The sequence below is a fragment of the Schistocerca americana genome, chromosome X, assembly GCF_021461395.2.
Source record: "Schistocerca americana isolate TAMUIC-IGC-003095 chromosome X, iqSchAmer2.1, whole genome shotgun sequence".
Lineage (NCBI taxonomy): Eukaryota > Metazoa > Arthropoda > Insecta > Orthoptera > Acrididae > Schistocerca > Schistocerca americana.
In genome coordinates this window covers 979,714,742-979,858,920 of record NC_060130.1, presented here as the reverse complement: position 1 = coordinate 979,858,920, position 144,179 = coordinate 979,714,742, and the positions used below count along the sequence as shown (strand labels likewise).

General features: G+C 43.6%; 1 non-coding gene across 1 annotated transcript; it reads right to left on the bottom strand.

The window, feature by feature from the left end:
* Positions 1-109,958: 109,958 nt before the first annotated feature.
* LOC124557475 lies at positions 109,959-110,065 on the bottom strand. Its single transcript, XR_006968732.1, has one exon. It is a non-coding gene; the product is annotated as a U6 spliceosomal RNA (small nuclear RNA).
* Positions 110,066-144,179: the final 34,114 nt, after the last annotated feature.

Sequence of the window (144,179 nt, the reverse complement as noted above, 5' to 3'; positions counted from 1 at the left end):
GGTAGTTCTGAATCATAGAACACATGGCTATGGCTAAATATCTCCCTCCAGTTTAGCCAAACAACCCCCACCTTGCTGTCTTCAATCATTGTACCAACAAAACTCATAAATATTTAATGGTCAGTGTTCTGCAGCTTCAAGGGCAGAGGATGGTCGTTTGGCACAGGAGGTACCTCCAGGAAATTTTAAACTACCTCTGCCACATTTAAGTGGCCATACCTTCTGGGGCCTGAGATAAATTGCTCTACTGTCAGATGCTGGCAGTTCAGCTCTCTCCTTGGATGCAACTATGATTACACTTCTGAAAAGATATTGGCAATGATTCATTGGCCTTTCTAAGAATCTAATGGAAGGAATACTTGCATTTCCTGTGGATTTTGGTTGTACACACTGTCTGTGGACTGGATATGAATTGTTAGTTGGTACTGCTAGTCCTATCATTATTTGTTGAGTGAATATCATATCCAGAGTTGTGTATGGGTAACCTTTAATAAATCTGTCATTGACTAAATAAAAAATAACCATGAATTGTTGTTTTTATGTGTTATTTGCCAATTAGTGTCCTGTGAAATATGAATTTTGTGATTCATTCTATGGCTTAAAAGGATTGTTTGAGGTGGTTCCATAGAAACTGAAAAGTTTGAAGGATTGAAAAAGTAATTATACGTAGCTGCCAACATTGAGTAGACAATAAAGCAAACACTTATATGGTAATCATTGTAGCCATCTACACACTGGTGAAATAATGGTGTGATGTGCCCATAGATATAAATAGCTTTGATTAAAACACACGGACATTCTCTAGCCAATTTGAGTTAAGGCAATAACCCTTATGAAATAATTTCATCATCACTGATAACTAGAATCAGTAGAAACTGTCTTAGCTAATTCATGTGGTCCACATGTATCTAAAGCATATAGAGCAGGCCTTTCCAAACAGTGCTCCACAACCACTAGTGTTCCAGCTCCACCAGCCACCATATTACCTAGTGCTTCGAGCATAGTGGTGAATGGGGCTGTCAGAAAGGTATAAGGAGGAAGAAGGAAATGAAGGCAGCTGCAACTGGACAGTCACACAGTCACCTCGTCAGACTCCAAGCAGTTTGCTGATAGTACTATGTGGATTAAATTAGGTTTACATTTTACATTAGCAGCAATGTGTTGTCTCTGCACACACACACACAAAAAAAAGTGGAAAAGCCATTCAGTCAATGCCCATATCATTTAAAGGCCATGCATATGAGCCAGAAAAAATTTATTGGAATGTCATTACAACTCCAACCGCAAAGAGGATATAATGCACTTGTTTTCTGACAAACAACAGTGAATGGTGGCTGAACTGAAAGTGGCTTTAGGGAATAAACCTGAATTCAAGATAAGCAGAGCAGTGGCGAAAGTCCTTTATTGTTGACATCATATATTGGGTCTGGTTTCAGTAAGTGTCTTAACATAAGAGGAGAATCATTTGGTAACACACATGACAGAGAAGATTCATGCTAAAAAAAATTAATCCTGTGGAAAAATCAGTTTCACATTTATGAAACAATTCCCAGAAGTCTAGGCAGTCATTTGTGGATCAGCTACAGCTGAATGCGTTTCTGTAATTCAAAATATTTCATAAAGAGTACTCAAAGAGATTACAAGACATTGAGTGACAGAAAACAGATTTTTATTTAGTTGTCAGAACATCTTCAGTTTTCATTGCTAATGAACTCCATTACTTCTGACTTAACTTGAGGTGATAGACACACAGTGGAGCACCCAACCCAATGGCCTGTTTGTCCAATGCAGGAAATTACAAGACTTTTATAAAATTTTACCCAGTCAGCAATATTCTCAACTGCACAGACAAGCCACTAAATTACGAAATTGACAAAGTCCCACCAAAATTTAGGTTTAACAGACTTTAATCTGTATTGCTCTGTGTGTTGAACTATAACATAAATCATAGTTCCAGATATATTACATATTTTAAGCCAGAAATCCATATAAGTTTTGGAACATCAAAATGAAATGTTGAATACCAATATATAATGATTTTTTTCATTGTGCTAGCCGTATTAGTGTATCTAATTTATTTATTTAATCAAGTAATAAAGTCATTACTTTGGCAGAAAAATAAAATGTTGGAAATAGACACACATGGAATATTCCTGCTTATAAAAATATGCTGCAGTATTAAATCTCTTAGCAGTAGCAGCACTGTGTTGCAAACATGTATTCCTAAGTTTCCTGCATGTGTTTTCTTCAGTATATAGCCACCTAATAGTAGGTAGTGTCAAGTGTCTCCTCTCTCCTGTCTCAAGATAGACTCCAATGGATTCTCAGTCAGGTAACAGCACTAATAGAATGAAAAAGTAAGAGGAAGACATCTCTTTCTTTCATCAAAATGTAAGGGGGCTCTTAGACAAAACAGATCAACTACTTATTAACATTAGTGAAAAGGACAGTATTAATAATGCTCAGATTTTGTGCATAACTGCGCACCATGTTACTGATAAATGTGCCTTGCCATCTATAGTAAGTTATAGTTTAGTAACATACTACTGTAAGGAAGTGAGGACAAAGGTGGAGTAGCAATTTATGTTAAGGTTCAAATGGCTCTGAGCACTATGGGACTCAACTGCTGAGGTCATTAGTCCCCTAGAACTTAGAACTAGTTAAACCTAACTAACCTAAGGACATCACACACATCCATACCCGAGGCAGGATTCGAACCTGCGACCGTAGTGGTCTCCTGGTTCCAGACTGCAGCGCCAGAACCGCGCGGCCACTTCGGCCGGCTTATGTTAAGGATGGTGTAGCATATAAAGCTATAGATATTAAGAAATATTGTGTGGAACAACAATTTGAGACATTGTTGTCGTCGTTGTCGTCTTCTTCAGTCCTGAGATTGGTTTGATGCAGCTCTCCATGCTACTCTATCCTGTGCAAGCATCTTCATCCCCCAGTACCTACTGCAACCTACATCCTTCTGAATCTGCTTAGTGTATTCATCTCTTGATCTCCCTCTATGATTTTTAGCATCCACACTGCCCTCAAATACTAAATTGGTGATCCCTTGATGCCTCAGAACATGTCCTACCAACCGATCCCTTCTTCTTGTCAAGTTGTGCCACAAACTTCTCTTCTCCCCAATCCTATTCAATATTTCCTCGTTAGTTATGTGATTTACCCACCTAATCTTCAGCATTCTTCTGTAGCACCACATTTCGAAAGCTTCTATTCTCTTCTTGTCCAAACTATTTATGTGCCTCAGAAATAATAACTAAATTCTACCCAATAATAGTGTTGGCTGTCTACAGGGCTCCTTCAGGTGACATAAAAACGTTTCTGCATTCAATGGAACTCCTCCTGTCAGAGTTACTTTCAAAAGCAAATGATATTGTAGTTTTAGGTGATTTCAATATAAACTTTGTGACAGAAAATAAGAATAAAATTGACTTTGAGATTGTGATGACCTTACATCATCTGACATCAGAATAAACTTCCCAACAAGAATTACATCCGAGTGCCAAACTATGATAGACAACATTGTGTTAGATGTAAGTAGACATCAGACTTATACTGTCAGGCAGGTTATAAGTGGGGTTTCAGATCATGATGGACAAATTCCCACTCTTTATGATGATAATCTGTTCAAAAAAGAATTTCCTCAATGGAAATTCATAAAAGTAATGAATGAAGAGGCAAAAGGAACTTTCAAACACAGGTTGCAGCAAATGGATTGGTCTTTAGTATATAGCTATGATGATGTTGATACTAAATTTAACTGTTTTATAAATGAATTCTGTGCTCTTTTTGAAGAAATATTTCCCAAGAAATGGGTCAGAAACAGTTCTTCCAATTCTGTAAATAAGCCTTGGATTACAAAAGGTATAAAACAGTCACGTAAAACCAAAAGGGAAACTTATGCTGCAATAAGATTCTGTAAAGATGTAGAAAATGGGAACATTATAGATTATACTGTAAAATTTTTAAGAAACTAATATGGAAATCAAAAGCCCTTTGTTATGAGAAGAAAATAGATAATTCCAATAATAAAATAAAAACAATTTGGAGCATTGTAAAAAAAAAAGGAACAGGAAGAGATACAACAAGCAAAGAAGATGTAAATAAAATCAGATATGAAGTTACCCTAGTAGATAACCCCAAAACGGTGGCTGAGATTTTTAATAAACACTTCCTATCAGTAACTCAACAGAGTGGTTGCAAGCCCTATGTTGATGAAGCTGTAACTCTTTGTCAAGCAGTATATTCAAACACAATTTCAGAAATGCACCTTCATCCTATCACTCTAGAAGAAATTCAAAAAATCATCATGTATGTAAATAGTACGAACTCTGCAGGGGTTGATAATATATCTAGCAATTTATTGAAATATTCTTGTGTGTGGATAAGAGACATTCTCTGTCATATTTTCAATGCTTCCCTTCAGAAAGGTGTTGTTCCCAGTAGACTTAAGTACGCCATTGTGAAGCCCCTGTACAAAAAGGGTGATAAAGTTGAAGTAACTATGGACATCTCTCTTTGCTGACAGCTTTCTCCAAAATTCTAGAAAAGCTAATACATGTAAGAATTACTGATCATCTCATGAAGAATGGAGTTCTCAGCAAGAGCCAATCTGGCTTTCAAAAGGGCCATTCAACAGAAGACGCAGTCTATGCACTTGCAAATGAAGTCCTAGAAACCCTTATTGAAAAAATGCTAGTACTTGGTGTCTTCTGTGATCTATCCAAAGCGTTTGACTGTGTTGATCACCAGATTCTCTTGCAAAAAGCAAAATTAGTAGGAATAAGTGGTGCTGCAGTCAATTGACTACAGTCATACCTCCAAGACAGAAAACAAAAAGTTGTCTTGAATAGCTCGGGTGGAGTATGTGACACTTCCTCAGATTATGAATGGAGTTCCATTACATGTGGAGTGCCTCAGGGCTCAATTCTTGGGCCACTATTATTCCTGATTTTTATAAATGATCTGCCATCATGTACAAGCCTGCCATGTAAATTTACATTATTTGCTGATGATACCACAATTTTTATGAGCAGTAGAACAGACAACAATCTTGAGGAACTCATGAATCACATACTCCCAGATGTGATTAATTGGTTCAAGGTGAATGGCCTCTCATTAAAATCCAGTAAGACCAGCTTTATTCAATTCTGTACAAAAACGGAAAAAGACAGAGACATAAGTGTGACATGTGGTAATCAACCAATAGAAAGAATGGAAACAACAAAATTTCTTGGAGTGCACATTGACAAGAAAATGAACTGGTCTTCGCATATTATTGATCTCTGTAAGAGGCATAGCTCTGCTACCTATGCTTTACGGGTTGTCACTACATGTGTTGAACCTAACACTGCAAAAGTGGCATACTATGGCTATTTTCATTCTCTCATTGAGTTCATTGCACAGAAGCAAGCTTTAGGGATTATATGTGGATTGCGCCCACGAGACTCGTGTAGAAGTAGTTTTCGTAAACTTAAAATATACACAACTGCATTCCAATATATTTTTTTCTCTCATGTGTTTTGTTTGTAAAAATATAGAGATATTTCAACCAAACAGTAATGATCATGAGTATAACACACGGAGGAAGAATGACATACACAGTGAGCTCAAAAATTTGAGCTTGGCGCAAAAGGGTGTCCACTACACTGGAGCAAAACTCTTCAATGCTCTTCCTCATGAAATAAAGACAGAGATTCATAACAAGAGTAAGTTTAAGAAAGCACTAAAAATATTTCTGCTAGAAAAAGCTTTTTACAGTCTAGATGAATTTTTAACTAAAAAAATTGTAATATTTTAATATTATGTAACACAAGTTGACATAATGCCACTAAGAATGTTATTTAACCTGAGCTCTGTATCTGTGTGTGCTCTGTACCTGTTTTCTGTAGTGCTTTAATGATTCTAAGAAAATATGTATTTTCTTTTTCTGTATTGCTGCCCAAAGAATTTACTGTATAAATTTTTATGTAATTATGTACTCAAATTTCTGTATATGTTATTAGATTATCAGATTCTATTTGTAAAAAAGTGATTTGTTCCACATCCTTGTGTATCCAACACAGTTGGACCCATGGAACACGAAATAAATCAAATCAAATCAAATAACTCACAGTTGGTTTGAATAGCACAGCTGTAGCACTCAGCAGAATTGACTACACTCATGGAGCTTGAGCGTCCTGTGGTAGCACAAAATGTGCCTAGGCCTGGTAAATGAAGTACAGGGTTTCAGAGTTATTAATGTAACACCCTTTACTTAAATTATCATGAACATATTCAATATATTAAATTCATTTTGGATCTTCTTAGAGTCACACGTCCAAATATTTTATTAATTCTTAATTTTGTTAATATTTTTACATTTATTATAATTTTATTAATTCTTAAACAAGAAGAGCAATTGGTTTATACAATATCTTGTTAGGGATGTATAAAAATATGTAATGATAGTCTTCCTGTCATCCATAATTATCTGTCTTTAGTACATCTTCTACTGATTTGCTTCTCAACTGTGTTAACAGTGTACTCCAGTGCTTCACCATTGTAAACACTCAGTAACTGTTGTACCATCAGAAAATGAGGGAATCTTACACCCATTCATATGTAAATTCCTGGAGGAATGTAACAACTGGGGTCAGGAGGTCTGTCAGGGGTGTATGAGGGGAGAAAGGAGATGAGCAGCAGGAGTGGAGTTTGGGAATGGGCAGCTGACAGCTGCCACAGAAAGGCAGGAAGTATGTGGGATAGGAATGTGGCACCAATGAGCTTGATCTGGCTGCAGTCAGGGTGAGGTTTTCGAACCACATTATGATGTGCAGCAGTGAATTAGGAGACACAGACAGAACAAAGGAAGAAGGAGACTCAAGGGAAGACAGTCTGTATGCAAAATTAGTGAAGTCAATGGTAGGCATAGAAGTAGGGGTAGACTATTAGAAATAGTTGAGGCCAGTATGATTATGGGACCAAAGACTGTGTCGCAAGGTCAATCCCTTCTGTGAAATTCAGAGAACCTGTTGTTGGTGGAGGGGTAAGATTCAGATGGGTCAGGTTATGGGGCAGCCATTGTAATTGACCATGTTATGCTTAGCAGTATATTCTGCCACTGGTTGCCCACCTTTGCTCTTGCCTGTAACAGCTTGGTAGTCTTCATTTGTGTGAAAAGCTTGATGATGATCATACTCACATAAAATGCTGTGCCGAGGAAAGAGCAAGATGGTGTATGACATGACTGTTTTCATAAGAAAGAATAGGGCAAGAAACACTAGGGCAAGACTGTGATGGAGCTGGAATATGATTCATTGGATGGGTTTATGAGACAAGTTCCTTTCAACAGGGGCAAGGGATTAGTACTATGTGTGGTATAAGAATGAAACAGTATATGGCATAAATTGGGAGTGCAAAAAAATATTGCACTGGTATGGATGGGAAGGATTATGGACAGAATGTTACTAATTTGCAGGAAGTGATAAATAGTTGAAGGCCTTGTGAAGGATAGTGTCCAATCATTGCAGTCCAGGATGATACTAGATGATGGAGGTGGTGCTCCTTTGCAGCTGGTTCCTGAGGTTCACCAGAGAATTAGCAGTATACGTGATATGACATAGGAAATCTGTCAGACTAGGCTTGGAAAATACTGCCTGTCTGTGAGGACTTTAGTAAGGCACTTGCTGTGTAAGGGATGAAAGCTATCAAAATAGGTAGTGTTGATGTATAGTTGGCTTGATGTGAACAGGAGTTATGCTGGAGCCATCAGAGAGGTGAAGATCGATGTCCAGGAAAATGGACACATGGAGCTGATGGTAGAAAAGATGTTGAGCCTGTGGAGGAGTGGGGACAGGGTTTCTTGGCCCTGGGTCAAGATTGTGAAAATATTATCAATGAATGTGAACCATAAAAGGGGTTTGGGATCTTTTGTGACTTTTAAGGTTTCCCATAAATGACTCATAAACAAGTTGGCTTAGGAAAGTACCGTGAGGATCCCCATGGCCATGTCAGAGGTTTTTGTGTGTATATTCCCCTAAAAGGAGATATTATTGTGTATGAGGATGCTGTCAGTCACATGTATAAGGAATGAGATGGTGGGTTTGCAGTTGGAAAGATATTGGAAAAACTAGTGACAGATAATGGCAAGACCCGGGGCAGGGAGGTTATTGGTGTATAGGGAAGTGATGCCAGCAGTAACAAGTAGGGATCCAAGTGGAAATGGCGTGAAGTTGGTTGAGCCAGTGAAGGAAATGATTCATCTGAAAATGCATGTTCAAAGTAGAACTGTAAAAACAAATGCAGAAAAATAGAACTAATAAAGTTGGTAATAATATAACTTAATTTTGAGTTTTTATTGCCTTTATTACCAAGAGAAATGTCAAGAAATCAAACTTTATTAGATCATCCACTGTATAAAGAGAAAATTAGAAAAATGCAGTATAGATACAGCAAAGACAGATGAACTGTCAGCTTCAAAACAATTGATAGAAGCTTCACAAAAGAATGTGATTTAATATTACAACATAGGAAAACTTTTTATAAATTCGCTTGGTCATTCATTTATGAACTATTATGAGCCATGATGTGTTGATGAATTTTAACGGTATTTGTAATTGTACAGTCAGTCCACTGACAACCAACAATGTCAATAAAATTAACTGAATTTTCCATTGGTGGTGTGACAGGACATGATACTAACATTAAATTCAACAATACTGCCTAATGTTTTGCAAAATTATATTTATCTGGTCATGAACTGGCCATTAGCTTCTTTGGTCATCTGCAGGGGACAATAGGAGTTGGCTCACACTTGCAAAGCACTGTTTGTCCAGGCCTGTCTTAGTGTCTTTTCATTAGTTTTTGATAGCCAACATTTTGTGGTGACCTACTGTTCCTTTATACACTCATTTCTTAGCTATGGGATTTTTTTCTGGGCATCAAAGGCACAAAATATGGCCAATTTTTTTAAAGAATGGGAAAAGGCCATAAGAAGAATAGCTAGATGAACTACTCATTGGTCATAACAAGTTGACGCTTCACATGGTGGCTGTAGAGTATGGCAAGGGGCATGCCTTACCTTTTTTTTGGACTGCAAATGGGAGAGTAGCAGAGAGGGGAAGGCAGCACAAACTCCTTCCTGCAGTGCTTTTTGCTTACTTGAAAACAAATATGACATGTGGAAATAATGGAAGTGTTCAGGGACAAATGAATATCTTCCAATTAGTACTGATGTTCTATGCTACTGGAAATACCAATGAAAAGTGTCAACTTGTGGCCGAACAGCAGTTGGACTCACTGAACAAAATATTTAAAAAAATGAATATCCATACTACTTCAAATGAGCACATCCACCAACCTGGTGTGCAAATAAGGAAAACATAATGAAATATTTCACTAAAGTGGTGTACATATTCGTGGAACAAGAGTCATTTTGGACTTAAATTTACCAAGGAAAAATGAACAGGAAACTCACTAAATCGTTCCATATCTAGGGATAATACTGTATAATTAATTGCCCAAGGAGACGAAAACGATTACTAAAATGCATCTGCTTAAAAAGGCAGCTAAAACATTTTTTCATAAATAATGTATAATACATTAATAAAGTTTACTTAGAGAACTCCGAGTAGTGGTTAAAAGTGGAAGGGAACAATAACAACATCCTGTCAAATCACATGGTCACACTGTAATGCTTTTACTAGAAAGTCATGACAAGATCTATAGTGTGTAACAGTCATGTACTATCATTCTCCTGAACTTAAAGCTAAACAACTCACTCATTGTTGTGAGGAGGGTTGGTGGAGAGGGGTGTGATGGAGAACATGCTGACTCAGTTTTTCACGTGAACTGAGGGGAAGATATGAAGACATGGTCTGGGCATAGTTGCAAGTTTATGGGCCTGGAATCAGTTTTCTGAATAGACAAGAGGCAGTGTGAGGGGCATAGCATCATGCCTGTGGTCCAGGACTCACCAGTGGGAGTTCTTCGTGCATGTCACGATGCAGTACAGAACTATGTTTTATAATCTAAGTTACCTGGTACAAATTGTCTGTAAATCAAAGAACATTGTACAGTAGGGATTAAACAAATGAGAGAGTACAGCTGTTAAGGCAATAACCTCATATTCAAAATGAACGAGTTTTCTCTGTCCAGCAGTCCTGATTTAGGTTTTCCATGGTCTCACTAAATCATTTCGTACAAGTCGCATTCCAAAAATAGTGGACAAAAATGTTCAAAACACATCCAACAAATCTCAACAAGTAACAAATCAAATATAATGAACTTGGATTTTTTTTTTTTTTTTTTTTTTTGGATAAACACACAAGCATTGGAACATATACAACACAGAATATAGTTACAGTAAGACACAAAGTAGGTGCAAAGATTTTTATGAGAACCAACCCAAAAATTAAAACAACCAAAGATACTGAAGCTCTGTTAAAAATAAATTTGTCCTGTGTCTACATATTATTAGCACTCCCACTAGGAGGACCCAATTTTTTTTTCTAACATGTTTAGAAGTCTCTCACAAATGTCCTAAATGCTCTGAATGTTCAGCATCTTCCTGTGTTTTTGATGTGGCATCTTTGATACTGGTTTTGTTGGTAAATTAGCCTGCTGGTCATTGGATAAAGTATGTTCCAGTACATATTCATTCACTTTGTACTTGTTTCGCACAAAATGGTTTCACACATCAATATGTTTATGTCTTTGGTGAAAGTCTTAGTTTTTATTTCACTGTACTTGAATTGTAAATACAGCTATGTCCTTGTGCAAACTCTAAACTCAAACAGTTTATCTCACAATTTGGTTGAGTATAATGTATTTGACATCATTCATAGAGAGCACCACTGCTTTATGTTTTGTCGAACCCTGGCTCACTAACATACCAGTTGTGAATTTCCTAGTTTCCACATCACAAACGTTAGTGCACTAATAGCGTAGAAAAACGCAAGGGGCAACACCAGAAAGTACTTACAAAGACGCAGATAAACAAAATAAAAGAGTTAGATCTCTTTGGTCAAGTTTGTCAATGTAATAAAACGAAGGACACGAGCAGCTGCTCAAGCATCATCAGCTAAAAGCTCCTGTAAGATAGACGGCAGACACAGGACAACACGAGAGTTAATAAAATGGGGACAGGACAATAAAACATGGTGCACCGTCAATGGATGACCACAGGTGCAATGCGAGGCGGGGACTCAGGACAACAGGTAGCAGTGGCTAAATCAGCAATGACCAATCCGCAACCTGGCCAAAATGACCTCCTCTCACCAGGAAGGGTGTGAGGAGGTCGTCCAAGACTTCGGGATCAGTTTGATGGCCCTAAGCTTAATTTCATGGAGAGAGGACCAAGCCTCATGCCACAATGATGAAAGTGCCGACAAAGAACCCCACTAACATCAGTTGATGGGACACAAAAGGAAGCTGTCCGAGGCAGGAGGACAGCAGCCTTGGCCGCAGCATCAGCAGCTTCATTCCCAGGCACACCAACATGGCCAGGAATCCACAAAAAAAGGACACGAGCCCCAGTATCAGCTAGCGACTGAAGAGACCGTTGAATTCATTGCACGAGAGGGTGGTCCAAATATGAGTCACAGAGACTCTGAATGGCGCTCAAAGAATCAGAGCAGATGGCATAGGGAGAATGATGATGGCAGTGGATATACTGAACAACCTGATAGAGAGCAAAAAGCTCAGCTGTAAAGCTTTAACACTGGTCAAGGAGCAGGTATTGAAAGGTATCATCCTCAACAACAAAGGCACATTCGACACCAGCAGTAGTCTTGTAGCCATCTGTGTAGATAAAGACGTTATTAAAGGTCCTCAAACGAAGTTCGACAAAACTCGAGCGGTATATCGAATCCGCGGTCCTCTCCTTTGGGAGTGAGCTGAGTTCAAGGTGAATGTGAACTTGAGCCTGGAGCCAAGGTGGCATTGGGCTCTCACGCACTTGAAAAGTCGTAGGGAGGGTAAAATCAAGTTGCGGAAGCAGGTAACGAAAGCGAACTCCAGGAGGTAACAGGGCAGATACATACAGCCCATATTGGCGGTCGAGAGAGTCATCAATGAAGAAGAAATATGACAGGTGGTCGGGCATTGACATCAATCGGCAGATGTACTGACAAAGCAACATATCGCGCCAGTAGTTTAGTGGTAATGCGGCAGCTTCGGCATACAGACTCACAACAGGGCTCGTGTAGAATGCTCCAGTCGCCAGACGTAACCCCTGATGGTGGATAGAGTTTAGACGGTGTAAGATGGACGGCCGGGCAGAAAAGTAGACAAAGCTCCCATAATCCAGCTTTGATTGGACAATGGACCGATGTAAGCGAAGCAGGACCATTCGATCTGCTCCCCATGACGTACCGCTGAGAACATGGAGGACATTTAGGGAATGGCTACAACGAGGAGCCAAGTAAGACACATGTGGAGACCAGCAAAGTTTCCTGTCAAATGAAAGACCTAAAATGGGAGAGCAATGGGACCAAGATGTAAGGATGGTGGAAGAAACTGTTTGTAATCCCAGAAGTTCATACACACCGTTTTCTCAGCAGAAAAAACGGAAACCGTTAGTGACACTCCAGGAATATAGATGGTCTAGACAATGCTGAAGACAGCTCTTCAGGAGTCATGTTCTCTGAGCGCTGCAGTAGATCGTAAAATCGTCCACAAAAAGGGAGCCTGAAACGTCAGCTGGGAGGCAATCCATTATTGGATTGAAGGGCCACGCTCAAAGCGGAGCCCTGGAGCACCCCATTCTCCTGGCGAAAGGCATCTGACAAACAGAACCCACACGAACCCTGAACATTCAATCCATTAAAAATGCATTAATAAAAAGAGGGAGGTGATCACGAAGGCCCGAAGTGTGCATGGTGCAGAGAATGCCCGCCCTCCAACAGGTGTCATAAGCCTTCTCCAAATCAAAGAACACAGCCACCGTCTGGCGCTTATGCAAAAAGTTGTTCATAATAAAGGTCGACAAGGTAACTAGGTGGTCAACAGCAGAGCGGCGCCTATGAAAGCCACATTGGACATTGGTAAGGAGGCGTCGAGATTCAAAACCAATCAAGAATTTACCATATGCTCCATCACCTTGCAGACGCAGCTGCTAAGGGAGATGGGGTGATAACTGGATGGAAGGTGTTTGTCCTTTCCTGGTTTGGGTATGGGAACAACAATTGCTTCACGCCAGCGTGTGGGGACATGACCCTCAGTCCAGATGCGATTATAGGTGCAAAGAAGAAAGCCTTTACCTGCAGGAGAAAGGTTCTGCAGCATCTGAATATGGATACCATCAGGCCCTGGAGCAGAGGATCGGGACCGGGGCGAGTGCCCAAGTTCCCGCACGGTGAAGGTGGCATTGTAACATACACGATTCAAAGACTGGAAAGAAGGTGGCCGTGCCTCCTCTGCTTGTTTTCGGGGGAGGAAGCCAGGGTGGTAATGGGCAGAGCTCAAAACCTCCGCAAAAAGTGGCCAAAGGTATTTGAGACATCCTCAGGATCCACAAGGACTTCATTCACTACAGCCAGGCCAAAAATCGGGGAGTGGACCTTGGTGCCAGATAGCCAGCGCAGGCCACCCCAGACAACTGAAGAAGGAGTAAAACTGTTGAATGAGCTGATGAAAGCCACCCAGCAAGCCGTTTTGCTTTCTTTGATAACACGACAACATTGTGCATGGAGTTGTTTGTAACTGATACAGTTCGCCACATTAGGGTGGCATTGGAAGGTGCGTAAAGCATGTCATTGAGCATGAAGAGCATCGCTGCATGCTGTAGTCCACCAGGGGACTGGCACTCTACGTGGAGAAGAGGAAGTACGAGTAATGGAATATTCAGCAGCAGTGAGAATAACGTCCGTGAGGTATGCGACCTGACTATCGCAGCTGGAGAAGTTCTGATCATGGAAGGTCGCCAGGGAAGTGAAAACCCCCCAGTCGGCTTTGGAGATGTTCCAGCTAGTGGAACATGGAGAAGAGTTGTGATGCAGGAGATGGATTATGCAGGGGAAATAGTCGCTCGAGTATGTGTCAGACAGTGCATACCACTTGAATCGACGTGCAAGTTGGAGAGTGGATATGGATAGGTCCAAGTGTGAATAGGTATGTGTTGTGTCCGAAAGGAAGGTAGGTGCACCGGTATTTAAGCAGACTAGATTGAGGTGGTTGAAAAGGTCTGCCAAGAGGGAGCCTCTCGGGCAGGATGCTGGAGAGCCCCAAAGGGTATAGTGGGCATTAAAGTCTACAATCAACAAAAATGGTGTAGAAAGCTGAGCAATCAGTTGTATCATGTCTGCCCTTGTAAAGGCAGATGATGATGGAATGTAAACAGTATAAATGGAAGATGTGAAAGTGGGGGGAGTAATTCGGACGCCAATTGCCTGCAGATCTGTGTGTAATGTGATTGGATCGTAGTAGACATCATCCCCAACTAGCAACATGACCCCTCCACGAGCCGGAATACCTGCCACACGGGGTACGTCAAAATGCACAGAGGTATACTGTGCCAGGTCAATACAATTGCATGGGCATAACTTCATTTCTTGGAGACCTACGACAAGCGGGCAGTGCATTCGAAGGAGCAATTTTAGTTCCTCTCAGTTGGACCGAATGCCGCAAATATTCCATTGAAGAAGTGCCATTATGAAAACGAAAAGAAAAAGAAGAAACAAGAAAGGGTCTCCTCGATGGCCGCTGAGGGCCTGGCTTCGAGGGAGCACTGCTGCTGCAATCAATAGGTGGTGAGTCATGGTCCATCAACTCAACAGTTGCGTCTGCCACCTTCCTGAGCTGGTCAGGAGGGGCAGCTTCCTCTGCCAGTGAAAGGCCAGATGATCGGCCACCATAGGTGCAGCTTGGCGAAACTGAAGATGGCCAGGGACGGCAACTGCTTGGTGGCGTAGGAGAAGAAATGCGCCTCAGCGGAGATGGAGAACTCATTTTTCTATGAGCCTTCTTTGAAGAATTACGTTTTGTCGAAAGAACAGTTGATGGCTGTGAAGTTTGTGTACGCAAGAAATCTTCGCGTGTCGGTTCTTTTTTGAAGGTCTGAGCATCTGCTTTAGAGGTCCTTGTCTTAGCAGTACCAGATGATGGTGTTCGAGCCTTATGGTTGGTGGGAGGAAGAGGAGACGTTGATCAGGCAATCTTAGCACTGGCCGATCTGATGAGCGAATTGCTAAATGTTAGATTGCATGTCTGTACAGCTACCTCCCTGGTAGGCTGAGGAGAGGTGAGAACGGTACTGCACTTACCTGCCGGAAGCACAGTGGGCTTTCTGCTATTGAATAACTTGCGAGCAGCTGAGGTCGACACCTTCTCTTTCACTCGAATTTCCTGTATACTTTTCTCGTCTTTGTAGAAGGGGCAGTCGCAAGAGGAGGGCAGCATGTTCGCCCATACGATGCAACGAGGGGACGGAGGTGGACAGTCACCCTCATGGGCATCCCTGCCACAGGTAACGCATTTAGCCGCACTTGAACAAGACAGCCATGTATGGTTAAACCACTGACATTGGTAACACCTTGTAGGGCTGGGTACATACGACCAAACAGAAATGATCTCATAACCTACTTTAATTCGTGAAGGCAAATGCACACTGTCGAATGTCAGGAATATGGTTCGGGTTGGTATGAGATCCTCGTCGACCCTTTTCATGACTCGATGGACGGCTGTCACTCCCTGATCAGAGAAGAAAGACAGAATCTCCTCATCAGTCAGTCCGTCAAGTGACCTGGTATACACCACGTCACACGACGAATTCAAGGTGCGGTGGGCCTCGACCCATACAGGAAGTGTGTGTAAGAGAGTGGCTCGAAGTAATTTTTGGTCCTGGAAGGCGCTCTCTGTCTCCAAGAGCAAGGTACCGTTGTGCAACCGAGTACAAGATTTCACTGGTCCTGCAACCACATCTACACCCTACTGAATGACGAAAGGGTTGACTGTTGAGAAATCGTGATCGTCAGATCTTGTGACAACAAGAAACTTCGGTGCTGGTGGTAGAATTTTCGGAACAGGAGTTACAGCTAGCTTTCTTTTTTGGGCAGAAGACAGGGAAGAAGAAGAAGAAGATAAATCCATTGCAGACGAATCCCCCATGACTGCCAGCGTCTCCGATGGCACGCTTCTTCCTTGTGGTGGCCCTCTCAGAGGGCACTCCGGCCTTAGGTGATTGTCCACACCTCATGTCACACCTCCTGAGAAACGGATGGAAGGACCAATCGGCACGTTCAGAAGGTAACAGCTCAGGCAATCACCCCTCCCTGGGCCTGGCCTTTGCCAGGGGTTACGTGCATGCCTTACTTGCCTACCCAGGGCGGGGAATTACGCGTTACCCCGTCACCGTCTACTCGTGCGAACGCATGGGTCGGCCTTCAGACACGTACAGGGAGGAAAGAAGAGATAAAAGAGAGAGAGAGGGAGAGTAGGATAGAAGAAAGAATCTCAAACGCCAAGGCGGAGAGTAAGACACGGAAAAGAAGACAAGGGAATAGGGCAATGAGAATGAGGGAGAGATAGAAGTAAGGGCGTGAAAGCAAGGATAAGAGTGAACATAGGGAAAGACCAATAGAGGAAGAAAGTGTGAGGATAGAGAAAAACAAAAGAAACCGGATCCTGGAGTTTTCAAACATCCGTCTCCGGACGAAGGCTCGATATATTACTCCCAAAAAGAGGGAGTGTGAAGGGGTGGTAAGTCAGGGGGAGAGGGGAAGGATTGGGGACAAGGAGGGATGGGGAAGGGGGGTAAGGCAGCCCAGAAAGGAAGGAGAACTGCATTAGCTTGGGACAGTTCCGCACTGTCACCTGATAAACAAAGTAAGAGCCTACGGAATATCAGACCAGCTGTGCGGCTGGATTGAACAGTTTTTAGCAAACAGAACACAGCATGTTGTTATCAATGGAGAGACGTCTACAGACGTTAAAGTAACCTCTGGCGTGCCACAGGGGAGTGTTATGGGACCATTGCTTTTCACAATATATATAAATGACCTAGTAGATAGTGTTGGAAGTTCCATGCGGCTTTTCGCGGATGATGCTGTAGTATACAGAGAAGTTGCTGCATTAGAAAATTGTAGCAAAATGCAGGAATATCTGCAGCGGATAGGCACTTGGTGCAGGGAGTGGCAACTGACCCTTAACATAGACAAATTTAATGTATTTTGAATACATACAAAGAAGGACCCTTTATTGTATGATTATATGATAGCAGAACAAACACTGGTAGCAGTTACTTCTGTAAAATATCTAGGAGTATGCGTGCAGAACGATTTGAAGTGGAATGATCATATAAAATTAATTGTTGGTAAGGCGGGTACCAGGTTGAGATTAATTGGGAGAGTCCTTAGAAAATGTAGTCCATCAACAAAGGAGTTGGCTTACAAAACACTTGTTCGACCTATACTTGAGTATTGCTCATCAGTGTGGGATCCATACCAGATCGGGTTGACGGAGGAGATAGATAAGATACAAAGGAGAGCGGCACGTTTTGTCACAGGGTTATTTGGTAACTGTGATAGTGTTACGGAGATGTTTAGCAAACTCAAGTGGCAGACTCTGCAAGAGAGGCGCTCTGCATCGCGGTGTAGCTTGCTCGCCGGGTTTCGAGAGGGTGCGTTTCTGGATGAGGTATCTAATATGTTGCTTCCCCCTACTTATACCTCCCGAGGAGATCACGAATGTAAAATTAGAGAGATTCGAGTGCGCACAGAGGCTTTCAGACAGTTGTTCTTCCCACGAACCATATGCAACTGGAACAGAAAAGGGAGGTAATGACAGTGGCACGCAAAGTGCCCTCTGCCACACTCCGGCTTGCGGAGTATAAATTTAGATGTAGATGTAGACCCCGTGCTCGCCACGCACGTATCCACAAAAGAGTTGTGGACCCCCTGGGGGGAGACTGAAGGTGAATTCTCCTGTTTTGAAGGAAAAGAAACATATTTTACGGTTCTTTTCACAGCATCCCATTGAATCTTTGTTATTTTCTCAAGTTTATGACTGTAATTGCTTTCACAGTCAACAATGTCAGGCTATGTTCTTATTGAAAATTGCATCAGAATACCTACAACTTGCCTGTATGGCAGACTGAACTTTTTCTTTTGTGTGCCAGCACACACCTGATGATAATTGCTGGGCTAACAATCTCGACCCTGAAGTTTAATAGTGTCCATAGATTCTTCTTGATGCAAAAATAAGTATAATCATCTGCTAACCATTCTGCCCTCATGCCCAAGTAGGTACCCAGTTTTCTAGACATGTCAAATTATCATCGTGGATCTATTAGCAAAGTGTCAGTAGTAAAAGCCTCCTTAGCAGTTATCACACTGTAATCCATATTGGCTCTTGGCATGAACTGTTGGTGTCCTAGTTGCTGAATAATATGAATCTGCAAATGTTGAATGGTGCCCAAACTCGTATAAAACTCCAGAACTTTCACTCTGCAGTGTAGTGTCCACTGCTATGAAACTTCCTGGCAGATTAAAACTGTGTGCCGGACCAAGATTTGGGACCTTGCCTTTTGTGGTAAAGTGCTCTACTGACTGAGCTACCCAAGCACGACTCACGACCTGTGCCCTCAGCTTCAGTTCTGCCAGTACATTGTCTCCTACATTCCAAACTTCACAGAAGCTTTCCTGCAAACCTTGCAGAAGTAGCACTCATGATAGAGCACTTGCTCCTGAAAGACCAGGTCCCAAATGTGAGTCTCAGTCCTTCACACAGTTTTAATGTGCCAGGATTGCATAAAAATGTTGTGAAATGTTATTTCCAGTGACTGGTAGCTTGTTTTGAGCCAAAGAAGTTTCAGTTCGATTTACATGCATGTTTAGTTCCATCTTCAAAAATTTTTGGTTGACTTGAATAAATTTTTCAGCTAAATTTCTGTATTGAAAAACAGTTTGGACATCATATTGCTCAAGACAGATATTTTTGGAGGCTGAAATTTATAGTACTAGCAGAATTTATTGAAATCTAGTCACTGGATTGTAAGTTTCATAATAATCTATATCTGCAACTTATTAGAAGCCTCTAGCCACAAGTCTTGTGTTGAAATTTGGATAACATTATAACTACTATAATACTTTATTTGGTACAATCCATGGTTATGTATGACCTGTTGAAGTGCAGGAGTATTATGGCATACTCACCTGTTCTACATATACTTTGGACCATGGTAATCTAAGAACACTATGTTATTTCAAATACATGTAAAGACAGTGAGGAGAGTACTGTCAGTGCGGAGAGTCTGCCAGAAGAGCAAACACATCACAGTACCCATGCAGGATCCGTTATATCATATGATACCTAAGGAGTTGAGACAGATAGTTGTAACAGACTTGATAGGTGTTGTGTGTGAGGCTTACAAATGCTCAAAATGGCAGGAATTAGGATTCCATCTGGAAAATAGGTATAGAAAATAAATGGTAAGAAAACTGGAATTGGAGTCTCTGGCAGGTAAGGAAACAAATTTACGGTGTGTTTCATTGTATTAGTATTGGTCTGCACTTTTGCAGTAGGAAACTTAATGCTCAAACTATGCTACAGATGAATCTGTTACTTATATTGCATTCACAGACTCGTAACCATATTGCCACCTATGTACCTAACCTAGACATTTGCAGAAACAGTATTTGTAGATGCCAGTATTTAACTGTTCATCTCCTTGCTTGTGGCTTATTTCATTGATGATAATTTTCTGTGTTGTAAGTTTTTTTCTTTCCCAGTTATGAACTATATGATGAAAAGCCTTTAGACAGTCATGAGGTCCAATTAGGTTGATTGTAGTTTACGATTAAATGTATTTTCTTGAGTAAGCAATTTTACAAAGTTGTTATGTTAACATTAATTTATCATAATTAATACCTGTATAGAGTTGTATGTAAAACTCTTGACATTTCAAAAGGCAGCACATGTTTCTTAATAGGGTGTGTGACCACTGTGTTTGGCAACGCATGCTCTGCAATGCACTCCCAGGCTGGCCACAAGTTTGGTAAGGAGATCTTGTGGTGTGGCATTATATTCCTCCACCAGCACAGTTGACAAATGCAGGGTGGTCATTGGTGCATGTGGATGTGCTGTCATAAATCTCTCCCATGTATGCTAGATGGGAATTAACCTTCATGATATTGAAGGTGTGGGGGTACTTTATGCCAATGTTCTGAAAATATTTAAACTTGCCCAAAACTCAATAGCAGATGTCACTTTTTCATTGAATATTGTATTCAATAGCTCTGCGTTCAGGACTTCACTTACACATCAATACCTTTAAAAAGTATGTAAAGATTGAAAATCAATAGCAATGAACTGAATCTGAATTTTTAATTATTTTTGGTTGTTTGTTATGAAGTCAGTAGAACACGTTACTAAAAATGCGTTGATATTACTAAGAGTGTCCTAGAAGATATTTTCATGTTCTGGACCCTATTTACACATCAAGGTGTCTTTAAAAAGTATGTTGTTAATAGAATTCAAGAATACTCAATGAATTTTTATAGTTATGGAAAATGCCTTGACATTGCTAGGGTTAGGGCACAGTTATGAGAAGGCCAGCCATTTGACAAATACCTTCTCGTTCAAAGAGCTCCAGTACCTGTACTGGCCAACAAAGTTCCACATTGTCATCCATAAAAATGAAGTCCGGGGCAAATGCAGTCCTGAAAAGAGGAAGTAGAATGTCACAGTGGGGTTGACTGCTGAGTGTATTGTATTAAAAGACTTGGAGTCCGTACATCCATGCAACACTAGTTCTTCCCACACCATAACACCAAAATAGCCATGTTTGACAATGTTCCAGTGTGCACATGGTACATTTCATGCAGCCTCATAGGGCAAAAGGTGGAAACATGTAATGCACCAAAGAACTTTGTTGAAAATGATCATTTTGATGGGACAGGTGTTAAGGTTTGGGGGGGGGGGGGGAAATAATGATGCATTAGCTTACTTCCTCCAAATCTGAACCAGTACATTCACCAGTCAACAGCATTGTGACACTATTCCTTTCTGACATCTGTCTTTACAGAAGTGCATTTGGCTCTGATACATTGGTGTCCAAAATTACAGCGACAAACGGAAGTTTAGCAAGATTACATTTATTTTGCTACAGAACAGTATAAACAGGAGATATTAAAGTAGAAACAGTTTAAAGAATATAGAATGTAAGCATTTACAACATGCATAATGGTTGACAAAAATGTTCTTTGTTTTGTTTCCCAACTTAACCGATTTTCACACACATTCCGACAACTGGTTTAAGTGCTCAGAAGGGGATGTGACCACCTCTGGTAGCCATACAGGTCTGACAATGATGGAGCATGCTGTGAATGATGTCATCAATCTCATGTTGAAGCAATAATGCCCATTCTTCCTGCAGAGGCGCTCACAAGTGTTAGAGAGTGGTTGGTGGATGCTAACATGATGAAAAGCCACCTCCTGAGAGCATCCCAGACATGCATTATGGGATCAAATTGGGAGAGTGAGCAGGCCATGTGTCGGGTGCAAAATCTTTCATTTCCAAGAAACATCAACCACCCGTGCTCTTTGAGGTTGAGTATAATCATCCACCAGTATGAAGTCTGAGCCTACAGCACTTCACAACAACTGCACATGAGGTCCCAAGATGTCTTCACGAAACATGACAGCATTTAAACATTGTTGATTCACCCATACAATTTCATTAAGAGTTGCCAACATAATCCCTGCCCACACCATTTGTGATCCCCATCAATATCAGTCTCTTTCCACAATGTTTTGGTCCTTAAATTGTGTTCCTTGTTCCCTCCAGATGTGACTCCATTGAGAATCACTCTCCAGACCAAATTAGGACAATGGACAAAGTAAGAGCATATGGACTATCAGACCAATTGTGTGATTGGATTGAAGAGTTCCTATATAACAGAACGCAGCATTTCATTCTCAATGGAGAGAAATCTTCTGAAGTAAGAATGATTTCAGGTGTGCCGCTGAGGATTGTCGTAGGACCGTTGCTATTCACAATATACATAAATGACCTTGTGGATGACATCGTAAGTTCACTGAGGCTTTTTGCGGATGATGCTGTGGTAAATCGAGAGGTTGTAACAATGGAAAATTGTACTGAAATGCAGGAGGATCTGCAGCGAATTGATGCATGGTGCAGGAAATGGCAATTGAATCTCAATGTAGACTAGTGTAATGTGCTGCAAATACGTAGAATGAAAGATCCTTTATCATTTAGCTACAATATAGCAGGTCAGAAACTGGAAGCAGTTAATTCCATAAATTATCTGGAAGTATGCATTAGGAGTGATTTAAAATGGAATGACCATATAAAATTAATCGTCGGTAAAGCAGGTGCCAGACAGATTCATTGGAAGAATCCTAAGGAAATTCAATCCAAAGAAAAAGGAAGGAGGTTATATTTCACTTGTTCACCCACTGCTTGAATACCGCTCATCAGTGTGGGATCCGTACCAGATAGGATTGATAGAAGAGATAGAGAAGATCCAATGGAGAGCAGCTCGTTTCGTTACAGGATCATTTAGTAATCGCGAAAGCGTTATGGAGATGATAGATAAACTCCAGTGGAAGACTCTGCAGGGGAGACGCTCAGTAGCTCGGTACGGGCTTTTGTTGAAGTTTCAAGAACATACCTTCACCAAGGAGTCAAGCAGTATATTGCTCCCTCCTACGTATATCTCGTGAAGAGGCCATGAGGATAAAATCAGAGAGATTAGAGCCCACACAGAGGCATACCAACAATTCTTCTTTGCACGAACAATACAAGACTGGAATAGAAGGGAGAACCAATAGAAGTACTCAAGGTACCCTCCACCACACACCGTCAGGAGGCTGCGGAGTATGGATGTAGATGTAGATGTAGATGTAGATCTGTGAAAAGAACATTGGCCTGCTATTCGACCATCCTTGTGGCATGTTGATGACTCCACTCTAGATGTTCCCTTCTGTGAAGATGTGTCAGAGGTACACATACAACAGATCTCTGACATAGGCCACTCTGCTGAAGCATTCTGTACACTGTTTGTCTCGATAAAACATGTCCAGTGGATGCTGCTAGGTCCAGAGCCATTTTCCATGCAGTACTAAGGTGGTACTGTTGTGCCCTGGGTGCCAAATAATAGTCCTCTCTTTCTGATGTCACATGCAGTTGAACCTGCGCTAGTCTCTGAAATGCAGTTTCAGTGTCTGTAACCAGTTGCCACATCCAAGAAGCAACAGAACAATTCCTATTAAGCCAACAGGTCATATCAATTTGCAACTGTTCTTTTTCCATTATTCCTATGGTCCTCCCCTGCAGAGTATCTGGAGGCATCTTCTCTGTGCCATACTGCACTGTCTGTCACTGTGTACACAGCAACTGTGGGTGTGTGACTACCCAGCAAACACTAGCCCATTTGACAGCTGCCATGACGTCATCATTGGCATGGTTGTCTACTGATTGGAATGCCATCTTCTCTGCAGAACATGATCAAACAGAGATCTGATGACAGTTTGTATGATGGCATCATGAATTAGACACAGGGTGGGGAAATAGAGGTTTGTTGCTTTAATTCTGGACACCGGTGTATTTGGCATATGGCCTAGCCTGCCCATTCCCTCAACTTAAATTGCATCGAACATGTATTGGATGTGGTGGGGGGATGTATTCAGCACACCCACATGTACCAATGACCATCCAGCTGTTGTCAACTGCACTGGTAGAGGAATGGAATGCCCTACTATAAGAGAACTTGGAACCAATCTTTGACCAACATGGGAGCACATTGCAGAGCATGCTCTGCCATCTGTAATGATCATACACCCTGTTAAGAACCAAGTCCTGCTCTTTGCAATGTCCAGGGGACCACCAAAAATCACTGTGACATCAGTGTAATTATTATCTTTGAATTAGAGCATAATTTCTGTTCATCTTATTGTGTATTTCTTTCAATTACCTTTTGTATTATACTGTAGTAATTTTTATGTAACGTCTGAGATTGATCGAGTTATGTTACTTGGTAGTGACACAGTTTTTGTTGTTTAATAAAGAAGCTTTCAAGCTGTTAGTCAGCTCTTCTATTTGTGCTAAATAAACGTCATTACTTCACTTCGATGCAATGGAATAATCATCCTACAGCTAAAAATCGAAAGGGGTGCCTCAGTGAGAGTCAATTTGGGTGCTGTAGTAAACCTGCGGGATAATGTTCCACTGATTAAATGTATCCAATGAAAACATTTTCCAACAAGGAATGCTGATTCACTTGTAATAGTTTACTGTGCATATCAGTGTCATATAAGCAAACACCATCTGAAACAGGCCTCGAAGGGGCAATGGTGCCGACCAGCTGCTTTGTCATCCTCAGCCTATAGGCATCAATGGATGGGGATGTAGAGAGAGATATGGAGGGGCATTTGGTCAGTACCCTACTCTCCCAGTCGTTGTCAGTTATCATTACTGGTGTTGTTACTTCTCAGTCAAGTAGCTCCTCAAATTGGCCTCACAAGGGCTGAGTGCAGCCCACTTGTCAACAGCATTCAGCAAGCCTGGAAGATGATCCAACCAAGTGCTAGCCAAGCCTGACAGTGCTTATCTTCTGTGATCTGACAGGAACAAGTCTTACCACTGTAGCAGAGCTGTTGACACTGGTCTTCATATACTTGCAGTATATTAAAATATAAACCTAATAATGCTATTAAATCCTAATGAAGCATTAGTGACACCTTATGACTATTGCTGAAAGTATGTTAGGTTTCACTATAGAACAAGTTTCTGAAAGATGCACATATACACTAGAAAAACCCAACTATTGTTATTATTGGTGTTGAGTACTGACTACACTCTATGTATTCCCATTGTAAAATGATATGTGAATTCAGGTAAATGTATGTGAGGAACTTGGCAGCCACTTCTATTAACTCACCAACTGAAAGCAATACAGCACTCGAATTGGTAGGCTGGCCGGTGTGGCCGAGCGGTCCTAGGCGCTTCAATCTGGAACCGCTATGGTCGCAGGTTTAAATCCTGCCTCGGGCATGAATGTGTGTGATGTGCTTAGGTTAGTTAGGTTTAAGAAGTTCTAAGTTCTAGGGGACTGATGACCTCAGATGTTAAGTCCCATAGTACTCACACCCATTTGAACCGTTTTTTGAGTTGGCAGCTGTGACTGAACAAACATCTTGCATAGAGTGTGTACAAGTATTTACATATATAAGGTTTATATAGACTTGAAAAACTGGTACTATATTAACACTTTTGTAGAACTGAGGAATCATTTATTCACATTGGTACTGTCAGCCAGCTTTTTAATAAAGAGTAACTTCACCATATTTAGTATATCTTTCATATGGTGCTGCTTTTCTGTTTTGATCGTTTCAATGCATTGAAGAATAATAATTATTGCAAAAACTTGGTCAAAATTGATACCAAATTGCTGATCTTGGTAACAAATTAAATATTTCATAAAATTTATATGACTGCATATGTAAAACACACAAGTGGTACCAGAACAAATGCTCTAAATACACATTTGCATGTACAATACCTGAAATATATTACACTGTTCCTTTTGACATGTTTCATTGGACACTAGCTGATACTGTGGCTCCAATTGCCATTAGTAGTTGACACTTTTGTTCACTCAGTCAGGGGCTTAATGCAAATAGAGTAAAACAAAAGATATGTTGTACTGCTGTGGGAGATAATATCTAAGAACCTCAAGACCTGAGTTTTCTGCCAACCATGTCTGGAGCAAATCATGACACCACATTTATGAGAGAGAGTATTATAGTATTTATTTTACAATTAGAGCTACATAATGAGGGCAAATTGTGTCTCCATAATGAAATTGTAGGAGCAGGAGGGGAGTGGTAAAGTGCTAAACCACTTTACAAACATACCTTAAAAACAGAATTGTTGCTAGTCTCTTCAAAAATTTACACACCTTAACACAGATCATCAGTTCAGAAAACTTTAAACAAACTCTGATAACTGGCATTAAAGAACATTATTAACATTACAACTCTGATTACTGATAATAAAATAATATTAACAATAAACAATATGTACAAAGAAAGTATGACCTTTCTCCTTAAAACAAATACTTACAGCTCATAATTTCACAAATGACTGACTTGAGAAATCAGTCACGACAATGAGCTGAACAACAGTTACAATCATTGCTTATACATTCACAACCAAGGGATAAACAACAGTACTTAACTTGTGGGTCAGGGGTTGGGGTGGGGGTGGGGTACAAGGGGTAAGGGGTAAGGGGTAAGGGAGTGTTTATGTGCCACAATATTGGTATTAGTTTTACAAATGGTAGGTCCTTCAGTGCACTTTCCGGCCTTTCTCTTTACAATAGTCCACAACTTGGCCCTTCTGGTTTGAATAACTTACGGTACATGTAACATAAACCTGTTAGCACCATGCATAGACAAGAAGTCACAGTGCTTAATTAAGATATGTAATAATGGCAGCAAACATACATAACCCAATGTGCATGCGCACACAAAATCTGCAATGAAAAACAATGACAAGTATTAGAATTATCACTTGACATTACAAGCCACTGACCCATTTAATTTTAATCTTTTAGTTTAGCCATCCGTGAATTCAGCAATGGATGATTGCTCCCTCTCAAACTGACTTAACAAACCAACAATCTGAATTACTTCCAGACATTTTGAGTAAAAAGTAAGTATTTGAACAATGCAAACAAGAGCATTTGACTTCATGAAACAATTCTGGATCAGCAGCAGTGCAAACAGTTTAAGCTAGTTACTCATGTTTCCACACACACACACACACACACACACACACACACACACACACACACACAAAAATTATAAACAATTCAGTGATCATCCTCCCACTTAATTTTTACATACTGATTGAGTAAACGAATCTCCATTTAAAGCATAAAATATCTAAAGTACAGTAGAATAACAAGAACAGCATGTTATAGTTCTTTAGATATGAACACCATGCTAAATTACAGCCAACTGAAGCTAAGATTTCTTAATGGGCAAAAGAAACTTTAACAGCAAAATGTGGACAAATTACTGATATCAAATCACTTACACCAACCAGCTGTTCAACACATATACCCTTGGTAGTGCAGTCACATCACAGAATAATGTATAATAGTGTAACTGTACTCACACTTCCTCTATAACAGGGGTGTGGGACACACTAATGCTTTAAATAGCCACTTAGACATCAAACCAACTAAACTGACAAACAGTCACCACTGTTTGTGAACACCAGTGCAAATTGGCCCCTCAGATTCGAATACACAGCTCTCATTTGACTTTTATTCTGTGACAAAGACAGCTCCGCACATACACGGCAGGCAATGTGCCTCTCACTGCACCAACCGCTCAGAATACCAGCAGCCGCGTGACCCGCCATCTCTTGGAGTATCCTTGCACTATCATGGAACCAAACTTTAAGGACTCTAGAGTAACCAACATGCTACACACATTTACATTTTACATAGCCTTCCACTCAAAAACCCTCATACCAGTGTCTCTGACTGGAGGACTAAGTAATAAGTGACCATTGACAACAAGAAAGGCACTACTCTGTCCATCAAGCCAGCACACATGGCTCACATAAAATGATACCACTTTGATCTCACAACATAGACATATTGCAGTATATGGTTTTGTTTTTGTCTTATTGTAAGGCATTAAAAGTGGAATTAAAAGCGACTACACGTTAAGCCCAACCAACAAAAGGGAAGACAGCTAAAGGCAGATACTTGTAGAAAGGTCCATAAAATACGCCATAGAGAAATGGAGGTGATAAACTGAAGACTAAACTTCCTTCACCATATTGCTACGACAGATAAAAAGTAAAATGCGGTCGACAGCCCACATGTCATCCACCAAAACAGCTGGTAACTCAGACAGCAAACATAAATTGGAACGTAAGTGATTAATAAAAGGGCATTCTATCAGGAAATGGCAAACTGTCAAAGGCTGAGGGCAATGAGCACAAAGTGGTGGAGCAGCACCAGTTAACAATGGTGATGGCTAAAAACACAATGCCCAATATGCAACCTAGCTAAAATGGTTCAAATGGCTCTGAGCACTATGGGACTTAACTGCTGTGGTCATCAGTCCCCTAGAACTTAGAACTACTTAAACCTTACTAACCTAAGGACATCACACACGTCCATGCCCGAGGCAGGATTCAAACCTGCGACCGTAGCAGTCCCGCGGTTCTGGACTGCGTGCCTAAAACCACTAGACCACTGCGGCCAGCCGGCAACCTAGCTAAAATGATCTCACAGCAAGATGGCTGAGATGAGGTTGTCCAAGCCGCTGGGAGAGGTTTAATTTCCTGGAGCTTGTTCCCATGAAAGGAGGACCAGTGATGAGTCCAATGTGCCATTACCTGCTGACAGACGGCAACACAGATATCATTCGAGGGAATGGAAGAGGTAGCGGGCCGAGGTACGAGGACTGCAGCATTGGCAACAGCATCAGCAGCCTTGTCTCCCATCAGATCAACATGACCAGCAACCCACATAAACATCAAAGTGGCTCCATCAACAGCGAGAAAGTGATAGCTTTCCTGGGGCCATTGCACTAAAGGATGTATAATGTACCGCAAACAGAGGCTCTGAATGGCACAGAGAGAGGCGGGATGTGTACTGCATGGCCCTACACAGGGTGAAGAGCTCTGGTTTAAATACTGAACAGTGTTCTGGAAGCTGATACTGAAAAATGTCAGTGCCAGTGACAAAGGCACACTCAACATGGTGGTCAGTCTGAGAGCCATCAGCGTACAGAAAGGTACTATTGCCAAGTTCCAGGGGAATGTCGTGAAACTTATGGCGATAGAGTGAAGCTGGAGGTCTTGTCTTCATGAAGTGAATGAAGGCCAAGGTGAACGCAAGACACTGCACAAAGCCAGCGTGGTAGGAGTTTCACACCCATCAGGAAAGTGGCAGGTAGCATGAAGTTAAGCTGCTGGAGCAAGTGCTAAAAGCGAACTCCAGGAAGTAACAGAGAGGAGGGATGCACCTCATACTGAGGATCAAAGGAGGCATTGGAGAAGGAGGCATAGGATGGGCGGCTTGGTGTGACAGACAAATGACTTGGCTATCTGCTGAGGAGGAGGTCACAGTGGTTTGACAGTGGTATTTTGGCAGCTTCTGCATACAGACTCTCGACCAAGCTAGTGCAAAAAGTGCCAGTAGCCAAACAGATGCCAAGATGGTGGACTGTATTGAAATAGCGTAAGATGGGCAGATGTCCAGATGGATAAACAAAAACCCCATAGTCTAGTTTTGAATGGACAAGGAACCGGTACAAATGGAGGAGGGTGATCTGATCCGTTCCCCAGGTAGTACAGCTGAGAACACACAGGACATATTGAGAGACAACGTACAGCAGGCCGGCACATAAGACACGTGGGAGGACCAAGAACGTTTCCTATGGATCATGAGCTGCAGAAATTTCGTAGTTTCAATGAGTGGAAGAGCAACAGGCCCAAGATGTAAAGACAGTGGAAGAAATCAATTGAGCTACCAGAAATTTATACAAATGGTTTTGTTGGCAGACAAGTGAAAGCCACTGTCAATGCACCATGTGTAAAGATGAATGAGACATCACTGAAGATGCTGCTCAAGAAGGCAAGCCTGTGGAGAACTGTAATAGATGGCAAAATGATCAACTGAAGGGGGTCTGGAGATGCTTGGCAGGAGACAAGCCATAATAGGGTTAATGGTGATAGCAAAAAGGATGAAGCTCGGCACAGGATCCTGAGGCACACAGTTTTCCTGGATGAAGGTGTCTGACAAGGCAAAACCCACATGAACCATGAAAACATGGGCTTTAAAAAATTCCTGAAGGAAACGGGGCGTGTGGCCACAGAAGCTCCGCGTGTGGAGAATACGGAGGATACCAGTCCTCCAGCAGCAGTCATAGGCTTTCTCCAAATCAGGAAAGGCAGCCACTGTCTGGTGTTTCAGCAAAAAAACATTTATGACATGGGTGGAGGAAATGACGAGATAGTCAACTGGAGAACAGCGTACTCAAAATCCACTCTGCGCAGTGGTAAGAAAATTTTGAGACTCGAGCCACCACACCAGCCAGGCACAAACCATATGTTCCACCACCTTGCAAACACAGCTGGTGAGAGAAATGGGGCTACAACTAGAAGAAAGGTGATTGTCTTTGCTGGGCTTATGTATGGGTATGACAGCGGCTTTATGCCAGTGTCTGGGAAACGTGACCTCTGCCCAGATGTGATTGTATGTGTGAAGGAGGAAGTGCTTGCCCATAAGAGAAAAGTTCTGCAACATCTCAATGTGAATGTCGCCCAGCCCTGGGATGGAGGATCGAGATGAAATGAGAGTAAGATATAGCTCCAGCACAGTAAAGGTGGCATTGTAGCTCTCACCATTCTGAGAAGAGACTGGTATTCCCCAAGCCTTCTCCACTCATTTCCGATGGAGGAAGGCAGGGTGTTAGTGTGAGGAGGTTGAAATCTCCACAAATTATTGGCCTCAGGTGTTTGAGATAGCAATAGGGTACACAATGACATTGGCTGCTACTGTCATGCTATAAATCAGGAAATGGACCTTGGTCCCAGAAAGCCGTTGGAGGTTGGCCCACATGATGAAAGAGGGAGTGGAACTGTAAACAACTAGTTAATGAAATCCAGCTAGCTTTTTTGTTAACCCAAAGAATGCAATGACACTGTGCATGAAACTGTTTGTATTGAATGGAGTTTGCCATCATAGTATGATAGTTAAAACCATGGAAAGCATGTCTCCATTTACGAATAGCATTCTGGCACACCCCAGTCCACCAAGGGACCTGGACATGATGCAATAAAGAGGAAGTGCAATGAATGGTACATTCTGTGGTGGTAAGGATAACATTTGTAAGATATTCTACTTGGTCATCACTATTGGGGTAATGCACTTCATTTAAGGTCGCTAGGGAGGAGTAAAACCTCCAGTTGGCCTTAGAAAGCTGCCATTTGGGTGTGCACATATGTACATAGGTGGGATAGAAATCAGCACACCGACAGCACACAGGAAATGGTTGCTCAAGTACACATCAGAAAGAATGAACCATTTGAGGTGACCGGAAGCTGCACAGTGGAGAATGAGATGTCCAAATGGGAATAAGTGTGTGTGGTGTCTGAAAGGAACGTGCATCCTCCTATGTTAAGGCAGATGAGGTGAAGTTGATTGAGAAGGTCAGCCATCAGGCCACCTGGGAATACTCCAAAGGAGATGGTGCACATTAAAGTCAATGAGCAGCAGAAATGGGTGAGGGAGTTGCCCAATAAGTTGGAGGAAGACTGCCCTAATGACAATGAATGATGGAGGGATGTAAAAGATACGAACGGAAAACATGAGGTGAAGAAGGAAAATATGTACTACTGCAAGTTGAAGCAGGTTAGTCTGGGAGATGGGTTGACTGTGAATGTCATCCTGGATGAGCAGCATGACTCCCCCACAAGCTGGAATGCCATCAGGAGAAAGTCGAAGTAGACCAGAAAGAAATGCGGCCGGTGAAAGCTATAATCAAGACCCCACTTTGTTTCCTGGAGGCAGAGAACACACAGACACTGTGATACGAAGAGCAGCCACAAGTCCTCTTCATCGGATTGAAGGCCACAAACATTCCATTGGAGGAGAGTCATGATGAGGAAAGGGGAGGAGGGGAAAACGAAGGGATGCCATATCGGCAGCTGCCGAGTGCCAGCCTTTGATGACTCTCTGCCACATGACAGAGAGACTAGAAGAACTGGCTCCATGAGGTCTGCAGATGTGTTGGCATTCTCCTTCTGTCAGTCTCCACAGTCAAGGCCAGAGAAAGGACAGCAGTGTGCACCGGCAACATGTAGGCTGGCTGGGTGAGTGAGTGTTTCATGTGGTGACACCATCAAAGAGGATCTCAGAGATGGTGAAGGAGATGACCATATGCCTTTGTTTGACCTCTTGGAGCTTTTCCAGTTGGCAGGGGAAGACTCAAATGATAGTTGGCTGGAAGGGCATAGGAAGTCTTTGTGGGAGTATTCCATCTGTCCATTCTGGCCCGCTGGTTGTGTAGCAGGTGACATTGCCCCGTGCAGCGAAACTTTGATGGATTGCTGCACAGCTAGAGGAGGAAGAGACAAGGATGCTACCGTGACACAGAGATATTACAACCATTGTGCTGAATTTTGTGTCACATGTTTGCATGACCATGTCCTTCTTGGAGCGAGAATCAGCCAGAACAGTACTGTAAGTGGCAGATGGTAGGACATAGAGTTTACAACTAGCCAACAACTTGCGAACAACAGGGAAAGGCACTTTTTCCTTCACCTGGATCTCCTAGACAACCTACTCATTGAGAAACATGGGACAATCTTGGGAGGAGGTGGCATGATCGCCATTGCAGTTGATACAGTGGGGAGAAGAAGGTGGACAATTGCCCTCATGAGTATCCCTACCACAGGTTACACATTTGGCCAGTTGTCGTCAGGACGTGCAAGTGTGGTTGTAACAATGACACTGGTAGATGTGCCAGGTTTGAACTGTACTGTCGAAATGTGATGACTTCATAACCTGCTTTGATCTTTGATGGAAGCACAACTCTATCATAAGTCACAAAGAGACTGTGTGTGGGCACTAAGGATGCATCTACCTTTTTCATCACCCAATGGACTGCAACACCACACTGATCAGAGAGGTATGTCTGGATTTCTGCCTTGGTCAGGCCACTGAGCAGCCTAGGGTCAGTAACACCATGGAAAGAATTCACCGTTTTATGGGCCTCCACATGAACAGGATCGCCATGGATGAGTGAAGCTGCAAGCTGTTGTTGTGCTTGAGAATCAGAAGTAGTCTCCCAAAGCAAAGTGACATTGTGTAAACGAGAACAACATTGCACAGTGCCAGCAACTTCATCAACACTTTTCTGAATAATAAATGGATTTACCTTAGGAAAGGACTGACTGTCTTCAGTATGTGAAAACACATGGAACAGCTGGGAGAGTCTTTGAATCGTTAGCCTCATTCAGTTTGTGTTTAGTAGACATTGGCTGTGAAGAAGGTGACTGGCTCATTGTGTGAAAATCCCCTGGACTGCCAGCATCTCAGATGGCATGCTCCTTCCAACTAGGAGACCCTCTCTCACCTTAGGTGATAGTTCACACCTCCTGAAAATCTGACAGAGGGACCAAATTGAACAACTTAGGCAATCACCTTTCCCTGGGCTTGGCCTGTAACAGGGGGTATGTGCAAAACTCACCAGTCAACCTGGGGCAGGACATATGCATTACCCAGTCATCTGTTTTGTGTCAGATGCGTGGGCTGGCCTTCAGGAGTGCACAGGGAAGAAGAAGAAGAAGAAGAAGAAGAACCTCAAATGCTGAAGCGCAGGAAGGGCAGGAGAAGGGGAATGAAGAAAGAAAAAAGGAACGAAAAACAGTGGAGAGACTATTCTGATATCAGCTACTGAAAATGCAGAACCCATGTCCAAAAACATTTCAGACATGTTCCCCAAAGTAGAGGCAAAAAAAGTAGCAAGAGGATAGACATGCAGCATGGACAGGAAATGATGCTGCAATGGTTTGTACTTTCGGAACAACAGTATGACCATACTAAACATCAAACATAGGAGAGTTCACACTTTGTGGTGTAAAACAGCACTCATGATGCTTACTGCATCTTGTAGAGGTTCATTCTTACTTCTAAAGCAATGTTTAAATGACACGATCTTCAGCCACTGTAAAACCATGTGTCATCAGTTTCTGACTTTTGGTACAATATGTGGCCTATGATTAGCAATATTTCCTTTTCAACTATCAAAACTACTAAACGTTAAATGATTTTTCCATTGGGGCACATAGGATCAATGAAACATAACAGCAAAGTACTGACAGCCCACAACTGCATGAAATCTTGCAACTGCATAAACCTTCTGGCACACATGAATCTTCTTCAGGTTTGAGTCCCTGGCAATTTTTGTCCTACATATGAATCTGCTATGAACTGGTCCCTCACTTCCAATAGAAAATACAATGACCTTGAGTATCCAAAAGCCAACATCATGTTTGTGTCACCTCTACCAGCACTTGTCACCAACACATCCTTATTCTTCCACTAACAACGTAAGGAAAAGGACAGATTGCTACTCACAGTAAAGATAACATGTGGACTGGCAGAACAAAAAGAGTTTGCATTTTCAGAATTCAGTCAAAGCCTTCTCCAGTAAAAGGTGCCTGTCGTGTGTGTGTGTGTGTGTGTGTGTGTGTGTGTGTGTGTGTGTGTGTGTGAGTGTGTGTGTGTGTGTGTGTGTTTGTGTGTGTGTTTTTTTCCCTTTCAGAAGATGGCTTTGGCAGAAAGTTAAGTGTGTAACAACCTTTGTTGTGCCTATCTGCAGCTCAATATGTCATCTTTATGGTTCGCAGCAATCTGTCCTTTACCTTATATTGCTGATATTACAACCTGGAGTTTCCATTGTTTGCTTATTTTTCCACCCACACGTGATGGTTGTTAGTTCTTAGTCTGTTATCTAAATGTGCAACCAATTGCACATTACTAGAATCTCACACCAAAAACTGAAGACAGGCACTCATCTATGGATAATGGATTCATGGTGCACAGGTACAAATTAAAAAAATCTGATGTTTCAAGTTTTTGAGCTATGCATATTTTTGTAGCATGTAGGTCCTACATGAGATTCACTCATACACACTTGGACTGAAACATGAATCAGTTTTGCATGCCGAAAGCAGGAACAACATCAGAGCGTCAGACGGCAGCACTGTTGCATTGATCAACGATGCTTCTGCCCACAGTACAGTAAAATTAAGTTTTCTTTTCCTTTCCTTGCATTAAGCCTCACAGTAGGGTGTAATCAACAAGAAATAATAATCCACAAACTTCAGAAGCTTCAGGTTGTTCTGTAGAAGATAACATGACAAAGCAAAGATAAAGATTATTTGAATCAGAGTGGCATTGACAGTGAAACAGTGATTACAGGCCTACTAGTCATACTTTTAGACATATTTTATCTGTCAGCAACATCAAAGGAAGTATCAAGTGACAGCCAAGTCTCAAGGTATGTATGATTCAACCAAAGCTCAGTCTAAATATATTTGTTGCATATTTGGGAAACCAGTTCATGTTAGTGCACAATGCTCAGTTAAATTGTTGGAAAAGCATAAAAGTAACAATTCTGCAAATCTAGCGAAGAACGTGCGAGAGATAGGTGGAAGTGAAAATCATTTTTCTTTCTCAGCTGTTACTGGAGGTTCTGCAGATAGCAAAGTAGAGTCGTTTCTGAACTTGTGGCATAAAACATTTAATTAATGAATCTGTTCCTATGATGCATGTGAAAAACTGGAAAATCCAATAGAATAAAGGTTGCCAAAACAGATACAATTTTGATTGCCAGAAATGTTGTAGTAGTTGATATTTAAAGCATTGTTTCTGAAGAGAAGTGTCAAATAAAAATAAAAGACGTTCTTACAGTGTCAAGTTTACTAAATAATTTGTCAGTGTGTAAACTAGAGATGACTGGACACTACATTGTTTTGGAAAATTCAGTGTATTCAATTTGAAAGGGTAATAAAGTTGTAGCTCAAAGAAGAGATTCAGGCATGTATACCCTTTCATTCAAACATACTAAGAGTTTTAACTGCCGTGGCTGTGTTTCCGACAGTGGTGTAGAGCTGTGGCGTAAATGCTTAGGACACTTGAACCTTGAGAATCTAAAGAAATTTAATTACCTAGCACTGGGAATGGACCGAGCATTATCGTAAAGTTTTATAAACCCATAAATAAATGTTTGACCTTCACAGATGGTAAACAGACACCATTACCAGATATTCAGTCTCGTGTGAGCCAGACAACCATTTGGATGGATACATACTAATGTGCTTGGTCCTATAATGACGGTTTCTTTTCATGGAAAGGAATAAATAGTGACTTTCACTGATGACTGTACTCACTTTACAACAGCTTACTCTCTTCTGTCAAAGCCTCAAGTGTTTCATTAATTTAAAGTACTCTATGGGATAACTACTGCTCATTTTAACAAGAAAATCAGCAGATTTAGATGTGACAATGGTTGTTAAAGCACTTCAAATGACATGCTGACATTCTTTGAAGAAATTGGGATGCAGCTCTAGTTAACCATAAGGTACACACCTCAGCAAACTGGAGTGGCAGAACGACACATCATACTATCGTTGAAAAGTTTCATTGGATGCAAACTTGGAAAGCAACTTTGGTCAGAAATGGTACTGGCAGTTGTTTCTATCATTAGCTGCATTCCAACTTCAGCTATACATGGAGAAATTACAGCAATGCTATGGTATAGAAGGAAGCCAAATTTGAAGGAACTATGTATGTCTGGGTGTGATGCATACTTGCACATTCCAAAGGAACTATGGGCGAGTGAGTTTGGCACCAGGTCATTAGAATATTTCACGATGAGATATTGTCCAAATGGTTACAGATTGTAGTGTTCCAAACAATACAAGATTGCATTTGTAATGATGTAATTGTTGAAGAAGGTAAGTTTCTATTTGAGGGTGATAGTAGTGATGACTGCATCTTTAAGGAGATTTTTCAAATGGGCAACATAACACAGAATATAGCAGATGACAACACCATCAGAATGAAACTAACCTTGAGGAAACTGAACAAACTGTTTAATATAACTCAGAGCCCTTCACTTCAGAGGTAGTGAAGGAAGCAGGAACCGCTGCAGAAAAGCAATAGAATAACAAGAAAACCTAGATACTTTGAAGACCATGTGGTGTTACCCTTGAATGCAGAAGCATTTGTGAATAACTTACCACAGAATTCTGAAGATGTTAAGTGTCACCATGAGAAAGAAAAACTGACAAAAACAACAAAGGTCAACCGAAGCGTCCGATCTCACCCGTGACTCACGACGGCGCGGAATTTAGTTTGTGAGAGCGGCGTGTTTGTAAGTGTTGTTTTGATGCGATTGGTGGTGCTCTCTGGTGGTGTGTTAGGTGATGTTTTTGGTTTAGTTTGCGAGTGTGGCATCGTGTGTGAATTTTGGTAAATAGCTTTTTTATGTCTTTGGTAGGTATGCATATGACTGACAGGGTTAACAGATCAGTTTTCGGTCGTCGGCTATGATGGGGGACAGTGCGTTGTCTCTAATGAAATTTCTTCAAGTATTCGGATTTTTGGATGAAGTCGTGTTCAGTATGTCGTGAAGAGATGAGGCTTACTTAAAGTTCCGGCGTCTCAGACCAGGGACGGCTGTATGTGGAGATGTCGTCAGGATAAGAGGTCAAGGGAAGTGTTTGATCCCAATTTATGAGAGCTGCTGTTGAGCTATATAGGTCAAGCGAAGTGTCAGATTCCAGTTGATATTGTGTTTACTGGTATTTGGGGAGTTCTGTGATGTCTGTTTTTTCGTCGTTTTGCGTGGTTTTGTATAGGGGTGGGTGTCTAAATTTGTTTGTATTTAGTTTGTCCCCACCCAAAAGACCTCTATTTCCCGCGCTTGTCCCGTTAGTGGCATCAGGCTTTTTGTGGAACGTTTGTGTGTTTGTCTTTCAATGTATTTTCGTCCTCATAATGTGTACGTAACGACTTTATATGCGCCATATAGGAATCATGGTTTATGGTCGTTTCCGCCATATTTGTGACGTCATGGGCAAAAGCAGACGGGTGGGATCGGACGCTTCCGTATTTCCCTTTGACTCCTGTCATCTAATGGAACTGGTACTTATGCACCACTTCCAGCAAATAAGAGTGTCATTAACAGTACGTGGGTGTTCAAGGAAGAAAGGGACGCATCTGAAAATACTGGAAAATATAAGGCACCTTCAGTTATTAAAGGTTGTGTTCAGGTAAAACGACAAGACAATGAGGAGACATATGCTCCAGTTACTTGACTCACAACAGTGAGAACTTTTGTTAGTCTGGTGAATGATTATGATTTATTTATGGAACAAATGACTGTACAAAAAGCATTCCTGCATGGAGAACTGACTGAAGAAATTTATACAAAAGTTCCACAAGTTGTAAAGAGTAAGGAAGGACTTTTATGCAAACTCATCAATGTTTTATATGGGCAGAAGTAGGCACCAAGAACTTAGAACTTTAAATTTGACAGTTTAATAAAGAAGATAAGGATTTGAAAATCTGAAGTTGATAGATGTCTCTCTGCTGAAAACCCTGATGATTATAATACAGTACTTATTTGCTACTGCATGTTGATTATATTGTAGTTGCTGGAAAATCACTAATACTAAAAAGTAGTCAAAATTAAGTATATTAAAGGAACACTTGACATTCATCTGTGTCACAAAAAGGGAAATTCAAATGTTCGTCTCTGACTGGGCAAGTGAAGAAGACTGAATGTCTACAACAGCATTCATGTTCCAGGTATTTGGAAATACTGTTTGTTGCTTTGGCAACAGCTACAAGAGACAGCCTGAGGCTGAAGGATCTTCTTGAAGAATTTAAAATATTTATGACAACTGAACACTGTACCATGGTGGTGGTGGTTAGTGTTTAACGTCCCGTCGACATCGAGGTCATTAGAGACGGAGCGCAAGCTTGGGTTAGGGAAGGATCGGGAAGGAAATCGGCCGTGCCCTTTCAAAGGAACCATCGCGGCATTTGCCTGAAACGATTTAGGGAAATCACGGAAAACCTAAATCAGGATGGCCAGAGACGGGATTGAACCGTCGTCCTCCCGAATGCGAGTCCAGTGTGCTAACCACTGACTGTACCATGCATGTGTCTATTACTGAAGTGGGAACTTAGTGGATTGAAGCATATCAATACTGAATATGATTTCATACATCAGCTGCTCAACGAAACACATCTGAATTTTCAACACATCAGCTATGAGAAACGAGAGGGAGATATTCAACAAAACCTACTATGAGTGCACATTTCAATAGACCGTGTCCAAAGATGGGATTAGTGAAATTTGCAGATACTTAATGAAATTATCAAATTGAGGCGAGGGGTGTTGTAGTAATGATCGGTAAATAATCTTACTTGGAACTTTTTCCTCTTTTTTGTGTGTGCTTTTCTGTGTTTTCCCATCTTCACGATTGTAATAGCGATAACTAATAAACCGATATTACGTATCTACACCTGGTAATTCCTAGAATTGACACACATTTCATCCGCAGTTGTATATATACTAGTGATGCACAGTCAAAGTATCCATCAATGATTTTTTTTGTCAGCAGCCTTTTAGAAATTAACCAAATTTACAGAGGGCACAAATTCAAAAGTTATTGCAGGAGTTATGGAAAAAAACCGCCCTACGCTGCAAACACACTATATCCAAGGTTTTAATGTCTTCCACCATACAACATCAAATCAGGCATACATATACAAAACACCCTACTGTATTAAGGTTCATGCCGAAAGTTCGTTTTGTGGAGGTATGAATTCTCATATTTTTCACTAATGCACGATGTTTACACTGCCCCGGACGTTAATTTTCACCTGACATTTACTTCATATTCAGAGATATAATCAATTCCACATTACAGTATCAACAAGCAAACACCAAACATTAAATGTCTCTGAATATTATGGTTTTTTGGGCATAAAAGGAGGCACAAACAAAGTTTCACGGTTTGCCGAACTGGCACGAATTGTACTTTCTGCAACTCCCAGCCGTATCGTAACGAATATACCTTTTCTTCCTCCGATCGCATAATTGTTTTGTAGCCGCCAAAACTTAATTTACAGTCGATTCGCGCCGTACGGTATCATTGGTTGATGGTAGCTCAGTTCTCATTGGTTGCCTGAACTGTTGAGGCATAACTTTCTAACGGCATGTATTTTAGGTCGAGGAAATACGTGGGCGTAGGGATTGCTAGCTCAGCAGCTCTACATGCAGAGCTACCCCAGTCTGTTGCGACGTTTAGTGTGGGCGGAGAGGGGGGGGGGGGGAGGGTAATTCGGGAAAACTGGTTGTCGGACATTACTTTAAAATAAAATAAGCTGCATCACAATAAAACATCTACTTCTGATATTGTATGTTTTTACGTTGACTGTGTATGTTTGTTCATAACTGAATGTATACCGATATATTAAGATTTAATTGTGCATGGAAACGCTGGCTGCAGTTGTTACAGTATTACAAGAGCGTAAATAAATTTTGTACGAAAGAAGGGCTCACACAGCTGGAGCCAATTTTTGCACTGCTCATGCCGAAGCTGAGATTCGTTTTTTTTTTTTTTTTTTTTTTTTTTCTTTATTGTATTTCAATTCCCCATCGGGGCGGGCTGGCAGCAGCATATGCGCTGCTCTTCAGCCGAAAGACATAGAACAAAACAACAGAAGACATTTAAAAACAGCAAAGGAGAGAAAAAGGCGTACATATAAAAAAGGGAGAACATCATGGAAGGCAATAGACAAAAAAACGGGGTGACTGTAAAATGGAGATAAAAAACTGTATAAGAGTAGCACACACAAAAAGCCACACACTGCGATGATTAAAAGAACACAAGGCACAGTATGACTGGAGCATAAAGGTGTTGACGGGTGGCATAGCACATAACGTAACACTGACGGCGAACCTCAAGGCAGTACACAATTAAAATCACACCACTTGACGCACACGAGAAACAGCACTAAACACAACACTGATGTGGCACACTGATGATGATCAATACAGAGGATCTGCCAGGTTCAAGGAGAGGAGGGAGACCTGAAGAAGGGAGGGAGGGGAAGAGATGGGGGAGGGGAATGGGGGGCACGCGGAAGAGGGCCAGGTAGGGAGGGATGTGGGAAGGAGAGAGGCAAGTATGGGGTGCAGGGTCTCAGGGGAGGGGGGGATGGAGGAAAATCCGCTCTGGGAGAAGGAAGAAAGAGGAGAAGGGGGCCCTGGGGAGGATGGGGGGGGGGGAACAAGGCCGGGTTATAGTTGGAAGGAAGGGTATATGTCATGGCGGAGTTCGTCATCCGGGAGGGGGAGGCGTTGGAAATTGCCCTGATGAAGGAGATGGAGGGTGTGGAGGTGGAGAGAGGGAGGGATACAGCGATAGAGGCGCGGCAACAGGCGGAGGGTGGAGAGGAAGGAGGAAACCAGAGGGTGGGGGGGATCAACTCTGCGAACAATGTAAAGGATGCGGAGATGTTGGAGGAACAAGAGGAGGTGGGGGAAGGGGATCAGTTCATACAGGAGCCGTGTGGGGGAAGGAAGGCGGATACGGAAGGCAAGGCGGAGCGCATGGCGTTCAAGGATTTGGAGGGCCTTGTAAAAGCGGGTGGGGGCAGAGATCCAGGCGACGCTGGCATAACAGAGGATAGGACAGATGAGGGATTTGTAGGTGTGGAGGATAGTAGAAGGATGCAATTCCCATGTCCGGCCGGACAGGAGTTTCAGCAGGCGGAGGCGGGAATGGGCTTTCTGCTGGATGGTCAGGAGATGAGGGGTCCAGGTGAGGTGTCGGTCAAGGGTGAGGCCAAGGTATTTCAGGGTGGGGGTGAGTTGGATAGGACGACCATAAAGGGTGAGGTAGAAATCATGGAGGCGAAAGGAGCGAGTGGTGCGGCCTATGATGATTGCCTGGGTTTTGGAGGGGTTGAGATGGAGGAGCCACTGGTTACACCAAGTGGTGAACTGGTTAAGGTGGGTTTGGAGGGTACGTTGAGACCGTTGAAGGGTAGGATAGAGAGCCAGGAAGGCGGTGTCATCAGCATATTGGAAAAGGTGGGGGGGGGGGGGGTGAGGCTTGGGCATGTCAGCTGTATACAAGAGGTAAAGGAGAGGGGAGAGGACAGAACCCTGGGGGACGCCAGCCATGGGATAAAAGGTACGGGAGTTGGTGTTGTGGAGGGTGACATAGGAAGGACGGTGCGAGAGGAAGGAAGCGACCAGACGGACGAAATTGATAGGCAGGGCGTAGGTTTGGACTGAGATTCGTTAAAATCGGATGCAGATGAATGACAGTGTACCGTAATTTCAGAGTCAAAGATTCAATGAAAGATAATAACGAGAGATTAATTTAAATGAAATTTAAGTTAGTAACAAAGTTTGTTGCGCACGAAAGTGAATACCGCAACGAAAAACGTTCGCGTATCCACCATTCCACCATTCGGCACATGTCTGACGTTTGCACGGCACTCACTGGAGTCTGGACCTAACTAGCCACGCCATCTCTACAGCTGGGCTGGCGGCGAAGTACTTCGCTGTATGACCGCTGTGCGGCGCTACCGTTACTTCTCAGCTACGACACAGAAAATAAAAATCTGCAAGCTTACGCCGAATAACTACATGTGTTATGTCATAAGAAATTGCTTACAATCAAAACCGGTAAGCGTATCAGTTCCCTTGGGAATGTACAAAATTATTACCGAATGCAGAAAGAAAATTGTACCCATTTAATTAGCATAACGGATTGTTTTTATATGGCGTAGATGGGAACGTTAGGTACATCTAGAGGGTTGGATCCCCTCCTTCGAAAGCGTCAGATTGCAAAGCCTGGGCTACTCTCAGGGTGGAATCTCCGTCTTCGAAGATTGTGTGTGGTGTCTGTCTGTCTGTCTGTCTGCCCGCTGCTGTCGCTGTTCGTTCGTTCGTCCGTCCGTCCGTCCGTCCGTCCGTCCGCCTGCTGGCTGTCCATCGCCGTCGTCGCAACCGCCGCCGCCGCCGCCGCCGCCGCCGCCGCCGACGACGTAGCCGACGCCGCCTGCTGTTCGCCGCTGCCCATCGCCGACGCCGACGCCGCCTGCTGCACGTCCGTCTGTCCGTCGCCGTTCGTCTGCAATGAGTACTCCCACCTCCACCGTCATCTACACCTCCCCCTCCCCCTCTCCCACAGTCACTTCCTGGAGTGCCGCCTCTGGCCTCCCTCCTTCCACCTCCCCTTCCCTTCCCCCACTTACCCACCCCCCTATCTCCTCCCCTGCTGTATACCCACACCTCTACACCCTTCCTCCAGCCTCCACACCCTCAAAAGCTCCCACTACTACCCCCGCCCTCACGTACGCATCTGTTGCCGCCTCTGCTGCCGCCCCTCAGGTGGTTGGCTTCCCCTCTCTCACCGACCCTGTCGCTTCGTCTTCTGCATCTCCCGCACCCATCACGTCGCGCCGAGCCACCATCGCCACCACTGAACCAGCTGCTTCTCCCAGTGCCTCCACTACGCCACAGGGATCTGCCACCCGCCACCTCCCTCTCCTCCCCGTCCCTCTCCCCTCCTCCCAGCCTCCAGTCTCCAAAAAACCCCAAAAGCGCGTCCTTACCGACTCTGCTCCCGCCACTTCCCACAAAAAATCAACACCACCTCCCCGTCCCCCTGCCGTCACCATGGACACCACCCCTCCTCCTGCCACCCCTACCTTGGCCCCCACCCTCCACACCTTTGTCCTGTCAACTCCCGATCCTAAGTTCCTCGACGCTCGTACCCTCACCAAGGAAATACGAAAGTACTTACCTGGTGCTCCCATCTCCCAACTCATTCCCCGCAGGGACTCAGTCCTTTTCAAGTCCCCGTCCCCATCCTTTCACACAGACCTCCTGCGAAAACTCCCACGAGTTATGTTTGGCCCCCACGCCTCTCTGACACCCTTCCTTTCCGCTTCCACTCCTCGTCAGCCCCAGCCTCCCCGTCGCTCCCCCCACCTACACCGCTGTGATCACCAAGCTCAGCCTGGTGATCACAGAGGATGAAGTGTTGGTAGAACTGAACTCCCACCCGGGCTTGGAAATCCGCTCTGCCCACCGTATCCACAATGCCTCTGTTCCCACCTACCTCATGCGGGTATTCTCCGAGTCCGCCCCATCCATAGACCATCTCCTCACCCAGGGTGCCCTGATATACCACCGTCGCCACCCTGTTGAATCCTCCAAATCCCTCCCCAATCCTACCGTTGCCAGCGGTGCCTGATGTACAATGACCACCTGACTCCCAACTGCAAAAACCCCCCCACCTGTCCCCATTGCAAGGCCTCCCACTTTCTCAAGAACTGCCCCAACCTCGCTGCTCCTCCTTCCTGTAATACCTGCAATGGCCCCCATCCCACATACTCCCACAAGTGTAAAGCTAAACCCCCTCCAGCCACCCCTGAACTTACAGTCCCAGTTCATCCCGTCGATCCTCCTGTCCATCCTAACAATTCCCTCCGTCCACCCCCCACAACCGAGGACATCATCCGGTTCATTACCGTTGTACTCCAAAACATTCACCCTTTTCAGCGCCCGCACACCTTCCAACAAATATCCCTTGCTGCTCGCTCTGTTTTCCACCTGAACACCTTTGCCACTTACTCCCACAACCAAGCCCACTTCACCTTCACCCGCCTCGACACCCTAGTTTAAGTCTCTTCCCTTCCCTCTCTTCCCCCCCTCCTTCCCGTCATGGCGCGGCACGAGTCTGGCATCCTCTTCCAGAACATTCGCTCCTTCCGCTCCAACAAATACCTCCTCATGCACACCCTCTCCCACCACCAGGTCGACACCTTCCTCTTGAACGAAACCTTTCTCCAGCCCCACCATTCTATCCGCACCTCCCCCTATATCCTCCACCGCACTGATGCTCCTGGTCCTCGTGTGCAGGGTGGAGTCGCGATTGGCCACCTTAAGCATAACCCCGTCCGGCCGCAACCTCTCCTCAATGACCCCACTGAACACCTTATCCTTAGCGTCTTCTTCCCCTCCCTCACCATTACCTGTGCCACCATCTACGTCCGCTCCACTGCTCCTCTTCCTTATGACTTCATCTCACACATTGACCACACCTTCTCCACCTATGTGATTGCCGCCGACCTCAACATCCATAGCCGCACTCCTGCTGCCCTTCGGCGGTGGCATCAGTTCCTCTCCACAATCCAGGGTGACCTTGTTCCCATTCCCCAGCGCACCCGACCCGAAAGTTACACCACCCACGATGTTGTCATTGCCTCCGCCAACCTCCTTGGGCGTATCACTGTCGCCGTCCTTGACCCCACAGGTAGCGATCACCTCCGTGTCCTTCTCACCATAACGTCTGCAAACCGCCCCCCTCCGGCTCCGCAACCTGCACCCCCTCCCAAGGTCGTCCATGACTATCGCCGTGCCAACTGGGATGCCTACCGGGACTCCATCTCCACCCAGGTCGAAAGCCACCCTCTTACCTATCGCCATCCTGACGGCATCATCCGCGCCTCGTCCTTCCTTCAGACGGTAATTACTGACGCCGTGGAGGCCCATGTTCCTACTAAAACCATCCACCCACACCGTCCCACTCTCCCTCCGCGGGCTGTCCTCCTCCTCCGTGAATCCCGCCGCCTCTATCGCTCCTTCCTCCACACTCGTGACAGGGATACACTCTAACACCACCGGCAATACAGCGACACGTACGGAACCTTATTACAGCAACGAAACGCCGGGACTGGCGCCAGACCTGCACACGACTCAATTCCACCCTCCCTATCAACTCCTCCAAGTACTGGTCCGCCTTCCATCGTCTTACTGGTTCCCTTTCCGCTCCCCACTACCCCCTTCTCCATAACGATCGCCCCCTTCCAGACAACCTCAGTAAGGCCAACCACTTCGCTTCCCACCTTTCCGAGGTCTTCTCCATCCCCGATGATCCCCACTTTGATTATTCCCTTTTCCCCACCGTCATGGAATGTGCTGATACCTCAGTCGCTCCACTTGCTCCTAGTCTCCAGTACTTGGGGCAGTTGCCCCCCTCCGACGTCAACACTCCCATCACAGCACAAGACATTAAACTTCTCCTCCAGTCCAAACGCAACACGGCCCCTGGTCACGACTGTGTCACCTACCAACACCTTCGAGAAAGCCCCTATTCCTTCCTAACTGTCCTCGCCCATCTCTATAATGTCATACTCTCTACTGGCTTCTACCTTGACCTGTGGAAGACCTCCCGCGTCCTCCTATTCCTCAAACCCAACAAACCCCCTTCTGCCGCCTCTTCCTATCGTCCCATCTGCCTCACCTCCGTCTTCAGTAAGGTCTTTGAATCCGTCCTCTCCCACCGTATCCATCGGCACCTTGCTCAACACCACCTCCTCCCCCTTACCCAGTGTGGCTTCCGACCCTCCTTCTCTGCTGACGACCAACTCCTCAACCTTGTTCACCTTCTGTCCCTCCAGCTCAACTCCCGTCGCTCCGCCATTTTTGTTTCCCTTCACCTCAAAAATGCCTATGACCGTGTATGGCATCCCGGTCTCCTCTTTAAACTCCAAACCTACGCCCTGCCTATCAATTTTGTCCGTCTGGTCGCTTCCTTCCTCTCGCACCGTCCTTCCTATGTCACCCTCCACAACACCAACTCCCGTACCTTTTATCCCACAGCTGGCGTCCCCCAGGGTTCTGTCCTCTCCCCTCTCCTTTATCTCTTGTATACAGCTGATATGCCCAAGCCACCCCCACCAGTCCACCTTCTCCAATATGCTGATGACACCGCCTTCCTGGCTCTCTATCCTACCCTTCAACGGTCTCAACGTACCCTCCAAACCCACCTTAACCAGTTCACCACTTGGTGCAACCAGTGGCTCCTCCGTCTCAACCCCTGCAAAACCCAGGCAATCATCGTAGGCCGCACCACTTGCTCCTTTCGCCTCCATGATTTCTACCTCACCCTTTATGGTCGTCCTATCCAACTCACCCCCACCCTGAAATACCTTGGCCTCACCCTTGACCGACACCTCACCTGGACCCCTCATCTCCTGACCATCCAGCGGAAAGCCCACTCCCGCCTCCGCCTGCTGAAACTCCTGTCCGGCTGGACATGGGGATTGCATCCTTCTACCATCCTCCACACCTACAAATCCCTCATCCGTCCTATCCTCTGTTATGCCAGCGTCGCCTGGATCTCCGCCCCCACCCGCTTTTTCAAGGCCCTCCAAATCCTTGAACGCCATGCGCTCCGCCTTGCCTTCCATATCTGCCTTCCTTCCCCCACACGGCTCCTGTATGAACTGATCCCCTTCCCCCACCTCCTCTTGTTCCTCCAACATCTCCGCATCCTTTACATTGTTTGCAGGGTTGATCCTCCCCCACCCTCTGGTTTCCTCCTTTCTCTCCACCCCCTGCCCGTTGCCGCGCCTCTATTGCTGTATCCCTCCCTCTCTCCACCTCCACACCCTCCATCTCCTTCATCAGGGCAATTTCCAACGCTTCCCCCTCCCGGATGACGAACTTTGCCATGACATATACCCTTCCTTCCAACTATAACCCGGCCTTGTCCCCCCCCCTCCCCAGGGCCCCCTTCTCCTCTTTCCTCCTTCTCCCAGAGCGGATTTTCCTCCATCCCCCCCTCCCCTGAGGCCCTGCACCCCATACTTGCCTCTCTCCTTCCCACATCCCTCCCTACCTGGCCATCTTCCGCGCGCCCCCCATGCCCCTCCCCCATCTCTTCCCCTCCCTCCCTTCTTCAGGTCTCCCTCATCTCCTTGAACCTGGCAGATCCTCTGTATTGATCATCATCAGTGTGCCACATCAGTGTTGTGTTTCGTGCTGTTTCTCGTGTGCGACAAGAGGTGTGATTTTAATTGGGTACTGCCTTGAGGTTCGCAGTCAGTGTTACGTTGTGTGCTATGCCATCCGTCAACACCTTTATGCTCCAGTCATACTGTGCCTTGTGTTCTTTTGATCGTCGCAGTGTGTGGCTTTTTGTGTGTGCTACTTTTAAACAGTTTTTTATCTCCATTTTACAGTCACCCCGTTTTTTTGTCTATTGCCTTCCATGATGTTCTCCCTTTTTTATATGTTCGCTTTATTCTCTCCTTTGCTGTTTTTAAATGTCTTCTGTTGTTTTGTTCTATGTCTTTCGGCTGAAGAGCAGCGCATTTGCTGCTGCCAGCCCGCCCCAATGGGGAATTGAAAAAAAAAAAAAAAAAAAAAAACCGTTAGGTATATTCTGCCAACAATTCAGCTGCAATTTTTGGAAGCCGCAGATCATTTGAACTCTGCGGCATAAAGCAGAAGAGAAATATAATATATGCTAAACTGAATGGCTTACGTTATTTGCAGCTTTCCCATTTCTGTCTTGTCTATAGAAAATATCATTCGGTAAATGAAGCTTAAAGCAGAGTTTGTTTTAGAGGCAGGCCAAACGGTTATATTGGAGTAACCGTTATTAACTGTTATTAATAACTGTCAAGTTATTTTTCGCTAGCGAATACCGAATATTCCGCGGGGCTACAGTTAAACAACGACGTAGTTGGAATACATCAGTTTAGTTATCAGTATAACTGTGAGTAGTATGAATCGTGTCATAACCTTAGCTTATTAACTCCGGGTACATTTTAGTTGATGTTAGAACGATTATTAGTGTTTCATATTATATTTTTGTACGTTATCGGTCGCTGTTAGAAATATTATCTTCGCAGTTGCGACAGAAAGTACGCGGAACTTCGCCAATGCACTGTTTAAGTAAAATGTTAACAACGTGCATTTTTAAGTATGAAGTAATATGTACAGGCTAAATTCGAAGCTTAATTTCTTGTGCTGCTCACATAATAGACTAAAGTGTACAGCTTTGTAGTACAACAAAACATATACGTAATGTGACAGATTCGTTTACTCTTGTGCTGTAAATGCTAGTCCCATTTTGGAAAGTGTGAGTACCCTAATCCAAGTTTTATGTCAGATTTGGAAACTGCTCGATTTCTCCAGCTACAGCATGCTTATAACATATGAAGACATGCAGATCGAAAAGGTTGACAGTGTTACATTTCTGGGACTACAACTCGATAATAAATTCAGTTGGGAAGGGCATACCACATGTTTTCATTCTACTATTTCATAAGGGAGCATATTCTGTCGTAACTTATCAAACGTAGCAAAAGTTTTTCGCATGTAAAAGCGTGTAATGAAAATCGTTTGTGGTATAAATTCAAGAACATCATGTAGGACCATGTTCAAGGAACTTCGTATTCTAACCACTGCTTCCTAATATATTTATTCCTTAATGAAATTTGTTACAGGTATTTCCAACCAATAGCTCAATACATAATATCAGTACTAGAAACGGGAACAGCAATCTCCATAAAGACCTAAAATCACTTACCTTGGTCCAAAAGGGGTCCAATATTCAGGAACATGCATTTTCAATAAACTGCCAGCAAGTCAGCTACCATTAAAAACTTGGTTTCAGATAAAGCACGGTTTACGGTGTTTTTGAAAGACTATTTGATACAGAAGTGTCTGATTCCACCCGTCATCAATATGCCGGAAATGGCTATTTTAAGTGTGTCTATGACGTCACTACATACACATGGCAACAAACACGAAGATACATATAAATAATACAATAACATTTCCCACCAAAAATACAATCAAACCAAAGGGACAACTGCGGGAAGTTGGGGGTTTTAGGGTGAGGACAAGCTAGTAAAAAAAAAAAAAAAAAAAAAACGCACCATGATCCCCGGACACTTCCCTTGAACAATATAGGTCAACCATAGGTGACCATACCAAAACACCAATACCCACAAATAAAAGTACGAAAATTTTAATCAGACATTTCACTTGACCTACATAGGTCAACCTCAGATGACGATACTAAAACATCAACACATACAAGTATGAAAATGGGAATCGGTCATTTCCGGTGACCTATGTAGGTCCACCACAGCTACTGATGCCAAAAAACCAACACCTACAACTGCGAAAAATAAAATCACAATCCCAAAAGTCCACAAATCAATCATCCCTACATAAATTAAATCACATTCAACACTTCATAAATACACAAAACATCACAGCTAGAAAAAAAAAATTAATTACCACCAGCAAATTCCGGCACTGCAACCTAGATCGACAGCCCCCCCCCCCCCCCCCCACACACACACACAAAAACCAACTCATAAACACCGTGCCGTAATGACATTCACACACCACAACACCTTTACGTCGAAGCAGACAGGTGGAATCAGACGCTTCCATTGACCCCTCCTTCTACTCTGTAGATGAATATCGTAACAGAGACTGATAGACCAGCTTAGGTAAGAATTCTGCTATATTTCAGTTTTGACAGCACTTGGTTGCAACAGTCAAGATCGGGTATTCTGTGTATGATAAATTTATTAAAAGTGAGTAACTGTGTTTTATTCTGACAGTGTATCAATTCTGTTAATATTAGCAGTCACTGTAATATATTCACATATTTTGACAATCTCCTGACAAATGATGAGGATAATAATTATTATATTCCACTGTATTGTGTTATACTTTCTGACATGTTATTTGTCATTCGCGATGGTCAGCGGCTATTTCCGAAGAAGTACATACATATTTGTTCGCTCCAGTAACTATCGTCTCTGTAATATCACCGGGGTCTAAGACTGGCGTCACGGTATCATATTCCGTTATCAACTTCCAGGTTACTTGTAATGGTAGTCCGATAACTGCCAGAGAGCGAGAACTGTGAGCCAATAACGACAACTGCCGGAGGTAAATATTTTTTTTTTTTTTTCTTTATTGTAATTTTTATCACCTTACACAAGGCGGGCTGTCAGCAGCTAAGTACGCCGCTCTTCAGCCTTGAGATTTACAAAAAGTAATAAATAGAGGGGAAACAGAGAATACAATCAAAACTGGCGGGTAAAACAAAGTGGACACCAAAAAACATGGAGCCGTTCACGCCAGACGAGAAAACAACACTGACACTAGTCGACACGGCGCACAAAACAGGGATGATGGCGATGGTACACGTGAACAGTGGCGGCGTTTCGGCGAACAAACACTAAACACAAACGAAGACACACACACGAGACACTAATGGCGATGACCTCCGGCGCGCGAATGTTCACTATGCGTGTGCGAGTCCGGGGACCTGCCAAGAGAGGAGGAGGAGGAGGAGGAAGGGGAGCGGGAGAGCGAGAGGGGAGAGCAGAGATACCACAGGCAGGGGAGATGGGGGGAGGAGGGAGGAAGGGGGAGGGGAAGCCCGGGGGAAGAAGGGTGGATGGAGGGGATGGGGGAAAAGGAAAGAGAAGGGAAGGGAAGAGAGGGGAGGGAGGGTGCCTAAAGGAAAGGACACCGGAAGTGGGGGATGGGGCAGGGTCAAAGTTGATAGGAGGGGTAGATGGAGGGGAGGAGCACATCATCAGGGAGGGGGAGCTGGCAGAAGCCACCTTGGGAGAGGGTAAGGAGGGTGGAGAGATGGAGACCGGGTGGGACGTGCGAATACAGGCGCGGCAGCGGGCGGGGGTGAGAGAGGATCGGGGAGACGAGCGGGTGAGGAGGATCGAGTTTACGGAAGGTGTACAGGATCCGTATCCTTTCAAGGAAAAGGAGGAGGTGGGGGAAGGGGATGAGATCGTACAGGATCCGCATAGGGGAGGGGAGACGGATGCGATAGGCGAGGCGGAGAGCATGGCGTTCAAGGATTTGGAGGGAGTTATAAAAGTTGGGGGGCGAGGGGCGGAGATCCAAGCCGGATGGGCATAACAAAGGATAGGGCGGATGAGGGATTTATAGGTGTGGAGGATGGTGGAGGGGTCCAGACCCCACGTACGGCCGGAGAGGAGCTTGAGGAGACTGAGTCGGGAGCGTGCCTTGACTTGGATTGTCCGGAGGTGAGGAGTCAAGGAGAGGCGACGGTCGAGGGTGACGCCAAGGTACTTAAGGGTGGGAGTGAGGGCGATAGGACGGCCATAGATGGTGATGTAGAAATCAAGGAGGCGGAAGGAAGGGGTGGTTTTGCCTACAATGATCGCCTGGGTTTTGGAGGGATTGACCTTGAGCAACCACTGGTTGCACCAAGCGGTGAATCGGTCAAGATGGGATTGAAGAAGGTTTTGGGAGCGCCGTAGGGTGGGGGCAACGGCAAGGAAGGCGGTGTCATCGGCAAACTGGAGAAGGTGGACGGGGGCTGACGGCAGCGGCATGTTCGCCGTGTACAAAAGGTACAGAAGGGGGGAGAGGACGGAGCCTTGGGGCACACCGGCGGAGGGGAAAAAGGTGTAGGAAACTGAGTTATGGACGGTGACATAGGAAGGACAGCGGGAGAGAAAGGAGCCGATCAGACGGACGTAGTTAATGCGAAGGGCGAAGGTTTGGAGCTTGAAGAGGAGACCGGAATACCATACGCGGTCATAGGCACGTTCGAGGTCCAGGGAGAGGAAGATTGCGGAGCGACGGGAATTAAGCTGTTCGGAAAGTAGATGAGTGAGGTGAAGGAGAAGGTCGTCGGAAGAGAAGGACGGCTGAAAGCCACACTGGGTGATGGGAAGGAGGCGGTGCTGGCGGAGATGCTGGTGGATGCGTTGGGTGAGGATAGATTCCAGGACCTTGCTGAAGACCGAGGTAAGGGTGATGGGGCGGTAGGAGGAGACGGCGGACGGTGGTTTGCCGAGTTTAAGGAACATGAGGATATGGGAGGTTTTCCACAGGTCGGGGTAGTAACCAGTGGACAGGACTACCTTGTAGAGCCTGGCCAGGGTGGAGAGGAAAGAGACAGGAGCTTCACGAAGGTGACGGTAGGTGACACGATCGTGACCAGGAGCGGTGTTGCGTTTGGTGCGGAGTGTAGCAATGAGATCCTGTGTAGTGATAGGGGCATTGAGTTCCGTGTGTGCAATGTTGCCCAAGTACTGGAAACCAGGAGCGAGGGGAGGGACGGAGGTGTCAGTTCGATCGCGGATATCCGGGAAGAGGGAGTAATCGAACTGGGGATCATCGGGGATGGAGAACACATCGGAGAGGTAGGATGCAAAGTGATTGGCCTTACTAAGGGTGTCAGGGAAAGGGTGATCATCATGGAGAAGAGGATAATAGGGGGAGGGTTTAGTTCCGGTAAGGCGATGGAAGGCTGACCAGAACTTGGACGAGTTGATTGGTAGGGTAGCATTTAAAAGGGTGCATGGCTGTCGCCAGTCCCGGCGTTTCTTAGCCGCGAGCAAATTACGAATGTGTCGCTGGAGTTGCCGGTGGAGGAGGAGAACGGCCTGCGGGGGTAAGGTAGGACGGTGGGGGTGGATGGCGACAGTAGGGACGTGGGCCTCCACGGCCTCAGACAAGGTGTGCTGGAGAAAGGAGGCAGCATGGGTGACATCGTCAGGGTGGCGGTAGGTGAAGGGGTGGCTATCGACCTGGGTAGAGAGGGTATCCCGGTAGGCATTCCAGTCGGCACGGGAATAGTCATGGACAAACTTAGGGGGAGGGTCAGTACGAGGGTCGGGTCGGGGGCGACGTCCATCTGAAACGGTGATGAGGACAGGGAGATGGTCACTACCAATAGGCTCCAGGACATCCACCGTTATGCGACCAAGGAGGTTGGGGGAGGAGAGAATAACATCGGGAGTGGAGTTGGATTCGGGACGGGTGTGCTGGGGGATGGGGATGAGATCGCCTTGAAGGGTGGAGAGGAACCGATGCCACCGCCGTAACTGGGCAGCGGAACGACTATGGATGTTGATGTCGGCGGCGATCACGTAGGAGGAGAAGGTACGGTCGACGTGGGAGAGGAAGTCGAAGGGAAGAGGAGCGTTGGGGCGGACATAGATGGTGGCGCAGGTAACAGTAAGGCCGGGGAAGAAGAGACTAAGGATCAGGTGTTCGGTGGGGTCGGGAAGAAGAGGTTGGAGCCGAACGGGGATCTGGCAGTGGTGACCAATGGCAACTCCGCCATGCACAATGGGGAGGGGATTATCGGAGCGGTGGAGCAGATAGGGCGAAATGTGGATGGTGTGGTGGGGTTGGAGGAAGGTTTCATTAAGGAGGAAGGCATCCACGCGGTGGGTGGCAAGGGTGTGCAGGAAGAGGTACTTGTTGGCGGTAAGGGAGCGGATGTTGTTGAAAAGGATACGTTGCTGTCGCGCCATGACAGGGATTTAAACGAGGGTGTCAAGGCAGGAGAAGGTGAAATGGGCCTGGTTGTTGGAGTAGGTGGCGTACATCTTGAGTTGGAATATGGAACGGGCGGCGAGGGAGATCTGCTGGAGGGTGTGGGGGCGGTAAAGGGATGAACATTTTGAAGGACGATTGTGAGGAACCTGATGATGTCCTCAGCGGCGGGGGGGGGGGGGGGGGACGAAGGGAATTGCCAGGAGGAGTGGGGGCGTCCAGAGGACAGACAGGTATGGTGAGTTCAGGAGTGGTTGGAGGGGGTCAGGCTTTACACTTTTGGGAGTAGGTGGGATGGGGGAGATTGCAGGTATTACAGGAGGGAGGGTACTGGAGGTTAGGGCACTGCCGGAGGATGTGCGCTTGCCGACAATGCGGGCAGGTGGGGGCCTCGCGGCACTCAGCTGTTGAATGTGCATTATAGCGCAGACACCTCTGGCAGCGCAGGGATTGAGGAGGGGAATGGGAGGGGTCGACCTTGTACCGCTGGTTGAAGAGGAGGGCACCCTCCTTCAGGAGACGGTCAATGGAGGGGGCATCCTCAGAGAAAACCCGCATAAGGCGGGTGGGGCCGGCCGAGTTGAAAATGCGGCGGACCGCCCGCACCTCCAGCGTTGGATGGGCCTTGAGCTCCGCCAACACCTCCTCCTCCGTGATCGACGGACTAAGCCGAGTGATCACGGCGGTGAGGGTCGGCGGGCGATGCGGGGGCTGGGGTTGGCGGGTAGGAGATGGAGAAGGAGCAGGGGTAAGTGAGGCGTTGGGACCAAAACGGGTGATGGGGAGGCGGGAGAGGATGTCAGTATGGAGGGTTGGGCTGGGGGAGGAGATGGGAACAGAATCCCGTCTGGGAGTAAGGAGAGAGATTGGGGCACCAGGGAAATGTTGGCGGAGGAGGAGGGAGAGATTCCGGGCCTCGAGAAAGGAAGGATCGGGATGGGACAGGAGATATTTGTATAAACAGGGGGGGGGAGGAGGAGGAGGAGGAGGAGGAGGAGGAGGAGGAGGAGGAGGAGGAGGAGGGAGCAGGGCCAGGCGGGGAGACATCCATGGCACCCTGGGGGGGGGGATGGAGGTCGGGGCGGGGCCTTTTTGGGAGCGGAAGAGGTGGGGGTGCCACTAGGGCGTTTGACGGCGGCTGAAGGGCGGGTAGTGACAGGAGGGACGGGAGCGATGGGGAGGTGGTGGGAAGGGACAGGTCCCGGTGTGGACGCAGCAGTCGGCGCCGGAGATGGTGACGGTGATGGCAAAGGCGAAGGCGACGGCGACGATGATGACGGTGGTGGCGGTGGCGGTGGCGGTGATGGCGATGGCGATGGCGACGGGGAGAGCTGGGCGTGGTCAGTGGCCCGACGGGCCACCACCCGAGCCGGAGCTGCGGTGACAGGCTGGGGGAGTGGGGGGAAAGGATCAGAACGAGAGGAGTGAAAGGAAGAAGCGGGAGAGGGGGCGACAAAGATAGAGGGTGAAGGGAGAGTGAGGAGATGTGGGATGGAAGGAGGGGGGTGGGACTGGGCACACCAAGTTATAGTGGTGGATGCGGCGGAAGGGGTGGTAGTAGTGACGTTGGTGGTGGGGGCAGACATGATGACAGGGAGAAAAAACGCACAGCACGAAAAGGAAAGGACACAAACTGGGAAAAGACGAAGACGGATGAAGACGAAGATGGACGAGGACGCAGACGGACGAAGACCAGGGTCGGACGACCGGGGTCGGACTGTGGCGGCGGCGGCGGCAGCGAGAACCGGCCGGCGGCGGCAACCAGGCGGCGGCGGCGACCAGGCGGCGGCGGCGAGAACCGGACGGCGACGGCGGCGGCGGCGACCAGGCGGCGGCGGCGAGAACCGGCCGGCGACGGCGGCGGCGGCGACCAGGCGGCGGCGGCGAGCACCGGCTGGCGGCGACGGCGGCGGCGAACAGACGGACGGACAGCAGGCGGCGTCGACGGCGAACAGACGGACGGACGGACAGTAGGCAGCAGCGGAGACAGACAGCGAGCAGGCAGGCGGACGGACGGACGGACGGACGGACGTACGAACAGCTACAACAGTAAGCGGCGGGCAGACGGACAGACAGACAGACAGACAGACGAACACAATCTTCGAAAGCAGAGATTCCAACCAGAGAGTAGCCCAGGCTTTGGAATCTGGCGCCTTCGAATGAGGGGATCCAACCCTCTGATGCAGAGGTAAATATTTTTTTTTTTTTTTCCTTTATTGTAATTTTCAGCACCTCATACAAGGCGGGCTGGCAGCAGCTTAATACGCCGCTCTTCAGCCGTATGGGGTACAATAATATGAGATAGGAGACACAGAAAATACAAAAAATGGCGGGCAAAGAAAGTAGTTACAAAAAAACAAAAAAACAAGAAGCCGTTCACGTTGGACGATAAAAACACTAACACTTGTTGACACTGCGCACAAAACACGGAGAACTGCGACGGCACATGTGAACAGTTGAGTTGTAACTGCACGAAACACAAAACGAAGCACACACACTAGACACTGACGGCGATGATCTCCTGCGTGTGCGAGTCCGGGGACCTGCCAAGAGAGGAGGAGGAGGAAGGGGAGTGGGAGAGGGAGAGGAGAGAGCGGAGATGCCACGGGCAGGGGAGAAAGGGGGGAGGGAGGAAGGGGGAGGGGAAGCCCGGGGGAAGAGGGGGAAGGGAGGGGACAGGGAGACGGAAAAAGAAGGGAAGAGAAGAGAAGGGAGGGAGGGTGCCAAAAGGAAAGGACACGGGAAGTGGGGGGCGGGGCAGGGTCAAAGTTGATAGGAGGGGTAGATGGAGGGGACGAGGACATCATCAGGGAGAGGGAGCTGGTGGAAGCCACCTTGGGAGAGGGTATGGAGGGTGGAGAGATGGAGACCGGGTGGGACGTGAGAATACAGGCGCGGCAGCGGGCGGGGGTGGGAGAGGATCGGGGAAATGAGCGGGTGAGGAGGATCAAGTTTACGTGAGGTGTACAGGATACGTATCCTTTCAAGGAAAAGGAGGAGGTGGGGGAAGGGGATGAGATCATACAGGATCCGCGTGGGGGAGGGGAGACGGATGCGATAGGCAAGGCGGAGAGCATGGCGTTCAAGGATTTGGAGGGATTTATAGAAGGTAGGGGGGGCGGAGAGCCAGGCTGGATGGGCGTAACAAAGGATAGGGCGGATGAGGGATTTATAGGTGTGGAGGATTGTGGAGGGGTCCAGACCCCACGTGCGGCCGGAAAGGAGCTTGAGGAGACGGAGTCGGGAACGTGCCTTGGCTTGGATTGTCTGGAGATGGGGAGTCCAGGAGAGGCGACGGTCGAGGGTGACGCCAAGGTACTTAAGGGTGGGAGTGAGGGCGATAGGACGGCCATAGACGGTGAGATAGAAATCAAGGAGGCGGAAGGAAGGGGTGGTTTTGCCTACAATGATCGCCTGGGTTTTGGAGGGATTGACCTTGAGCAACCACTGGTTGCACCAAGCGGTGAACCGGTCAAGATGGGATTGGAGAAGGCGTTGGGAGCGTTGCAGGGTGGGGGCAAGGGCGAGGAAGGCGGTGTCATCGGCAAACTGGAGGAGGTGGACGGGGGGCGACGGCGGCGGCATGTCCGCCGTGTACAAAAGGTACAGAAGGGGGGAGAGGACGGAGCCTTGGGGCACACCGGAGGAGGGGAAAAAGGTGTAGGAATCGGTGTTATGGATGGTGACATAGGAAGGACGGCGGGAGAGAAAGGAACCGATCAGACGGACGTAGTTAATGGGAAGGGCAAAGGTTTGGAGCTTGAAGAGGAGACCGGAATGCCAGACGCGGTCATAAGCGCGTTCGAGGTCAAGTGAGAGGAAGATGGCGGAGCGACGGGAATTAAGCTGTTCGGAAAGGAGATGAGTGAGGTGAAGGAGAAGATCGTCGGAAGGCCGGCCGAAGTGGCCGTGCGGTTAAGGGCGCTGCAGTCTGGAACCGCAAGACCGCTACGGTCGCAGGTTCGAATCCTGCCTCGGGCATGGATGTTTGTGATGTCCTTAGGTTAGTTAGGTTTACCTAGTTCTAAGTTCTAGGGGACTAATGACCTCAGCAGTTGAGTCCCATAGTGCTCAGAGCCATTTTTTTGAATCGTCGGAAGAGAAGGATGGCCGAAAGCCACACTGGGTGACGGGAAGGAGGCGGTGCTGGCGGAGATGCGGCGGGTGAGGATAGATTCTAGGACCTTGCTGAAGACCGAGGTAAGGCTGATGGGACGGTAGGAGGAGACGGCGGACGGCGGTTTGCCAGGTTTAAGGAACATGAGGATACGGGAGGTTTTCCACAGGTCAGGGTAGTAACCGGTGGACAGGACTACATTGTAGAGGCTGGCCAGGGTGGAGAGGAAAGAGACAGGAGCTTCACGAAGGTGACGGTAGGTGGCACGATCGTGACCAGGAGCGGTGTTGCGTTTTGTGCGGAGGGTAGCAATGAGATCCTGTGTAGTGATAGGGGCATTGAGTTCCGTGTGTGTAATGTTGTCCAAGTACTGGAAGCCAGGAGCGAGGGGAGGGGAAGAGGTGTCAGTTCGATCGCGGATATCCGGGAAGAGGGAGTAATCGAACTGGGGATCATCGGGGACAGAAAATACATCGGAGAGGTAGGAGGCAAAGTGATTGGCCTTACTAAGGGAGTCAGGGAAAGGGTGATCATCATGGAGAAGAGGATAATAGGGGGAGAGTTTAGTTCCGGTAAGGCGACGGAAGGCCGACCAGAACTTGGACGAGTTGATTGGTAGGGTTGCATTTAAACGGGTGCATGTCTGTCGCCAGTCCCTGCGTTTCTTAGCCGCGAGCAAATTACGAACGTGTCGCTGGAGTTGCCGGTGGCGTCGTAGTGTGTCCGGGTCACGCGTGCGGAGGAAGGCACGGTAGAGACGACGGGATTCACGGAGGAGGAGAACGGCCTGTGGGGGTAAGGTAGGACGGTGGGGGTGGATGGCGACAGTAGGAACGTGGGCCTCCACGGCCTCAGACAAGGTCCGCTGGAGAAAGGAGGCGGCATGGGTGACATCGTCAGGGTGGTGGTAGGTGAGAGGGTGGCTATCGACCTGGGTGGAAAGGGTATCCCGGTAGGCATTCCAGTCGGCTCGGGAATAGTCGTGGACATACTTAGGGGGAGGGTCAGTACGAGGGTCGGGGCGAGGGCGACGACCCTCTGAAACGGTGAGGAGGACAGGGAGATGGTCGCTACCAATAGGCTCCAGGACATCCACCGTTATGCGGCCAAGGAGGTTGGGGGAGGAGAGGATAACATCAGGAGTGGAGTTGGATTCAGGACGGGTATGCCGGGAGATGGGGACGAGGTCACCTTGAAGGGTGGAGAGGAACCGATGCCATCGCCGTAACTGGGCAGTGGAACGACTATGGATGTTGAGGTCGGCGGCGATCACGTAGGAGGAAAAGGTACGATCGACGTGGGAGAGGAAGTCGAAGGGAATAGGAGCGTTGGGGCGGACATAGATGGTGGCGCAGGTAACAGTAAGGCCGGGGAAGAAGAGACTAAGGATCAGGTGTTCGGTGGGGTCGGGAAGGAGAGGTTGGAGCCGAACGGGGATCTGGCGGTGGTGACCAATGGCAACTCCGCCACGCGCAATCGGGAGGGGATTATCGGAGCGGTGGAGGAGGTAGGGCGAAGTGTGGACTGTGTGGTGGGGTTGCAGGAAGGTTTCATTGAGGAGGAAGGCATCCACGCGGTGGGTGGCAAGGGTGTGCAGGAACAGGTTTTTGTTGGCGGGAAGGGAGCGGATGTTGTTGAAAAGGATACGTTGCTGTCGCGCCATGACTGGGATTTAAACGAGGGTGTCAAGACGGGAGAATGTGAAATGGGCCTGGTTGTTGGAGTAGGTGGCGTACATCTTGAGTTGGAAGATGGAATGGACAGCAAGGGAGATCTGCTGGAGGGTGTGAGGGCGCTGAAAGGGATGAACATTCTGGAGGACGATGGTGAGGAACCTGATGATGTCCTCAGCGGTGGGTGGGGGACGAAGGGAATTGCCAGGAGGGGTGGGGGCGTCCAGAGGACGGACAGGTGCGGTGAGTTCAGGAGTGGTTGGAGGGGGTCGGGCTTTACACTTTTGGGAGTAGGTGGGATGAGGGAGATTGCATGTATTACAGGAGGGAGGGGATTGGAGGTTAGGGCACTGCCGGAGGAAGTGCGCCTGCCGACAATGCGGGCAGGTGGGGGCCTCGCGGCACTCAGCTGTGGGGTGCGCATTATAGCGCAGACACCTCTGGCAGCGCAGGGATTGAGGAGGGGAATGGGAAGGGTCGACCTTGTACCGCTGGTGGAAGAGGAGGGCACCCTCCTTCAGGAGACGGTCAATGGAGGGGGCGTCCTCAGAGAAAACCCGCATAAGGCGGGTGGGGCCGGCCGAGTTGAAAATGCGGCGGACCGCCCGCGCCTCCAGCGTGGGATGGGCCTGGAGCTCCGCCAACACCTCCTCCTCCGTGATCGACGGACTGAGCCGCGTGATCACGGCGGTGAGGGTCGGCGGGCGACGCGGGGGTTGGGGTTGGCGGGTAGGAGAGGGAGAAGGAGCAGGGGTAAGGGAGGCGTTGGGACCAAAACGGGTGATGGGGAGACGGGAGAGGATGTCAGTATGGAGGGTTGGGCTGGGGGAGGAGATGAGAACAGAATCTCGGCGAGGAGTGAGGAGGGAGGGGGGGGTACCAGGACAATGCTGGCGAAGGAAGAGGGTGAGGTTCCGGGCTTCAAGGAGAGAGGGATCAGGACGGGAGAGGAGGTAGCGGTAGGAGGAAGGGGGAGAGGAGGAGGATGAGGGGGCAGGGACAGGCGGGGAGACTTCCGTGGCATCATGGGTGGGGGAAGGAGGACGAGGCGCAGCCTTTTTGGAAGCAGAGGAAGCAGGGGTGCCACCGGGGCGCTTGACGGCGGTGGAGGAGGTGTGGGGGATGGGAACAACGGGAATGTGGCGGGCAGGGGCAGGTCCCGGGGCCGGAGTCGGCGCCGGAGATGGTGACGGTGACGGTGAAGGCGACGGCGACGATGACGATGACGGTGGCAGTGGCGGCGGTGATGGCGAAGGTGACGGGGAGAGCTGGGCGTGGGCAGTGGCCCGACGGGCCATCACCCGAGCTGGAGCTGCAGTGACAGGCTGGGGGAGTGGGGGGAAGGGATCAGAACGAGAGGAGCGGGAGGAAGAAGCGGGAGAGGGGGCGACAAAGATAGAGGGTGAAGGGAGAGTGAGGAGAGGTGGAATGGAAGGAGGGGGGTGGGACTGGGCACACCAAGTTATAGTGGTGGAGGCGGCGGAAGGGGAGGTATAGACAATGGCGGTGGTGGTAGTAGTGACAGTGGTGGTGGGGGTGGACATGACGGGAGAGAGAAACAAGAACGAACAGAACGAAGAGGAGAGGACAGAAACTGGGGACAGACAAAGACGAAGACGGATGAAGACGAAGACGGCCGTAGACCAGGGTCAGGACGGCGGCACCGGACGGCGGCGGCGGGGGCACCGGCGGCGGCGGCGGCGGCGGCGAGCCCCGGCAGGCGGCGGCGGCGGCGGCGGCGGCGGCGGCGGCGAGCACCGGCAGGCGGCGACCAGGCTGCGGCGGCTGCAAGGACCGGAAGGCGGCGACCAAGCGGCGGCGGCGGTGACGGCAAGCAGACGACACGGCAGGGATCTTCCACGTCGAAGGCGCACCCTGAGAGTAGCCCAGGCAGTGAAACTCTTCGATGAAGAAGAGAGGGAATCCAACCCTCGAATGGCAGAGGTAAATACTGATCTCTGACAGTTATTTCCATAGTCGCTCGAATTCCTAATGGTACCTCTCTTTATACAACCCGTCCAAGCTAAATTGACATATGAGGCAGTGGCTTAAGGGAACGGCCGCACTTGTTAATGCCTGTACTGCAGCTCCTATCAGCCACCGCTCGGACATTAACCTTATTTAATTGTTTGTGCTAAAAGTAACGAAGGCGCACGATATAGTACACAGTTCTTATCAACAGATGGCGCGCAGTCTCACAGTTATTCCCATGGACTATAGAACGCCTTCCAAATGGTCTACCCTCTCCTTAGTTCCTAGCCAGATCTCCGACGAGTTGACGGGAAAGCGTAGTACGATCATCGGTCAACAGATGGCGCGAGGCACTGTTGCCATTAGACAGTTATTGAAATAACTGCCTGTATCAGAGGAACGGTTATCGCAGTAACCGTTACTTTTCAGTAAGCGGTTATTGCTATCAGTTACGTTATTTTTTGCCACCTCTAGTTTGATTGTAGTTTACGAATTCGCGTATTGCATCAGTCAAGGCTAACTGTCATTTATCAACGTAAATTAATCGTAAGTAACAACTGGAGGCACTTACATGTACAATAAATCTAATTATCTGCTAACTGGTATTTCTGGTCAGGCAAACAATGTCATTGCAACTAAGTGATATGTTTTCGTCTGTAAATGCAACTATTAGTACTTGTCAGGACGTAAGTTAACGTCTTCCCTTTCCAAAGGGGCAAAAAGTTACAAGAATCCTGTTGTTTATATTTGCATCTATTCTTCCTCATTTATTACATGATATACGAAAGTTGCGCTTGAGCACAGAAAAAAAAAATTCTCTGAACAAATCAGTCAGAAGTAATTATGTTTTACATTTCTTTTTTTTCCTTAGTTGTTATTTCATACCCCTGCTCATGCGGGCAGATGTGGGCTGGCAGCAGCACAATTCACTGCTCTTCAGCCAAGAGACTACATAAAACAACACAGGAGTAACGGTACGTACGTAAACTATGGAGATAAAAGATGAAGTTTCCACATGAAAAGGGGAAACAATGGGCGTTAAAATATACAAAAAAAGGGATAGTTTCACAAGGGACGTTTGTATAATTTCCACATATAATTAAAATGACACTTGACGAAGACGAGCAGATAAACACCGGTGGCCCGAAGAGTACAATTAAAAACGCTTATCACAGCAATGAGAGCCACACGGGACGACGACACTGATCACACACTGCGAGCACCGAAACGCGAAAGTGTAACTTGCGTTAAAAGCAGAAGGGCCTGCTAAAGGATGGGAGGTTAGAGAGGAAGGAGAGAGGTAAGATAGAAAGATGGTCGGTGGATGAGGGGAGGGGGCAGCAAGTGACTAGTGGAGAGCCAGTAGCACACCATAGAGCAGAAGACAGATAGAGGGGGGAGGGAGCAGCTTAGGAAAGAGCCCAAGGACTGGGGAAGGAGAAGTGAGAAAGATGGAGGGGATAGGAGGGAGATAATAGCAGATGGGGAGGGGGAGGAGAGTGAGATAAGGGAAGAGAGGAGTGGAGGCCAGGTTCAGAGTTGGAAGGAAGGATAAATACTGGGGTGAAGCGCATCATCCAAGCAATAATGTGACACATTTTCTTGTGAAACGCCGATTGTGCTTGGAATTTCTCTCTGAGTGATACGACGGTGGTCCTGAATCAATCTGCCAACTTTTTGCTTGTGAAACTCGGTGGTTGCTCTCATAGGGCGTCCAACTCTTTGTTTGTCACGCAGGTCAGATATTCCCACCTCAACATCTTAAAACTTACTCACCCAGCGACGCACAGTACACACCTCGCCCAACGACCAACAGTACACACATCAACGCAATCACTATAAACTGCTTTCATTCTCTAACGAATCTCCTTTGGGGTGACACCTTCTGCTGTCGAGAATTCAATGACTGCACGTTGCTTAAATCGCATTGACCGACCGTCTGCGCGGGGTTCCATACTTTACACTGTAACAACACAACCGTACAATACTAAGGCTTACCGCCAACTGGAGCTGTGGAGAAGAGGCTACAGAACAAGCAAGTACCTGCCACATACCAATGCTGCTAACTGTTGAAGAGTTACGAAGGTGGAGGCATTACTTTTCAGTCAACCTTCGTATTTCTTGGGGTTGGAAAATTGTCCACTTCTTCAGTTAGCCTAAGATCTGGCTTATCTCCATTTGAACTAATGATGGGCCCCAGGTACTGAGCCAGTGACTGCAAAACAACATTTTTCTAGTATTAAACTCAAGTTTGAACTATGATATCTGGACAGTACATTTCTTCATCTCTCAGCATGCTGTTCCATTGTTTTTGCTAACATTATGATGTTGTCGAGATACATAAGGAACATAGTAGGCTTTAAACCTCTCAATAACATGTCAGAAAATCATTGAAAGTGGTAGGAGCATTTCTTACACCAAAAGATGTACATAAGAATTCGTACAGTCAAAATTGGACTACAAAAGCAATTTAGATGAATCTTGTGGTGCAGTCGGAATCTGAAGATATTCAGAACGCATGTCAGTAGGGTGGCAACAAGAGTGCTGGTCCATTTTGTTATCGCGGGTTGCCTACATCAAGTGCAGGTATGCACTCAGGGGTAAACCTATTGTTCTAGTTTGATTGACAGGTACTTAACCTATCGTTCTCATTTGACTGACATGTACTTAAGCTATTGTTCTGCTAAAAGGATCCATCCTTTTGATTGACAGGCACTTAACCTACTGTTACCCAGCCCCGTCCCCCCCACCACTGAGGAACCTCCCCCCTCGCTGCTACACGTATACTTTCAGGTCCGAGTTATTGGAGTAGCAACTCTCACTATTATCAATTTGATTGACTCCTTAATTAAATTGATCAATTAATTAACCTAACCGCCTCCCCCCTTCGGACCCCTGCCCCAGAAAATGGCAGGAAGTTCAAATTCCAGCAATACAATGCAACACACCACGACTACCTCCACTGACCTAAGAAATTGATGGGAAAATAGGTCACTTGGGCAATCTCCACTAACCTAAGTCATCTGACCGCCACCTCCTCCCAGGAATTGGTGGGAAAAGGACTCAGCCTGTGCTGGATAGGATAAATGGAAGTCTTTATTATCAGTCTTTATTTAAACAATTTGAGGCAGTACCACTATCAAGTGTGTTCACCATGAGGTCCGGAGTCCAACTGACCTAGTACACAGTACTGCCACCGAAGGGCGCCGTCATCCCTTCTGTGACATAATCCAAGATGGCGGTTTGGAGGAGGAAAAAGACAGGAAAAGGACTTAGCCTGTTCTGGGCTGCTGAAGAGGTAAGGAATGTACTTTATTTATTTTGGAACAATTTATTTAAGGATGGATTTGACATAGTATATCTATTACACTGACACAAAACACTCACCCTGGCATGCTTGAGGTAAATAGTACACAGACCTACAAACTACTCGTAAATAATGCAGTACACTGATGTGCAGAGACGCAAACAACTCTGGAGCAAACATGTTGCATAGCCTAACGTTCTGCACTGTACTCTGGGTGTCTTAACCTAATGTTCAGTGCTTTGTCAACACTTAACCTATTGTTCTGTTAAGTGGCTTTCCATATCACCCCCATTTCCTTTAACTATTGTACCGCCTTTGATACCAAATTAAGTAATTAGTTATGTCCTCCCACCATTTTGTGGTACACTTTTCGAATTTCACATGCTTTTGAACCCCATTTCTGGGCCATTCTTCTTTGTCACCTACCCCCTTAATTTATTGTACTGCGTTTTACATGAAAATTAAGCAAAGTAACCAAGTGGTCTGCACTTAACCTGCTGTTCTGCTCCATGCCACCCACTCACGTACACCCTCCTCTTAACTATTGTACTGCCAACACCACGCTTATATAAAAAATGTATGCAAATTAATTAAATCGATATTCTTCACATGTATGGGGTAGTTTTCTTTTAATTTGCAGCATTTTATTGGTTGATTAAATCAATGGAATATAGTTGAAACAAAAGATGGCTAGTAAAGACACATCCTGCCATCCCTTATCCACTGACTGGACGGCACAGGACGCTACTGCAGATGCTCCCAGGAGTCAGGATGCACAAGCGGGCCCCATGAAGTGATGACATGGCTGTCAGTTGCCGAACCAAGCGCAGGTGTCAGTTCAGGCCCCGCAAGAATGAGGCGGCAGCATCCCTTTCATACTTGGCACCCGAGAAATCCTTGTTGAAATACTAGTTCAACTACACACCATTGCTGGCACGATGACAGAGAGTTGCGAGTCCAGCACTATAGAAATCTATTCCAATGCTTCCCAGAATAGCACAGGGCACATTGTTCCTAGCGATAGTAACAGGACATGTGAGCTGCATTCAACCGCGCACACGTGCTTACGTGCCCAGTATGGCTGATGCATCACCATGAAATATTCGTCCTGCTGTTAACATATGTCTCGGAAACATTTAATGCTCACACCACTAAAAGCCTTCATCATGTCTGTGCACGTTCGTGAAAACACCATTAATCATAAAAGCATTCTTATGTTTGGAAAGAGAGCACTGTCTAAACACACACAGGGGGCAATAAGAACAATTACGCAAACAGAATTCGAAGCATTGCCTTACAGAAGAGAAAAATGGCGGGAATTTTCGGTGTTCTACAGCAACTAGTCTGGAGATGTGTTTATGCCACTTCTTCTAGATCTCCCTTTTCGCCTAACTGAATGTATCACACCTTTCATCATTTTCTTTGTAATTCTATCCTCTGCCATTCTCTCCAAGTGTCCTAGCCATCGTATTCCATGTGATTTCACAAATTTTACTATGTCCCTGGCTTGTATTAACTCTTGTAATTCGGCATTGTAGCTTATTCTCCAGCCTTCTTCCTCCCTTATTGGCCTATAGACTTTGCATAGTATTTACCGCTCAATGGTTCTTTGTGCATTTTTATCGTGTTCTGTCAACGTCCATATCTCTGACCCTTATGTGATAACTGGGCAGACTTGGGAATTATGTATTAGCAGTTTAGTTTTTCTTGTAACAAGGCTATTTTTGAAAAGCTGCATATTTGCAAAGTAAGCTCTGTTTCCTTCTTGTATTCTTTCTCTTATAGCCATTCCAATACTGTTATCATTTGTTATTAGGGCTCCCAAGTGGTGAAAAGAGGACACTCCTTTGAAGCATTTCCCATTGATGTTTAGGTTTTTAAGGGTTCTTCTAGCCTCAGATTGTGACATTACCATATATTTTGTTTTGTTTTCATTTGCTATGAGGCCAATTTTTAAGGCTTCTGTTTCCACTTCCCAGTATGTTTCTAGGAATTTATTACTACAGCAATGTCATCAGCGTATGCACATATCTGACCAGTTTTCATAAATATGATGCCTCTTTTGTTGATTTTATTTACTACACTATGCAGGGCTACATTCAATAGGACAGTAGAGAGACTATCACCTTGGTTCACACCTTTATTAAAGTCAAAAGGTTAATTAATTGATGAATTTAATTAAGGAGTAAATCAAATTGATAAGAGTGGGAGTTGCTATTCCAATAACTCAGACGTGAAAGTGTACCTGTAGCAGCGAGGGGGGAGCTTTCCTGAGGGTGTGGAGGAGGGGGCTGGGGAACAATAGGTTAAGTGCCTGTCAATCAAAAGGATGGATGCTTTTAGCAGAACAATAGGTAAGTACCTGTAAATCGAAGGTGAACAATAGGTTAAGTACCTGTCAATCGAAGGAGAACAATAGGTTTGCTCCTGAGTGGATACCTGCCCAAGATATAGGCAACCCGCAAAGACAAAATGGACCAGCACCCCTGTTGTCCCCCTACTCATGTCCAGGGTGGTAAAGTATTTGCAATGTCCTAACCTGTCTAAGGTCTCGTGGGTATGTGGCAGAGGGTAAGTATCCGATGTGGTGACCTTGTTTACTGCTCTCATATAGACACATAGACGACAGCTTTTCTCCACACTGATCGATTGCTTTGGCACAATAACAACTGGATGGGCCCACGGGCTTATAAAGTATTGAATTATCAATGCAGTCAATTACTGTTGAATAGTGCCTTCACCAAAAGATTGTAAATAATGAGGTAAACCATACAGCTTCTGCACCAATGGTCTAGCGTCTCCCATAGGAAATTCGTGTTCTGCGAGGTCAGTTGCTGGCAAATATTGCCTTTCCTCGAATAGCCGCGCATATTCCTCTAAAACTGAATACAAAGGATTTTGCTCTGACTCTGGCAAATGTACCAACTACTCTTTCAACTGATTTCTTACCAAAGGTGCTATGGTGCAAACCATCCTTACAGGTAACTGCTTACATCTTCTCTCTTGACTTTGTTTCTCGTTTGAAACATCTATTTGCGCATCTTCTTCTCCAGTGGCTATTATTGAGCCATGTGAGAATTCTACATCCCGTTGACCAAAACTGTCACCACACACAGGTATCTGAAACCTGCTCACTTTCACTTCAGGTCTACTTCGACCTCTCTTAACATGGATTTGTAGCCTTTCAAGAAAGTCATTCTGGGCGAGCGGGTCGAACAGGAAGTCCGATCTCGGCGGTACCTGGTCTTTGACTTCAGTCCAGAGAACTTTTCCCTTTCCACCGCTAATAGTCACAGGTGTGATAGTTTTTAACAGCCATGTACCAAGTTCAGCTAGAGCTTGTGATGTAGGACTCCCTTCACAGGTTCCTCACGAATGAAACGCAGGCTCACTGTTGGACAGTGGTGTGTATCACTGAACTGAAATGTTTGCTTCCTATAATCTATCACAGCCAGATAGCATCTTAGGAAATTGTTGGACAGTGGTCTGTATCACTGAACTGAAATGTTTGCTTCCTATAATCTATCACAGCCAGATAGCATCTTACGAAATTGTTCCCGAGGATGATATCAAAATCCCGTCCATATCAAAGGCATACTTTTTGCCTTCAGTGAGCAGGTCTATTGTATAGGTGCATGGAAAAATGATCATCCCATCTCCAAGTCCAGTTATATTGTTGCTTGGCGTTTTTAGCATACGCTTGTCATTATTAGAAACAAATAGAACCCTAATCTGAGCTCCGGCATCTACAAGAATTTTGACACACTTCCCTCTGAACTTCCCCTCTAAAATTAAATTTGCCACCTCAGTAGGTTCTCCCCTTTTATAGGGTCATATACTTCACTGGGGGCGAGGGTGGGTGACAGAACCTACCCCACCCATGCTTGTTTCCCCGTGGAATGATACCCCTGTTTGGCTGATTGTTTATTTTGTTGCCTACTGGCACCTTCCTCTAGGGGGAATTCGACCACTTATTTTGTGGACACCAACCCTGTTCATGTCCGAAGGTACGGAATTTCTTACAACCGGGAGCCCAGTAGCGCTCGGCCGTACGGTTGGGCTTCCTGCATCTTTGGCAATTCGTGCCATTAATGAACACATATCATGCTTCGCTGGTGCGTGCGAAGGTGGAGACAAATGTTACTGCTTTCTCGTATTAGGGCCAGTGTAAGTGCTTCCTGCAAGAAGGTGGGAGAGGCTGCCTTTACTTCACACTCCATTTTTGGATTGATTCCCTGTATGAACACATTGATTGCTCTCACTGCAGCTTCTTCAATTAATACTTCATTACATGTATTGTCCTTTCCTATGGTGTATGTGCGACAATATACTGCTCTAATTCTGTCTGCGAATGCTTCAAAGTCCTCCCATCCTTTCTATTTTAGGGTGGACAACCGATCACGGCTATAGCTAACCCCACACTTGTCGGAGTAGCGCTCTGCTAACCCTTTTACAAGAAATCAAAAGTGGAAACTTCCTGCAGCGCGTCTAGTGATTCAGCATAACTTCACGCATCGCCCGAAAGCCTCATCGTGGTGACGTTTAACAAAAAGTGGTTTGGCCATGTGCATTTACATCCCATGTGCCCGGCGTTTTGCAAAAATGTTGTTACATTTTCGCTTGGCTTTGCAGCAAAAGAAGGTTCAAAAGTTACTGCTGGAAGCATGAGAGGTTCCATGCCCTCTACTACATGTCGCCTCTCATTTTCATCAATTTTATTAATGTTTTATGTCATTCCACGGAGGTAACAGGCCGAATAAGGTTATTGTAATGAGAGTATTTGTACTGAGAGCTCAAAATACTTTTCACTTGATTCCTATGCATGTTGGGTTACTTCCCTGGGTGGCCTGTGCGAGGCGAACATCGGAGGACGCGGCACACTGCGTTTCCGGTTGGGGGCGGCACTTCTGTGAATACTGAGAGGGTTGTACATCAGTGGGCTTAAGCGCCTGGCGGAACAACTTACGTTGGCTGAGTTTCGCCTATTGAATGCAGGGCGAAACGACCTGCGAGACGTCTGAGTGTCGCCACAGTTTATGTGTTTACCGTTCCAGCGCGTCCGGAACGAAGACTGCTGGCACTGACTGACTGCATTGTCCTCATGATTCTGAGAATACTTGCAGACCGTGCCCTGCTGGGCGCGACTGTCTGGTGCCGGATGGCCAGTGCCCTAGGTATGTTGTTTTCATAGCCAGTCAAACGGCAAGTTCAGTGCCCTCAGCTGATTAGCAGAGGCATGATTGGTCAACTTAAATTGAGGCTAGTTGGCATCATAAAGTCCTGCTCGAAATTGGAGGGAATGGTCGCTGTTGGCGCGAACGATGTTCTGAGACCGTGTGGGGTAACTTTGGAATCAGCATTGAATGCTGATTCGCGGTTTTCGAGGATAGGGAGTGGAGCAATGTTGGCTTCGCTTTTGTGTTGCGCGGGCGCAGGGCATTCGGGATCTGATCTTCGTCTGAGTTTGACGGTCTTGCGACTTAGTCGCACTTTTTCAGCAGAACTTAGAATTCTCGGACAGCCTTCGAGGCAAGGGGTTGAAACAGAGTTGCTGCACAGCAGAAGTCGGTGCCTACATCATCAGAACGCTGCCTACCGACGACCTGCTACAGCTTTCAGGATTGGTAAAGTATTTTGCGGCTCCAGCATTGTAGGACCTATCAGTTTTATACTGAAGTCCTCAACAGCACGCGCGCTCGCTTTGCTACAAGTCCATCTTGCCTGTTTCTCCATGTGATCACATTTGAGCTCTCATCACTAATCGCGATACGGCACTATACTCGGGAGAGCAATATTTGATTCATTAGGACCTCCCGTCATTATCGTCAATCTATTGCATCACAGAGAGTAGGAGCCCCTTGTTCTCGAGCCAACTCTTATTCTCGTAATAGTTCAGTATACCCTATCCTTTAACCTACTGTTAGTGTCGATAATCGTCTGCCTTTATGTTCTGATGTATAATAAATATTAATATATCATTCTATCCGCATATCATTTCGTAGATATATGCAGAATCCCATTTCCTGTTGTTTATTATGATAAAGTTCTCTTTTTTCTGACAAGGGAATCTCCCCATCGCACCCCCCTCAGATTTAGTTATAAGTTGGCACAATGGATAAGACTTGAAAAGCTGAACACAGATCAATCGAGAAAACAGGAAGAAGTTGTGTAGAACTATGTAAAAAATAAGCAAAATATACAAACTGAGTAGTCCATGCGCGAGATAGGCAACAGCAAGGATCATGTCAGCTCAGGGGCGCCGTGGTCTCGTGGTTAGCGTGAGGAGCTCCGGAACGAGAGGTCCTTTGTTCAAGTCTTCCCTCAGGCGAAAAATTCCCGTATTTTATTTTCGCAAAGTTATGATCTGTCCTTTCGTTCATTGACGTCTCTTTTCACTGTAATAACTTTCGTGTCTGTGTTTTGCGACCGCACCGCAAAACCGTGCGATTAGTAGGCGAAAAGACGTGCCTCTCCAATGGGAACCGAAAACATTTGATCGCAAAGTCATAGGTCAACCGATTCCAACCGATTCCTCCACAGGAAAACACGTCTGATATATTCTATACGACACTGGTGACGGCATGTGCGTCACATGACAGGAATATGTTGTCGACCTACCTAACTTGCACACTTGGCGAATGGGTAAAAAAATTCTTCTGCCTTGCCCGATTTAGGTTTTCTTGTGGATGTGATAATCACTCCCAAAAAAGTGATGAAAACATAAGAGTTTGTCACATAAACTGGCTGTTGGCTGTTTTTGGGGGAGGAGACCAGACAGAGAGGTCATCGGTCTCATCGGATTAGGAAAGGATGGGGAAGGAAGTCGGCCGTGCCCTCTCGAAGGAACCATCCCGGCATTCGCCTGGAGCGATTTAGGGAAATCATGGCAAACCTAAATCATGGCAAACCTAAATCAGGATGGCCGGACGCGGGATTGAACCGTCGTCCTCCCAAATGCGAGTCCAGTGTGCTAACCACTGCGCCACCTCGCTCAGTGTGTCACATAAACTGCAAGAAATGAATGCAACAGTTTCACAGTCGCACAGTTTTCCCTGTGCTCTGTCATAACATATGTTTTTAACTTTTTCATACAACGTCCCCATACTACGGCGCAGTTACCTCGCATCGGACGGACAGATAATAATTGTCTGAAAATAAAAAAAAATTAAACTTTTCACTGGAAGGGAGACTTGAACCAAGGACCTCTTGTTCTGCAGCTCCTCACGCTAACCACGGGACCACGACGCTCCTTATCTCTCATTGTGCTTTATGTTGCATATCTTGCACATTGACTACTCAGTTTGTATATTTTGCTTACTTTTTTCGTAGTTCCACGCAACTTCTTCCTGTTTTCTCGATTGATCTGTGTTCAGTTTTTCAAGGCCTATCCACTGTGCCAACTTATAACTAAATCTGAGGGGGGTGCGATGGGGAGGTTCCCTTGTGAGTAGATTACGATTTTTATTAAATTATTGTGTGTGTGCACTCCTTATTTTCCCATCTATCAGGGTCAACCATCATTTCCTTTCGTTACCGGTGTGCTCATAATCAATTAATGGTAGGTAAGGAGGGTGTCGAGTGCATGTCTCGTTGTCATGCAAAATTCGTCAGAATTAAAGAGGTACAAACTCTTCTCCATCTCGGCACCTCGCATAATATGGGGACCCTCGGTTCTTTCCTGTGACTGCTGAGATGCTGTCAGGACTTGATTGATAACATTTCTTGATTAAAGAAAACGCCACAATTAATTTTCTTTGATGTAATTAGATTTCGCGGTAAAAATATTTTGCGGTGCGCATGTAATTGACATTGATTTTGTTCACTTATTAACTAATTTCATTATGTTTTGTTTTGTGTGTGTTGGTTCTGTACAAAATTCAAATGTTCAAATGTGTGTGAAATCTTATGGGACTTAACTGCTAAGGTCATCAGTCCCTAAGCTTACACACTACTTAACCTAAGAACAAACACACACAACCACCCATGCCCGAGGGAGGACTCGAACCTCCGCCGGGACCAGCCGCCCAGTCCATGACTGCAGCGCCCTAGGTCGCTCGGCTAATGCTGCGTGGCTGGGTCCTGTACCACATCACATTCAGTTGAAACTGACAGCGTTGCTTCAGCGTTGAAATTATTTTGGAGGGGTTGTCTTATTGACTTTTGTCGGTTAAATTCTTTTTTTTTTAGTAGTTGGAGTGGACTAGTGCAATTTTTGTATTAATTTTATATGGGGTTTTCGCTGTTATATTTTTGTTTTTTTGTTTTTTGTTGATGTTTCGTGAATGAATGTTCACTCGTAGCAGGGCGCGACTGTTGTCGAACGTATCTCAAATAAATAGACTGCACACGATTGAGCAGGAACAGGGTAGTAACAGGATTGAGCCAGATGAAGAAGTATTGAGTTTTCCCACGGGACGGGAGGTGTGGAACACAGATGATACACGCGAATCTTAGGCAGACCGAGAGCAGGAGGATATGAGCGGGAAATCAGTGAGAAGGAATCGGAGGTAGAAGTGAATAGGCATGCGGAGGCTCTTGTTTATATAAATAACACCACAGATGAGAACACACCGAGGAAAATTCGGTCACGACAGTATAACAGCGCTCAAGTGTCTAGAGTAACATCAATTAGTGAAGACGTGCCTAGTCAGCCGAAGGATTTATTATTAGAGATTTTGGGTTTGGTAATGGACATAAAGCAGAACCTAGAAAAGAGAATGGATGAAGCAGAGATTATGGTACTTGCGATTGCGAACGAAGTCAAGAGTGAAATAGCGGTGGTCCGTAAGACGAGTGTCGAGGCGTAGAAAAGGGCCGTCGAAGCCAAGAGGGATACAGAGTTAGCAAGGGTAGAGACAGCTGGCGCCAAAAAATTGGCAAAAATCGCTAATAATCGTACAAGAATCGCTAGGCGATCTGTACACGTCAATGCTGTAGGAATTGCTGCAATAAAAGCTCAGGGAAAGGCAGCACTTACGAGTACAACGCAAAGAATGGAAAGCGTTGAAGAACACGTTGCGGGTACCATCCAAAGGTGCGAAAGCGTAGAAACACGTGTAGCACGCCTGTAGCGCCAAGTACAAATTGGTACATCGCGACGACTGGCGGACATGGAAGTGTGGCACCGGACGGCGGCCCACCGTACACCGGCTCGGCCCAAGGTAGTGGACTTCCAAGAGCGCACTGCAACCCAGGGAGCGAACGGACGCAAAATTCGTACAACTAATTCTCAGTTCCAGTATCATTATGGGGCAGGACTACGTGGTCACAGCACGCACCAGACGATGTCAAATTGGCTCTGAGCACTATGGGACTCAACTGCTGTGGTCATCAGTCTCCTAGAACTTAGAACTACTTAAACCTAACTAACCTAAGGACATCACACACATCCATGCCCGAGGCAGGATTCGAACCTGCGACCGTAGCAGTCGCACGGTTCCGGACTGCGCGCCTAGAACCGCGAGACCACCGCGGCCGGCCAGGCGATGTCAGCTCGCTTCGAACAGACGCGGGCGTTTGATACTAGAACCAATAGAAATGTGCAAGAGGGTCCAGAGTTTGATTACAAACACTTTTTATCGGTCCTCAAATTCCAAAATTTCCGGGAAAATGGAGACCCACTTCACCCAAAAATTGGCTGTCACGATTTTCTAACACGCTACCAATATCTTGGCCATTGACAGCAAAATTAGAATTTATCTGCGGGCATACCGAGGGCACGGCAGCTGAGAAAATGCGCGGTGTTGCCGGTACATGCCGAACGTACCAAGAATTCACCGACGCGTTTCTCGGAGCGTATTGGTCGCACGAAATGCAAGACCGAATAAAACAAGAAATCATTTTGAGTCCAGATCTGGAGGCGTCAGGATACAAGAGCCCCACGAAGCTCTTTGAGGCTTTAATTAAAAGGAATCAGTTTCTTGATGTGCCACATAGTGATGGTGAAATAATTAAGCTCTGTTTCGCGAAACTGCCAAGCAACTACCAGCAAGCACTTGTAGGAAAGTACGGATCGAATATTAAAACATTCAAAAGCCTTCTGCACGAGTTGGGGTTAATTTTTGAAAAAGAAGCAGCGCATGATAGAAGGAAAGGGCAATATAACCATTACAATGGCGACTTTCATGGAGCACCGCGCAATAACAACAATGACAGGAAGAATGTGCGTGATGGTACATCCGGGAGGCAGGACTATGGGAGACAAAATTAAGGACGGCAGAGTAACTTGCAGAGACAAAACGATACCCGCCAGTACGACACGAGCTTGAGGCGCAGAGATTCAGATGAGCAGCGGGATGAGCCAATCGAAATACCTGGTCCTAACCCGTGTTCCTATCACCGAAACAGAAAAAGAAGGGCGAGATTGAAACCAGGACCGTGCAGATTCGGCTCGCGGAAAATCCGCACAAATACCCGGACAGAGTCGTGTACATATGTTGAAATATAAGGAGGGCGAGAACGTAGTTTTTGTATAGGGCAAAAAGTGTTGGTGAAATCTTTTCGGCTTTCGAATAAGCAAAAACAGAAATGCCAAAGGTTTTTCTCAATGTACAACGGGCCCTACAGAGTTAGAAGAATCGTCCACCAGAACACGTACCAACTGCAGACACTGAAGGTCAAGAAATCCATTGGTATTCACCAACATCAAGCCGTTAGTGGAATAAGTCTTCTGTATGAAACAAAAGGGAAAAATTTGTAAAATAAACGGGGTTAGAAAACATCTTTCTGTTGTGTACACATTAGACATTAAGTGTGGTAATTTTTTATTGATATTCTTTAGCATGTACATGTGTAACTTGTAGGGGCTACGAAGCGACATATGATCTTGCGCGATCTTGGTTAACTCTGAAAGCGAAGTGTCGGTCTAACTCACTCTTCCTGTCTTTCCGTTACATATGGTGGAGTTACCACTCTTCCGAGTCAATGGTAACACGGACTCGATCTTCATGTGTGTTTTGTCTTTACACTATAACTATTACTGTGTCTTTGTTGAAGAAGAGCTACTGGATGCATATCGACAGTGTTCTGGGCACGCCTTTCGTAGTTGCACCATTTGTTTGTTTTCGCGGTACTTGTCACTGGCATTATTGGCACACAGTTGCAGTGTTGCACCTATTTCCAGTGAGGATTTTTTTCGTTGGCGTGTTGGGCACCCCTCAGCGCGTTGTACCATACTCTTAGGATTTGGAGGCGGATAACAAAGGTGGCCATTGTGCCCGCTCACGCCACTGCTGCTGGACGTAACCTTTCTGGAGTGTGGCGAGTTTCTCGTACGATGGTACGTCACGTCTCTGAACGTGTGCGGTCGTCGGGATTTATCGTATGAGCGGAGTAACGCAGATGGTATGGAATTCCTCAACAAGTCCTGTAATTGGTGTCTTGGTGCCAGACCTGGCACACAAGTGAAGTACGAAAGGATGAAGTTTAGAAGAACTTGTTTACAGAGGTGGAGTATTTGTATTGTAACTTGCGAAGTCTGCCGGGGTTTTTTTTTTTTTTTTTTTTAAATGTGTGTAAATTTTCCATCGTAAGTTTCAGTATATCCAGTTCCATCTCAGATGAGCAGCGACGGACTCAGCGTACCAGCCACGTCAGAGACAGCAACATCCATCAAGTTGTGTCAGTGGGGCAGGACGGGGCGTATGTATGGTAAACGGGTGTAGCCGATAAGTTACATATAGTATTTTTATTAATTTCCATTACTAAGGCAATTGCAGCTAATTTTATCTCGTCTAATATGTGTTCATTGTGTATTTGTGTGCGGCCGTCATGTCTTCAGCAGTTTCAGGAAACCATCAAGGCCTCTGGGATCAGAGACAGCGAGGGATGGGCAATGGCGCCTGTAGAGCGTACTTAGCGTAGTTATTGAAGTTAAATAGTCACCAGTAGTTGTGAGCATGCTCCAGTGACGGGTAGGCCATAGTTGGGATTACATACAGTAGTTTAGGGTTATGGGTAGCGTACTTCATCTTTTCTTTATCTTAATGAGTCAATAATCACACACACACTAGTATTAACAATGGGCCCATAGGTTAAGTCGCTATTCTTTTTATGTAATACTATGCAAAATATTGTCAGCAGAGTATAAGACATTTTATATTTAATTAGTGTTACAGTTCTATTCATGTAAATATTCATTTCTATTAATTTTTTATTGAATGTACAAAATACTATCTGAGATGATTGTAATGCTGTATTTGTAAAAAGTTTTAGGGAAGCACACTTCATAAAAGGATTTAAGTGTTGTGCAGGTACTGGGAACAGCGAGTGACTGCTGGACGAGAATTGAGGCTACAAAGTGGACAGTGTGGAGTAAATGGGCCCAAGCTGCAGGGAGAAGCCTGAGGGAGGCAGCTGTCAGTCACGACACATCCCCCTCCTTCCACCCAAGGGCTCAGAGGTGCGTGCCGCCTACCTAGTGATGGGCTAAACTGCGATTTTCCGATATCAGTGATTTCTGTGAATGCTACTTTTCAGTATCTGTTATTCTTAACTGTGATTTGTCGCAGCTAAGAGTCGCAGTTAAGGAACCTAGGTCGTGTATCCCTCCGCCACTGCTATTTCTGCGATTTCTGCTACTTCCGCGATTTCTGCGACTTCTGCGATTTCTGTGACTCCAGCTACTTCTGCGATTTCTGTGACTCCTGCGATTTCTGCGACTTACCACCGTATGAAAAAGTTACATCTGTCCACAGAGAAAACTGCATCTCAACAAACCTGTCATTAGTAAGTTATGTTTTACGTTTGTTCTTCCGTTGGCTTTAATTATGTATTAAGGAAACAACTGTGAAAATATTAATAGTGTAATTAATATGTAAGTAGCCATACAGTACCGTAATAGTTCGTGTTTAGAAAATGAATTCTAACATATTGTTATGTTCACAGGTACCCGAACTACATTTCAGTCACTCAGTAAAGTGATAACTCAAAATATCATTGTCAACAGATCTGCAGAAATTGCCACTGCTCTTTAGACCGTTTTCGTCAGACGAGCGGTTAGTTTCTAAGTGTTTCGATGGGGTTAATTACTTCAGTGAGATCGTTCTTGCAAATGTGAAACATACCCCATTGAGTGGCTTTCATAACAGCAAATATTAGCAATCTACACTGTCAATTATATTGCATGTAATTAGTGACAGCAAAAATTGTTTAATAATCCTTGTGATTTTGCAGACACAGTTCTGACTTTGATTCCTGGTTGCTGTACGTATCTATCCACATCAAGACTGTTGAGAGAGACTCGTGAAGATTCAAAACAGCTCTTAGAGGATTTGCAGTTTAAAAGTGACATAATTGTGAAATAAGTGTGCAGATGAGTGATTAAACTGTGTTTTATTGAAGTTGTTGTGCGATTTTAAAGGGATAATAAATGTTAAATACAGTGGGTCAATAATGAAAATCTCATTTTCCACATGTTAAGCCGTCCTATACCCGTAATTTTCCGCCACTTATTTATTGGTAAACACTTGTTCGAGACAGACATGCCGCCCCCCCCCCCCTCCCTTTCTCCACAATCTTGGTGTGACACTGACCTGTAACATATCCCGAAGTCTACAATATGCATTTTGAGGCTGTTGATATGAAAGTGGGAAGTATAGATCTTCCAGTTAAATCAGGAATAGCTTAAGTGCATTACTTGAAAGTAACACAGGAAAAGCTTACTTATGTAGGTGGTAGTAGTATCGGCAAAAAGTTCTTGTGTGTGAAGTTGCCATGTAGAACACCAGGTGTAAAACTTTTCTCCTGAGTCTTGAACTGTGTCGGAACGAAAGTGAGGCATTCATATGACTCAATAATACTGTTTTCATTTCACTACACTTATACAGATGTCTGAGTTCTGCTGTGTTAACATTGCAAAGGCATGTCGAGTATTAACCAAAACTGTCATATTGGAAGCAGAATCAAACACATTTGTTACTTTACTTGATATTTTCAGGAGAAAAAGGCAATGTTGCTTCTTATTAATATAATACATTCAGAGTCACACCTGTGTTTGACCAACCATAACTGATGCTGAATGTGCATGTCGTCATATAATATGAAGGGCTTATTTCAATAGTGGTACAAGTCCATTACCTCCACTTTTCCGTCTATAATGCTTCTGAAATTAATGCTCCAAACAAACATAAATAAAAGTTCATCTCTAGCAAGAAGCCAATGCTTGAATATTTCTGGTATCTCAACTGCAGATTTTTCAGCGCTCATTTAACTTTACGACTCTGTATCTCAAAATGAACAAAAATGGACTTGTACCACTATTGAAATAAGCCCTTCATATGCACACACAGCACATCGATCTCGTGAGGCACAAGGGTCTCATAACGAAGTACGTACGTCGGTCAACAGATGGCACTGGGAAAAGAATGTTAACTGCGCTTTTCAGTTGCTACTTGCGACTCTTAGTTGCGATTTGTCACAGAAATCGCAGTTTGACTCGGTAGCGAATAGCGTAGTATGAACTTTGCTCAACAGATGGCACTGCTAACTGCGCTTTTACGTTGCTACTTGCGACTCTTACAAGGGAACCTCCCCATCGCACCCCCCTCAGATTTAGTTATAAGTTGGCACAGTGGATAGGCCTTGATAAACTGAACACAGATCAATTGAGAAAACAGGAAGAAGTTGTGTGGAACTGTGAAAAAATAAGCAAAATATACAAACTGAGTAGTCCATGGGACACATACCCAACATCATACACAAAGTGAGTCAGGACCGCTGTGGTCCCGTGGTAGCGTGAGCAGCTGCAGAGTGAGAGGTCCTTGATTCAAATCTTCCCTGGAGTGAAAATTTTACTTTTGCATAGTTATTATCTGTCCGTTCGTTCATTGACGTCTCTGTTCACTGTAATAATTTTAGTGTCTGTGTTTTGCGACCGCATCGCAAAACCGTGCGATTAGTAGACGAAAGGACGTGCCTCTCCAATGGGAACCGAAAATATTTGATCGCAGGGTCATAGGTCAACCGATTTCTCCACAGGAAAACACATCTGATATATTCTATACGACACTGGTGACGGCATGTGCACCACATGATAGGAATATGTTGTCGACCCACCTAACTTGTACACTTGGCGATTCTTCTACCTTGCCCGATTTAGGTTTTCTTGTGGATGTGATAATCACTCCCATAAAAATGATGAAAACATAAGAGTTTGTCACATAAACTGAAAATAAAAAATAAAAATTTTCAATCTATGGAAGATTTGAACGAAGGACCTTTCGTTCCGCGGCTGCTCACGTTACCACGAGAACATGGCGCTCCTGCGATGTCTTGTCCTTGATGTTGCATATGTTCCCATGAACTACTCAGTTTGTATATTTTGCTTATTTTTTCACAGTTCCACACAACTTCTTCCTGTTTTCTCAATTGATCTGTGTTCAGTTTTTCAAGGCATATCCACTGTGCCAACTTATAACTAAATCTGAGGGGGGTGCGATGGGGAGGTTCCCTTGTTAGTTGCGACTTGTCACTGAAATCGCAGAAAGCAGTACGGAATTCGACCAACAGGCGGCTCACGGCGTTGAATGTGAAATGCTACTTGCGACTGCTAACTGTGACTGAAATCGCAGTTAGATTTTGTAAAGCAGTTATTGTGATATCTGTGACTTTTCAATCACTGTGATTTCTAACAGATACGCGATTTCCTGCCCACCACTACGCCTACCTGTTCAGCGCAGTGAGAGTAAAGCGGCGGCTCACGTGGCGGACAGCTCTTGGTCAGCTGAGGATGGACACAACCCTCGGAATACCACCGGGACGGGCGAACCCGTCAGCGACTGGCCGAGGAGACAGCACGGCGCCGCTCAGCGGTGACGCAGAAATGGGGATTCCACTGCATAAGAGGTGCCGGACGACGAAGACGTGCTCTAATAATAGTGGCAAGAAGCATCGGAGAGAAGATCTCTTGAGCCGCACTTGTGACGGACGCCATTTACTGTTCCTGCACGAATTCGCTTAACTCACTACAATAGGCCAGACTGTAAGCCCAAAGCAGTTCCGTGCTGGGTGTTGCTGAACTGCAATTTCTCGTGATTATCTCCTCTCTTACAGACAGCTGTTCTGAGCTGCTATCCTTGTTTCATCCTCCATCAGATGACTTGACGAGTGTTGGAGTCACTCTAAGAGTAGTATCCTGCATTGCAATTTTTTGGTCTATATGAGACCAGGTGTTACTATCTTCAGACAGCCAACTACCTGTACTATGGATCTGTCCCGAATCTTGTGGTCCTCAGAGACAATGTACATGTGCTTGCCATCGTACTGCACAGTACTGCAAATCAACAATAGGGTGTCCTACCACCCTACGAGCTTCCTATCGACTGACAACGCCTCTAAGAGAGGGAAAGATGACTGGAGATACTTCCGGATGCCGGCCTCGTGTAATGAGGAGAAATGCGTACCATCACGTTTCCGACTTTGATAAAAGTCGGATTGTAGCCTATTGCGATTGTGGTTTACCGTATCGCGACATTGCTGCTCACGTTGGTCGAGATCCAATGACTGTTACCATAATATGGAATCGGTGGGTTCACGGAACGCCGTGCTGGATCCCAATGGCCTCGTATCACTAGCAGTCTAGATGACAGGCACCTTATCCGCATGGCTGTAACGGATCATGCAGCCACGTCTCGATCCCTGAGTCAACAGGTGGGGACGTTTGTAAGACAACAATCATCTGCACGAACAGTTCGACGACGTTTGCAGGAGCAGGAGCTCGGAGACCATTGCTGCGGTTACCCTTGACGCTGCATCACAGACAGGAGCGCCTGCGATGGTGTACTCAACGACGAACCTGGGTGCACGAATGGCAAAACATCATTTTTTCGGATGAATCCAGGTTCTGTTTGCAGCATCATGATGGTCGCATCCGTGTTTGGCGAGATCGCGGTGAATGCACATTGGAAGCGTGTATTCGTCATCGCCATAGTGGCGAAACCTGGCATGATGGTATGGGGTTCCATTGGTTACACGTCTCGGTCACCTCTTGTTCGCATTGACGGCACTTTAAACAGTGGACGTTACATTTCAGTGTGTTACGACACGCGGCTCTACCCTTCATTCGATCCCTGCGAAACCCTACGTTTCAGCAGGATAATGCACGACCACATGTTGCTGGTCCTGTACAGACCTTTCTGGATACAGAAAATGTTGACGGATGCCCTGGCCAGCACATTCTCCAGATCTCGCACCAATTGAAAACGTCTGGTCAATGGTGGCCGTACAACTGGCTCGTCACAATACGCCAGTCACTACTCTCGATGAACTGTGGTATCGTTTTGAAGCTGCATGGGCAGCTGTACATGTACACGCCATCCAAGCTCTGTTTGACTCAATGCCCAGGCGTATCAAGGCCGTTATTACGGCCAGAGGTGGTTGTTCTGGGTACTGATTTCTCAAGATCTATGCACCCAAATTGCGTGAAAATGTAATCACATGTGAGTTGCAGTATAATATATTTGTCCAATAAAAAACCCGTTTATCATCTGCATTTCTTCTTGGTGTAGCAGTTTTAATGGCCAGTAGTGTAATAAGCATCACAGTTGATAGTGCGAACAATTTTAGCAATTTTACGGTAATTTCAACACCGACCATTGATGCGATAGCATGTTTCCAAATTCCAGTATCATAGCTAAAACGCCCCTTCTCTAATTTGCGAGTATCAATGAGAATGTAGATAGGTGACTGTGCAGTACGTCCACTCATTGTTAATTCTCGAACATATACATCATCAAAGTATACCAGACAGCGATCTACATACTTCTAACACCTCGAGCATAGTGCTTAATTTGCGATCTTTGTCTATTCGGATGGGAGTCATAGGAAATTCTCGCATTCTTAGGATAAAGTTGGAGACTATAAGATACCCTCGCACTGTCTTTGACCAATCCACCCTGCATCACCGTTACCGATTTAATCTGCAGCTGACCAGAAGTATACCGCTACATTCCACGTCTCGTGAATGAATCGAGCTTGCCGAGTCCGCACCCATCCAAGTGCACAAGATTTCTCCAGATGCAGGCATGTCGAAGAGGTTAGCACCCCTTATCGGTGTAGTAGTAGATTTGAAAGCGTTGTGATGTAATAGCAGACAGTTAAGAAGAACAAGAAACGGATGGTTTTTATGCGTGATGGAGCTCCAGATGGATGGAGTTCAAAGCATTTTACGTAAATCAACTATGCTATCAATTCTAAAGTATTGTTCTATTGTCTGGGAGGGTATTGGGAAGAGAGATCATAAATACACATAAATACACGCAGCTAAAACAGGCTATATTGTTAAATTTCTTCAGTTTCAGACCTATTAGTTGTGTAGAATGCAACGGTGTTAATATTCCAATGTAAGAAAAATATTTCTAGTGCATGACACATATCTTTCTTGCAGGTTTCTCTAAGATAAGCTATGGTAACAAACTGTAAAATGAAGAAAACTACTGCCTTAAAACATCGATTCTGTGTCATGGATGCACAATGTAGCTTTCCAGGGATGTATAGCGTCCACTGTTCACATCCGATCAAGGTTCAGAAATTATACTATGCTCACATCAGTCCTATATAAAATGCTCGTTAGAAACGAAGCATACCTCTTACAAGGAAACAGATAAACTCATAGCAGAGGCGTTTGACATGTGAAATTACACTTCATGCCGACACTAGCTCTGTAAAGAGGACATCTGTCAAGCAGATGTATTCACGGGGATTGCAGTGCCTTACATACACTTACCGCTAACTTAGAATTACCTTAGTCATGAAACTGAAGTCTCGATTTTATACCCAAGATGCGACAGGGGAATGGAGTATGTCACATAAATCTTTGTTCGTGTAGAGGAATGTGTCGAAACAGGATGGTCACGTTTCATCACACGTGAGATGGAAGTCCTCTGATGACCGAGAGGTTTTGTTGTTAACGATCGCAAGTGGACAGTGCTGTAAGTCACACATAGAACACGTGGTTCTATACGAGTGGAACGCAGGCGACGTCACACAACTGATATATCCAGAAAGAACAATGGAAAAAATGGTCAAATGACCTGCAGCAACATCTCTCTCCCTCTCTGGAATGCATCATCAGTCTACCTCATTACAGCTCCATCTCAACCGATCTCTCCATCCACTCTCTGTCATCCTCTAACGCAGATGCAAGTAAGTTTAGAGGCAGATGGTTCTCTGTTTTCCTTGAAAGCGTCAAATGTAGTAGTCAACTCGCGTGTATTACTGTTACCTCAATAGACATACAGTAGAATGCTGCCTCGACGTAAAACAAGTGACTGTTTCCCTGGTTCCCGGCGCTTCCGTGTCAATGTTTTCTCGGATTCGCCTAGCTGTTGCAAACCGGTTCCCATGTTCTGCACCAACCAGAAGACACACAAGTACTTTCTCAATTTCCCCGCAATTCGGTGAATTTTCCCTCAATTTACACGTTGTTGTTGTTATGGCCTTCAGTTCTGTGATTGGTTTGATGCAGCTCTCCATGCTACTCTATCCTGTGCAAGCTTCTTCATTTCCCAGTACCTACCGCAACCTACATCCTTCTGAATCTGCTTAGTGTAGTCATCTCTTGGTCTCCCTCTACGATTTTTACCCTCCACGCTGCCCTCCAATACTAAATTGGTGATCCCTTGATGCCTCAGAACATGTCCTACCAACCGATCCCTTCTTCTGGTCAAGTTCTGCCACAAACTTCTCTTCTCCCCAATCCTATTCAATACTTCCTCATTAGTTATGTGATCTACCCATCTAATCTTCAGCATTCTTCTGTAGCACCACATTTCGAAATCTTCTATTCTCTTCTTGTCCAAACTATTTATCGTCCATGTTTCACTTCCATACATGGCTACACTCCATACAAATACTTTCAGAAATGACTTCCTGACACTTAAATCTATAGTCGATGTTAACAAATTTCTCTTCTTCAGAAACGCTTTCCTTGCCATTGCCAGTCTACATTTTATATCCTCTCTACTTCGACCATCATCAGTTATTTTGCTCCCCAAATAACAAAACTCCTTTACTACTTTCAGTGTCTCATTTCGTAATCTAATTCCCTCGACATCACTCGACTTAATTCGACTACATTCCATTATCCTCGTTTTGCTTTTGTTGATGTTCATCTTATATCCTCCTTTCAAGACACTATCCATTCCGTTCAACTGCTCTTCCAAGTCCTTTGCTGTATCTGACAGAATTACGATGTCATCGGCGAACCTCAAAGTTTTTATTTCTTCTCCATGGATTTTAATACTTACTCCGAATTTTTCTTTTGTTTCCTTCACTGCTTGCTCAATATACAGATTGAATAACATCGGGGAGAGACTACAACCCTGTCTCACTCTCTTCCCAACCACTGCTTCCCTCTCATGTCCCTTGACTCTTATAACTGCCATCTGGTTTCTGTACAAATTGTAAATAGCCTTTCGCTCTCTATATTTGACCCCTGCCACCTTTAGAATTTGAAAGAGAGTATTTCAGTCAACATTGTCAAAAGCTTTCTCTAAGTCTACAAATGCTAGAAACGTAGGTTTGCCCTTCCTTAATCTAGCTTCTAAGATATGTCGTAGGGTCAGTATTGCCTCACGTGTTCCAACATTTCTACGGAATCCAAACTGATCTTCCCCGAGGTCGGCTTCTACTAGTTTTTCCATTCGTCTGTAAAGAATTCGCATTAGTATTTTGCAGCTGTGACTTATTAAACTGATAGTTCGGAAATTTTCACATCTGTCAACACCTGCTTTCTTTGGGATTGGGATTGGGATTGGGATTATATTTATACGTATTTTCCGTTATTTTTCGTAACTTTATCGATTATATGTCACTTCTATCCATGCGGTCATGACATCACGTCTCGTTCCGTGTTCCAAAATTGCTTGTAATTGTAGTACAGCTGCCAACACCTAGTGTAAATGCACTATTTTTCTGGTCGGGTGGCACAGTATAGCACTATACTCGAATGCATCCTCTCATCTCCACCCACATACTCTAGAGTTGCAGTGCGCTTGCTCTGTTCTCAGTGTGTCTGTGCGTGTGCATGTATCACGGATGGCCCCCAGGACCCGGTCTTCCCGCTGGTGGACTTAACTTCGACAGAGAGCACATCTTCGGACGTGACGCATGGTTCGTATCCGCCTCTGAACATCGCTCCGGATATAAACCCCGCATCGGATCCACACTCAAACGCTAACTCCGATCTACTGTGGGTCCTGAGAGCCATCTGAGTTGAGTTAGAACTATATTTTTAAACATTACCGTTATTTTACACTCAGATTTCACACACTGAGGCAGCAGTTGATTCCCATTTAGGTTCAAGATTGTTGATTATTACCTGGTAATAAGGAAATTTTATTATAAAACAGGAAACCGATAAAGATAAGCTAACTTTCGTCAGCTTATATGCAATTGGGCTGCGAGCGTGTTAGTAAAGATTTCTACACCGTAGGATCATTTATTGACTCTAAGTCTCTCCACTCTTCTGATAGGAAATATTAACGAAGCTACAATCGGAAAAGTTTAGTCGCTATGGCGAGCGACGCCACATTGCTGCCCGCGTGCTGAGGTTAGGATGTGCACCGGCCACCACACCACTTCCGTAGCGGGAAGCAAAGGCCATCGCTCTGACGTCGTTTGTCGCTCAACCGTCCGGCAACGTGCAATATTGTCGCTTACGACCTGCACACGTGCGGTTCTGTACTAACTGGAGTACACCGGAAGATATTTTCCCTTCATAAAACACCTACTGTGTCCCAACTTAGCAAAGAATTATTAAAATGTAAAATTAAAACATTAGATCCATTATCAAATAAACGGATACAACCTTGTCTCATGGCTTGAATAAGACCAATGTTAGACTGGTCAGAGCTCATCTGAAACCATTCTGCACAACCTACCATATTAATCATAGCATGCAAGCTAATGCTAGTAGCTTTCAGTAGATAAAGGGATTTATTGCCAGTATTTCACACGACCTGACTCCGTTGTGTGACTGAAGAAGCAGAACCATAATGGACGTAGTTTTGAGTAAAAACAAGGATACCAGTCCTATCTGTCACTGCAACAGGAGTGATTAACGGAGATTCATATTTTAGCAAGGACCAGCTACGATATGCATTTTCGTGGAAATCTCTGCTACGTGAGGGATAGACAATACAGTATGCCAGTATAGGCAAATCTTGCCCGAACAAACTTACTCCTAACAGATATCTCAAACTAAGCAAAAATCACACACTAAGATACAAATACCACGAAGTTCTACACGAGATATGATGTAAGTAATGCCCATTACTGATCACGTTCAGTTACGTTTCACTCATATTAGGACGAGAACAGCCATTTATTTTGTAGCTGCAGTCACGGTATGAGGACCTGAGCATCTAAAAGTGACTATGCGTAACCAGCTTATGAATCTGCAGCCGTATCCTTAAGTCATAAAACTTAACTGAAGTAAATTACGTGATTTTCATATGTAATGATAACAAAAAACTATCGAGTGTTAAAATCGCTTTTGATTTGTACCGCATCACCAGCGAGTCGGACACATTTCGCAACGTTTCTCAGCTGCGTGGATATTGTTTCGTCATAAAGGTACGGGACGAGCCGCTCCCGCGTCCGAGGTTCACTCGCTAACGACGTATCCTGCTGGGTAAAGCACATTCCACTGATATCACGCCACAGCGACTGCGCTGAGCTTAGCTTAGCTGCAGCATTCAGCGCCTTTACGTAACGCAGTTAGAAAACTTTGGAATGCAGCCACAATCTATCTTTTGCATATCAATATAGCGTATTGATTTTATCACAATCGATGAACTTTTTAAACGGCATTTACTGGCATGTGAAATGAGAATTACAGTAATAAGGAACACATAAATATTTACAATATTGTATATAGAACAACAGAAGTTAAACCGAAACTAATTTGTTGGTAGGGCGTATGTCATAAGATGTAAAGTGCCAAGTATCTACAACTGTTGATTATTTCGGTTTGAAAGTAACAAACGCTTTTTTCTTGCTGCAATGAATGTCACTTGTTCCAGATTCGTTTCACCTGTTACTTTAAGGCATCTTCAGTGGAGTCTAGAATAATTCAGTTTTGTTTTGATATGCGATATTTGTAGGTTATGAAACTGTTCATGTCTTTTTTTTTTTTTTACAAAAATAAGTGATCATTTACAGTTAATCAAGTTTTTCGCTGACAGGAGCGTTTCCTCTCATCTGGTCACATGCTGGAGGTCGCACTAAAGCTAAACTTACGGAACATAAGCACATTTTCAGGTTCGCGATTTTCATGTACTTTGCGCTAATTGTGTTGAGCCCTATTATTCTTCTGTCACTAGCTGTAGACATTTTGCCGAAAACTGATTTAAAGTCATAACTACAATGCTTTCACTTTTGGCTCTTCCAATTTGGTTTGTTTGTATACATGTTGCCAACCTAACGAATTATGTGCTGAAAATTAACGTCTGTTGATTTCTGTTCTCCTTATACCCGTATGTGTGTGTGGCTAAAAAAGTGTGCGTCATATATCTTGGCGGCCGAGTTTAGGTTCGTTCTGCGCATCTGACGTCACAAAACACAGTCAGCCAATGAACAGAGAACGACGTTGCCAGATCTCAACAGCAGTGCAGAGCACGGACGAGTGTCTTCAGTTTTAGAAACGTTCAGTCATAAATAAAGTAATAGAACAAAAGCAATGACTTGATAGCAGACTTTCTTTTACAGAAAGTTTGGAAAAAGCATTCTTTATACCAATTGCTTCATATTCTATTAATTAATTAAACCAAACAAGCAATAAGACTCCTAATTCAGGCGATAGCAAGGAAAGGTGTTTGTTTCAATCTCACGAACTGCTTTTTCGCAATAAAGAACAGCGGTAATTGTTTATTTCCTATTGTACTTCGACGAAGCGTGAGTAATTCATAGTCATACCAACAGTGTTTATAAGTAGTTGTGTGAGGTGTTAGAGTCCTTATGGAGTTACACTGTTCGATAATTGTTGGGCTCCCTAGTGAAAGGTTATGAGTTCAAACCTTGTGCGGTGCTTAATATTTTCTTTATTTAAAAACAATATTGGAGTGCCTTACGTCACGAATTTTATTCGTTTGAATGAAATTTCTAGTGCTTTGCCTCTTCATTAACTTTTTCGCTGCTGCAGACACGTGCTCCCCACATTCCGCGCTGTGCGCAATTTCGTCATCACTGCACTTCTCGCCTGTGCAGACACATGGTGTTCCCACTGCTTTGACACACTTATCATTCGATTTCACAAAAACTATTTGGCCAAAAAATTTGATTTTTACACGTTTTCTTGCCTGATACCTTCCCCCCATAAATGACTTAATTTTGTTTTGATGTGCAGCATTAAATGTAGTAAACCATTGCACGAAATTTTGAAGAGTTTGCAGAGGTAAAAGTCCATAGCGTATACTTTCCGTATGGTCGATTTTAGTTGCTACAATATTGAGAATGAAATGTGGACAAGATACCTAAATTTCATATAATATTTACTGTATAACAATATCTCATTTAATTTAAGTACCACATAGGTGTCGTATGTAATATTGAGAAATATTCCGTCTTTCGCGACTGTAATAAAAGTTTTATATACACACGGCGCGTTTGGCTTTATTTTAAAGCACTTCCATCGGTGAAAGGTATGGCACATACACAATGGTATTCATGTTGTATTTCTTGTTTTTGTTCCACAGTCGCAGTTTTACCAGTGGTATTGAAATATGTCCCTCTTCTGCAACTGTAATAAGCGACTTATTTAGACCAGACGCGTTTCTCTCTTTTGAAGCATCATAAGAGGACTGTATTTTGTGTCCTCCATTGCCAAGTCACCTTTCGTAGTTTTGTGCTGCGGTAGCACAATATTCAACGTTTGTGTTGGCTCATCAGTGTTTTAGCAAATAAATGCTGTTTGTGTGTGCCACACACAACATTATATTTGACATAGCTCTGAGCACTTCACTGACAGACGGTATATTCAAGTCCTAATGTTTTTGTAAGTCCACAGTTTTGTTTAATGTATTTTGTCTACTTCCTTTTGATTGATTGAAGTGCTTTAAAATAAAGCCAAACGTGCCCAGTGTAAGTAAGACTTTTGTTAAAGTCGCGAAAGGTGGAATATTTCTCAATATTACATACGACACTTATGTGGTACTTAAATTAAATGAAATATATAGGTATCTTGTCCACATTTCATTCTCAACATTGTGGCAACTAAAATCGACCATACGGAAAGTATACTCTATGGACTTTTACCTCTGCAAACTCTTCAAAATTTCGTGCAAAGGTTTACTATATTTAATGCTGCATAATAACTGCGTTGAACAGCGAAACAAAATTAATTCATTTATGGGGGGAAGGTATCAGTCAAGAAGATAGGTAAAAATCTAATTTTTGAGCCAAATAGTTTTTGTGGAATCGAGTGATATAGAGTGTCAAAGCAGTCGGAACACAATGTGTCTGCACAGGCGAGCAGTGCAGTGACAAAATCGCCCACAGCGCGGAATGCAGGGAGCACGTCTTTGTAGCAGCGAAAGGGTTAATGCGGCCGTGGTGGCTTTACTTCATGAACTGCGCGCTCCCCCCTACACGTAAGCTTGCGAACTATGCTATACTATGGCGCTGCTTCTATTGGCGCGTGCGTCGTGTGCAACTGGCAAAGCAGCAGTCTCCAGGGTCTGGGCGGGCATGCGCGAGCCGCCAAGATAAAAGAATTGAACTATAGTCGGTGTGAGTTATAGAAAGTTGAATGTGAATGCAATAGCTGTCAATAGAGTGGTTGAAAGTTTTGGTGTTCAGCTACCTAGACCACCGGCCATCCGGCGCCAGACAGTCACCTCCAGCAGGGCACGGTCTGCAAGTATTCTCAGAATCATGAGGACAATGCAGTCAGTCAGTGCCAGCAGTCTTCGTCCCGGACTCGCCGGAACAGTAAACACATAAACTGCGGCGACACTCAGACGTCTCACAAGTCGTTTCGCCCTGCATACAAATGGGCGAAACTCGACCGACATCAATCGTTCCGCCAGGCGCTTTAGCCCATCGATGTAGAGCCCTCTCAGTATTCGTAGAAGTGCAGTCCCCAACCGGAAACGCAGTGCGCAACGTCATCCGGTGCTCGCCTCGCACACGCCACCCAGGAAAGTAACCCAACATGCATAGGAATCAAGTGAAAAGTATTTTGAGCTCCCAGTACAAATACTCTCATTACAATAACCTTATTCGGCCTGTTACCACTGTGCATTGACATAAAACATTAATTAAATTGATGAAAATGAGAGGTGACATGCGAAAGAGGGCATGGAACCTCTCATTACACCCCAGTCAGTTTAGATTATTTTTGAAAGTGGTTGACCCACTTGACAGAGGTAGTGTGTCAATCACTCAAAAAGAATCGGTCTAGACAGTTTCCAAAATGCCTCAAGAAATTGGCAGATTTAATTGGAAATTGATGATAAAATGAAAGGTGGAATTTTTCGTATGACTTCGCCAACATCTTACTCACATTGACGAATAAGTCACACGCAACACAGATTCACCCTCAGGGAACCCACAGTCATTCATGGACATACTCATAGTCATACAAATGTCGAACACATGCCAGAAGGCCAAGTTCGAAACTGCATAAAATGTTGACCTATTGGATCTACAAGCTTCTCATTAAGGTAACATTTAAGGATTAGCTACTGGTGCCCAACTAAAACACACGCATACTTCTGAACGAAGCCAAAAAGACAAACAATATTTCTATGCTACATGGTTGAAACATTTAACCACACTCATGCCATTTCCCTGAACAGAAAGGATGATAATTTTTCACAGTGATTGATTGACTGATGGTCCAATCACCACTAACTAGAATTTTAACTGCAGATATCCCGCTCACATACACAAACAAAAACACTCTCGTGTAACTGTGGCATATTATTGTGTATAACATTTTGTAACTATTGGCACATACACAAGAAATTTGTACACATAGTGACAATTGACAAGCAACAGAAGTGAGATATATAGTGTACACAAAAAAGACATAAATTTTATAAGTATACATGTCTGATCGAAGACTATGTAACATAGTGTGCGTCACAAAGAAGGAGTTGTTCCAAACTAACATGACGATAGGGAACCAGGATATCTTGAACATGAAAATTAATATAAAAAAGAAAACTGGAAGCTATAAAACAAAACAATATACATGTAGTTGACATTGTATTTCCAGTTTCTAGTCACTGAAATAAAGTTTGGGGGGGGGGGGCAAAAAGAAAACAATGTTTTCACTAGGGACACGAATTTTACTGTGTTCACGCAGTTGTCTGAGCGAAAAAAAAAGGTTGACCATAACATCCTTCATACACTAACATCACACAATGAATCACTCAAAACACGCACATTGCCGCACTCGTCTGAGGAGTGGGGTGGTGGTTCCTGGTGTGGAGAAGGGGGCTCCTGCTGGAAGGAGTGCGACTAGTGGTGTGGGCCACCAATCTAATGTTTCTCGGAACCAGACGCGGAAATGGCATCCGGAAGTTCAAAAATGGTTCAAATGGTTCTGCGCACTATGGGACTTAACATCTGGGGTCATCAGTCCCCTAGAACTTAGAACTACTTAAACCTTACTAACCTAAGAACATCACACACATCCATTCCTGAGACAGGATTCGAACCTGCGACCGTCGCGGTCGCGCGGTTCACCAGGTAACGCCGGTCAACTGCTGTTTGGGTATGAGAAATCGGTTGGAAACTTTCCTCGTGTCAGCACGTTGTAGGTGTCGCCACCGGTGCCAACCTCGTGTGAATGCTCTGAAAAGCTAATCATTTGCATATCACAGCATCTTCTTCCTGTCGGTTAAATGTCTCGTCTGTAGCACGTCATCTTCGTGGTGTATCAATTTTAATGGGCAGTAGTGTATTTCAGTACATCGACGGTGTCTGTCCACTGGCACGCTGTTGGTTAAAGCAGAACGTATGGCAGTGTACAAAGCGTGTTACAGCAGGAAAAAAAAAAAACAGTGTTTCAAACAACGACACAGGGAGCCTCTCTTGCGACTGACAGTATAGTCTGTGGGATTCGGTCACTCTCCTCGTCCTACAGTACAGGCATTGACACTTTACACTGGTCTGTGCAAGCGACGTCGGTCGCTTGGCGCCTGCTCCAATGAATCAATACCTGTATATTTAATTGGATCGTCGAATGCGCTCGATCCCGACACGCAGACGGTATTTGTTTTCGATATATCAGAAGAGAGGGAGAGAGGTGAGGTAAAAATCTAATCGAGTTCTCTATCAGATGAAGTTAGCGGATCTTTTAGAGTTCGTAATTTTTCTCTATTGGATGGTACTGAATAACGATGATAGAATGTTGGAGTAATAGACATGAATGGACCCTGAGGGATGCGGATCTGCTTCAGACATCAGTATCTGTATGATGTTGAGTCTTCCTAATTTTCCTGATTAGTAACACCACCGTAACTGTTCGTACTGTCTTCATACTACCTCCTGCTGCAGAAGCGGACTTTTTCTGGCGCTGACCTTACACATCATACATGGTTGGTGGAGCTACGGCAACATGTTCCCATTTCCATCAAATGGTCAAAACACAGTCCTATCACACTAACTCAACTTAGGCTCCTTCTACACGGACCTCTGAGTGTGGTAGATATAGCTCTCTCCGACTTCTGCTCAGTTCCGACTTGAATTGGAACGATCATATGTGCAAAGCTGCAGATATGGCAGAGCAGAGTGTGACGAGCAGTTGCAAGATGCATAGGGGCTGTCCAAAATTTTACTGTAGCAGATAGTTTCGAAAAAGGCGACTACTTTCAAGATATGAGAGTGCCAGAAATATGATTCATTGGTGGCTGTAATCATTAAAAGACTTCTCCATAGGATCCAATGCTGGTATGTGGTTGAATGGAAAGACTTGATTCCAAATCACAGACAGCATTTCTACTGCCGGCCGGAGTGGCCTAGCGGTTAACGGCGCTACAGTTTGGAACCGCACGACCGCTACGGTCGCAGGTTCGAATCCTGCCTCGGGCATGGATGTGTGTGATGTCCTTAGGTTAGTTAGGTTTAAGTAGTTCTAAGTTTTAGGGGACTTATGACCACAGCAGTTGCGTCCCATAGTGCTCAGAGCCATTTGAACCATTTTGAGCCATTTCTACTGGAAAGCATGGCACTAGAGATCTGAAAAGCCTGTGTACATTTCTTAGACCTCAATCAGCAAACCATGTACTGTTTGTGATCATTCTCAATCAACCATGGCCTATAGCCCAGTGGATATACTGCAGAACCTCTGATGTGGCATCAAGAGAGAATAGCATGAGGGAGTTGCAAATACTGGTTTCATACCACATTTCTTAGCCAAGTCACTTTCTAAATTTGGTGCTTTTATTACAGGCTTGCACTGTTGGCGACGTGTAACCGCACTGTTGGTCTGATAATATGCACTCCGGCGATCACCGTCTATATTCAATTACCGATACTTGTTGCACCTGTAGAACCAAGACCTATTGTGATAGTAACATGGTCGTAGCGATCGTGCTTTTAACATCTGAGGGCTTGTCAGACGATTACTGTTCCCTTTCTAAGACACCATGGTACCACTCACAGGAAAAACTTATGAGACATGTACACTCATCACCGATTTTCGTTCAGTATTGTTTCTTATCACCAGCAATGAATTATTGGCGAAGTGTTATACTTACTAGTAGCGGATGTGTGATAGGTTCGCCTTGATTACCAGGCTTCTAAAGTATATGTGTGTGTACCGACATGTGCAAAGAAAGTGACTATGTCCAGTCCTAAGGAAGGTATGGATTTGACGTGGAATACTGCAATAGCAAAGGGAAGGGAAGTTTTTTTCACTTGGTAACATATGTCAAGTCATGCGAATGGTACAGATATTTCTATTTCTAGGACCACAGCCGTCAGCAGGGGGTATTTCCGATACTTCGCTCATTGTCGAATGTCGTCCAACTGAGACCGCAATCATAATATTTAACTGTAAGAGTATATATATATATATATATATATATATATATATATATATATATATATATATATATATATAGCCAGTTTCCTAGAACAATTCTGCTTGTGGGTGCATGGCGCGAGGTGGTCGTGGCCTGTGGTGGGAATGATTCACGTTTCCAGCTAATGGCAGGAGCTGTCTGATTGGTAAAGACTGTTGGGGTACAGGAATGTAGCTGACCTAACCATGTCGTCCCCAAGATTGCTAACTAGCGAACTAATACTCAGTATTTGTTGGACAGTCTTCGTGATTGTGTGTGTTGCTCGTGGAAATTTGAGAAGATTAAATATGGACGTGTGTTTGCGCTGGACCATCATTCTCTCGCGCGTAAACTGTCTGGTTGACTACTTCTGTACATTTCCCGTCTTTATTTGGTTGAAAGAACATCGATTGTGGTGTGTGTTGTGTGCATCTATCAGGTGAAAGACGGGTGGAAGCTACGTTTGTTGGTTCTCTAGACATGAGAAACACTTTAGTTGACTTTGTAAATTATTAGGATGATTTGGAATCTGTTATATCACCGACATCGGTATTCGCGAGTGGAAACATCAGTTTCCCCTATCTTTTCCAGTTTCACGTAAAGGTCTTCACAGACGAGATAAGTTTCTTGTTACTCAGTGGCTTACAGTATGCTCCAGCTCGCTAATTTTTCGGGTTTCTAGAGAAATAATTTCCAGTCTATATCTTTGGAATAATACTGTGCATGCGATACAGCTTTGCAAGCGACACTGCCATGTGCTTGATATCGAGAAGTATCGCAAAAATGGTATGATATTCTGGTAAACCATGTGAGAATACATATGTTCTTGTAATCCCAGAGTTTGGAGATGGGTGTAGAAAGCAATCAAGCCAGCAGTTTGCGGCCAGAAACAGTAATGCCTTTGTGCTGAGGGGAACCGACCCAGTCTTTGTACAACAGTTTGGAGAGTGACCTCGATCTGCTGAGGGTGGCTCTGGTCATGTGTCGGGCCAGCATGTGTGTGGAGGCAGATGACTTGTGACCATCGGCTGCAGTGGATGACCTACCGAGCTCGGGGGAATATCTAGTGCTGCGAAGACTATATACGGTCCATGTGTTTATGCTGTCTATCTTCGCGATATATATATGGGTGTCTGATGATCGATAGCTATGCAGGATGCAGAAGAGGTGATTTTGTATGGTGCATGATACGAATTGTGTGTTTATTACATCAATACCAGTATGTGGTAATATGTAGCTGGGTTGGAGATCGGTTTCATGCTGAAATATTCAAGCTTCCGTCGTCAGTGGCAGAGCAGTGTAATTGAGGAAGTGTCTTTTCGTATTTGATGATCTGTAGACTGCTATCGCAGTGTTTAACTATCAGTGAAATATGGCGATCTGTACAAAATACTTTTGCTGTTGAAAGTCTTGTCTGTAAAACGAAAAAAAACATAAAAAAGCAGACAGTTCTTCCAAACTGGCAGCATCAGTAATTTGGCAGGTAAATTCAGTAAGAGCCAATCAGTATGCTCCATTCATTCACAAGACATCCTTTGTGCAGGGACATTGGAGCCTCTACAGACTGGTTCAAACAAGATGGGGGCAAGGTATCTACATGTTCAAGTGTTCAAAGACAAATTGAAGCAGACCATCCATCTCTGGCGGGATTCTGTCCCTCATTTGCCATTGTGGCATTAGGACATATCCAGACCAGCAGCTGTAGGAGATGGAAAATTCCGGCCATTGTTCTCTTCTGTAGGACAGTGCTTCGAATTCTGTTTGCGTAATTGTTCTGATTTTCCCGTCTGTGCTTAGACAGTGCTCTCTTCCCAAACAACAAGAATGGTTTTATGATTAACGGTGTTTTTGCAAGCATGCACATACACGATGAAGGCTTTTAGTCGTGAGTACGTTTACCGTTTCTGAGATGTATGTTGAAAGCAGGATGTCACGATTTCCAGGGAGGGTAGCACAGAATGCCTCTTTACGACCATCAGGAAGAATGCATTCGGTGTTATTCTGGACTATTTTCGTAAACAGGTCCTGTTAGGGCAAGAATTTTCATGCAGACAAAGCTGAGACTTAACGAAATCTCAAACGACAACAAAAGTGGCCGTTAACTATTTCTGTGACACTTTACAATTACGGAGTGGGAGACTTGGCTCTTATTCACATAGACATGTGACATCAGTATAACACTGACAACATTTTTGGTGCACTTGCGAGGGTGAGCTGCTATGCAAAGTCTTACTCGGCATTGGACCGAACGTAACCACATGTGCGGCCAGATGCATCTCCCATGTGGGGCAGGCTGTCCCATTACAATCGCTAGGAAGAATGCACACAGTCATCATTGTGCCTTGGAACTCTGTAGGGAACAGTTTGCAGATATGTTGCAGTCGAATTTCTTAACGATAGTCTAAAAGCATTTTTACATGCATTGAGTGTCGGTGTACTGCATTATTTTGGCTGTGTAAGCGTTGTGAGTGTGTTTGCATAGTGTAATACATGCAATATTTCGCCAGTTTTACGCATGGTGAACGTGTCTATACATCAGTGTACTGCATTATTTCGGTGATTTACGAATAGTTTGCAGGTCTGTGGGCTTTGCAATGCATTATTTCGACAGTTTGCAATTAATTGCAGATCGGTATACATGCATTATTTTGACTATTTATGAGTTGATTTTGTGTCTGCACATCAGTGTGCTGTATTATTTTGGTAATTTATGAGTAGTTTTCACGTGTGTAGGCTATTTACTGTGACCCCAAGCACGCCAGTACAAGTGTTTTGTATCAGCATAATAAATACACTATGTGAAATCCATCCCTAAGTAAACTGTTCCAACTACCCACTGAAAAAAGTACGCTCCTTCCTCTCTCCAGCAACTAGACACAAACTGAGTCCTTTTCCCACCATTTTTCCCCAGACCGCCATGAGACGACAGTGCTCTCTGGTGGCAGTACTGTGTACTATGTCACCTGGAATCCAGCCTCATGGTGAACACACTGAATGGAGTTATTGCCTATGACAGCTCAAATCGTTTAACTAAAGGCTGCATGCAAAATAAAGACTTATGTCCATCCTATCCAGCAGCCCAGCACAGGCTGAGTTCTTTTCCCATCAATTCCAAGGAAGAGGTGGTGGTCAGATGACTTAGGTTAGTGGAGGTAGCCCAACTGACCTTCTTTCTCGCCAAAATATTCCCTCCATTTTCTTAGGTTAGTGGAGGTAGCCCAAGTGACCCTTTTCCTGCCAAAATTTGTACTTCGCACCATGACATCATCGTGACATTGCCACATCAATGGTTGCTATCTTGGACCCGCCATCTTGAATAAATTTGATGACAATGCAGAGTGGGGTGGTGCCCCCATTGCCCTACTACTACCGAGGAGGTGATGCGCAATAGAGGGAAGGCTCCCTTGTACCAAGGAGTGAACACCTTTGTTCGTCCGTTTTTTACTGTGGGATTTCAGAGCAATACGAAATCACTGGATTTATATTGAGGCACTGTAGTGCCTTTGTTGCTGTGTTCTAGCTGTATTTGTGTGGCTTTGAGATTACTGTGTTCAACTTGGTTCTACAACAAAAGTTATGTACACTCGCTCTAGACGCCGATTAGCTTCAGGCTGAAAGGGTGTAGTTCGCCATTTTTTTAGTCATAACATTTTGAAAACTTGCGCCGACATAAAATTTGAGGGTTGGTCAGTGAGTATTGCGTCGAGACTTCCGAATGGCAGTACCAAGTGATTGATAAAGGCGCAAGCAACAGTTTCGGTGGTCATATTCACAAGTATCAAAATTAAGTACCTCGATAAAGTGTTCAGTATGTAGGGTGTATAATAATTATGTGTTATTTATGGTTGTGTATAATAATTTTGTTTTATTAATGGTTGTTCAAAGCAGAGATCCAGCAGAAAAATAGGTAAAAAAATGGTTCAAATGGCTCTGAGCACTATGGGACTTAACTTCTGTGGTCATCAGTCCCCTAGAACTTAGAACTAATTAAACCTAACTAACCTAAGGACATCACACACATCCATGCCCGAGGCAGGATTCGAACCTGCGACCGTAGCAGTCCCGCGGTTCCGGACTGCGCGCCTAGAACCACTAGACCACGGCGGCCGGCAAAAATAGGTAAAGAATTATTATAAGTTATGTGAAAAATTTAGAGACTTTGACGTGTTAACCTACAATATTCGGAAGTGGTAGTAGTCGAACAAGGAAGCCGATGACCAGTGGAGTTTACACAGCAGCAGTCAGCACTTCGACACATCAGTGACCAGGCAGATGGACAATGCTCCCAAGGAGAACAACAACCAGCGCAGTTCGCACATCAGCGATCAATGTTCAGGAACTGTCAGCATACTGAACTCAGGTGTGTGACGTATCTGGCGATGCAGAGGAAGATGACAGGGCAATACCCCACCATGCCAGCATAGAGGTAAAACAAGGAAAGCCGGGACGTGTGTCGACATTGGTCACATTTCTGCCAAACCTGAGAAGCATAGATCAATAGCCAAAGAGTCAGTCACTGCCTAGAAACTTCTTGACATTGACAAAAACACCGAATAAATGCCTCTGACAAAGGGGCATGAGGTGGTCCTTTGAGGGGAGAAAGAAGAGACGAAACGTCACGTGGACAGACGAACTAATGGTTAGTCAGCAGACGTCATACTTCACTGCAACTACTTAGCCACTATGCTGTTCGACGTAAGATGATGATGGTACTGCGCCAATAGGTCAATGCAGAAGATGCCATCCTAGATGTTACCGGGAAGAAGTTTGCATGGTACTTACCCAGGTGGCTGGTGAGGACAAACGGACTGTGGCCACACCAAATGGATCACCAGTGAACCTGGAAGTTGATGAACTCCACCAGAAGGCGCCGAACCTGAGAGATGCTGGATCGATTCTGGGGCGGAACACACCGCACCACGTGTTAGCCACTTGTTAATACGCAACAAGTGATGGGTACAGTATTGAAGGGAAAAATACAGGGCTCTGCTGCAACACGAGCCATTGCCCTATCAGCGGTCACTGGGATCTGCAAACTATGACCCCACACCACTCTGGTACCACGAGGAATTGAGCGAGTTAAAACACATTGTATTACTCTTCTTGTTCAAAGGATCTTATGTGTCAATGAATGAATCTTAGTGGAGCCACCAATGTTTCACTCAAATCTCACCCACTGAGCCAAGTGAAGAACCCATTCCACCATCCACAAAGTGTCACTTTCCGTCCCGCCATTCCTGACAAAATAATGATCTTTGCTCCCCTCTGTCACTGACGCTCTATATCTAGTGTCACAAAACCCAGACCTGCTACAAATAACTGACAATATATATTTATTATTCTTGGTGTTATTTGGGAATGGGCTGCAGATGTGCAAGGCCACAATTTGAAACGGTTTCCATGCTTGTGGTAATTTTTGTATAGGAACATTAGTCCTTGGAGGAGGTGCTCTCTGTGCACAAGGCAGATAGTTTTCTATACAGTTCTTAAAGTCCATTTGTCGACGTCTCCAGCAGTAATTTGAAGCTATTCTTGCATTCTTGGCTCATCGGCCATTCTGGCAGTATGACAAGGTGCTATCATTCTTTATTGCAGTTCTTCAGATATTACTACTCTGTTACCCAATGGGGTCTATCGATATAGTATACTATCTTTTGCAACAAAATCAGAGAGTGATGTATACTGGTGGCATTCTCATTCTACATCTCTCTCTCTTGTGATTCTTTTAATTCTTCTAAGGAAACATCATCTGTCTGCCCAACTCTAACGTTTCTGCTTAGGCAGTCAGCATTGCTATGCAGGTGGCTAGGCTTATGCCGAACTGTGTAATCATAGCCTGATAATTTAATGATCATCTAGTCAAACGACTGCTGACGTCTTTTACGCTTAACGCCTGGTCCGTGACCACAGTGAACTGACGTGCATACAAATAATTCTTAAAGTAATTTACCCTAACATGAGAGCTAGAAGCTCCTTCTCAGTAGTACTGTAATTAATTTCTGCTGAGTTCATTTGTCTGGAGTCATAACCAATTGGTCTTTCCTCGTGATTATATTCCTGACTTACAACAGCTCCAACAGCGTAATCTGACGCGCCTGTCAAAAGAGTAAAAGGTTTTTCAAAATCTAGATATATTAGTCAAGGTGGACTAGTCAAAATTTCTTTAATTTTCTTCACTGCTGGTTCTCACTCATCTTTCCATCAAAACGATGAATCTGTCTTTAGTAATTTTGTTAATGGCTTTGCTATTGGAGCATAATCCTGCACAAAATGCCTGCAATAATCGGCTAAACTTAGGAAAAGTTGTTAACTCTTTAACATTTCTTGGGGTTGGAAAATAATGCACTGCTGCATTTAGCCTAGGATCTGCCTTAACTCCATCTGAACTAATGATGAACCCCTCGTACTGAACCTGTGAATGTGTAAAACAACATTTTTCTTGTTTTAAACTCAAGTGTGCACTTCGCATTTCTTAATCTTTCAGTATGCTATTCCTTCGTTTTTGCAAAAATTATAATGTCGCCGAGATACACAAGGCTTTAAACCTCTCAGTAACATGTCCACAAATTTTTGAAAAGTGGCAGGAGCATTTCTTAGACCAAAAGGCGTACGTAAGAATTCATACAGTCTATATTGGACCACAAAAGCAGTTTAGGTGTATCTTGCGGTGCAATCGTTATCTGATGATATCCGAAACACATGTCCAGAGTGGTAAAGTATCTGCAATTTCCTAACCTGTCTAAAGCCTCGTCGATATGTGGCAGAGGGTAAGTATCCGATGTGGTAACCTTGTTTACCGCTCATATCAACTTGTAAGACGATAGCTTTCCTCCCCACTGATTGATTTCTTTGGTAGAATGCAATTGGATTGGCCCATGGGCTTGCAGAGTGTTGAATTATCCCTTCAGTCAATTGCTATTGAATTGTGTCTTCAACAATAGACTGTAAATGATGAGGAAAACGATGCAACTTATGCGCAATTGGTGTAACGTCTCCCGTAGGAATTTCGTGTCGTACGAGGTCAGTTGCTGGCAAATATTGCCTATCCTTGAATAACCACGCATATTCCTCTAAAACTGCATACGAAAGATTTTACTCAGACTCTGTCAAATGTATCAACTTCTCTTTCAACTAATTTCTTATCGAAGGCGCTAGTGAACAATCATTCCTCACAGGTAACTGCTTACGTTTTTTCTCTTGACATTGTTTCTGGTTCGAAACTTCTATTTGCATAACTTTCTCGCCACTGGCTAGTATTTTACCACATGGGATTTCTACGTCCCACTGACCGTCAAAACACACAGGTATTAGAAACATGTTAGCTTTTACTTCGGGTGTACTTAGACTTCTCTTAACATGAATTTGCAGCCTGTTGAGAAAGTCCTTCTGGGCGAGCGGGTCGAACACATAGTCGGATCTCGGCGGTACCTGGGCTTTGACTTCAGTCCAGAGAACTTTTCCCGTTCCACCGCTAATAGTTACAGGTGTGATAGTTTTTAACATCCATGTACACAGTTCAGCTGGAACTTGTGAGGTAGGGCTCCCTTCACAGGTTCCTCGCGAATGAAATGCAGGCTCACTGTCGGACAGTGGTGTGTATCCTATAATCTATCACAGTCTGATAGCATGTTAGGAAATCGTTCCCCAGGATGATATCAAAATCCCGTCCATATCAAAGGCATACTTTTCCCCTCAAGTGTGCACGTCTATTGTACAGGAGCTTGCAGGAATTATCATCTCTTCTCCAAGTCCAGTTATAACGTAGTTTATCACATGCTTGTCATCATTAGAAACAAAAAGAACACTAATCTGAGTTCCGGCATCCACAAGAATTTTGACACACTTCCCACTGAAATTCCCCTCCAAAAGTAAATTTGCCGCCTCAGGTGGGTCTTGCCTTTTTATAGGGCTCATATTTCATTGGGGACGATGGTGGGTGGTAGATCCTGGCCCACCCACGTTAGTTCTCGTGGAGTAGTACTCGTGTTTGGCTGATCATTTCTATTGTTGCCTACTGGCACCTTCCTCTAGGGCCGGCCGCGGTGGTCTCGCGGTTCTAGGCGCGCAGTCCGGAACCGTGCGACTGCTACGGTCGCAGGTTCGAATCCTGCCTCGGGCATGGATGTGTGTGATGTCCTTAGGTTAGTTAGGTTTAAGTAGTTCTAAGTTCTAGGGGACTGATGACCACAGCAGTTGAGTCCCATAGAGCTCAGAGCCATTTGAACCATTTTTGAACCTTCCTCTAGGCGGAATTCAGCCACTTACTTTGCGGACAACGATCCTGTTCGGATGCGACGGTATGGCATTTCTTACAACAGGAAGCTCAGCAGCGCTTGGCCGTATGGTTAGGCTTCCCTCATCTTTGGCAATTCGTGTCATTAATGAACACATGTTGCGCTTCGCTGGCGCGTGTGGGGGCGGATACAAATCTGCCCGCTTCCTCACGTAATATACTGAAGGTTATAATGCACAGATAGTATTGGGAACAGAAAGCTGGTTGAAACCAGGTATCAATGACAACGAAATCCTAAGTTCAGATTGAAATGTCTATCGTAAGGATAGGTTAGTCGCCAATGGTGGCGGCGTGTTTATTGCAGTAAAAAAATTCGATAAAATCTAGCGAGGTTATCACGGATTCCGAATGTGAACTAATCTGGGTAAAACTGAGTATTAGGGTGATTGGATGCTTTTATAGACCATCTGGGCTTGGATCTGTAGTTGTAGAGCGCTTCAGACAGGACTTGCAGAATATCGTTAGTGATTTTCCTGATCATGCCGTTGTAATAGAGCCAGCCGGAGTGGCCGTTCGGATCTAGGCGCTACTGTCTGGAACCGATCGACCACTACGGTCGCAGGTTCGAATCCTGCCTCGGGCATGGATGTGTGTGATGTCCTTAGATTAGTTAGGTTTAATTAGTTCTAGGTTTTAGGCAACTGATGACCTCAGAAGTTAAGTCGCATAGTGCTCAGAGCCATTTGAACCGTTGTAATAGAGGGTGACTTCAACTTACCAGGTATAGACTGGGAGTGTTATGCCATCAAAACTGGTGCCAGAGATGTGGTCTTGTTCTTAATGTCTTGTCTGAAATTTATCTTGAGCAGATAGTTAGGGAACCAACTCGTGAGGGTAACGTCTTGGACCTCATAGCAACAGACAGACCTGAACTTATCGAATCAGTTAACGTAGTGGAAGGTATCAGTGATCATAAGGCTTTGACAGCATCTATGACGAGGGGTCCTACAACGAATGTTAAGAAAGGTAGGAAGATATATTTGCTCAGCAAGAGTGACAGGATACAAATCTCAGAATATCCCAGCAGTCAGCATCAAATATTCGGTTATGAGATCGAAGATGTAGAGAAAAAAAGGAAAAAATTCAATGCCCTAGACAAATATGTTCCGAGTGAGGTTTTAAGGGATGGGAAAGATCCAGCATGGTTTAATAGCCGTGCTAGAAAAGCGCTGCGTAAACAAAGAGCACATCATCTCAGATTGTAAAAACCTAACTGACAAACAAAAGCTGAACGAAGTGTAAATGAGCGGAAAGAGAGAAATAGGAGAAGCGTTCAATGATTCCGAAAGTAAGACGTTGTCAGCCGACCTAAGAAAAATCCCTAAGAGATTTTGGTCGTATGTAAAATCAGTAAGTGGGTCAAAATCATCTATTCATTCTCTCAGCAACCACACCTTCACCGAAACGGAAGATAACAGAGAGAAGGCCGAAATACTGAATTCGGTCTTCCGAAGCTGCTTCACCGCGGAAGATCGTAACACTGTCCCTCCTTTTTCAATCGTCGTACGAACGTCGAAATGGCAGATATCGAGATAACCGATAGCGGAATTGAAAAGCAGCTACAATCGCTTAATAGTGGAAAGGCATCAGGACCAGATGAGATGCCTATAAGATTCTACACAGATTATGCGAAAGAACTTGCTCCCCATCTAGCAGTAATTTATCGTAGATCGCTTGAGCAACGAAAGATACCTAACGACTGGAAAAAAAGCGCAGGTCATTCCCGTTTTTAAGAAAGGTAGTAAGACAGATACACAATTATAGACCTATATCGTTGACGTCAATCTGTTTTAGAATTATGGAACATGTTTTACGCTCAAGAATTATGACGTTTTTGAGAAATGAACATCTCCTCTATAAAAATCAACATGGATTTCGCAAACATGGATTCCTGCGAAACTCAGCTAGCTTCCCTGAGAGTCCCAGCGCAGTGGACAATGACGTTCAGGTTGGCGCTGTGTTCACTGATTTCAGTAAGGCATTTGGCACCGTCCTGCATTGCCGTTTAATGAAAAACATTTGAGCCTACGGAGAATCGAAGCAGACTTGCAATTAGATTCAAGACTTTCTTGCAGATATAACTCAACACGTTGCCCTTAACGGAACAAAATCGACAGATGTAAAGGTAATATCCGGAGTACCACAGGGAAGTATGATAGGACCGTTGCTGTTTACAATATATAAATCATCTAGTAGAAAGCGTCGGATGCTCTTTAAGGCTATTCGCAGATGATGCAGTTGTCTGTACCAAAGTAGCAACACTAGAAGATAGAAAGAATTTGCAGCACGACCTGCAGAGAATTGATGAATGGTGCAGGCTCTGGCAGTTGACCCTGAACGAAAATAAATGTAACATACTGCGCATACATAGGAAAAGAAATCCACTACTGTACAGCTACACTATTGATGACAAACAGCTAGTGACAGCGTCTGCCGTAAAATATCTAGGCGTAACTATTCAGAGCGACCTTAAGTTGAACGACCACATAAAACAGATAGTGGGGAAAGTAGATGCCAGACTCAGGTTCATCGCAAGAATCTTAGGGAAATGTAACTCAACCACGAAAGAAGTGGCTGATAAGGCGCTTGTTCGCTCTATCCTTGAGTACTGTTCATCTATCTGGGATCAGTATCAGGTAGGACTGGTAGGAGATAGAGAAGTTCCAACGAAGAGCGGCGCGCTTCGTCACCGGATCGTTTAGCTGGGGAGAGAGCATTACAGAGATGCTAAACAAACTCCACGGGCAGACGTTACAGGAGAGGTGTTATGAACCATGGAGAAATTTACTATTGAAATTTCGGGACAGCAGTTTTTAGGATGAGTGGGACAACATATTACTTCCCCTCACATACATCTCGCGTATTGACCACGATGAGAAAATTCGAGAAATTAGACCCAATACAGAGGCTTACCGACAATCATTCTTCCCACGCACTATTCGCGAGTGGAACAGTGTTGTAGGGATCAGATAGTGGTACCGAAGCTACCCTCCGCTACACAGCATTAGGAGGCTTGCGGAGTTGATGTAGATGTAGATACCAAGTCTGTATATACCTTAATATACCGATCACGCTAATAGCTAACTCCACTCTTGTCGGAGTAGCGCTCTGCTAATCCCTTTACCAAGAAATCAAATGTGGGTGTTCTCACAATGCGTCTACTGATTCAAAATAAATTCATGCATCGCCTGAAAGTCTCATGGTGGTGACATTTAACAAAAAGTGGTCTGGCCATGCGCCTGTAAGTCCCACGTCCCTGACGTTTTGCAAAAATGTTGTTACATTTTCGCCTGGCTTTCCGGCAAAAGAAGATACAAAGTTACGGCTGTGAGCGTACTGGTTACATTTCTTTCTTTCTTTCGCTTACGACATAGTCCCGCAGCGATCGCAGGGTCGGCGTGATTACAACGGATTTGGCAATGTTAGTGTTAGCGATGGCCGGATGCCCTTCCTGCCGCCACCCCGTACCCCCCCCCCCCCCCCCCCAGGACGGAATCGGTGTACCCCAACTGTCTGGGTCGAGTGTAAATCGTGAAATAGTGCGGACGTGTTTCAAATGTCTGCGACACATGTAACTGAGGCGGAACGTGGGGACCAGCCCGGTATTCACCTAGCAGGATGTGGAAAACCGCCTAAAAACCACATCCAGGCTGGCTGGCACACCGGCCCTCGTTGTTAATCCGCCGGGCGGATTCCATCCGGGGCTGGTGCGCCTATCTGAGTCTAGGAAGCAGCGCATTAGCGCTCTTGGCTACCCTGGCGGATTTGCGTACTGTGTACATCTGGTACTATTTTTTCTGTTTCAACTTTTTGGGTTCTTGAACAGCCAGAAGTTACCTTGTTTTCGGCAACTGTGGCTTCACGTTCGCGAATTATCGTGTTAAGCCGTTCCTGTAGCTCTATTTTTTCAAGTGACAGTGGGTTTATATGCTGTTGCAGTAAAGCAGTGCGATCAGGCTCGTTCTGGGCCGCAGTTGCAGCATCGGGAGCCGATTCGTTCCTCTCTGCTGGTTGGCGAGGACGTAACTCAGGCATAGTTACAAAACTGGGACTGAGACCGAACAGATGCACAAAATAAAATGGTCTCACTCTATTCTAGACGATGAAAAGTCCCCTCGGCGGAAGTTCGCCAGAGTTGTTACCTAGCAGAATGCATTGCAGTGACACTTAAATCACACGGAGGTGACGTTGGCGGCTGTCCAGTTACAGCACCCAGAGGCGAAGGACGGTGCGGCGCAGCCCGCGGCGACGCTTCTACTGCCGGCGGCTCGCCCCGGCGTGAGACGCAATATAGCTGCGCGTGGCCATATAGTGCGCTTGCATGCTTGGTAGGACCGTCACGGCCTAAAACACGTTGTCGGGGGCGCCCGAAGGCGCATCTAGCGGAAACAGCGCTTAGCGGCCCGCGGCAGCAAACCGCTAGGCGTTGCTATGGTTGCCAACACATAGGATCGGCAGGAAAATATCGTTTCAGATAGAACGGTGGGAAAGATCCCACTCCTGCCCCAGTTTGTACATGTCAGGATGGTATCGTGACATGAGCTTAAAGCTTGCGAAGATCCCGACACATAGTCCCCGCCCACCCCACTTAAGCTCCACCCCTGATCAGCAAGATGCTCCGCCCAACCGAGCAAAACGATACACATCGTCGCAGATATGTTGCTCCTAGAACGAGAAAAAGAAGTTTCCAACACGTATAAAGCAAAGATTTTAAGTTTCAGGTATTAATGTAAACCACAGTCTAACATAACAGTCGCGACACTCACCGCAGTAAAAGTCGTTGCCGTTTGACAGCTGGAGACACATTAGCGCTCCAAGCGGCGAGTAAGGTGAACATCAGACGCTTCGTAAGCATGTTTGATTTGCATCCATTTCCTACGTAATTTACGAAATATTTGAGTTATTTTCTTGCCTCCAAGGGTTTGTGTAGTATCAGATGGCATATATGTTTCTAAAAATGATTCTAAAATAAGTGCAAGTATGGACAAAAACCATGAATCGAGTGGCAAGCTACAACACATTCGTGAAGAAACACTTGTGACGTTGGATAGAATTGCAGCTTACCTCATGGATATCAAAAGAATATAAACACACAGATTCACATGTAAGAAGCACAGACATGTACCTCTACATGCAAAAGCGATCGACAGCTCATTTATCGTTCTGTAGGCCTACTGTTTGTCATTGTCTCCTGTTGCCACGCCGGCCGGTGTGGCCGAGCGGTTCTGGGCGCTACAGTCTGGAATCACGCGATCGCTATGGTCGCCGGTTCGAATCCTGCCTCGGGCATGGATGTGTGTGATGTCCTTAGGTTAGTTAGGTTTAAGTAGTTCTAAGTTCTAGGGGACTGAAGTCCCATAGTGCTCAGGGCCATTTGAACCTGTTGCCACAAGTACAACCTTCATCTTTACATTATTCTAAGTGGGACAAGCAACTGCCAAATAGTGGGTGAAACATGTTGAAAACATTATAATGAGCTGATTACATTACATTTCACGCAAAACCAAATACTTGAATAATTTTCAAACAATCTGTCAGTGAACAAGTTGCTAACAAAATAATGTCATCACGCGAAGGAAGCAAGGAAAATTAAGTGACTAACAGAAGTGAATGAAATAAATACCAAACATTACGCTTTTGTAAGACACAAATAACTTCTCTTAATCTAACCACTTCATTATCAAAGCACGAATCTGGCACTGATACATGGAGAGTTGAATTGGCTGCTTCTGCGTCATAGGACTGTTTTACAGCTTTAGATGGATTGTCGAAGCTTTGTGGCAGTTTCCTCTTCATTTCCAGTTGAAGTGGCTTATTTGGGATGCAAAACAGTGTGGGTACTGCATTCCACACGAGTTTATTATTGTCTGCGTTCATGAACTGGTTTTGTTCGAAATGTAGCGAACAAAACGTAATATTATTTCATAAGGTCTTCTCGTCTGCTATTACCTAACCATTTTCTGCTCCTAAAACGAAACATTAATCATTAATACACACGTAGTTTGCAAGTGAATCATGACAATACAGTTTAGTAACATGATGGTACATACCTCTCAGGATGCTTAGGAAACCTAAAAAAGACAGCTGTAGCGCCTTCTTCCTGTTGTTACTGCAATTTATTGCGCTACAAACGCTACCGCTTGCAAAAACCACTGTAGAAATCAAAATGAACAACCACTATTCGCTTTCACCATCGCGCCGAACTCACAGTTTAAGTTACTGGCCGCCTGGGGCGCTGCTGGCGTGGTAGGGAACAAAATCGAGGCGAAGTGTCGCGACTGTTAGAACGTGATGTAAACGTTTACAGACACGACTACGATTATAACTGTGTGTGATTGATGAAGTAGAAGTGTCTATAACTTAAAATGGATTACCGGTACCTAATGGTATTTACAACAAGCGGAATAAAAAATCACGAATGATTTAAAATAATAAATGAAAGCGAAGTACAAACGTGTTATCTGTTAATTATAATGTGGGCCAATTACCATCAAATTAATCAAAATGGCTCTGAGCACTACGGGACTTAACTTCTGAGGTCATCAGTCCCCTAGAACTTGGAACAACTTGAACCTCACTACCGTAAGGACATCACACACATCCATGCCCGAGGCAGGATTCGAACTTGCGACCGTAGCGGTCGCGCGGTTCTAGACTGTAGCGCCTAGAACCGGGTTTTTTTTTTTTCGTTGTGGTTGGTCGTTGCGGACGTCGCAAGACATCCTGTTCAAGTTCGATGGTTGATCCTTCCACTCAGTTTTTTATTACAGAGGCTAACCGGCTCTCTGACCGAACACGCTGAGCTACCGTGCCGGCTGTTCAAAAAATATAAAATGTGGTACGCTTCGCGATTTTGCGTGTCATCCTAGCGCAGGGGCCATGCTAAGCTTCTCTGTATCGTTCCAATTTTAGTATATGTACCGCCGAAGCGAGTACTCATTTTGTTCACTTCTGTTCGTTGCATCTGCTCGGGGCGGACGTCGTAAGACATCCGTTTAAGTTCGTTGTTGATCCATTAACTCAGTTTTTTATTACAGAGGCCAACCGGCTCTCTGACCGAACACGCTGAGCTACCATACCGGCTAATATAAAATACACTACACTTCGCAAATAATGTGCTTGGAAATGTTACGTATATCGATATTAAAAGCTTATGATGCCGCAGACGGCAACAGAGTTTATTTCTTTTATTCATCCAAAAAAAAAAAAAATCTTTCCAGATTATGAGACACAGAACAAACAAATCAAAACGGTAACACAGCACAGTAAAAATACTGTAATATGCCAGTAGAGACATAAATGTAAGCGTTATCCACCAAACAGCTTGCACTATTTGCGGTAGCTTCACTGTCTTGTTTCTAGTCTCTGTATCTCAAACTTCCAAAAAATTCTGCTACGGAATAGAAGCAATAATCTAGTAAGAATAGACAGGCCTACTTGTTTACAATGTCCTAAGTTCACTCAAAATCTTTATGTTTATAAAATGTAGCTTCACTTATTGGACCTAAAGAAATGAAGAATATAAAAATCATATTGATAACAAAAGCGTTATGAAGCCAGTCGTATTTTCCATACATGACACATGAGGTATTTCATTATTACGGGTATAGTATTTGCGTCTCTATGTGAAGTTCGAAGTAGGCGTATTGCAACCTATGAATTATTGTTATAATTACCAAATACTTCAATGGAACGACTAATTCGCTTCAAAATTACGTACTATTTATTGATCTACTTTCAGTTTACCTGTAGTGACTTAAATGTTGTGTGGGTGTAGGAGTGCCGTGAGAAGTAGGAGCTCTTATTTTGTATACCCGCTGTAGTGTCCGTTCCTGTTACGAAAATGAATATTTAGCGTTTTAAGTAATCATTTTTCTTAAAAGCAATTCGTTTATTAGAAATCCCAATACTCGCGACGTAGGCCGAAATTTTGTGTTACATAGACACTAAAATATCTGCTTAAGTTTTCTTAATAATTTAAATTTCGTTAAAACAAAGCAGCTGTTAGATTCAATAGTGTCTATTCTGTCTGTTCTTAACAGAAAAGTGTAATTAAACGTTTTAACTCATTTTTATCAACGCAGTTCGTATTGTTTACTGGTTAGACAGACGTGATGTAGGCATACAATTTCTGAGTTGCTAACGTTTAAAAACATATCGAAACAATCTTTATAAAGTGATTTCTCTAAAACCAAAGTAATTAGTAATTAATTGTTCTGTATCTCTAAATCAGTATGTAAACAGCGGCAACAAGACAAAACAATATATCATCGTGTTTGTGTACTTACAGCCAATATCACGTCCTTGACAAATTTGAAACATTATTTACTGTTGAACTTAATTCTTCTATCGAATTCAATCACGAGTGAGAAATACATGAGCTGTTATAGAATAGTGAGTACGGTGATTTGTTGCCAGTCTTGTAGAAAATATTCTCACTGGGGTTGGATGGGTGGTGGGGGGGATGCAGTGGGGAGAGCATCGGGAAAACAGAAGAGGCTCACTCCTGGAAATGCAGAGTATGCAGTTGGAACATTTTGTCTGAAGAACAGAAAAGGAAGCAGTGAGGAATTGATCAGGATCAAGAGAGGTAAAAGGGGAGGACAGCGGTTGGGAACTGGCAGCTGGTAGGAAGAAAGAGAATGTGATCTGATAGTTTTATTATCAACGCCAAAAACAGGTATCTACTACTGCCAGAGTCAAGTGGAGAATAGCCTCAGGTAGGACTAGGAGCAGGAAATGTACAACACCTTTCAACCAATGTCAGGAAGCCTAGGAGTATACAAGGAGTTGGGAAGAAAAAATGTGGTGCTGCTAGGTAGTAGTCATGGGCAAGATGTAGGCCTCAGTTACAGAAAAAATTAGGGTAGCATACAAGGTCACGAGTATATTCAAACTAAATTCAGGGCTATGTCAAGTGATGGAGGACTTGGGGTCTGTACCTAAGGATTTCTCAAAAGATGACCATGTGGTGACGGTGGGTAGGGATGAGAAACAGTTGGGACAGGAATGGGGGATAAGACATAGGTGGTGGCCTGGACAAGACACTTTCCCTGACTCATGGAATAAATGCACACTTTGATGAGCTGTTCCAGTGCCATGATTGGCCACACCTATATGGAGCTTTGAGGCAGATTAATGTGGGGTTACAGAAGGCACTGATGGCAGTCAAGTTCACACATGTTGCTGTCATGCCAGTTGGTACCATCAATAGATGGTGAGTCACTAGATGTAGCCTAGTCCTAAGCAGGAAGAGGAAGAGAAGATTGGTACAGTAGATTCATCATATTATATGGGGTGTACCTTTGACCAAGCATGGTGAAATATTTGCTGTCATACATAGGAGAAGTAGATTCTTTTTATGATAAATCCAGATAACAGATTCCCCCAACTAAAGAGTATCTGAAGCAGATAAAAAAATCTGATAAAATCGTTTACAATATGGATATTTTTACATGTCATAAGAAAACAAGAACCCATCAGAAATAGTATCATGGGACATTCCAGATACTTAACAACTCTTCATCAAGTCATACAATCAATAAAACATAAAATACAACAGTCTGAAGTTGAGATCCAGTCTTTGTACTGCACAGTAGTTTCTGTCACTGAGCACCGGTGTAAAAACACAGAAATCCAACATGTATTATTAGCATTGTATAAAAGGACAGACCCTTACTGCAGGGCTACTTCAAAAGGATTGAGGATTGTGCATTTATACGAGAGAAGGAATGTGGCTCAAATCAAGGTGTGTCCTTGCTACAATAAGTGAAGACTAACACTTTGAAATATCAGCTACTGAATTAACAGGGCTTGATACAAATAAAAAATTAATCATATTGTTTGTGTATCAAATTCCTAGTAGTAGTGTGGGAACTTTTTTCAATAAATTAACAGAAGTTCTAAAAGTCTCAGACAGAAAAGTAAACAAACCTCTCTGTGGAGACATAAACATAAATATCAAAACAAAACAAGTAGAACCCTCATCAATATTCTTCAAAGTTTTGGCATGTCCCTGTTGGTCAATAGTGTAATAAATATTACTGCAGTGGCTCCATTGGTGATTGACAATGTGGCCACAAACATGGACAGGGAAAAGTGTGATGTAGCTGAAAAATATCTTTGGCTGTCAGACCATTTCTGGCAAACAACAACAGTAAAATCTGCCATGGGAAAATCCCAAAACTGCAAACTTGCAATAGACATCTATCAGAAATAAAAATAGAAGATATTTCAAAATAACAAGCAAACCAAAGTTGAGATGAATTATATGGAGAAACTGGTGTAAATGTGAAAATCTCTAAATTCTCAACATTTTTAAATTGAATTTTGAAAAGACATTTCCAGAGGTACCTACATCATATCAAAGTCTCACAAAACAAATGGATAACGGCAGGTATTGAAAAGTCCTCCTGAGCCATTAAGTACCTCAGTTCCATGAAAAAGAGTCATAATGAGTCAAAGTTCTTAAATAACTATCCTGAAAGCTGTGATGAAACTATCAGGGTTCAAGTATCTAATGATATCGTTTTGATGATGGGAGAAGGGAGGGATCTTCTGAGAAGGTTTATCCAACTCCCCCATTTTGGCCAAGCTGCTGGAGGTGGCAGTCATGTGTGCGTGAGGTGTGCTTGCTTGTGTGAATGAATGATGTGTTTCTCTTTTTCTGATGAAGGCTTTGGCTGAAAGTTTATGTTTAAGTGTCTTTTAATTGCAACTTAACATGTAAACTTTATGGTAAGTAGCAATGTGTCTTTTCCTACATTGTTAATATTCTTACCTGGAGTTTCCGTTGTTTGAATTTTGACAATATAAGTTAATAATGGGCCTGTTTAATGACATACTACTTATAGAAAAGGAAACAGTGAGGCTGGCTTCTATTCTCCAAATAGTAGAAAGGGTAACATGTAGAGACCTCACGGACATGATTTTAAAATATGAAGCAGCTTATCAATGGATCATGGATGCAGAACAAGTCACTAGTAGGAACAATAAAGACCTGGAAAAACTGTTACATTTATTATGATTTAGCATTCTACCACAGTATGTAAACACAGGTAGTAATGTGTCCAGTGGTTAGGGCATTCATCACCAGTACCATGTGATGTTTTAAATATCACTAGTTGGATCTTATGGTAATGACCTACAAGGGTAAGACATCTTACAGCAAATATGTTGAGGCACACATGAAGCAGGCAGCATGTACCCCATTGGTGTACATCGACTACTTCAGATAACTCTCAGATTGGAGAAATGATTACCCTATTTTCCAAGCAGAGAAAGAATGTAATAAGTAAAAATAATGAAAGGAATCACATTCAATGGATTCAGAGAGTAATTGTAGTCCACCAAATCACAGCATTTGTGGCCTGTGCTGTTACAGTGGTGAAGACAGTGTGGGGATTTAGAACCACTGACTCTACCCCCCAATAATATCACTGCCCTGTACTGCAGCGAGAGGAACTGTATCTTTGCCAGATCAATTCTTCTTAGTTTGCGGTCTATGCTACATCCATTGTGTATATGCTCCGAGAATAAAAGTATTCATAGCAAGTGCTGAGAGTGCGAGTGATTATTTATCATCGTAATTACCACGCCAGCTCCCCACTGCCTACATTATCAACAGAAACATATGCACTAGCCAACTCACAAAAAACGATCAAAATTCTGCACCTGCAGGTGATCTTGTCATTAGGACACAAGAGTAGTGGTCATGGCAACTGGAAGACTATGGAAGAAAATGTTTCAATGTCAAATTCTAGTGGTAGGCTTGCTACCCAAAAGCCAAATACTCCTCAAACCACACAACACCAATGCTTCCACATCCGTGTCTGCAAGTCCTGCTTGTCCTACCCCACTGATCAGTTGCCCACTGTCACAATAGGAGGGTAGAAGAAACAAAGTAGATAAAATTGCACCCATGTAATGGGTTACAGCATTCACATAGAGGAAATGAAGCTCATTGTGCTGGAAAGACCATTGTGTCTCTGTTTGCAAGAAACATTTTTGAACCCATTGACACTCCTGTGATGGGAGACAATAGCCTCCACTGAAGAGAAAACATTACCAATCACAGAGCAAAATGTGGGCTGACTGTTTTTGTCAATGACACGTATCAGCCTTTACTGCATCTTTAATCACATCAGCATAGGCAGTTGCTGTCATGGTTCATGCCTATTTAATGTCGCAGTGTCTTCCACCACATGATCCTTGACAGTGAGACCCTCACAGATAATTCTCCTGCTAGAAGATTTTTATGCATACAGTGTAGTTTGAGTGGAGTGGCACCTGGCTGAGGGTTTGAGAAAATGAGGGTCTCACACAGACTGAAGATATCATTCTATCGTATGCTACCTGCTTCAGCACTACTACCATAGATCTATTCTCACCCTGCTTGCTCATCCTGACAGAAACTGCACATTAGGAAGTGGCTAACAACCTTTGTGTATGTGACTTCTTCCCCAACTGAACCCACACATCAGATAAAGTAGACCTGACAGAGGGAATGCCCAAAAGGCGAACTGGGCAGTATCCAGTACTCTATTCTCTTCTTGTCTAAACTATTTATCATCCACGTTTCACTTCCATACATGGCTACACTCCATACAAATACTTTCAGAAACGACTTCCTAACACTTAAATCAATACTCGATGTTAACAAATTTCTCTTCTTCAGAAATGCTTTCCTTGCCATTGCCAGTCTACATTTTATATCCTCTCTACTTCAACCATCAGTTGGCTGTCTTTCAGCATTATGAAAGCATTTCATTGTTTCCGTGTTCCACAAAGCTACTCACACATTCATCCCCACGAACTTGGATTAGCAAAGAAACGTCTACTGACTTGGAGGAATGATATCTGCCATTCCGTAACCAGGAGCAGTAGGCTGTCTATGCACACACTCATGTGAGGAAAATAATTAGAGAGATTAAGTAGAATTTATGAGTTCCTTCAACACGTCAACTTTTGCAAATATTTGTTACTAAATTTTGATTGTTGTTTTATAACTTTTTAAATGATTAACAGAATTGCTTTAGTGATTTTCTAAAGGTGGTGGATAATCCACTTTAGTCTGGTGATTACTCAGTGACACTACTCTTGTTTGTGTCTGATTATCTCATTAAGTTTGTCTTAAAGACCCTCTGTTATTTTCTTTCATGGGAGATTTTGGTGTGTTCAGAGGGTGGCTGGGGTTGGCCAAATATGTTTCACATTTACTAAGCAGCAAAATCATTCCATTATATTTTTAATTATTTTCCCCTTTTTAACAAGAGTTTATCTAATGACTCAATGTTGTTGTTTAAATTTCGTTTCTCTGAACTTTTTTTTTTATCCAAATCCCCCAACCACGTGTTAGAGTGGGTGAAAACTAACCATACATAAGTATTACATATTACTGTTTTATTTTGTAAAATAGTATTACTATACCATCTCTATTATACTTACATACATAAAAACTTGTTCCATAGATTACGAATATGACATTTTGTAATGATGTAGGATGTTGTTGTTGTTGTGGTCTTCAGTCCTGAGACTGGTTTGATGCAGCTCTCCATGCTACTCTATCCTGTGCAAGCTTCTTCATCTCCCAGTACCTACTGCAGCCTACATCCTTCTGAATCTGCTTAGTGTATTCATCTCTTGGTCTCCCTCTACGATTTCTACCCTCCACGCTGCCCTCCAGTACTAAATTGGTGATCCCTTGATGCCTCAGAACATGTCCTACCAACCGATCCCTTCTTCTGGTCAAGTTGTGCCACAAACTTCTCTTTTCCCCAATCCTATTCAATACTTCCTCATTAGTTATGTGATCTACCCATCTAATCTTCAGCAGTCTTCTGTAGCACCACATTTTGAAAGATTCTATTCTCTTCTTGTCTAAACTATTTATCATCCATGTTTCACTTCCATACATGGCTACACTCCATACAAATACTTTCAGAAACGACTTCCTAACACTTAAATCAATACTCGATGTTAACAAATTTCTCTTCTTCAGAAATGCTTTCCTTGCCATTGCCAGTCTACATTTTATATCCTCTCTACTTCGACCATCATCAGTTATTTTGCTCTCCAAACAGCAAAACTCCTTTACTACTTTCAGTGTCTCATTTCCTAATCTAATTCCCTCAGCATCACCCGACTTAATTCGACTACATTCCATTATCCTTGTTTTGCTTTTGTTGATGTTCATCTTATACCCTCCTTTCAAGACACTGTCCATTCCGTTCAACTGCTCTTCCAAGTTCTTTGCTGTTTCTGACAGAATTACAATGTCATCGGCGAGCCTCAAAGTTTTTATTTCTTCTCCACGGATTTTAATACCTACTCCGAACTTTTCTTTTGTTTCCTTTACTGCTTGCTCAATATACGGATTAAATAGCATCAGGGAGAGGCTACAACCCTGTCTCACTCCCTTCCCAACCACTGCTTCCCTTTAATGTCCCTCGACTCTCATAACTGCCATCTGGTTTCTGTACAAATTGTAAATAGCCTTTCGCTCCCTGTATTTTACCCCTGCCACCTTCAGAATTTGAAAGAGAGTACTCCAGTCAACATTGTCAAAAGCTTTCTCTAAGTCTGCAAATGCTAGAAACGTAGGTTTGCCTTTCCTTAATCTTTCTTCTAAGATAAGTCGTAGGGTCAGTATTGCCTCACGTGTTCCAACTTCTCTATCGAATCCAAACTGATCTTCCCCAGGGTCGGCTTCTACCAGTTTTTTCATTCGTCTCTAAGGAATTCGTGTTAGTATTTTGCAGCTGTGACTTATTAAACTGATAGTTCAGTAATTTTCACATCTGTCAACACCTTCTTTCTTTGGGATAGGAATTATTATATTCTTCTTGAAGTCTGAGGGAATTTCGCCTGTCTCATACATCTTGCTCACCAGATGGTAGTTTTTTGTCAGTACTGGATCTCCCAAGGCTGTCTGTAGTTCTAATGGAATGTTGTCTACTCCCAGGGCCTTGTTTCGACTTAGGTCTTTCAGTGCTATGTCAAACTCTTCACACAGTATCGTGTCTCCCATTTCATCTTCATCCACATCCTCGTCCATTTCCATGATATTGTCCTCAAGAACATCACCCCTGTACAGACCCTCTATATACTCCCTCCACCTATCTGCTTTCCCTTCTTTGCTTAGAACTGGGTTTCAGTCTGAGCTCTTGATATTCATGCAAGTGGTTCTCTTTTCTCCAACGGTCTCTTTAATTTTCCTGTAGGCAGAATCTATCTTACCCCTAGTGAGATAAGCCTCTACATCCTTACATTTGTCCTCCAGCCATCCCTGCTTAGCCATTTTGCACTTCCTGTCGATCTCATTTTTGAGACGTTTGTATTCCTTTTTGCCTTCTTCATTTACTGCATTTTTATATTTTCTCCTTTCATCAATTAAATTAAATATCTCTTCTGTTACCCAACTATTTCTAATAGCCCTCATCTTTTTATCTACTAGGTCCTCTCCTGCTTTCACTATTTCATTCCTCAAAGCTAACCATTCTTCTTCTACTGTATTTCTTTCACCCATTCCTGTCAATTGTTCCCTTATGCTCTCCCTGAAACTCTGTACAACCTCTGGTTCTTTCAGTTTATCCAAGTCCCATCTCCTTAAATTCCCACCTTTTTGCAGTTTCTTCAGTTTTAATCTACAGTTCATAATCAGTAGATTGTGGTCAGAGTCCACATCTGCCCCTGGAAATGTCTTACAATTTAAAACCTGGTTCCTAAATCTCTGTCCTACCATTATATAATCTATCTGAAACCTTTTAGTATCTCCAGGGTTCTTCCATGTATACAACCTTCTTTCACGATTCTTGAAGCAAGTGTTAGCTTGATTAAGTTATGCTCTGTGCAAAATTCTACCAGGCAGCTTCCTCTTTCATTTCTTAGCCCCAATCCATATTCACCTACTATGTTTCCTTCTCTTCCTTTTCCTACTGTCAAATTCCAGTCACCCATGACTATTAAATTTTTGTCTCCCTTCACTACCTGAATAATTCGTTTTATCTCATCATACATTTCATCAATTTCTTCATCATCTGCAGAGCTAGTTGGCATATAAACTTGTACTACTTTAGTAGGCGTGGGCTTCGTGTCTATCTTGGCCACAGTAATGTGTTCACTATGCTGTTTGTAGTAGCTTATCCGCACTCCTATTTTTTTATTCATTATTAAACCTACTCCTGCATTACCCCTATTTGATTTTGTATTTGTAACCCTGTATTCACCTGGCCAAAAGTCTTGTTGCTCCTGCCACCGAACTTCACTAATTCCCACTATATCTAACTTTAACCAATCCATTTCCCTTTTTAAATTTTCTAACCTACCTGCCCGATTAAGGGATCTGACATCCCACGCTCCGATCCGTAGAACACCAGTTTTCTTTCTCCTGATAACGACGTCCTCCTGAGTAGAACCCGCCTCGAGATCCGAATGGGGGGACTATTTTACCTCCGGAATATTTTACCCAAGAGGACGCCATCATCATTTAATCATACAGTAAAGCTGCTGCCCTCGGGAAAAATTACGGCTGTAGTTTCCTCTTGCTTTCAGCTGTTTGGAATACCAGCACAGCAAGGCCGTTTTGGTTAGTGTTACAAGGCCAGATCAGTCAATCATCCAGTTTTGCATATCACCATGAGACTTCAAATATTATCAATTATCTGTAGTGTGAGACCTATTATTTTTATTTTAAAAGTGTTCTGCACAGAACTACAAGTTTCATTAATTGCATCTTTATGCAGTTACCATCTTGGCTATTGGACATAGAGATCTTAACAAGAACCCCAGGCATTATGTGTAAACACACAGAACATAGAAAAGATTCTTGTACAGGTGATATACCCTGGCGAGAAAAAAGGGACCAGACTCCATTCTGGCTCAATGTCCCATGTTATTAAAATATCCAAATTTTTCAATACGGCATGTGTTTGGCATGATATTAGGTGTTACCAGTTCTCAACTCAAGCAAGCAGCAGTACTGTGGCACATGGTGGCAGCACTTTGATTTCATTGAAAAAAACCAAGAAACTGATCAGAAATATATTCCAAGGAACTGGAAGATAATGAGATTAATGGTGTCTTATTAATGAAACATGAAATTTGTGAACCAGCCTGAACCTGAATCCAGATACCACACCAGTTTTTGTAGAGTAGCTCTCTTGCCAATTGAGCCAGTCATCAAACTTTTATAATCTACTACCTCTTTCCATATCTTTCCAAACAAACCAGTGGCTCTCTCCAAGACCTTCCAGGAAGACCCTTATTCTTTCCAAACAAACCAGTGGCTCTCTCCAAGACCTTCCAGGAAGACCTTTATTGATTGATATGATACTGAAGAATTCTTACTCACAGCCTAGGGCCTGATTTTCTGTTAAATGTAGAGAGATATGGAGTGAGGTGTTGGGGATAAAATTGTAAACCACCTGTGATATTTGCTTCAGAGGCTCAGTTTGTTTTCACCTTCAGTACATTTACGTTACATAACACATTTACGTTACATAACATATTTAGGATGGCTAGATTTTATTGACACCACAGCACAGTGAATAGCATTTAATTATGTAGGACATGCAATGCAATAATGAAAATGAAAATTGTTCAGTGATATAATTTTGTTGAATCATTAACTTTCTACAAATTACTAACACAACAGAGTAAACCAAATGTGGGGAACAAGCTGCATTTAGCCTGGGACTCAAAATCTGATGTTCCAAGGGGATACCATTATCTTTGAGAGTGCAGTAATGTCAACAGTTATTCATTAAATAAATTGGAAAGGTCAAAAATGAATTCCTTTCACTTCGCAAATGTGAAAATTCTCTCACTGGTCATACAAATGATGTAGCAAACTATATTTGAATATTCAGATAACTATATTTGAATACACAATCTGTGCTATACTACATGCCACAATTTCAACTGTTTATTTGGATAGTACACCATATTAACATTTAAAAGTTGCACAATTTAGAACTTTATGAAATAATTCCATACATACAGTACCAACAGTACAATGAAATTATAACATGATACATACATTGTACCTTGTATAAAATAAAAGTTTACTGAGTGCTCTGACAATATACAACCAATCATTTAATTGCAGATATATTAGTACAAAATGAAATGCCATGAATAATAAAGCATTACAGAAACATATTACAAGTGGACATACAAAAAGTACAATTACATTGGGCACTTAAGAAATCCTGCTTCAACCATGATGACAGTGAATGAACAGTCTTACATTACTATAAATAACAGACATAAATCTTAAAGAGTTGAAAGTACCTACTTGTCTTCATCTCCAGCAATTTTGATATTTTCTTTCAAACATTTAAAAACATGCTTGTGTAGGTCACAAGAGCAATAGTAAGCATATGGAAAACATCCTGAGAATCTATCAGCAGTGTCCAATTGGGACATTCTTATGTTTATGTCAATAGTCATCATTAGAACACAACTTCTGCAGTGATAGGGCAAATACCAAACTATTTCAAAAAGCTGTGTTATATTACATCAAAATGTTTCAGAGGACACATTCATTGTGTGAATTATGCTACAAGAAATCTTGCACAATGATGATGTTACCACCATCTGAGTTGAAATTGTCAGAAAGGAAGACACAAATTCCCATCTGTTCATCTCAGAGTACCACTTACACATATGTCTACAATTATTTTCTCCATGTATTTGAATTAAACCAGCAATCAATGGTGGTAAGTCAAACAAGTGCTTTTAAATGCAAAGTGTGTGGGAATGAGTATAATTACAGAAAGAATCTCAGTCAGCATGTTTGCAAAAAACCATCAACAGGAGCTTGCTGTTGCCACTAAAGCGCCTATAGCTTCTTATCAGTGCTACGTGTGAGACAAAATTTTTTCTCTTAAAAGTAATTTGTATCGCCACCAACGAAATATTCATGGTTTTGCAGGAAGTGTACATCGTGCCCATTTGAAAGTAGTTCAAAACGGAATTGGATAGATCATTTACAAACTGCTCATGAAATTCAAGTTAATTCCGAAGATTTGCAGTTCTCAAATGAAGATGAGTTTTTACAGTGGAATGAAGACACTGAACGCACGACACATTCAAAGTTTATTAAAACGCATGGGTCTACTAGCTCTACACATTATTATGGTTGCCGTCGGTCAGATAACTTTATCTCCAAAGGTAAAGGCACAAGACATCTTAAATTAACAGGCAGCAACAAAATGAATGGAAAGTGCCCTGCAGAGATGAAAGTAACTGTACACAAAGGTGGAACATACAAAGTACATTTTGTGTCATCCCACGCTGGTCACAAAGAAGATCTGAGGCACCTGCCACTGAGTCAAAAAGAGCGGGAAACCTTAGCAACAGATATTGCAATGGAACTTCCGTATGACAAAGTTCTAGATAACGTACGGACAAGTTTGCAGGATTCAGAATTGCAAAGAATCCATTTGACTACCAAGCAAGACTTACATAACATTGCAGCAAGCTATAACCTCTCCTACAAGTCGGTCATACATCAAAATGATGCAATCAGTGTCGAAGCTTGGGTAAAAGAAATAAACGAAAGTAAGAACCCGTGTGTGTTATTCTATAAACCACAAGACTTGTCTAGTGAACATCAAGAACTGAGGAGTGAAGATTTCATATTGGTGAAAATGAGTACAGAACAACGCGAAATGTTATCAAAATATGGAGAAGACTGTATCTGTATTGATGGAACCCATGGGCTTAACGGGTATAATTTCGAAGTGACCACTCTGTTAGTACTGGATGATCTCAGGCAAGGATTCCCATGTGCTTTTTTAATTTGTAACGGGAATAACATCAATGTTTTAAGTATATTTTTACAGTACGTAAAATCACAGGTTGGACCAATTTGCGCCAATGTATTCATGTCTGATTTGGCAGAGTCATACAGTAATGCATGGAACAGGACAATGGGTGCTCCTAAGATGAGGGTCTATTGTACCTGGCATGTGGACAGAGCATGGAAAACTAATATCAAGCGGAAAATTGCAGATCTGGATAAAAGAAATGAGGTGTACTGGGTCATTAAATCAGTGTCAATGTTGAGAAATGTAAGTATGTTTCAGGAATCACTGCAAAAAGCACTGCAGAAGCTCAGTAGTGACCCTGACACATCAGAATTTGCTTCATACTTCAAGACACACTATGAGGGAAATGTGGAGTGTTGGGCCTACTGTCACAGAATGTATGCTGGTCTCAATACCAACATGCATGTGGAGAGTATGCATAGGACGTTAAAGGAGATACATGGTAATGCAAGGCAGAAAAACCACTGGACAAAGGCATATCTACACTAATGTCCCTAGTTACAGCCAAGATGTTTGACTGGCTTATAGCAAATGTAAAAGGGAAGATTACAAGCAAAGTTCAAGACATTTGTAATAATCACAAAACTAGTTTGTTAATGGACAAGGACCTCATCACTGAGGTAGATGGTGGTTGGGAAGTGCCATCCACATCATCTTCAGAGGTGTACATTGTTAAAGATAACACAGACATCTGTGAGCACAAATTAAAATGTAGTGATTGCAATGTGTGCATACATAAGTATTACTGTACTTGTATGGATTACTGTATTAGATTCAATATATGTAAGCACGTTCACACTGTTTGCCACGATGACAGTGTCGGTGAAAATCCCTTGCAAAGTAGAGAGGTACTGGGTACTGATGATGATGGTGAAGCCACTAGTGAGAGAGAAGCAATATTAGCCGAAGTAAGCACAATATCTGTTTGAAAAACACTGAAATCATTGTTAGAAGGGAGGCAGAAGCTTATTTCAGTGTTTTCCAATATTCTCAGCTGAATGATAGAGGCTGAACTGCAGTAAGCTAAAAAAACTGTGTTATCCTTAAAGGCAAATGTAGGAGCTGTTTGAGCCCAAAATGGTTATTTCAGACAAACAGATAAGGGCCATAAAAGAAAGCTTATGCCACAGAGGAGGCTGCTTTCTACCAAGAAGAAATCAGCATGTAGTATTTCTCTGGGTGTTACTGATGATGTAGAAATCCAGTTCTTGATGACAGGACCTGCAAATAAAATTCACATCGGATCAGATTATATATTATATTAATATTTGTTCCACAGATCATGAATATGATGCTATAATTATGTGGAATGTATCAGTTTAACAAATGTTTACTTGTTATGACTTTTTGTGTTTTATAGAGGAAATTACAGGAATTTGATAAAAGCACTTTCATCTGGCGTATTACTACATGAATTATTGTTACTTACTTCAAGTGTTACTGTGGAGACCCGGCCATGCCAACAGCATTTCAGTCTCTAATTCTACTTATTATAGATGCCTTGACCGCCGCACACTCGAGTCATCCTGAAGATGCTGAGTGGCCTTTAGTTCTGGGATCAGGTATAGCAGTTCCTCTCAAATCTGATCCTGAGGCAGCTGTAGAGGACAGGGTGGAATGCTATCCTGAACTCCAAATGGTGGAGACATCTCAAGTCCTTCCCATCTGCTTTCAGAGCATCACACTCTGGACTGTAAATAAAGATATAATTAGAATTCAGGCATGCCATTTTGCTATCAAATAACAAAAGTGTGAATAACGATTAATGTTATACTGGGTTGAAAGCCAGTATCAAAAAATACTTATATTGTGCCGTATTAACTGAAATACCGTTACACACCTGACTTGCCATTCACTAGGCCTGATGAGGCTGAGTGGATCACAATCCTGACCTCCTGAAGTCCAGATGTTTGGGATATAAAGTCCTCCACTCTTGAGACAGTCTGAGGGGCCTGACTCGTCATCAGTGCCGAGCTCCAAATGCTTGGGACTTCCCTCATTAGTCCTCAAGATGGCATAGTCCTGACTGTCAGTAAGCATTTAATCAGAATTCAGATATGTCACATTGCTCTCAAATAACAACAATTTACATAATAGTTAATGACATACTGTACTGAAAACCAGTATCAAAACATCTTTATATTGTGCCCTATTAACTGCAATACCATTACATACCTGACTTGCCATTCACTAAGCTTGATGAAGCTGAATGGATCCGGATTGCCTCCTCTGAAGTGATGGAATTCCAAGGTTCTTTCCACTCTCCTTCTGGCGGCCAGGTAGGGCTGAGTGGATCCCGGTCCTCATCTTCTGAACTCTAGATGTTGGGGATCTCAGGTCCTCTGCTCTTGAGGCAGCCTAAGGGGCCTGACTTGACATCAGTGCCAAGCTCCAAATGTTTGGGAGCTCCCTTACTGGTCCCTGAGATGGCATAATCCAGACTGCAAGCAAACACTGCATTGAAGTTCTACAGTTTAGAAAGAATATAATTACAACTACTATTCTGCCAGCTCCACAACTACCACTTTAGAAACTGTGTAGGCCTAATGTGAGTAAATTAGAAAGTTTGCATTAGGGTATCTTCACATATGAGACAGGCAGTCATCAGATGAAACACTATTACTTTAACAAATAGGATTACTTAATTAAAACACACACACACACACACACACATACACAATGTTAAATACCTGATGTGCTGCTCACTCAGCTTCAAGGGATGGAGTTTCTTTTTCCTCGTGTTGCACATATTGCAAACTGAGACCGTCTCCCATTTTGCTGTTGAGGTGGTGTAACCTGGACTGTAAGAAAACTTTAAATCAGAATATAGCCACACTACACTGCTACTTGATAGCAACATTCTAACTATAACATAATCTGTCATTGATGATGAATATAAGGTCATTGGAGCAGTACCACAGACATTTGATATCATGGGTCCCATCAGGTGTTACCTGTGCTGTGAGGCACATTTGATATGGTGTAACCACACTGCACAGCAACAATGTGGTTCATGTCCAATCCCGTAAATAAATTTTATATTATAGTGCAGACATAGTAAAATAGAATATAAAGGTATCAGTACACATATATAACTTCAGATTTCATTATACTCAGATTATGTAATCTCCATTAGATTTATTTTACACACATCTGATGCACCATGATGAACAGCTGACTGCCATGACATAGTGTGTGGTTGTACCACAACATGGACCTCATTGTGAGTGTCAAGCCCTGCAAATAATTTTTGTGTTATTATTCTGACAAAATTGATAGGTCTAAAAGGTAGCATATACTCCTCTGCCAGTAACTTTTAAATCAGAATCCAAACACACTACATTGCTACTGAATGGCAACATTGTAAATATTACTTAATCTGCCATCTTTAGTTGATATGAGAACATTAGAGCAGCATGAGATACATTCGGAATAATGGGTCTGTTGAAGTGTTACCTGTTGTGCTCTGTTGTACATTTGGTATGGCATAACCATGCTGCACAGCAACAATGTGATTCGTGTCCAGGCCTGTAAATTAATTTTATAATATATTGCAGACAGTAAAATAGAATAGAAAGGTATCAATATACATATATAAATTCACACAAAACTGACGGGTACTGAACATAAATTCGTATATTAACCATGACTTACATTTTACTCTACCAAGGTTCAACACGTAAACATAACTACTCAATAAGTTGAAAACTGATACATACCCTCATTCAGAAGTGATTTTACTATTTCACAGCTTTCTTCAGCATTTGGAACGGTCAGAGAAATGTTACACGCTGTTTTCCTGTTGGTAGGAAACAGCCTCCTCTGTGGCATAAGCTTTCTCTTGTGGCCCTTATCTGTTTGTCTGAAATAACCATTTTGGGCTCGAACAGCTCCTACATTTGCCTTTAAGGATAACAGTTTTTTTTTAGCTAACTGCAGTCAGCCTCTATCATTCAGCTGAGAATATTGGAAAACACTGAAATAAGCTTCTGCCTCCCTTCTAACAATGATTTCAGTGTTTTTCAAACAGATATTGTGCTTACTTCGGCTTATATTGCTTCTCTCTCACTGGTGGCTTCAACATCATCCTCAGTACCCAGTACCTCTGGACTTTGCAACGGATTTTCACAGACACTGTCATCATGGCAAACAGTGTGAACGTGCTTACATATATTGAATCTAATACTGTAATCCATACATGTACAGTAATACTGATGTATGCACACATTGCAATGACTACATTTTAATTTGTGCCCTCAGATGTCTGTGTTATCTTTAACAATGTACACCTCTGAAGATGATGTGGATGGCACTTCCCAACCACCATCTACCTCAGTGATGAGGTCCTTGTCCATTAACAAACTAGTTTTGTGATTATTACAAATGTCTTGAACTTTGCTTGTAATCTTCCCTTTTACATTTGCTATAAGCCAGTCAAACATCTTGGCTGTAACTAGGGACATTAGTGTAGATATGCCTTTGTCCAGTGGGTTTTCTGCCTTGCATTACCATGTATCTCCTTTAACGTCCTATGCATACTCTCCACATGCATGTTGGTATTGAGACCAGCATACATTCTGTGACAGTAGGCCCAGCACTCCACATTTCCCTCATAGTGTGTCTTGAAGTATGAAGCAAATTCTGATGTGTCAGGGTCACTACTGAGCTTCTGCAGTGCTTTTTGCAGTGATTCCTGAAACATACTTACATTTCTCAACATTGACACTGATTTAATGACCCAGTACACCTCATTTCTTTTATCCAGATCTGCAATTTTCCGCTTGATATTAGTTTTCCATGCTCTGTCCACATGCCAGGTACAATAGACCCTCATCTTAGGAGCACCTATTGTCCTGTTCCATGCATTACTGTATGACTCTGCCAAATCAGACATGAATACATTGGCGCAAATTGGTCCAACCTGTGATTTTACGTACTGTAAAAATATACTTAAAACATTGATGTTATTCCCGTTACAAATTAAAAAAGCACATGGGAATCCTTGCCTGAGATCATCCAGTACTAACAGAGTGGTCACTTCGAAATTATACCCGTTAAGCCCATGGGTTCCATCAATACAGATACAGTCTTCTCCATATTTTGATAACATTTCGCGTTGTTCTGTATTCATTCTCACCTATACGAAATCTTCACTCCTCAGTTCTTGATGTTCACTAGACAAGTCTTATGGTTTATAGAATAACACACACGGGTTCTTACTTTCGTTTATTTCTTTTACCCAAGCTTCGACACTGATTGCATCATTTTGATGTATGACCGACTTGTAGGAGAGGTTATAGCTTGCTGCAATGTTATGTAAGTCTTGCTTGGTAGTCAAATGGATTCTTTGCAACTCTGAATCCTGCAAACTTGTCCGTACGTTATCTAGAAGTTTCTCATACGGAAGTTCCATTGCAATATCTGTTGCTAAGGTTTCCCGCTCTTTTTGACTCAGTGGCAGGTGCCTCAGATCTTCTTTGTGACCAGCATGGGATGACACAAAATGTACTTTGTATGTTCCACCTTTGTGTACAGTTACTTTCATCTCTGCAGGGCACTTTCCATTCATTTTGTTGCTGCCTGTTAATTTAAGATGTCTTGTGCCTTTACCTTTGGAGATAAAGTTATCTGACCGACGGCAACCATAATAATGTGTAGAGCTAGTAGACCCATGCGTTTTAATAAACTTTGAATGTGTCGTGCGTTCAGTGTCTTCATTCCACTGTAAAAACTCATCTTCATTTGAGAACTGCAAATCTTCGGAATTAACTTGAATTTCATGAGCAGTTTGTAAATGATCTATCCAATTCCGTTTTGAACTATTTTCAAATGGGCACGATGTACACTTCCTGCAAAACCATGAATATTTCGTTGGTGGCGATACAAATTACTTTTAAGAGAAAAAATTTTGTCTCACACGTAGCACTGATAAGAAGCTATAGGCGCTTTAGTGACAACAGCAAGCTCCTGTTGATGGTTTTTTGCAAACATGCTGACTGAGATTCTTTCTGTAATTATACTCGTTCCCTCACATTTCGCATTTAAAAGCACTCATTTTCGCAGCACAAACGCAACACTGTAGGTTCAATCAGTAGAAAAAAAAGACGCAAAAAACTAAAGTACCACGCACTCACAAAGGAACCACTGCCAACGAAGAAAGCACGAAAATACCACGCGCCCTCCGCACTCACAGTTCTTTTGAGCAGTTCAGTTACCAGACAGCGCCCTACAACAGGCTATACTGCGCATGCGCATCTACGATGACTTTCGCAGCCCATATTTGGTGCTTGCTCTGCTCATACTTTTCGTCCCTTTTCTGTTGGAATTTCGGGCGTGGTGGGACATCACGTGACCATGTGTAGCCCTGCGCCATGTTGAGAGGTCATACAGAGTTTTGCTTATAGTAATTGTTGTATCATATCCCACCCAGATAAAGGATGCAAATAAGGAAGCAGTTCTTGGCAAAATATGATTTCAAAATTAGACTCCACAGCTCGAAGTACCATTACATTTTGCTATGGGGTGACTTTGACAGATTTTATTTTTTTCTAATTCGTACTCTGGAATATTGTTATGTAACATTTCCAACAGGTTTACATCTACGCAGCACTGCAATAAGCTAGTACTATGGAATACATATTTCTTGCAACAACAAAAAAAAGTATGAAACAGTTTCTTGTGTATCTTACACCGGAATAAAGGACAATAAATTTCATGACTATTTCAAAATGTGTAAAAAATTAACAAGGTTGTCTGTGAGGCAAAGAAACTGTACAACTGACAGTTTATATTCTACTCTAGGAATAAAGCCATTTGGGGAGTTAAAACGATAAAACATGGTATGCTGCCAGTCTACAATTTAGCATAGAATGGCATTCTATAGATTTAAGACGTAAACACAAATTAAGAAATAACTTCAGGCCTAGAGGAATTACTAGACAAGTGCCTTGTGGTCGAAAAACACTTTCACAGAAAGCAGATTCGTAAAATTCTGCTACAGCTGTCATATTTGAAACAAAATATTTAGTTCAAAACTACTGACCAAATTAGCCTACTCAGTCAGCTTCAAGTAAATGTTTACGTATGTTCACACGTATATAGCATTAAGAGATCTTTCAGTGTCACAAAAGGAACAGGACATCAGAGACTACTCCAGCAGCATTGGAATTTCATAAACCATACTAAACTGCTTCATTCCGCTGTAATTGCACATTTCTATGTCCAGATGCACTATGAAGCACATGATATTCAGCTTTTCATGTGGTTTTCGTGATACTAATTTTCTTGGTCCAGTACTGTATTCTCATGTTTGGTTCTTTATTATGGTATAATGTCATTCGTCCCAGAAAACTAACTGCCTCAGTGGGAAAAAAATAATAGAAGCAGATTTCTCTGTAAAATAGACAGAAGTAGCTTCATTAAGACATTAATGGTTGATTGCTAATAATGGGGAAATAATAAAAAATCAGGAAATTGAAACTACTAACTTACTTTGGTCTTTGATGGTTATGAGAATGTATATTAATTCATTTGATGGCTCCAGAAATCTGTTTTGATTTCATTTGGGTTAGGAGCTGTAAATGAAGAGACCAGCAATATTACGAAAACACGAAACATATACACGGGTCATGTGAGGAAGGACCCCCCCCCCCCCCCACTATAACTCAGTTTGAAACTTCCTGGCACATTAATGCTATAGTTTTAATCTGCCAGGAAGTTTCATATCAGCGCACACTCTGCTGTAGAGTGAAAATCTCATTCTGGAAATATCCCCCAGGCTGTGGCTAAGCCATTTCTCCGCAATATCCTTGCTTTCAGGAATGCTAGTTGTGCAAGGTTCGCAGGAGAGCTTCTGTAAAGTTTGAAAGGTAGGAGACGAGGTACTGGCAGAAGTAAAGCTGTGAGGATGGGGCATGAGTCGTGCTTGGGTAGCCCAGTGGTAGAGCACTTGCCTGCGAAAGGCAAAGGTCCTGAGTTCAAGTCTCGGTCCTGCACATAGTTTTAATCTGCCAGGAAGTTTCATATCAGCACACACTCCACTGCAGAGTGAAAATCTCATTCTGTATAATTCAGCTTGTTCTGCGCATGCGTCAAACTGGCAGCTTGGGTGCGCCGGAAAAATTTTTCCGGGTAGCATCTGGCTACTTGCCACTACTGCTCATACGGGAAACAGCCACACTTCAAGTAGCCAGAAGCGGGAGGAAGGCACTGCTCATACGCGAATTGAGCTCTGCGCATGCGCACGAGCCCACTGGCAACTGCTCATATGAACCTACAATGATTTAAAAACAAGTGACGCACAAAACGAAAATACCATGTGCACTCCGCACTAAATGTGGAATGCAGTAAGTGTGGAATGATCATATAAAATTAATTGTTGGTAAGGCTGGTGTCAGGTTCAGATTTACTGGGAGAGTAGTCCATCAACAAAGGAGGTGGCTTACAAAACCCTCGTTCAACCTATACTTCAGTATTGCTCATCAGTGTAGGATCCATACCAGGTCGGGTTGACGGAGGAGATAGAGAAGATCCAAAGAAGAGCAGCGCGTTTCATCACAGGGTTATTTGGTAAGCGTTATGGAGATGTTTAGCAAACTCAAGTGGCAGACTCTGCAAGAGAGGCGCTCTGCATCACAGTGCAGCTTGCTGTCCAGGTTTCGAGAGGGTGCGTTTCTGGATGAGGTATCGAATATATTGCTTCCCCCTACTTATACCTCCCGAGGAGATCACAAATGTAAAATTAGAGAGATTCGAGCGCGCGCGGAGGCTTTCCAGCAGTTGTTCTTCCCGCGAACCATACGCGACTAGAACAGGAAAGGGAGGTAATGACAGTAGCACGTAAAGTGCCCTCTACTACACACTGTTGGGTGGCTTGCAGAGTATAAATGTAGATGTAGATGTAGATGTAACGAAAACAACTACTGTAAATAAAGGGAACTTTAACATCACACGGGCTCCAAACCGCAAATGCAGGTACTGTTTCCGGTCTTCCGCTGCGAGCGCACTATAGGGGGTGGGGTGAAGACCCGTTCGTGAGCGAGCTATGGGGGGGAGATGAGGACCTGTTGTGAGTGAGCTATAGGGGAAAGGTGAGGGCGAGGTGAGTGGCGCAGGGTGGTAGAGTATGGGGATCCTCGCTGGGATCTTCGCAGGTTTTAACGTTTGCTCAGGTGGGCATCCAGGGTGTTTTTCCTACACGTAAAATGAGAAATGCCAGGATTCAGGAGAAAAATGGGTTTTATCCCAAACAACTTCCGCTAAGGGGTACAATATTCACGAAAACTGGCTACAGCTGCAGAGTGAACCGCACCTGGTACGGAGCAACCATTTCGCCCTCAATAGGAAGAATTGGTGGACACGTCCAGAGGGTAAAGCCGTCGGCACACGGACAGTGCATCCGAACGTTGAGCATTGAGCGTGCCGAGTTTCTGACGTCATAGCGTGGAATAGCACGCTCGGGAGTCTTTCCGAACGTGCAGAGCAATATCTGGCATGTTAGATATTCTGAGCGCGCGTCTGAGCATTGACCAATGAGATGGCACAACGCCACCTACCTCACAAGCACGCCGTCTCCCTTCAGTACAGAGTTGTGAGGCGCCACATTGGCATTAATTTCAAGCCTATATGTATATATGCCGTTTCTGAGTACCAGCATATTGAGAATCACTGGAAAACCCGTTGTTAACTGTGTTATTCGTTCCAATAAAATAATGAGAAACATCATATTCGTGGCAAAAGAATTTTTGCAACTAGCGTATTATGAGAGTAGGCTATTTGAAGGCAGCGACACACTGAAGATCCACCCAAAACGTATTGTTCTTGGTACAATTTGTTATAATTAAATTTCAATTAGTAACATATCTAGGACTAAGCTGTTCAGCACAGGGTAACATAATACGATTTACTGTGCGGGATGTGATGCTGGTTTAGTGCAATGAGTAGCGTCTCTGTCCTGTAAATTGTTGATTATTGGGGCGGTGTTTCACGTCGTGACACTGCCAGAATTTTTTTCCTAACATTCGCGCTTTTATTAGGTTCCGATACTTTATTATTAGTTTAATATAAATATATAATATAATATTTGATGTTATGTAAATATAAGTTCACCTTTCTTTGAGAGGTGAGTTTTCTACAGGACAGCTTGCACTACTTGTATAAAGATATTTTGCTTCTTTTTCTTTTACGCCTTGTAATTTACAAGTTTCAAAGATTCTGCTACTGGGTAGGAACAGTGAACAAGTAAGACTGACCTTGGGGTTTTACTAAAATGTGGGAATGATGAAATAATGTTTATCTCATGTGGAGAAGTATTCCAAATTTGTAATGCACTGTTGGTAATGGAACTTTTATAAGCCTGTGCCCTTATTGATTGGACATGATACTTTCCTTTTCGTGGACGATGGAGGAAATGTGCGTTCTAATAGAGCTAACGTGAGAATTTTACGCGCATCCATTGAGTAAACAGTGTGATTTACGAACTAGAAACATCTCTCAACTGCCGCTGGAGTGCGTTGCGATCGCATATTCCACGTTGGGGGCCCACGTACCGTATGCACAAGTCGCATCGTTCCTGAGCGCTCAGCAGCACGTTGAACTTGGCACGCTCAACGTTAACGTTCGACAGCACGGTCCGTGTGCCGACGGCTTAAGCCGTCGGCACACGGACTATGCATCCGAATGTTGAGCATTCAGCGTGCTGAGTTTCTGACGTCATAGCGTAGAACAGCACGTTCGGGAGTCTTTCCGAACATGCAGAGCAATATCTATCATGTCAGATATTCTCAGCGTGCGTCTGAGCGTTGACCAATCAGATGGCACAACGCCACCCACGTCACAAGCAAGCCATCTCCCTTCAGCACAGAGCTGTGAGGCGCCATATTGGCATTCCGTTCACGCTTATACGTATATATGCCGTTTCTGAGCCCCAGAAAATTGAGAATCACTTGAAAACCCCTTGATTAACTGTGATTCGTGCAATAAAATAATGAGAACCGTCTTATTCGTGGCAAAAGCATTACTTTGACTTGCGTATTATGAGAGTATGTCATTTTAAGGTAGCAACACACTGAGGATCCACAAAAAATCCATTGCTCTTGGTACAATTTCTTATAATTAAATTTCAGGTAGTAACATAGCGATGATTAAATCATTTAGCATGTGTAACATGTCAGAATTGTCTGTAGACGCATTAATGTCACTTTAGCATAGCGAATAGCGTCAATGATACATGACCCGATTGGTGGTAGAACGATGGTTTGTGTCTCGCGAAGCTTAAATGTTTTTTTTCCCTAACATTCGCATATTTAATAGGTTTTGATGCTTTATTAGTAGTTTAATGTAAGTATGTTCTACATATTTGATGTTATGTAAATATAAGTTCACCTTTTGAGGAGTGAGTTTGTTCGATTGGCTTAATCTACAAGACAGCTTGTGCTACTTGTATAAAGATATTTTGTTCCTTTTTCTTTTGACTTTCGTAATTCACGTCTTTTAAATATTCTGCTACTGGATAGGAACAGATATCAAGTAAGAATGATCAAAGGGTTTTACTAAAATGTGGGAAAGATAAAATAATGTTTATCTTATGTGGAGACCTATTGCAAATTTGTGTCGCACTGTTTGTAATGGAACTTTTATAAGCCTGTGTCCTTATTGATTGGACATGGTACTTTCCTTTTTGTCTTAAAAACGTGTACATCGATACTGAAGTTTTTGTGTATATTACATATAGAACAACGTTACTAGGATATGGACAATGGAGGAAACGTGCGTTTTAATAGAGGTAATGTGAGAATTTTACGCGCACCCGTTGAGTAAACAGTGTGATATACTAATAGAAACATCCCACAACTACCGCTGGAGTGCGTCGGGATCGCATTACCACGTTGGGGCCCACGTACCGTGTGCACAAGTCGCATTGTTCCTGAGCGTTCAGCAGCACGTTGTACTCAGCACCCTCAACGATGACGTTCGACAGCTTTAAAGCCGTTGGCACACGGACCGTGCATCCGAACGTTGAGCGTTGAGCATGCCGAATTTCTGACGTCATAACGTGGAATAGCACGTTCGGGAGTCTTTCCGAACGTGCAGAGCAATATCTGGCATGTCAGATATTCTGAGCGTGCGTCTGAGCGTTGACCAATGAGATGGCACAACGCCACCTACGTCACACACACGCTGTCTCCCTTCGGTACACAATTGTGAGGTGCCATATTGGCATTCATTACAAGCTTATATGTATATATGCTGTTTCTGAGTACTAGCAAATTGAGAATCACTGGAAAACCGTTGTTGACTGTGTGATTCGTTCCAATAAAATAATGAGAAACATCATATTCATGGCAAAAGAATTATTGTAACTTGCGTATTATGACAGTAGGCTATTTGAAGGCAGCGACACACTGAAGATCCACCCAAAACGCATTATTCTTACTACAATTTACTATAATTAAATTTTAATTTGTAACATATCTACGATAAGGATTTCTGCAATGGGTAACATACAATGATTGCTGGCTATGCGTCTATTGTTGGTTTAGCGTAACGAGTAGCGTCATTGTCTTGTATTGTTTGTTAGTTGGGGCAGTTGTTTGCCTCTTGACACTACTAAGTTTTATTTCCTAACATTCGCGTTTTTATTAGGTTCTGATACTTTATTATTAGTTTACTATAAGTATATACTATAATATTTGATGTAATGTAAATATAAGTTCACCTTTTTTTGATGGGTGACTTTGTTCGATTGGCTTAATCAACAAGACAGCTTGCGCTACTTGTATAGAGATATTTTGCTCCTTTTTCTTTTACGCTTCGTAATTCACATGTTGCAAAGATTCTGGGTAGGAAGAGTGATTAAGTAAGTCTGACCTTGGGGTTGTACTAAAATGTGGGAATGATGAAATAATGTTTATCTTATGCAGAGAAGGATTCCAAATTTGTACCGTACTGTTTGTAATGGAACTTTCACAAGCCTGTGCCCTTATTGATTGGACATGGTACTTTCCTTTTCGTGGACGATGGAGAAAACGTGCGTTTCAATAAAGCTAACGTGGGAATTTTGCACGTACCCATTGAGTAAACAGTGTGATTTATGAACTAGAAACACCCCTCAACTGCCGCTGGAGCGCGTTGCGTTCGCATATTCCACGTTGGGGGCCCACGTACCGTATGCACAAGTCGCATCGTTCCTGAGCGTTCAGCAGCGCGTTGAACTTGGCACGCTCAACGTTAACATTCGACAGCACGGTCCGTGTGCCGACGGCTTAAGGAAGCTAGTAGGCCAGAGAGCGACCCGCTCTTCGGCCGCTACCTCGCCGATCCTCTTGCTTACTTCACATGACGGCACCCGGTCCTCGCATTAGCGGGTTGGTGGCAGAAAGTTGGGGTCTCTCGCTCAGCAATACCGTCGTGGTGTCCCTAGATCAGCATAATAGCGTGTGAGTCGGCCAGAAGTACTGCGGGGTAGTTAACGTAACTGTTCACGCCACTGCCTGAGGCTAAGTTAAAATGATGGGAGCAGAATACAACATGATCTTTTACCATTATTACCCATTACCATGTACAATATAGAAATGTAAGTTAATGCAAAGGAGTAGGAAAAACAGTCCTGAAATGCTCAAACACAGCATTAGCAGTGTCCTCGTTGACACAGTCGTGTTCCTGTCTGAGCGTAACGTTGCAAAGCGGTATGAGATGGAAGGAGCATGAAAGGATTGTAGTAGGGAAGGCCAGTGGTCGAATACGGTTTATTGGGAGAATTGTAGAAAAGCGTGGTTAATGTGTAAAGCAGACAGCCTATAGATCATTTTAGTGCGATCCATTCTTGAGCAAGTCAGAGGTAGGCTGTTAGATTTGTTACCGGTAGGTTCGGTCAACATGCGTGCGAGTGTTCACAGAGGTCCTTTGGGAAGTCAAACGGGTATCCCTGGAGCAAAGGTGATGCCCTTTCCGAGAAACGCTATTGAGAAAATTCATAAAACCAGCATTTGCAGTCGTCTGCAGAGGTTTTCTAATTCCACCGACGTACATTTCGCGTAAAGACCACGAAGATAAGAGAAATTAGAGCTGGAATCATATAGTCGTTTTTCCCTCGCTCTGTTTGCGAGTGGAACAGGAAAGGCAATGACTAGTAGTCGTACAAAGTACTCTTTGCCACGCGCCATATGATGACTTGCGGAGTACGTATGTAGACTTAAATGTAGATGATGATGAAGTGGATGTGCAAATATTTGTTTTTAACGTAGTGTGGTCACATATGAGATGAAATTTATGACGAGGCAGAGGTGGAAAGAGAGACGCAGAGACAGGAAGTATTTTGCAGACACACGCATGAGATGACATTTAATGACAATGCAGTGCATTATTTAGAGAGGTTGAACATTATATATATATATATAGTACATAGTTTACAGAATGATGATTAGAAAATTTATAAACAAAGAATTAAGGAATTAATAAGACACGAAAAAGAGAGAGTATACAAACAAATAACACACTACATAGAAAAGTTCTTAGCCGCTGTGAGGATCTTCTGTACAGAATAAAACGACCTTGCCTCATGGAAATCTTCAAGTTCTATATGAATACTTGAGATTTAATCACACAGTTTTTAGCCCTGCTGGAAGCCTGGTGAAAATGAGAACTGCTGCATAGTGCACACCTTTCGGTACAATGATTATGGGAGTGTTATGGAAGGGCATATCGTTAATTAGCTGATTAAGGAAGTGTTACGCAAGGGCACATCGTTTTTTCATTTAGTATTAACGGAATGGAGGTTGCAGTTTCTTATGAAAGAGTCAATACTGTCAACAATTCCCAGCATGGAATGTATGTACAGGAACGGCTGAGCTACAATCTGAGTAATCTGATCTACGGCCTATGCAGAGTTTGCCCACCAAAACTGAAGTTAATTAGCCCACCATTTTCAGGTCTGAGAATCTTCTTGTTCAGTGCACAGACTTCACCGAAAATATGATACTATATGAGATAATAGAGTGAAAGTAATAAAAAGGGAGCAAGCATTCGTGTTTAAGTGTGAGATACAGTTGAGATTGTCTTTGAAGTGAATATCGCTGCATTCAGTTTCTGCACAAGACCTTAAACGTGGTACTTCCAAGGTAGCTTCATCTACCCTAAGTGCTAGGAATTTAAAATGGTCGAATTCATAGACTGTTTGACCACCTTCAGGCAACAAAAATTCGCTTTTACACGAGTGACGTGTCTGAAACTGCATACATTGTGTTTCATTACAACTGAACCTCAATCCGTTCCGAGAAAGCCATATGCTTTAATGTTACTGACAACCCTATTAGCTACATCACTGATATTAGGTTCCACGTCTTTCACAATAATACGGTAGCTACCGTCGTGTTTAGATAAACGTATCTTGGAGGAACGTGAATACACAATTTTTGCCCTATCAACTGAAGTCTAGACACCGATATACACCACTGCGAAACAATTGCTATTAAAGAAAAAAAAACTAGAAGTTTATAAGTTATTTGCAGACTTGTTAGCTGCAATGTTCCTCGACATCATCGTGCGCGATAAATTGTTCCTGTAGTACTATGCAAAACAATATCATACAGAGGGAGGCAAGTAACAGACACCGGTTCTCAAAAAGTTGTATTTAAATGAAAGGGCGCTTATTCAGGAAGCTAAAGAAGCAAGCCAGCACCTCTGAAGGGTGAAGTTGGCCCATATTACAGTTGTGGCTAGGCTCCTACACGAGGTGATTAAACAAGAAAATCAGAACAAATGAAGTCATCAACACCAAATAGTGATACCCAACTGCTACAGTTTGTTATTCCTTCCACGGTGAGGGTGCTCCTCTTGGAGAAATAATGACCAGCAGGCTCTCACAGCTGTACCCCTAAATCAAAGTCTCATTCTCAGATGCTCCCAGATACTCGTCGATATTCTCTGTGCATGACAGCATTGGGGTGTGTATTTGATATCGAACACCAGCATCTTCAACAACTGTTAACTTCGCGCTAAGATAATTTGGTACCTTCGCTTCGCTGGGTCACTTTGCGGCGGGGCGGGGTTTTGTTCTCTGTGCAGGCTGCACATTAAAATTCACCTACCTCAGACAAGCGTCTGCTCGATGTCCCTTCACTCGGCAACGTAGATACTTACAAGATGACTTAAAAGCAGCGTAGATAAGAAGCACCACCTAATATCAACAATTACTGAGGCTGCACAACTCTAATAATGAAAGAAAGATCTGTAGAAAAGCTGTCATTCAGTTTTATCAGGCAGTAAGAAAATGGATTAGCTCCTGGAAAATAATGTCCGAAATTTCCACACAAAAATGTTTATTTTGTCCTTGATGGCCAAAAAAAGGGTACTATTCAGTCCACATTTAAACTATTGGCTATTTTCTCCCAGTTCACAGCTCATGCATGCTCAGTAGTTGAATACTGAAACATGCCACGCGGATACTATGAAGGCCAAATTTTCACACGCGAATATCTTTCCAACAAAACAATTCGAAAACTTCCAAACTTCACAAAACTGTCCGTAAATGCAACTGCTATTATGGCCATGCAATCTGGACGCGAGAAGCCAAATATTCCTTCATTTTACGCATTATTTTGACTCGCACTAGTAACATGACCTTCGGCGTTCAAAGCTAGCGTGCGACGACCTTCTGGCAACCTCACTCCCAATATAACTATCAGGTAATTCTGACTGGTTGACCATACTCGCTGCCAGTCAGAATGCTCGCTCATGATCATACTTGCCCCAAAACTCGCCTACACCAATCCGTATACACAGACACATTTACGTCATGCTGACATACAGATATTAAAGTAATGTTTAATTAACGAAAACAAAAAAGGTGATTCTGGAAATATTCTGTAGATGCTGTTTTTACTCCAGCTGACTTTCTGTCTGTTCTGTTACAATAGCAATCGCATCTAGACATACGTCATTAACAAAGTGGGTAAATTCCCTAGGATCAATTTCCCACAACAGGCTTATGTAACTCATACAGGTTACTTAAGACGGTATATCATGCAACATTTAAATCTGACAAATGTCTCATGTACACACTCTCATTTACTTACATTTATTCCCACAAAAATATTAGACACAAATAATAATTTTGTCTGATTCTTATATAACGAAAACGAAAAATAATTAAAGTTATAATATGAAAATCACAATTAATTAATTCTGCACACTGAGAGTTCTGTTTATGTTTTCCAATTATACCAAAAGATAAACTATTATATTTCCCAACTGAATTTGGTTTCCTAAGTATCGGTTTTCGACTTTTCTAGCAATGTGTTTTATCTCCGAAACTATGATAGTTACAATGTTGAAATTTTTATACAATCTTCTCCCGAATAACAAAAGGTAGTGTACCGACTTTAAAAATGATTGAATAATATTTAATATCATTTATTTAGGTTCATAAATGGCATGAATATACGCGTCCAGTAAGACACATTGAATAGCTTTCCCACGGCAGGCAGTGTGTCTCCCGGTTAGCCCGCTAGATGTCAGCCCCCGAAGTTACATGCAGCAAGCTATCCTAAAACAAACGTTCGCCTGGAACAACTTGCAACGCTACACACCCCTAAGAACCTAAAACTTCTTTTAATTACATTTTATGGTTCTTACTGCGTCCAAAAGTTGAATGTTTAACTACCACGACACTGTTAATCAAACGTTGTTTTCCTCAATTAACCAAATATCTAAACTTCATGACAGTGTTGTATACAATTATATCGAATACCAAAGGCTAGGACTGAATAGCATACAACCTTATTAATTTATAGAAAATTTCCATCTTTCTCCAAAATCACATTTTTCTCAAAAATAAATTAGTAAAATATTTACACTTAACTTTTCTTGAAAATACAACCGTCTCTGAAGAAAGTTCTTAATCTTTCACTTCGACTTCAAGCAAAAATAGTTATTTTATTACGTCGCTTATCAGCATTCAATAATTTACTAAAATACAATTTTGGCACTGTGTGGGGTGTCCTTTCCTGAACCTTAAGAGAATATATTCACTTCGATATGGGGGTTGTATTTTTTTTTTTATCTAACATTTCTCTGACTACACGTTGGGGTCCTGATAACTGTCTCCGATGAATAAAATGAGTACGAATCACTTTTAATCAACGCTTACGTATGGTTCACATCATGGCTCATCACTGGGCTACATAATTCCAGCTCTTAGTTATTCCACAAAAATATTAGACACAAATAATAATTATGTCTGATTCTTATATTACGAAAAAGAAAAAATACTTAAAGTTATAATATGAAAATCTCAATTAATTAATTATACACACTGAGAGTTCGGTTTATGTTGTCCAATTATACCGAAAGATAATCTATTATATTTCCTAACTGAATATAGTTTCCTAAGTGTCGGTTTTTGACTTTTCTAGCTATGTTTTTTTATCTCCGAAACTGTGATAGTTACAATGTTAAAATTTTTATATAATCTTCTCCTGAATAACAAAAAGTAGTGTACCGATTTTAAAAATGATTGAATAATATTTAATATCATTTATTTAGGTTCATAAATGGCATGAATATACGCGTCCAGTAAGAGACATTGAATAGCTTTCCCACGGCAGGCAGTGTGTCTCCCGGTTAGCCCGCTAGATGTCAGCCCCCGAAGTTACATGCAGCAAGCTGTCGTAAAACTAGTCTTTTCTGTACTCTTCGCCACATATTATCGAAAATTACTACCTCACTTAACTTTGCAATAGATTTCCGGGCTCCATAATGTCCATATTTCCTATGTACATAATCAATAAGAAAGTCCACGTGTTGTTCTGGAAACAAATACGCCAATTTTCACCAGTGTTCTTCTTTCGCCTAAAAAGTATGTCCTTGTGTATCTGGTAATACTCTGTTAACTTAGGAAAGTCAGGACGACCTAACCTGCTTTTTACCAAATTAAGATTGCCGTCTTGGTTTTTTCCCGCCTGAGATTTTTACAAATACGTTTTATTGGTCCTTCTTCCTGTAACTGAATTATTATTATGAATGACCGCCAGCAAAACTTCATCACAATCCCGTGTTGCTACTAAATCTCCATCCTGCTCGTTCTCCTCTACATATCGAGGTAATGCATCCGCCACAATGTTTTCAGAGCCTCTTATGTGTTCTATGCGAAGATCAAACTGCTGGATATACATGGCCCACCTCCGAAGTCTGCTGTGTTTAAATTGACACGTCTGTAGGTAAGTTAATGCACTAAGGTCACTGAAAACTAAAACTTTATGGCCCAACAAGTATTATTCAAATTTCTGTAAACCAAAAATGATTGCTAATGCTTCTAACTCTGAAATGAATTATTTTCAGCTTGTTGCAATGATCGACTAGCAAAAGCTATTGTTTTATGTACCTGATTTTCTCCTACTGTTTCAATTTGAAATAATTCTACCCCCAGACCATAACCACAGGCATCGGATCCAAGACAAAAGTGCTTGGAAAAATCTGACTATTCACCAGTGCCTCTTTGAGTTCTTCAAATGCCCTTTGACACTCATCAGTCCACTTATAGGGTACATTTTTCTTTAAGAGCTCCCTCAGACAAGGTGCATTAAATAACTGACCAGGTACAAATTTTCGATAAAATCCAAAAAGACCAAATATCATATCTGCATGGCTGTAACGGCTCGTGCAGCCACGTCTCGATCCCTGAGTCAACAGATGGGGACTTTTGCAAGACAACAACCATCTGCACGAACAGTTCGACGACATTTCCAGCAGCATGGACTATCAGCTCGGAGACCATGGCTGCGGTTACCCTTGACGCTGCACCACAGACAGGAGCGCCTGCGATGGTGTACTCAAAGACGAACCTGGGTGCACGAATGCCAAAACGTCATTTTTTCGGATGAATCCAGGTTCTGTTTACAGCATCACGATGGTCACATCCGTGTTTGGCGTCTTCGTGGTGAACGCACATTGGAAGCGTGTATTCGTCATTGCCATACTGCAGTATCACCCGGCATGATGGTATGACGGCACTTTGAACAGCAGACGTTACATTTCAGATGTGTTACGACCTGTGTCTCTACCCTTCAATCGATCCCTGCGAAACTGTACATTTCAGCAGGATAATGCACGACCGCATGTTGCAAGTCCTGTACGGGCTTTTCTGGATACAGAAAATGTTCGACTGCTGCCCTGACCAGCACATTCTCCAGATCTCTCACCAACTGAAAACATCTGGTCAATGGTGGCCGAGAAACTGGCTCCTCACAATACGCCAATTGCTACTCTTGATGAACTGTGGTATCGTGTTGAAGCTGCATGAGCAGCTGTACCTGTACACGCCATCCAAGCTCTGTTTGACTCAATGCCCAGGCGTATCAAGGCCGTTATTACGGCCAGAAGTGGTTGTTCTGGGTACTGATTTCTCGGGATCTATGCATCCAAATTGCGTGAAAATGTAATCACATGTCAGTTCTAGTATAATATATTTGTCCAATGAATACCCGCTTATCATCTGCGCTTCTTCTTGGTGTAGCAATTTTAATGGCCAGTAGTGTACATTGTTGTCCGACCTGATTAAAGTCACTTTTAACGTTGTTACTGAACAAAGTCAGGTCATTTTTCCAAGAATCTCTCAAATTCGAGATGTTATCCTCCATTTTAGCTTCCATTTCTACTGACAAGTTAGTAAACTCCTGATCAAATTCAGTGTGTAACTCATTTATTTCCAAACCTATTTTATTCATTTTGGTATCCATATCCGTACCTAATTTATCCATTTTGGTATCAATGTCATTACCCATTTTATTAATTTTTGTGTCAATATCAGAACTTACTGAAGATTGAATATCTGAACCCATCTCCTTCATATGTTTGAGAATATTCGCAAACATACCTGAAACACTATCTTTTGAATCACAAGCCCCTGACATTGGTTCCTGTTTCATTTCTTTAACAGTGACAGGCTTCCAGCGCGCTTAGTTAGACAATGTTGACTCAGGTAAACCAGTCCTCTGTTCGTGATACATCAAAACTGCAATTACCTATCATTGAACCATCTTCATAATTTACATTACCTAAAGCTACCTTCAGTTTCTCATCTACTATTTCCTGATTCTTTTCGGCCATTCTGTAAAGTTTCTTGGCACACGCACACAAAACTTTAATTAGAACACTACTTACCTTTGGCCTCGTCCGGTTGACTGCGCGGCGAGATGAAACAGCGGGACCATCCTCCGAGCTCC